Source organism: Strongylocentrotus purpuratus, unplaced genomic scaffold (genome assembly GCF_000002235.5).
Source record: "Strongylocentrotus purpuratus isolate Spur 01 unplaced genomic scaffold, Spur_5.0 spur5_scaffold_7, whole genome shotgun sequence".
NCBI classification, from domain to species: Eukaryota; Metazoa; Echinodermata; class Echinoidea; order Camarodonta; family Strongylocentrotidae; genus Strongylocentrotus; species Strongylocentrotus purpuratus.
In genome coordinates this window covers 35867111-35982104 of record NW_022145613.1, presented here as the reverse complement: position 1 = coordinate 35982104, position 114994 = coordinate 35867111, and the positions used below count along the sequence as shown (strand labels likewise).

General features: G+C 36.6%; 5 protein-coding genes across 7 annotated transcripts in view; 4 read left to right on the top strand and 1 right to left on the bottom strand.

Annotated features, from left to right (window-relative positions):
• LOC590964 overlaps nt 1-7601 on the top strand; it is an 85786-nt gene extending 78185 nt beyond the window's left edge. The window contains exons 67-71 of the mRNA XM_030973839.1: nt 1240-1362; nt 2419-2573; nt 3567-3705; nt 4159-4249; nt 5093-7601. Coding sequence (XP_030829699.1) covers nt 1240-1362; nt 2419-2573; nt 3567-3705; nt 4159-4249; nt 5093-5145 — 561 coding nt within the window. The 3' untranslated portion in view covers nt 5146-7601. The remainder of the gene's footprint in view (nt 1-1239; nt 1363-2418; nt 2574-3566; nt 3706-4158; nt 4250-5092) is intronic.
• A 596-nt stretch (nt 7602-8197) lies between these two features.
• On the bottom strand, nt 8198-14286 carry LOC105447507. The gene is made up of 6 exons (XM_030974538.1): nt 14196-14286; nt 12956-13178; nt 12166-12296; nt 11340-11720; nt 10772-11016; nt 8198-10097 (listed from the first exon to the last, which is right to left on the bottom strand). The coding sequence occupies exons 1-6, from the start codon at nt 14284-14286 to the stop codon at nt 8838-8840; spliced, it is 2331 nt and encodes a 776-aa protein (XP_030830398.1). The 3' UTR covers nt 8198-8837.
• A 6377-nt stretch (nt 14287-20663) lies between these two features.
• LOC586513 (CTD small phosphatase-like protein) lies at nt 20664-65710 on the top strand. Of its 2 annotated transcripts, XM_030974133.1 has the most exons (9): nt 20665-20892; nt 33601-33725; nt 37098-37139; nt 40090-40191; nt 52538-52594; nt 54082-54174; nt 55931-56029; nt 57704-57790; nt 58426-65710. In XM_030974133.1, the coding sequence occupies exons 1-9, from the start codon at nt 20817-20819 to the stop codon at nt 58561-58563; spliced, it is 819 nt and encodes a 272-aa protein (XP_030829993.1). In that variant the 5' UTR covers nt 20665-20816; the 3' UTR covers nt 58564-65710. The 2 variants fall into 2 exon arrangements, with proteins under 2 accessions (XP_030829994.1, XP_030829993.1); XM_030974134.1 differs by lacking the exon at nt 37098-37139 and having other exon boundaries at nt 20664-20892.
• Nucleotides 65711-67338: 1628 nt separating this feature from the next.
• LOC586543 (oocyte zinc finger protein XlCOF6) lies at nt 67339-72049 on the top strand. 2 transcript variants are annotated; one of them, XM_786321.5, is made up of 2 exons: nt 67339-67466; nt 69128-72049. In XM_786321.5, exon 2 carries the CDS (start codon nt 69138-69140, stop codon nt 70896-70898), a length of 1761 nt encoding a protein of 586 aa, XP_791414.2. In that variant the 5' UTR covers nt 67339-67466; nt 69128-69137; the 3' UTR covers nt 70899-72049. The 2 variants fall into 2 exon arrangements, with proteins under 2 accessions (XP_791414.2, XP_030830279.1); XM_030974419.1 differs by lacking the exon at nt 67339-67466 and adding an exon at nt 67789-67949.
• Nucleotides 72050-75594: 3545 nt separating this feature from the next.
• On the top strand, nt 75595-108443 carry LOC584369 (carbamoyl-phosphate synthase [ammonia], mitochondrial). Its single transcript, XM_030974178.1, is given in 36 exon segments — nt 75595-75722; nt 77102-77286; nt 77887-77996; nt 79484-79578; nt 79581-79627; nt 80061-80207; nt 81243-81425; nt 82096-82224; nt 83049-83155; nt 83786-83927; nt 84399-84476; nt 85687-85884; nt 86670-86906; nt 87592-87702; nt 88557-88685; nt 89158-89302; nt 89858-90068; nt 90903-91101; nt 91704-91874; nt 92046-92164; nt 92812-92953; nt 93768-93833; nt 94792-94855; nt 95350-95531; nt 96540-96664; nt 97385-97454; nt 98150-98217; nt 98489-98642; nt 99342-99449; nt 102119-102208; nt 102670-102840; nt 103417-103491; nt 104025-104183; nt 105269-105384; nt 106954-107083; nt 107713-108443. Coding segments are annotated over 35 exon segments (4509 nt in total). The 5' UTR covers nt 75595-75722; nt 77102-77166; the 3' UTR covers nt 107824-108443.
• The last annotated feature ends 6551 nt before the right edge of the window (nt 108444-114994 follow it).

Below are 114994 nucleotides of genomic sequence, written 5' to 3'. Positions count from 1 at the left end.
TGAAGATTGTGGTAGTGGTGGTGATGGTGGTGGTGGTGGTGGTGGTGATGGAGGTGTTGAAGATTGTGGTAGTGGTGGTGATGGTGGTGGTGGTGGTGGTGGTGATGGAGGTGTTGAAGATTGTGGTAGTGGTGGTGATGGTGGTGGTGGTGGTGGTGGTGATGGAGGTGTTGAAGATTGTGGTAACGTTGGTGGTGATAGTGGTGGTGGTGGTGGTGATAGGGATGTTGGTAATTTGTATGGAGGTGTTGAAGATTGTGGTGGTGGTGGTGGTTAGGGGTGGTGGTGATGGTGATAGTGGTAGTGATGGAGGTGTTGAAGATTGTGGTAACGTTGGTGGTGATTGTGGTGATGGTGATAGAGATGTTGGTCATTTGTATGGAGGTTTTGAAGATTGTGGGGATGTTGGTGGTGGATAGGGGGTGGGGGTTGTAGTGGTAGTGGTGGTGATGGAGGTGTTGAAGATTGTGGTGATGGTAGTGGTGGTAATGGATGTGTCGAAGATTGTGGTAACGTTGATGAGGATGTTGGTGGTGGGTAGGGGGTGTAGGTGGTGGTAAGGGTGGTGGTGATAGTGGTGGCGTTGATAGCGATGTTGGTCATTTTTATGGAGGTGGAGGTGGTGGTGGTAGTGGTAGTGGTGGTGATGGAGGCGTTGAAGATTTCAGTGATGGTAGTGATGGTGATTGAGTTGTTGAATATTGTGGTAACGTTGATGAGGATGTTGGTGGTGATAGTGGTGGTGGTCATTTTTATGGAGGTGTGGAAGATTGTACTGATGGTAGTGAAATGGACATAGTCCCTATGAATCTTGCTGATGATGTGATGTATTGAAGATGCACAGTCAAATATATTTGTTTATTTCTTAAAGAAATGACAACAGTTGCCATAACAATAATTTAGTTTGATGGCTGCATTTAGTGATGATGTAAATGAAGATAAAAAATGAGAGAGGATAGGTATAAAATAGTTTCTTTTGAAGATGGTGATTGTGGTAATTAAAAAATGTTTCTAGTAGTAAAGTTGTTCTTCATATATTTGTGTTTTCTATTCATGTACATGTATTATACATGCACATACAATAATGGTTGGTCTATCTCCTTGTATATGTAATTGTATTGGTATAAAAAATACTACCTCACATCCATCAAAGTATACAATCCGGATGAAAAGAACAAAATTTACATTTTTGTCCACATGTTCTTGTTCTGAATGTCCTATTTCTTGATTCTTTTGCAGGAGAAGTGTGACAAGTATTGGCCAATCAACTCTGATCCAACCGTCTTTGGCAAGGTGATCGTCACCAAGCTAGCAGAACACACCCATGATACCTGGGCTGTCAGGGACTTCAGACTCAAAGTGGTGCGTTTTTCCGATCAAATCGTATCTTCACATATCTATCTGAATGATTAAGAAATATATACAGAATGGTTTCGGCAAAGAACTGTGAAGTGTTAGTTGTGTATCCCAATCAAAAGCAGCTTTGTTATTTCAGAGGTGGGACGGCTCGGTGATAGAGCAGTGGTCTTTTAAAAGGGGGTCCCGGTCGATGTGCTAGTGCCCTTTGGTAAGGCATTAATCCTCATTACCAAGTCCCTTTAAAGCTGTTGGTCCCTTGGTTGCTTACTTACAAGCATGCATACACATGCATTCTTAGCAGGTTAAACAGACAAGCAAACAATCAGATATTTGATTGAAATCTGTTTGAAAATATTTATCTTCTGACCCGCACATTTTATTTCTTTTCCCATGTCATGTATCAGTAGTAGGTATTGCATGTGGTACAGTTGAAAGAATTAAGAACCCACTGGACATTTGATAAAATGTGGTGTTTAGTGCAGACCCAGTGGTATATGACATGTGAGTCTATACTTTCCAGCCAGATATACAGTAAGAGAAGGCTTCAAGGCTTGTTCAGATATGATGCCGCCAAACAGCAGTATTTTATTAAAGATGACGTTAAAATGTATTGCACTTCAAATTTCTGTATCTTATAAGCAGAGCTCAGTGATTACGTGCAAGTCCTTTGTTGTGCGCAGGTGCCGTTCACTTTCATGTTTAAAAAACGCTGCAGCTTTTTCTAGGCAGTTACCGTGCCATATCTGAACAAGCCTTTATTTTTACAAAGAATAAGTTTGGTGTGCCCCTTCCCTACATAAAAGACTAGAAAATCATCACATAATTATCACTCCTAAATGACAATTGGAAATTGGGATCCTCTCTATGATGATGATGATTCACAGCATTTATATTGCGCCATATATATTTTAAAAATACATTCAAATTAAGGCATGAGCTCCTTCAATAAAGTTAGCATTTAAATGTCTGAAGGAAGATGTGAGTCTTGAGTGAAGCTTATGTGGATCTAACACACCTATAAAGCTAATCAATATAACACCTTGCTTTACTCTATGACAGGGAAGTGAAGAACGTCTGATACGTCAGTATCACTTCATCTCCTGGCCGACACATAGCACACCCAGGGTTAGCAGACCTACACTGAACTTTGTGAAGAACATCAGAGAGGAGCTAGAGTCACCCAAGCTCAGCGGACCCCTTGTTGTCCACTGCGGGTAAGTCTAGAGCATAAGGTGTAGGAGTAAGTGGATAAAGGGGTGGAAGTTTTGTGACATCAGGGGGGTGTTTCACAAAGACTAAGATCGACTTTAAGTTAGACTTAACTATGGTAGGCCATTCATGCCACTAGTTCTTTTAAAAATTCCTGGCATTGGTTTCTCAAGGGATGTACAAATCTACAGAATTTAGATTCGTTGATAGTTCATTATTGAAGGAAAAAACATTATCTAAAGATCATAAGTTAGAGAGCAATGGTGATAGCAACCAGTGGCATGAATGGCCTGTCATAGTTAAGTCCAACTTAAAGTCGATCTTACTCGTTTAGTAGTTGTTTGATTCATGTGATCACCAAAGTCTTAGATAACTAGGATTGGATGCTTAGCTTCACCAATGCCCAAGACGATAATGATAATAGTTATACATGTAAATGGTATATACTATTTATAAAGCATTTTAAAGAAAGTTTTCAAGATAGATGTCAGCCAACTCAAACAAGGAGGAGGCTAATGCTCGATTCTTTGGAAAAGATTATTTGCATGATTACTTTATCTTATAAACTATACATACATTCTGTACAAGTGTATGTGGTATTATACTAGTTTGTCAGTAATCAATTTGCATTGCACTTGGCAAGAGTATGATATACAGGGTTTTAAGAATATCCTATAGTGATCTCATACTACATGTTCATTTATTGTACTTCTTTTGTAATGTTCAAGGCTTCATGTATATTACATGATTTAATTGAGGAGGCATTTTATTTCAAGTGGCATAATAATAATAATAATATTCCGTGTTTATATAGCGCTCAATACATCGATACAACAATGTGCCTAAGCGCATTACAGATATATTATTACCCCGGTCATCGGATTCAGGCTTACCCGCACACAATGTATGCACATTTTCCACTCCCTGGGGAGCATTCCAGCCAGTCGCCATTTGAGACATTGCGTAGCCTAATATCCCTTTGATTGTTTGTTTTACAGAGCTGGTATCGGCCGAACCGGTGTCTTCATTGCTCTGGATATCCTCTTACAGGAGCTGAAAGCAGATGAGAGGACAGTCGATGTGTTTGCTGTCGTTGCTAAGATGCGCAGGGAGAGATGCTCACTTGTTCAATCACTGGTAAGTCACACACAATCATAACTAGGAAACGCAGTCATTTTATTGAAGTCATTTTGTACATGTTGTGGTTGATTATATTATAGATGAATGCAGAACAGTGCAGTAAATTACATATAATACAATTAAATAATTATACAGACATTTATCATGTGAAAAATTTCCACATAAAGATGGTGTTCAAGTCACTTACAATATGAACGTTCAATGGTTACAGTGTTCTGTGGATGCTAGTTGTTTTGTTTATGATAATTGAATGTTTGGGGAAATCTTTTTTTATATGATTTAATCAAAAGTAAATTTATTTAAAACTCATTTCTTAATGAAAGGTCTTTTGAAGTGTTAAAGACTTGTAGTTTGCATGATATGTGAATAGGAATGAGGAGTGGAGTATTAACATGACAAATTAAATGAACAGTGATGTTGATTTTTCAAATATTGTTTGTCTCTTTGCAGGTCCAGTACATCTTCTTGCATCGTGCACTAGCAGACTTCCTTCAGGGACAGGGTCATGGCGTTGAGGTCAGCAGCATTGAGAGATCAGATGGTATGTCAAAACCTTCAAATTTCCCTTTTAAATGTTTCCCTTTTAAAGATAAAGAAAATGTATTAAAAAGAAGTCAATGAAAAGAAAAATTAATGTAATGAAGTTCCTTGTGAAGGTTCTCCTGGACTGGACTGATGTAATTACAGCAATCCTCTCATTCTATTCTTATACTTAACTAAGGGGGCTTGGGCTCATGCCTCGTCCATCATTTTTGGCAGCAAATTTAAACTTATTTCATAAGTCTTCATATCAAACATTTGAGAATTAAAGGTAATACAAAGTTTTGGTCATATTTCAACAGGATTGGATTATGAAATTTAAAATTTGCATTACTATTGTGAAACCTAGTGTTACAATTTAAGCAACTTCAACAAATTTGGGCTCTAAATTGCTAAGGATTTCAAGAAATTAAAATATCAAATTTATCAGTGATTCCGATAAATTTCAAATAGCGCCTACGGCCGTACAATGGTAGCTGCGACCATGAAAATTTCGGAATTGCATTTCTGATACCGGTATATATTTTCCAAACGGGGAATAGAAAATCGGTCAATTTTAGTCCAGAAACATTGTTTTGAAGCTAAAGTAATATGAATCTTGAGAGGGAGCTATACAACATAACAAGTTCATTATTCACAATTTCATCACTTTAGACTCAATTTCAACCGCAACAACGATCATCGAATATTGTAGGATCGCATATGTACTGTATTACCTTTAAAAATACATTTTTATTCAAAGGTAATGAGAAATTATTTATTACCGCTGCCAATTTGAAAATTGTATCAACCAACATGTTATTGACAAACTTTCCTTTCTTTTTTTCTTTCTTTCATTCTTCAGCCGGGAGTATTCAATCCGATGAAATAGAGCAGATGAGTAATACATCTCTTTGAACACATCGCACAAACATGGAAACAAGATGAGATGTGCCTCATTTGCCAACAGTAACTAAATCTGTAATGCTATGATGTATTCAATACTTTTTAAAATTTGTTATTACTGTTTAGATGTAAATGATGTTGAAACCTTTTTAATTGAAAAAAAACAATAGGTTACTCTGTCAATATCATCATCTAGATTCGATTAATTTTCTCTCACTCTCTCTCCCTCTCTTTCTCTCTATTAAAAAGGCCCTTGCCAGTATATTTATGTCTTTGGATTTGTACTTGTAGTTGTATTAAGCATTACAAAATAAAATATCATTAAATTCAAATGATTTGATACCTTTGTGTTTGTTATATTGTAAGAAAACAGATAATAGTAATACCGAAACCACTTAAGTCGGGTTATGCAACTTTCAATTATTAAGGGATGTTACTCAATTTTGATCTCAGAAATGAAATGGGCAAGAAAAGTATAAAAATTCAAACGATGGGTCGATTTTGTCTGAGCTGATTTCATCTGTATATAATAGAAACCCTGCAAATACTTTCTTCACTGATGGAATTAATAATTACAAATTGTGATGTGGAGTGATATATTATTCAGAAACCTGCTTACGGTTCTGTTTCTGCTATGTGAATTGTTAACCCTGGCAAGTCTTTCATGAATACTGATTTCATTCAGTTTCAGTGATTATCATGTGTAACTCACATTGCATGTGTTGAGTCTTTCATAGAACTATTTCATATATTATACGTATACAAGAAGTATGGATTTGTATTGAAATAGAGTCATTATAACTTCATAGATTTGTGTATATTTTATGTTTATGTAAATCAAATTATTTGTAGAATTCAAATTGTGAGATAAACAACTCAGGGTATGTGGGCTTTTCTTATTTTGTTGTTCCTTTTTATTAAGTAGTATGCCTCATTTAAAGTGTAGTTTGTGCATTAAGTCTATTTACCTAATTATGAGTATTCTATTGAACTATTTACTCGCATATACTAAGTTTATTTACATTTCTTCTATATTGTTTTAATTTTTGCATGTAGAGATCAAAACAACTTTTGTATTTAAAAAAGAAGTCGCTATATTTTGGTACTCTAAAATCGGATACTGTTTAATTCTTTATCCCGTGAACAACATAGCCAATGAAAAGTTCCCCTTTGTGTTGTTTTAGACATTCCTGGATCTACCCTTAGTTCAGTGATGCAGTTTTAAATGTATTGTTACCAACTGAAATCATATTTTTCTTTGAGTTCTACCCTTTGGAGTAGATATATATTTTACTTTCCTCTCCTGCTTCTTCATAGATTTTTTTATTGTAACTGAATAATAATCGGTTAAAATCATCTTAAGATTTATATTTCCAAACCAATCAGAAAAAAACTTTTTTTATAATGAAAACTTTGTGATGAATGTTGAAGAATTGAATTCTTAAAAATGAATTGATATCACATCAGATGCTGGAAATGTATGTTTGATTAAATGATATGGGTTTGTCTTTTCAAAATTATGATATATATGGAGGAAAACAAATAACGTCATATCTATGTTGTCCTGTAAGAATTAAGAATACTGATTTACTTGTTGAAAATCATCATATTTATAAGTGAAGCAAAGTGTCTTTCAAATGTATATTTTTATAAGTTAGCAAGCATTGGAAATTAAATTATGTCTTTCAAACATTCTTTCTTGTAGGTGGTGAAGGGGCTTTTTACGCATTTTATTAAAAATATAAATATATATATATATATTTTTCATACATTTGTCACGATGAATATGATTATGATGACTACCGATTAACGGTAGTCCATACTACTATGTGATTCTAGAGGTGTTGTGGTCTAGTCCCTGCACTGTGGACCGCGAGATATAGGGTTCAAATCCCTGCTACAGCACTAATGTCCTATTGCAAGACCTTTACCTACATCCGCCTCAACTGAGCAGAGGTAAATGGGTACTCGGTAGGAAGAAATTCCTTGAATGCTTTAGGGTCTTAGCATTGCTTCTCAACTAAAGCCATGATAATAATATAATACTCTTTATTAATAAAAATGAGGGGATATTTGTTTTGTTATTATTATTATTATTACTACCTCTTGTGTACTAGTGACAAACCACATCTCATTATATTGTATCGCGACATTTCTTGTATCAAATGTTACCCAAGATAAGAAGTGATTATGCAAATTCCTTCATGAATTATATATTCCTAATCAGAGGTAGAAATCGGCATAAGGTAAACATAATCATGCCTCTCTCTTATACGCAATCGGTACAATATGTCCATATTCAATGTATAATTTCATAAGCTGAAATGTTATGAAAAGCATATGTATGTAATTGACATATGTATTATTTCAAATAGAAATGTACACTTGTGATTTGATATCAAAAATAATTTGTTGATGCTGGGTGAGGGATAATTATTTTATGAATAAATTATGGTTTACAATGGAAATGACGTATGTGAGTCTTATTCAAATTGTAGCATAAATTATATTGTTTTTCTCTTTCACTTCCTGTCTATTCATCTTCTATCCTCTTTAAAAAAAAAATCTTTGTTCTCAAAACTTCTTTTGGGCTTCATCATCTTTTATGCAATAGTTTCACACCATTTCATAAGTTTATATTGGTATAACTTGAAACTGATATTTTACAAAAACCACTCCAGACAAACCTTGAAATGAGACAAAAGGTGCGAGAGTTTCTCTTTAATACTTCAAGTACTTGAGTATTTCATTTATGAAATAGGAATGTCAAGCTACTATTATCAACCACTCAATGATTGACAGAAAATAAGTGTTGTGACCGACTGCTAACCTTTCCAACTTTGTTTCAATAATGAAATCATGAAATTTCGGTTTCCAATTTATCTGTGTAATAATTTTGCTTTGAAGCTCAAAAGAAACTTCCTTAGTTGAAACATACTTAACAGTACACGAGACTCCCACTCAGGCGCGTACGCAGGGGGGGGGTGAGCCCCCCCCCCCCCTTGGTATTTTTTTTTTTATTATAAAAAAAAAAAAAAAAAAAAAATCATGCCCATGGCTGACCTAAAAAATTGTTAAACCCCCCCCCTTTAAAAAATCCTGCATACGCTACTGCTCCCACTGTAGCATCCATACACCATACTGATGTACATGTGTTGTTGTGCATGCCTGACATATCACCACAAGGTAGAGCTATTATTACAGTCGGGTATCCACAGGAAGTGTTAAAAAAATATGAAATAAAGCGATAATCTGAGTTTATCTTGCTCTTCTTCACATTGAGGCTGATGTAGGCTAAATCTTTTACACATCCGTTACGCAGCAATTATATTGATCTAAGATTCGAAAAACGGATTCTACGGGAATCTCTTTTTCTCACTTTTGCACATGACACTGATCCTAATAAACAAAGATATACTCCATCCTAGAGATTATTTGCCAGCACCATCAGGCAAGCTAGAATTCGTCATTTTCAGACTTTCACAGATTTAAATTGAAAATCGTGGAATTTTCCCCACTTCCTTTCTTTTTCTTTTGTTTGTTTCGAAATGGATTGAGCAAACCATTACGAATTTAAAATCGTACAATATGATGTATACAACATCATATCAAAAAGTAAACATCCGTGCCATTTATATGCAAGAAGTTGTATGCTTCTTCCTAATATTACAACTGTTTGCTTTCCAGCATCATGATTCACTTATCTACATTCCATTTGAAGTAAATGTGCTTTTGACGAGCTTTGTTTTTTTTATACTGGCGTAAAGATCTTTAAGATCCGAACCAATTACACTTTCATCGCTACTCATTGTACTCTCATCGTATCCATGTAAAGTCTCTTCCTGGTGTCCTCTTGTATCTTCATTGTTCTCAAATTGAACATTGGTTACAGGAACTTGATGTTTATGCGTCAGGATGTTTGCCATTTTGCCGTGTCGAGGCGGTATTTTAGGTAACGGTCTGCCTGAAACATTTGGTAGCATAAACCTTGATGATAACCCAGAGAATCCTTTGAAATAAGTGTGAGTTACTTTCTTCTCGACAGCTTGGCCCATTTGTGATATTTCTTGTTCCCTGGTTAAAGTTCCGAATTGAATCCTTGGATGACAGTCATCGGGTCCGGTTGTCGCAGTGTCAATCGAAGTCGAGTTGTCGTCATGTCTGCGTCGAGGCGGTATGGGAGGCAACGATCTGTCTGAGCCATTTGGAAGCTTAACGCTTGAGCTTAACCTGTTGAAACCTTTGAAATAAATGTGAGATACTTTTCTCTCAACAACTTGGTTCATTTCCGATCCATCCACCTGTTCTATAGACAGTGTTTCTGGTTGATTCCTTGGCTTGCCGCCTCTGCGTTCGGCTTCAAATTGTCCATCATCACTCATAGGTTGTGGTGAATTCCTTTGTGCTACCCGAATTACTGGAACAGATTCACTATCAGTTGAAGAAATTGAACAACTTATATCCATAGGATCCACATACTCTGAGTCCTGGAGGACAGAACTACCTGTGCTTCCCCTAGTAACTCTCTCTTGAATACTAGTCGATCTGAAACTACTTGCAGGACTCCAGCTTGAGCCATTCCAGAACGCGTTTCCTATCATTCTCCATGAGATTCGTCTGCTTACATTGTCACCTTCACTTTGGCTGGATGTTCCGTCGCTAAAAACATCGACCACACATTTGTCCTGGGAAATTTTCGGATGGAAGGAAGTCAGTTGGCTTCCGGAGGGCGTGTTCCTCAAAGCTGGAAGGCTATCCTTGCCAAAGTGAGAACCGAAAAGAGTACTGATCCTGTATGATCTACACGAGCTTAACGATGAAGTATAATCGCTGTATAGTGATGAACTGAATCTGGAGCGACCAGAAGAAAAGGACCCCGAGGAGGACATTCCAAATGACCAACTACCGCTTGATGTTTCGCCAGTGCGACGAAGAGAATTATAAAACCGACCAAGAGAATTCGTCTGAAAAGGAAAGAGATGAACAAATGATTCATAAATAAAATTTGAATCTTCAAGCGTATAGAAGCAACAATCAACTTGTACAATATAAAAAGCAATTATATTCATTAATTTCCACAGTGAGCTTAAGATTCTATGTATGAGATTACCTAAAGCAAAACGTTTAAAGAATTGGAACTGATGATATGAAGAACAACTAGAATTAGGAGTTCAATTAGAGTTACAGGTAAATATACATTCATATCCGAAAGATAGTATTTACACCACATCCGAGGGGGGGGGGGGGGTTGTCGCATGGAAAAGAAGGTAAGCATGATCACTATATTTCATAATTGTGAATTTCTGACTAGGAAGTATGTGGTCGTGAAATGATATAATAACCCTGAAAATGCGTGGCTCTTCTGTTATCATACCAATATTGTTCTTCTATCGGCTCGATATTTCAATGCGTTTTGAGGGGGGGGGGGTGGCGATAATACTTTATTAAACGGTATGACCAAACATAACTTTTACTGCAAGGGGTTCACAGTTGCTCCATTCATTTTTATTTACCAGTTGTAGTGATAACTTTTCGAATTGGTTTAGCCTTTTAATCATTGATAGGGAGGGGGTTATTCAACTTTTCTATAGGCAGATGATGTGGTCATGATTAAATTAAATTAAATGTCATAACTTACCGTTGATCCTGATCGGGGTATCGGAGCAGTTCGGGTGTTGATTTTGGACACAACGCATCGAACTGCGAAGATGATAATAAGAACCAATACTGCGATAGCGATGATATGTATACCTGTGATAAGCAGGTAGGATTTCGTCTCATTTCTCTGGCCTTCATTCCTGAATTCAATCGTCTGAAGTGGCGAGGAAAGGGTTGTTCGTGTTTGGTTTTCAGTAGGTGGTGTAGTTGGTGTAGATGGTATATCTGTATTAGAAAAGGAGTAATACAATAATGAGATAGTTAAAACAGTGCCTTATTTTTCCAATAGGATGCAGCTTTCCAGTTAGTAACCGTCGATTTAGTTTTAGGGCCATGTTGATCTTTTACATTCTGGATGACTATATTTTATATTATAAATCAATAGAAACGTTCTGGCCCTGGCCTGATTCTTCAATAAGTTCGCACAATGTTTCACGCCACTGAAGGTGATTATGTGTGTTTGTTTGTTCGCTTGGGGTCTTATCCAAACGTTCAAATACATTAATATAACAATAATAAATGCATGTTGAACAAAGATCTTAACAAACCTTTGATTATTGTTCCATCGCTCAGATTGGCAACTAGTTGTAGAGTGAAACCTGGTTTCTCATTTGAGTAGTCAGATGTGAAGATGATGGTGAGGTTATTCCCCTTGGTCCGGTACGGGTATTGAGATAGAAACCATGGTTTCCTTTGCGCCGTGAAGTTGGACCAATCCGATCTACTGAACGGAGCTCTGTCATCCTCTCTCATGAAGACGAAGTCGTGTCCCTCTTCCAACCAAAGACTCGTCATCATCGTCGTGATCACACACGGAAGCTCGGTCGTCACCCTCCAAAGACGGTAACCGTTGTTACTGTAGTTGACATTTTGTGTGGGATAGGTTAGATCGTAAGGTGATGCAGTCGGGCATGGCAGATTTATATCAACTGTATAAAAGGAATAACGAAAGTCAAAAGAAAAAATAAAGCAAAACATATCAGTAAGATTATTAGTTATTTAAAATTAAGTTTTACATGCTGAAGGACAATGAAGACAAGAAAAGATGTGAAACATTTGGCAAAACTTTTTAAAAAGCCATTTTCTACCTCGTGTTTGCAAAATGTTTTTTTCACTCCTTTTAAACAAAATGGATAACATTTTGTAACAGTATTGAACGAAAATTGAACATATCCTAGCCTAAACAGTTATACCAATATTCTTTTCTGACAATAATCTGTTCTTTTACAATACATGCTGAGGCAAATAATTATATAGACAATTTTTCTTTCAGATCAAATTCCTAGGTGAGTAAAACACAAACAGATCTATACTATACAATAGTTTGGGCAAGTTTGAACTTGTTTAATTCAATATTTACTTCTTGATATATACCTTTTCTCTTCTCAGCCTGGATTGAAAATGTGATGTTCGGCGGACGGTGTGAAATGATATCCTTTTTTATGTTTAGCTTCATCCACATACCCCTACTCGATGATATGACGTCATTAGGGAGATTCCCACCACTAATATGATTCAAGAAAGACAGAGATGGAGGGAATGGGAAGGGAGATCGAGAGAGAGAGGGGGGTGAGAGAGTGGGAGAGAGAGAGAGATGGACACCGAAATAAAGAGAGAGAGAGGGGGAGAGAGAGAGAGAGAGAGAGAGGGGGGAGAGGGAGGGGAGGGGAGAGAGAGGGAGAGAGGGAGAGAGAGAGAGAGAGAGAGAGAGAGAGAGAGAGAGAGAGAGAGAGAGAGGGGGAGGGAGGGGAGAGAGACGTGATAGAAAGGGGAAATAATAAAATGGTGATTAACACGTTATATAACTTTAGGCTAAGGATTAGAACTTGAAAGAATAATATCAACCAACCAAAAAGTGTTTTAGCATACTTATTTGTGCCTACCCCGCTCCCTCTCCCCTCCCCCCCCCCCCCCCCCCCCTCTCTCTCTCTCTCTATCTATTCTGTCTCTGTATCACTCTATCTAAGTCATTTGTGACTATGAGAGATGGGGCAGAAATAAATAGAGAAGGAAGGGAGAACAGAGAAGAGAGAAGGCGACACATAGAGAGAGAGAGAGAGAGAGAGAGATAAGCAGAGACAGAGAAAGAACGAGACAGAGACAGAGAGACAGATATTATAGACAGGATGGTTGGCAATATTAGACAAAATGCGACAAGTTATACCTGAATGTTGCCAACAGACTGTTTGTTGAGACCTCAGCGTCATCTCCTCGATCACCGATCTCAAGAAAGTCATATCCTCTGGTCAGGTTGAAATGTGAGAATTTAATCCTCACTTGGTAGTCGTCATCAGGGGCAAATATCATCCAACAGTAATCATAGTCTACATCATGGCTTACATTGATGAGTCCTTGAGTTTCATTCAAATTGTAATATGCTGGTCTACCTGTAAAAGAATAAACATGTCAAACCTCTTAGCAAATTGATATTAACATATCTATTTTCTAATAACAAATCTAAAAATATACATGATTCATGTTTCAGGGACGTTGCGGTCACTGGAGAAGATCTCAGGCAATATTGGCAGAGTTGACATAAGTTAGTACATGAATATGAATAGTCGATAGCCACATGGCTCAGGGAAATGGTTTCATGAGCTCTTTATTACATCATCAATTACCATCATCAATCACTGCACATTAAACCAGTCTTATTGTGTTTGTGAAACCATAACCAAGCTATAGAAACGAAATGACAAATTAGAGTCAGTACTTGTATTGCAAACTGTTACATCTGTATAGGGCCTGTATAATATTATAAATATTATTCTAGTATCAAAATATTAGCAGACAGAATGAGAGCGAGTGAGGACCAATTTTTCACTCCCTCTGGGATGTATATTTAACAATGATAATAATAATAATAAAAGGTTCTTATATAGTGCTCAAGTCTGCCAGACTTAACACTCCTGGCACTCCACAATTCTTTAGCATGACTGCCAATGTGGCGCTCTAACATTTCAAGGAATAAATTCCTGCCAGGTACCCATTTATATCACCTGGGTCGAGTGTGGCAAATGTAGATTAATGTCTTGCCAAAGGAAATTAGTGCCGCGACGGGACCATTATTGGGTTACGGATACAATATCGCAATTTGTTGTATAGATACAGACCCTTTACGTGCAATTTTAGCGCTTCAATGTGATGTAATCATTCAAATTACGAATTGCTTATCTTTTGCCCGAATATTTTATTATTGACAGTTTCTAAACCTAGTACGCCTATGGACTCAACTGACAGTGATCGTCAGATATTTCACCTTCTCAAATACTTCAACATCAAGAGCATTTTTGTTGAATTATTCAAATTATTTCTAACCAGAAATTTTACTTTTTCAATGGAACATGAAAATGTTATATACCGAATATGCTATAAATCTGGAAGATAATGTGTAGAATGCTTACCTCTACAATGTTGTTCCTCATGTTCGTTAGCGTTCACATTGCCGCAGTAAGCAAGCAAACTGAACAAGATGAAGATTGTTCTGTATCGCATCGTAATTAACCTTGCACTCGTCTTCAATGTTCTGGTGAATCAATCAGTTCCTATACATACAGTCCCCTTGTGCTCCAGAAGAAACTTTAAATCTCGGATTAGTAATAGACTATATCACTTGAATCACTTGATTAAACTAGAATTATTTGGCCGCCGACGGAAATAAAGATGAGCGGGATCGGTATGATATTTTAGGAAAATAATGATTATTAACAGAAAACCAACACAAGATGACGCATTTAACTCATATGTATACAGTGCATTGCTCTATTAAGGAAGCTTTTGCTTTGTTGACTTTTAACACGCCGGCATCATAAATTTCACTGATCGACTGTTTCACGAGTATTTCCCTTCTGTTTTTCAGCAGCATCGTTAAAGGCGTATTCGCTTTTATTCAGTTTTGGTATCGAAGTTATTGAAGGTTTGTTTCCGGCTACACATGCACGCCCCAGAAATCCCAATCCACGTTTAGATGATGACTGAGAGATAATTATATGAAGAACTTTCGAGGATTACAGAGAGGATAAAAAGTACATGTACGAACTTTCTTCACTTATGTTTTCGAAGTGGTCATCGAATGATCGATGTCCATCGCGATTTCACGTTGAACTTAAAGAGAGTATAATATTTAACTGATAAGATTACAGGATTTAAATATCAGTACCAATACTACAATTAAAAGCAAACCTTTTGCTGTTTCTTGATAATTAACGTGACGAATGATTCCGCCTCTGCACACTGGTATCAACCACTCACAGCTGTTAGCTTATGTATCATTTATAACCTTTATATACCAGGGTTTGGTGCCGTGTGCAAAGATTTGGCTACTGTACGCAAGTTCCTGTAAATCTAGATTTGTACTTTTGGAGACATTGGCATAACATGGGGTTCACGGGGGTTCCGCACCCCTCTCATTTTCAGCAGAGATATGGGTGTAAGTGATCACCTGCAAAATATGATTTTGTTTTTGTTTTTGCTCCCCCCCCCCCCCCCCCTCTTATTGATCCTCCCATGAAGAAGTGTAAAGATTTGAGTGTCCTGTCAACAATATGAAACCATTATCTATGACTGTATTCGTCATTTCGATTTGATTACTACTGGTATTACTCTAGTAGTAGTATCCTCAGTTATAAAAAGTGCTGTGAAAGTAGGTTATGCAAATATAAAAGCATTGTATGTCGTACTTGTCGTGGGGATCACACTGTCATCCCTTGGTCATTAACTCCTTCTCATTTATCCATTAATGAAGATGCTTCAGCTACATGTTTGCGAATCTTTACCAAGTTTTCTCTACATAGGTGTATTGCTTTTTCAACTGATACAAAGATTATTGTCATTTTTGTTTGTCCTCTTCACTTTTCCTGCGTCTAGAAATGAGAATGTGTTCTATGGTATAGTTCACTCATATCCGTATTGGTGAATATGAAACAATCCTGCCGCCCCGGAAACACATATTCACATAAAGCAACGGACAGGAAGATTGAAAACACTTTCACGATAACAAAATGTTATTTATAGCAACTTCCTTAACCACTTAAAATGTGTGATTTAGACACTCCGCAAGTTCAAAGTAAAAGCGAAAGTCTGTGTTGTCGATTCGATTGTGAGGTCACAATGAGCTTAATTGGAAAAATGAAACAGAAAGAATGAACATGTTGAAGGACATTTGAAACAAAGCTTATAATGAACGATGGAAATATGCCGGAAGTCAGGGGCGGCGGAGCGACTTCCAAAATGGGGGGAGGGGGGGGGGGCACCAACGAAATAGGGCAATATCTGAAAAAAAGGGCACCTTCAAAGGGAAATCTCAAAGTGAAAATATGCAATTTTTTAGACATTGGTATATACCCCTACATTGTGATTACATTATCAGGGATGATTTTAATAATTGTTTCTCTTTATACATCTTTTAAAGAGGAAAAACCCCATCCTGATGGGTTGAACTTTAAAAGCTTATTCTCATAACGGAAGACTGAAAAGTCCTTTGATAAGACAGTAACAAAATTACATCATCTATAAATGCGAGCGAGCGAGCTTTGGGGAATAATATTCTTAGTCGCCTTAAAATTGGGGCACGTTTAATGATGAGAGGAAAAGGGGACACTTATCGAAAGAGATAAGACACTTATTAGAAAAGGAAAGGAGCACGGGTCAAAGTACAAATGGTAGTTATCAGAGGTGAAAATGAGGCACTTTTTACACCTAAAAAGAGACACTCACCAGGGATGAAAAAAGGGCACTTACGGGGTTGGGATTGGGGTTGGGGGCTAGGGGGGGGGGGGTAGTGAGCTGATATAGTGAGAGGGGAGGTTTATAGCCGTTTGGTCTTCAACCAGTTCGTATACTACGCTATCGGTCTATTCCCATATGGTCTACACCCAGCCAGCCAGTCTACTATCCACATGGTCTTATAATCATTTCGTCTACTTATCCTTCGGTATAATGACCATTTAGCCTAATAGTAATTTGGTCTTATTTCCATTTAGTCTAATCTCCAATAAGTCTACTACCCATTTGGTCTATCACTCATTTAGTCATGATGCAAGTCGGTCGCCGTCGAAAGTCCCATTTTCGTCCCTATAATTATTTTCACGAAGTGACGGTAATGAGGAGAATCGCATACAATTTGCGTAACGATTTTCCTCACTACCGTCACTTCGGGATTCATATGGTCTAATAATCATCTCACATAAATCATAACAAAATCATAACAATTATTATTAGACCTTATGGATGGTAGATTAGACAAACTGGAAATTACACTAACTGGTCATTAGACTCAATGAACACTAGGCCAAATGGGTAGTAGACTCATTGGAAACTAGACCATATGAAAATTAGACCAAATGGCTATTAGCTTAAATGGTTATTAAACCAAATGATAAGTAGACAAATAGTAGACGGGATCAGTGTAGACCATATGGGAATAGACTAATTGGGTAGTAGACGAGCTGGTTATAGATCAAACGGCCATTCACCAGAGAGGACATCATTAATTGCTATAGCGCCATCTATTGATAAAAGTATGTTGTACAATCAAGCTCGTATTCCCTATATACGTTTCGACCACAGAGCTATATATTAATATATATCTCTATGGTGTCGACCCGTCATATAAATTCAGAACAATGAATATGCATACTTCATTGTTAAACAAAGTTTAAGTCGTTAAAGAAATGAATCTTAGACCTCAGGAAGTATGTCTCTGACTTTTTAACTAAATTTAAGCCCAGCGTCGGGTATGGATTTTAGTAGAATTCGGGTGTTAGTGCTTGATTATCGTTTGTTAAACCAAATTTAATTTTTAGACCAGGCTGTAAAATAAATGATAAAGAGACACACAATGCTCAAAAGTCAGTTTCACTGCGACAATGTGATGACAAGAAATCCTTGCTTACTGCACTTGAATAAAATAAAAACCTGAAACTCGATATGCGGGAACGGTATTTGCGTCGGCTTATTCTCTCGTCAGGTGCTGGTGTCTCATCATGCTGTCTAGTCTTTCTAAACTTTGGAAGTGATGAGCAAAATTTTTGAGACTGCATAAATTGCCGTGACATCAAAATGCATTCGATAAGATAACAAAACAGACAATTTCGCTGCCCATATATTATGGTTAGTTTATACATTATGCTGGGCTGCATGGTCCTATAGCGGTGTATATGGATTGTACTTTGAAACGTAAATTATCACACTGATGGACAATATACCTATGTATGTTAAAAATATATATGTTTGAAATAATATATGATATTAAAAAATTAATAAATCAAATCAAATCAATCAAATCAAAACAATTTCACGATGCTAAACTGTCAGCTTTATCTGATATAGACTGACAAAAATGATTATTATTTGTAGTTGAATTAGATAACACGATCGCTAAGACTTTAAAATCAAGCAAAATGTTATTTTAGTATCCTTTTTTTTCTTCTTCATCATCTAAAATTCAAATGTACGAACATTAAACATTACAATGACGTATTAGGTACTGCGTAATCCGAACATGGTTTCTCATATAAATGTACGTCCAGTTCAGGGACCCGTTTCACAAAGCCTTTTTTCAATGACAAATGACAAAAATCGGTGACAAATCTACTGATAACCAATCAGAAGCAAGGATTTCAGTAGATTATAACAAAAACTGTCATTTGTAACTGATGACAAGTTCTGTGAAACGCCCCCAGATCTGTTTAATGCTACTGCGTGAAGTGCCCCTAATGTTGATTTCTTAGTCTCGACTTTTTGCGTTGGTGTTGGATACAAATTATTTGTTGGTATTCTTTTCCAGAACATGTACGATATGTAAAAGTATTATTTGTTCATGTTTTGATATTGAGTGAAGTGAATTCATATTTCTAAAATCAGACCGTGTTTAGGCCTATTTACAACTTCAGATTTCTTTTTCTCTCTTCCCCCACAAGTTTCAATTTTTGATGAATTATAACATTGTCAATGCCTAAAATGTATTCTGAGAACCCCAATGGAAACAAGCCAATATTGACGGGTTACTGAGGTCCTAATTTTGTCAAAGTCGATTAACTTTGTTATGCTTTAGAATTATTAGGCCAACCCTTCAGTTGAATGGAACGGAATCAAATCAAATCAAATCAAATCAATCGATACCAAATTGGATGTTAAATATCAGGTACTGATAGAAAGGATGAGCAGTCTTGAATACTGATCTCATGGTATTGCTATAGTTGAGGATAACAGTCGCTGCATAAGGGTTGTACGAATTATAATGATGACTGGATTGGATTGGAATCATCATTATCGGATGTAGTTACACATTATTCGAATAAAAGCCGACGCCTTGAAAGGATGAATTTAACAAATAAGTATTATGAATGTTATGTCCGATGCCCAAAACTGTGTACTATAGTAACACGTGGGGCATTTTTTTTCGTGGAGGGGGGGGGGGGGGGGGGGGGGGGGGGCATTACTGGCCACCTCAATCGGATGTGCATAAGGGGGGATTTCCCTTTTCTAAATCCAAGGTTTGTTGCATGGAGGTGAGTAATATTCCAATAATAATTTGTACATTGTAAGTTTAACATAGATATTTGTTTCACTTACACGTACAATAAAGACATCGGTTATACTGTACAAAGAATATAAATAGGATTCAAATATGGATACATTTTGGTGATGAAAAAATAATCAAAAATAATGCTGATTTTCGTTTCGTTATGGGCTTGTTTCGTTTCCTTGAATTACAAAATGTACCTGTCTTTTTCATGCATATTTATAAATGAAAATTATTTACCACTATACATAGAAAATTCATATTTTAAACCGAATTGAAGTATACCGTGTAATGATCATGACTGATACTCATGTCATCTTCTATGGCTCCTGGTGACTGGTGAGACCAGTGAATGTGTTTGCACCCCGCCAGGCGCGTACGCAGGATTTTTGCAAGGGGGGGGGGGGGGGGGGTTAACATTTATAAATCGGGCCGAAAATTTCGCAACGACTCAGCCGACCGCTGAATAAGCGGGGGGGGGGGGGGGGGGGGGGGGTAAGAGGACACTTTTTTCTTATTTTGGGGGTCTCGAAATTTGAAAATTTGACATTTTGCTCCGTTGGGGGGGGGGAAGGGTAAGGCCACCTTTTTAAGGTCAGTCATGGGAATAATTTTTTTTTTCAATCCAAGGGGGGGGGGGTTAAGGGGGGTTATGGGGGGGGGGGGTTTACACACATAAAAATACCAAAGGGGGGGGGTTTAACCCCCTCCCCCCCCCCCCCCTGTGTACGCGCCTGCACCCCGCCTCCATCACGCCCCAGCCCCACCCCTTTCTGTCCCCGCCTTGAAGCCGGTTCCTTGCTCACATGCACCTGTTCAGCACCTGACAATAGACCATTTTCGTAATGTAATAATTCAATGCATAAATCTTGTTAAGTGCCATGTTAGTACGAATTATTTCATTCACCTATTACAAATAATTGAATTTCATTAGTCAGAATGTGAATCGCATACATTAATCGTTTCTAGGTAGGAAAAACATATATATAACAACACGAAATATACGCAATTCGCATTCTGACTAGGCCGGTCTATATTGAAATGCAATTACTAGTTTTCGATATGTGTAACGAGGCATTTAACAAAGGTTTGCGCATTCAATTTGATTACATTACGAAAATGGCCTATTCCATCGCTCTTCCATTTGTAACTCTTTCTTAGATTTTTCTTGGAAAACCTTGGGAAACTCTCCGATCGTTCAAAAAAATTTCTCAGAATTTGTCATACCAACTCCACTATCCCAATATCCACTGACCGCTCACAATCGCCCCTCTTTGGAATGCCGCCAAATTTCGCGCAGGGTTTATTTACATCCGGGCTTTTGGTGCCTGAACCCCGCTCCATGTAAATTGATCTTATTATTTTCCCATACAAAATGTTGACCCGAAACCTCCATTTTGGAACGAACGTAGTAAACTGTGCCGAGACTGCCAATGCAAGGATTACTATCACACAGATTTTCAGTAAGATATTCTGTGAGATTGTCACGAAAGCACCCTAGATGGAAAGTACTTCCATTATAACACAAGTAAACCGGGATGAGGAACAAATAAATAGCTTCCCTACGTCGGAATCAGGTAAGATTTGTGGCTTTTTACGAACGATCGTCGTATGTTTTCTGCGGGATGTCCATTGCTTTGAATACAGCGCTCGCCGCAGTTGTCCGCACGCACGCCCACAGAATGTCGCTCAAAAATGTAGCGTAAATTGTTATTGAACATCATGCCACATTTAATAGTAAAACATAGTAGATCTAGGCCTATTGTGGATTAAAATCTTTATTGGTTAATTGTGAAATGTGCTATGACATTATAGCTTTGTTGATGAGGAAATATATTGAGAAAGAGCTGGCAAACTGGCGGGCGGGAGCTTTTTTTCAAATTCCGGAAGCCTAGTTCAACTTCAAGCATCGCATGATCGAACAGAAATGTTTACAAACCGGAACAGAACGTCCTCATGAAAACTGATTTTGTGATTAGAAATAAGCAAATAATCTTGGTTAATGTAGACATCAGATTTAAGAGGGCTTCTGTTTATCTCATATTTTCATTTTTTTCTCACAATGAATGCTCATTATTTCTAATAATAATCCTTACATTATTGTAAACAAAGTTGCAAATCTAAATCCTGTGATCATGTGAAGCATGTCAAGCAAGGGTTGTGCCCGCGCACGCACCCGAGTTGTGCCTTGTTTCCATTGACACGCCACTGCACACTGTACAGAGGCGTTGGTGTGCTGGTGAAAATGCCTGAATCTACAAATAGTTCCATGACCTGGGGCTGGACATCGGGCTACATACACAAACCAGTGCCACATGCCATGCTGACTTGATATGATATTTACATGTAGCTAGGCCTAGACCCTCTAGGTCTAGATTTATTGTCCATGTTGTCATATTAACAAATAATATTCTGCAAAATTAATGATAAGATAGATAGAGTCACTTCCTGAATCTAACTAGTTTTTAGTTGACCTACTGTTCAATTAAGATGTCTAATCTAGACATTTAAAATTAAAGTGCTGTCACATATTCAGCTACTCAAGCATGCAATGCATTCTGTCAGTAATTTGTTTAATCAAGGTAAATCAAGGTAGAGATAATATTGTAGGGTCTACAGTACCATACTAACTATGGTACTGGTATTCAAAGTGCATTTACTTGTAGGTCTTGTAGTTTGACACTGATCACTGCACTGGGCATCATTATGCATTTTATGGTACAGTACTTATGAAAATATATATTTGATATCTTACTTACTTTGTTGATATCCTCATTGTGAATAAACTTGAATTGGGGAAATGTACGGATGTTGTCTTTTTTTGTGTGCATACATTTTCACTCCTTGGCAAATTTGATCACATCTTTCATGCCATGTGAGACTGTGAGTTACATTATAGTAAATCAATCTCTATGAATGAGCATCATTTCTAGGAATACATGTAGTACACATGTATGTAGTATTCATGTGATATGATTTTTCTTGTATTCTTTATACTCTTAAGACCAAATTTCTCTCCGAATTATAAATAAGAAGTTGAGAGCAACTATACTTTTTCAAGAAAACAAACAAACTGATTGCTATATTACTTTTAAACATATTTGACTTCTACACATGGATTTTTTTTTCTCCCTTTTGGCATTTATAGAGAATGGCAATTCCAGGCTTTTAAATGAAACACTAGCTGAAATTATACATATTCAATATTTATTGCAATCTATAGTATTTGTACTTAACAAAGTCTATAGTAAACTGTAAAGACTGTAAAGTATTAAAAACTGAACTGAAAATGGATGTTTGCATAAATTTCTACATTTGACCACTTTAGGGTGCTTCATTCTTAGACATGCATGTACATGTACATGTAGAGAATCTTGTCATACACTGTACATGTTACTGTATGTTTACATGTATTATAAATTGCTACATGTACATTGTAGCTGAAGCAGCTGTCAGCAAATACCTTTGGTAACTTTTGGCAACAATACAACATTAAAGTTTGTCTTTGTACAGTGTACCATCGTTTAAAATGAATAGAAATTTAAACTGTAGACCTACAATGTAATTGCCTGCAACAGACGAGCAGGAAATAAATTGAATGTAATCGTCAGGCTAATGATTGTAGAACAAAACGTCAACTCTTTTCTGACATGGGTAATGTTAATGTACAGTCATGTACCATTTAAATATACAGGTGAACCGTGAAAGTTTCTGACATGGGTAATGTTAATGTACAGTCATGTACCATTTAAATATACAGGTGAACCGTGAAAGTTTTAACTGTAGCCAGTGAAAAAAGCCTGCCGACTAAAACTGAAAAATCTAATTACGGTACCCAACACATTGAACTAAACGGTGTAAATGGTTACATGTAGGGTCTTTATTAGACATGTACATGTACATGTACCTGCAATTTGTTATTATTATGCCTGGTCACCCTGTTGTTATGTGAAAGAATTCCAGGAGCTACTTGACTATAAGGCAAGTTTTCTAGGTATTGTTTGTACTTATTACATGTAGTCTCCTAAATGTCACCCTCTCCTCTCACTTTCAAGATACAAGGCCATTTTGAAAAAATATAATCCATGATTATGTGGCTTTTTGGAAGGATTAGTGGTGGCATATTTCATACCGAGTGTTATTAATATGTGGTTAGTTTACTGTACATGTACATGTACATGTAATTGACATTGTTCTTAATCTATGAAAATCACTCTATGTAATAGTTTTCAGGCAAAATATTATTGTTTGTATTCAGTAAACTCAGTATGATATCTAAAAAGAAAGAAAGGAAAACATTGCTCATATGCTAGAACTTTCACAATGGCCTACTGCTCCACATTACACACAATAGGAAATATAAATTAAAGTTGCTTTCATCAACTTTAAATGGGGGGGGGGGGGGGTACATGTACATATATAGGTAATGAGGAGAAAGAAAAAATAAGAAAAGAAGAGAAAACTAACAATATAAATTTCAGATTAAATCAAGATGCTCCATATACTGTACATGTATAATATTCTCTGTCCAAATGCCACTAGTCTATGAAAAGTTCATAGAAATACATGTATCGTTACATGTACTGTACATGTATACCTACACACTGGTCACAGCTGGGAGTGAAGCGCGCCTGTCTGCTTCTAAATTTTGTTCTTTAGTCTAACGTTGTGCTGGCATCATGCAGGGAGCAACAAGAACACATTACTGAAAAGGTTGGTGTTCACACTGCCGTTGTGAAAATTACCTTCAGACCTTGAGATGAAACTTAAAAATTATTTAAATGACATTTGAATTTATGCAGGTATTACAATTTTAAATGTATATGCAGATACAAAAATAAAATGACATTTTATTTAATTAACCTTCAATTCAAGAATACATTGTGAATATCTTGATTACTGTTAAAGTTCAATACATGGGAAGCCTTTATTTTTAAAAGTTTATTTGGAAATTTATAATAACAATAATTGTAATGATTTATAGACCTTTAACCAAAGACCCATACAAGACACGTCTGTCTCTTATAAATATTTCTGCTTCTCGAAGTCCTACTCACAGTAGAGAGTCATGGTAAGCATGTTTGTTTACAATTAAAATGGTAATAGGCTTAATTGCACTGGGAAATGTACAACAGGAAGACGTCTTTATTGAACCTGGAGATTCTCCCTAGTCACTGACCTTCGTTCAGAATACCTGGATGTGAAGCGTTAATTTCTACTCATTATTAAATCTCACATACTGAACTTTAGACTACACTGTCGTCACTCAAACCTGTGTGGAGAGTGAGTGAGTGGTCAGATTAGCACAACCAATGTACGTGTATCTTGGTTACAGTCTCAAATTGATGATTAGCCAGGCTTAATCAAGGATGAAACTTGTCAACACTAATTAATGAATACACTGTACAGTGTACAGTATGTAATGAATTTGATGTACATGTATTCCAATCTTGTACATGCAAGATAGCCTTCATGTACATGTACATGTAGACTGTACCTAACATGCACATGCATTGCTTTCAAAGGGAATTATATTTATAAGAATGATTTGTTTTGTAATCTTGACATGTTCGAACAAGATGAAACAACATGAGAGAATTACCTAAGGAATATCAGTCCCTTGCAAGCATTGAGTCAATAGCAAGCATTGAGTCAATAGCAAAAATAAGTTGTTTTTTAATTTGTGCACCAAAATTAATAAAGGCCTGTACACAAAAGATGAAGTGACAATAATACAAAAATATGATAAACAGTACAACTGTACAATTGTACATGCACTTTGAATTCTCAGATAATCGGGAATGGAAACAGTGAAAGAAAAAAAAAATCATGTACGGTGTACAAATTATTAATTCCCTGGTACATGAATGTACATGTAATATGAGGTGGCATGAATTCCTGTACAGTATACAGTATCATCCAACTCATCCTTGCAGTTGCACAGAGATCTCCCTCATGTCATAACTTGTCAGCCCCCTCTCCGATTACTCATGTGAGGAAGCCGGAAGTTGTCACTTGCCTACAACGTTGCTCTTAACACAGTCTTCTTCTTACACGCTTTTCCCCCCTCTCTCACTTTTTTACATAGCAAGTAATAATCCTTCAAGTTTAATAAGTATATTCCTATTTTGTATTATAGATGAACGGTGCATGTACATGTATGCTGTAGACATACCATGCAAATCCCTTTGGCAGTGATTGGGGGAGGGAGGGTAGGGGAGGGGAGGGGAGGGGAGGGGAGGGGAGGGGAGGGGAGGGGAGGGGAGGGGAGGGGAGGGGAGGGGAGGGGAGGGGAGGGGAGGGGAGGGGAGGGGTAAAAGCGGAGTACCGTATTTGCCGGCGTAAAGGCCGCACCCCCGCATAGGCCGCACCCCCGATTTTGACATTTTGCTGCCGAAAACCCACGCGTGGAAGGAACTTCATTTAACATCGAGGTTCAGTTAAAGGCGCTGATTTGTGCTTGTAAACTTGTCACAAATAATAGTAACAATGTCGTTTTTAGAAGAATGTGTAAGATCATTAATGTGAATTAAAAACAATAAAGTACCTATGGTACCAGTGGTGTACCTTGTGGTACACCATTTGTTATAGAAAAAAATTTGAGGAACTATTATTATAAACTACATATTGAGATCTATTAGAAAGATTACTTTCAAACCAAGATGACAGTCAAATTTTAATGTTGTTGTAGTTTCCGAGTGGTGAGTCAACACACTGATTACTGAGCTGGGAGACATTGCCAGGCATAGCGCTATAAATCGAATCTAAAAAAAAAAAAAAAAAAAAAAAAAAAAAAAAAAAAAAAAAAAAACTTTTTTTACTCTTTCGGCGCATAGGCCGCACCCCGACTTTTTGATATTTTCTCTTCCAAAAATACTGCGGCCTGTACGCCGGCAAATACGGTAATGGTGCACAGTAAAGTGTAATTGATTGAATGCCAGGTTAATATGTGCAGGGAGAGATGGTATAGGACAGAGACAAGTTGATGGGGAAAGTGGACAAGCTCTTATGCAAGGTCATGATGAGGTCATTCCTGTGTTCAGGGCTTCCAGGCCAGAGCTAGCTGTGGTAGCTGCATGAATCATACCTGGAATTTGCATCTTCCTGTACAGCTAGACCACAGCATAGGAAGAGGGGAAAAAATACCCAAAATGTACATTTAGGAGTCGTTGTAGACTGAACAGGAAACTCTATATTCTATTCAATTGTCAAAACACACAAATATAATTTAGAACATCAGTACAGTGTACATGTGAAAGATACACTGTACAGAGGCTTATGATCAACATTTTTTAAAACTGTTTTTAAAAAAATGGGTAAGCTCTACTTGTCCGTACATGCAAATTGTATAGAGCGTGGCTCGAAAAAAAGCAGAAATAAACTTTGCACTTTGCATCCTTCAAATTGAAATGTAGCCATTTGTGCAAACACATCACAACAAGGCTGTAAACAAATATGCACATCGTAAAGAGACCATAAACCGCGTTAATAAAATTCTAAAATTACCTACTATTGAAGTTCAAAGTACAACTGTACACTCCTGTTTGTTAAGTACTTGTACAGTACATGCATGAGGGTTGTTACTTTTTTGCAATTGGAAGAGTTCAACTGTGCATGTACAAATACAGTTTAAGTTCAAGGATGAAGGTACAGTTTACCAAGATCTGTTCATATTTGCCCCGACCCTCCCCCCCTTTTTGTTGCATTTAGGATTTTAGGTCGACCAAAACAAATTTCTTCAGGGGATCCTTTCAAACTAACTGGAATTCCCTCCCTAAGAAGAAATGTATGGGTTGTTTATTTGTATTTTGTAGAGCAATAAAAGTGCACCAGTATTTGGTAAAATTTCATTGGTAAAATGTGTGTTGATATGAATTAAACAAATGTTGTGATAATTTGTTTGCAGGAATAATGTACTGAGCAATAGGAAACTATTCACAGGGGAAATTATATGAGGATGTCATCAACAAACATCTGAGGAATTTAATGTAAAAAATGCAGTATTACAAATACACTGTACATTGACATACACATGTACATGTAGCTGTATTCATATTTCCAATAGCATTATTGATATGCTCATTTCTTGCCTAGAGTTATATTCCAGTGTACTTCATGATGATAGTGATATGTTTGAGAATGCAATATTTTATTTCATTTGATTACAGCTGTCTATCAGAGAGCCCTGGTTCGTGCTGGCTCCAGCCTGCTATTCCCAATCTAATTCCCTGAGGCAAAGAATCTATACTCCTCTACAACTGTTTCATATGTGTTTCATATTCAAAATATGATTATACAAGTAGCTCTTGCTCAGTTCTTATGAGAACAATGTTTACACTGCAACACCCAACTCGAGCTCTATGTCTGAGGAGACCAATTGCATACTTTCAATTTCTTATCATGGCATATTATTTATCATTTTGGTTTGTTTTATGAATGCAAATATTTAAATTGCATTTACTCATCGGCTATCTGCTAAAGAGGCACATTCCAGAGATGTGACTTCTTTCAGTGACAGAAGGTGTACATGTACAACATGTAATGTGCATGTAGACCTACACTTTACATGCCCAACAAAACCATGGTTACATGTACATGTACAGGTGTAGGACCGTGTACTTTAGCAAACAGCATGTGTACATGTAGACTTGTGAATTGTGATATTTACAATCTGGGATTTTTATTTGTACATTACATGCACTTGTACACATTTGTACTGGAGTCTGCCCAATATGAACATTTACATGTGGTAGATTATGCTTGTGTACACAACAAACCACGGACTAGCAAAGCTGACAGCTTTTGAAGTAGTCCTTGTGGCTGCAGGGTCTCTATTTGGCAACACATAAAGAAGATAGAGTATGCTTCTTTTGTTCTTTGACATCCTATTAATAGTGCCCTGGTAAATGCCCCCAGTTTAGGGAATTTATAAATTGGATTATTGATTAGTTTGTAAATACAAAAGTAGGAGGGTGGAGAGTGGAGACAATGTGTTGGTGAACTGCACGATACACAGATGTGGAGTACATGTAGGCCTACATGTCCTGTACATTGTAAGTTTACAAGTACATGTACTGCGGTACTGCACTCTATTATTCTACTCTTTTATGACCCTCAAGTTATGGCGCAACAGTATACGTAGTAGACCTTGCAGTAAGTATGTACGTTCATAGGATGCGAACGTTCATGTGGTTGGACGAGCAAGTGCGCGCTTGTAAAATGGCGACTGGCTGGAATGCTCCCCAGGGAGTGGAAAATGTGCACACATTATGTGCGGTTAAGCCTGAATCCGATGACGGGGTAATAATATATCTGTAAAGCACTTAGGCACATCGTTGGATCGATGTATTGAGCGCTATATAAAAAAATGGATTATTATTATTATTATTATTATTAAAGAATGAACTAGAAATTAATTTTTCTTTGCTTGCATGTAATGATAATAATTCAGCTTTTATATAGAGCTTTATACATCAATGATGTCTCTAAGTCTAAGCGCTTTACAGAACCTGCATGTACATGTACAAGGATTACCCCGGTCATTGGATTCAATACTTGCCCGCACACATTGTGTGCACAATCTCCACTCCCTGTATAGTAAACATGTACAGTACATGTACATGTATGTACATTACACTTACATGTACATCACAGTAGTATTAAAGCATACAAGTGTGTTTGTAACAGGTGGAAGTAACATTGTCAAGAACAATGCCGAGGAACTGGACATTGAAGTTTGCATGGAGGTTCTGTACATGTACACATGTACAATTAACATGTGTATGTGTGTAGGACCTAATTGTACATCGATCCAGTTTGACATGAAAACAAAATGGCATGTGTGACAAGGCTCATATAATGTAGGTATACTAGGTACTAGTATCGTCCTTTTTTTAATTCAACCATTCATATCAGGATATTTTGTTTAAGCCCTGCCATTTAATGCAATACTTCCCTGTTACTTTTCAAATCCTTCTATGATATTCTCATCATTTTCCGGTATACCCAAATTTCACATAACGGTAATGTACATGTACATGTACGTGTACAAGTAGGCTCATGCACACTTCTACATTGTAGCTCACCTTATTTAAGAAGGACACACATCAATACACATGTGTTTACAACTACAACCCCAGCCTGTATACAAAGTAGTTCAGCTCATTTGAATATAACGTTCCACTTCCAAACTACCATCCTTTGTAAACAGATATTATTGTATTGCATAACAACGTTTACACTGTGTGCATGTACAGTTGTACAATGTAGGCATACACTACTAGTAGTACATGTAGTAGTAGTAGTACATGTACATGTATGGTAGTAACTAATAATGTTAAATAATAATGTAGGAAAAAAATGATGTTCATATTATAAATCAAATACTCAAGGGGCACTAGTGCCAACGATGGAATACAGAAAAGCATTACCGGTATACCAAATTGCAACAAGATAGAACATTGAAAATAAAAAAATAAAAAATAAATACCAAAGAAGTGTAGAGCTGCTGGTATTTTTTTTTAATTTTCTGGGTCAGGGTGACTGTAAGGATGATAATATCCAACCTTGAGCTTGACTGACAAGTTTCAGTTTCAGTTTTTGAGATGAGTGTGACCTGACAAACATAAATGTACAACATGTAATAATCCCAGAACAGGAATTGATTCAACATCTACGGTATACAACTATTTGGTTATGGAAACATGTACAGTACTGTACATTTTGTAGGTCTACAATTCTAAATGTGTTCATGATAAATGGACCAAAATGTGTCCTAACTTTACAATGGAAATGACACAATTTAAAGAAGAACAAAAACATGTACAGTACACATGTATAACAATTATATTTGGTATATCCATGTAACTCTAGTTGAAATTTGGAATACCATTTGACTTTTGTAAAGAAATTCTCATGCTTCTTACTATCTGGAATTAAAATTTTAATAATCTATTTACTGAGCAATCATAAGTACCTGAAGTTACATTGCGTGTACATGTAGAAACAGATACATATAATTGTGCATTTTGGTGTAATGTTTTGCTACAAAACATACAGTTTAGCTTTTGTGAAATCTGTAATGTTGATAGAATCGACTATCGAGACATCCATGTACTTGTACTACATGTACTTGTATATCCTGTTTTCTCGGCAATACAGTCCTAATGGTTTAGGGGAGATATGAGATTTGAGGAGGCATCCTCTGTAGCTCATTGACCCTCTAGATGAGACTGGCATCCATGCCTGCATGCATGCATCCATCACACACAGCGTAACATACATGGCATGCATAAACCCAAGTGCACTTCTTAGTACCAGTGCATGCATCAGGGAGCGGAGAATTATTGCCCAGTTTATATCTGTGCATAATTCATGATATAAATGATCGGCTCTTGCTCGTTGGCACTTGCCGCGGTTGACCTTTGTGTCATGTTAAATTGAATTGTCTCATGACATGCCCATATTGTCTCGTAAATTTAACAGATTGCAGGGACTTGGGGATACATATTTAATGCCCCATTTGTTAAACATGTATTAAATGATGGTGCACTTTTAGATTTGTTTGTGTGTTAGTCTGACTGATGCACAATTTAGATGAGTTAGGGATAAACATTGTGTGTACTTGTACATATCTGCGTATGTACATGTACATGTACATGTATGCATCAGTTGCATCTTATGATGCAACCATATATACAGTGTACATGAACGAGTATAAGAATAGGGTTTATTAATTATTCTAGTTTACATAATATACAATATACAGTAGCTGATAAATACAGGCCTACATGTACATATATGTAGTAATATGTAAATTGTAGAGGGCTGTCTTATGATTTCTGTAATCTGTATTGTTTACCAAGATGTGAAGTTGTTCGTGTATTTAGCAGCCGACAATTTTTAAAGGCTTTATCGGTATATGTACATGTACATGTACGTGTAAGTCGCATTCAACATTCATAAGTTATGCAGTAATACTCAATATTTTCAACAGTCAAGTGTGGTAAGTCTAGCTTAATATAAGAAAGTTTGTTGATGTACATGTATCTGGTAAACCACAACATATTGTAGATACAACCACTGTATGAACCAACACACATACATGTCATGTAGAATAGGCACACACATTTTTTGCATTTACAATAATTTACAGTTTAGATCTACATGTATAGTGTACAGCATACATGGGCAATGTACATGCAGTTTTTAAATGAGAAGTCAATATTATCTTGAAGAAGAAGAAGTTGCTGTTGCATACATAAAGTTCTGCTTCTAATTGCATTTGCCGTACCTCAGCCCGACTTGCAATCTGCTTTTTAATCTCGTAAATGGTAGGAGTGACCCTCTCCAAATGGCACACACACAGACATCTCAGCTAGTGGTTGTCTATTTAAAGGGATATGTACCATTGATAACTATACATTGTACCATTCAAACATCCTAAAATATATACATGTTAGTTTGTGGCTTTCCCCAATAGCATTGATATTTTATAACAGGCTATAATTTACATGATAAAATTGTATCTGAAAAAAAGATGATACACCCTGTAGATCGCTCATATTGATATTGAACTTTCAATTTAATTTAAGTACCGTATTTGCCGGCGTAAAGGCCGCAGTATTTTTGGAAGAGAAAATATCAAAAAGTCGGGGTGCGGCCTATGCGACGAAAGAGTAAAAAAAAATTAGAAAAGTAAGTCAAACCCAGCACGAATTTGCACATACGGGACTAGATCTACGAACGGTACAATAACTATACATTTCCACACATCTTACCGACAATATTATCTTGCATTGTTGACATGAAGATGAAAATAAACTTCCAAAAACAACATCTGCCGATAAATCTTGATCTAAGTTCGTGCCAATGCATTGCAAAAGTAAAAGAAGGGCCCGTTTAACGGAGTTGCCGTGAAGCATCCAGCACACAAAGTCGCTATTTTGAATCCATTTCAATACACAAGAGAGAGGCGCAATGTATACATAAAAAAAAACTACATAAGCTAGCATCAGTGCGGGATGGCCGAGCGGTCTAAGGCGGTGATTTTAGTCAAATCAACATTTATACGCAAGAGATCAAATCCCGACTTCGACAAAAAGTTAAAATCGGGGGTGCGGCCTATACGGCGCTGCGGCCTTATCGCCGGCAAATACGGTATACACCACACCTGTATGTATGTACATTAACTACATACATGTATTAGATTATTAAGGTACATGTACATGTACATGTGAAGTTTTGGAATACAATATGTACTTGTACGTGTGCTTCAGATTTTACAAGTTTCTGTAATAACCAATAAACATTTTGGTAACTTTTTTAAGTCAGTTTGAATTGCATTTTACTTGGCGTTGTTAGATTGAAGATAATCCATTGTATGGGTGTAACTTAAAGTTGTATACTACACACTTTGGTGCTTTTTAGACCGTTTATCAAGCTCACAAATATGTAAACAAATACATGTACATGTAAGACATTGTTTGTTCATATCTGTATGATGCTGTTTTCAACAAACATTCAATCATTGAATTTGGATATAAAATCACAGAAAAGACCCAGTTCGCATCTGTTGCCTTTTAGCCCCGTTTCCCAGCATCCCTCAATCTCATTTTAAAAATGTTTAATTAAATCATCCATCTCCTACTGATTGCAAAGCCCAGGGAAGGCGCGCAGAAGATTGGTTATCGTGACCCCCCTAGGATGGTCGGTTGGATGGTTGGTTGGTTTCAATGTGCAACACTATCTCCTGTAGGCTCCCAGTATCACTGATGTTATTCCCCATGCATTCTCCGATGGGGGCTGACCGGTCGTTAGCGTAAATTTGCGTCACATCCCCCGTCAATCTTGTGAATCCCCGATGCTTGTTGATGAGGATGAAGCTCTATTTAGAATGGCACTCCCCCCTCTTGACATCATTGCTGGAATCATAACTGGGGCATGCTCACACAGCATGGCAGGAATGTTAGGGAATGACCTGCATTATATTTCTTCATAATGTTGATCAATAACTACAGATGGTTAGATATATAGCCTAAACTGACACACTGTACAACAACCTTTCTTGACACATTTGAATTTGCATTATACTTACAGCGTATAAAAAAAGCATTTGGACTTTATAGAATACATTAGGTAGTGTTTGAAAGTTCATAGTCAATAAACATTACAAGTAATCCTATATACCGTACTGTAAGCTGGGGTAATGATATAATATTAGAGTATTAGCTGTGTGATACAAATGCATCTAATCCATTCTGTGTTTCCATTTTGTTTATTTGCAGGGCCAAGCTCATCGAAGAAGCCAAGAAGTAGAAGTCTACTCAATACCTTCCTGTGCTGTTTCGGGTCAGGGAGACATGGCACGCATCAAAGCGTACCACAGACATCAGATCAAACTGATCAAAGGGTAAGAAAACAGGGATGGAACCGGAGTACCTCTCCACTTAAGCTGGACCCATTAAACCTCTACAGATTCCATACATACTTCCACGCTAATCCCCCTATACAAAAAAAGAAATATGTAGGAAGAAAAGAATAAAGACTGGAAAGTGGCCCGTCTCTACAAATTCTGGAAAAAAACAAAAATCCTTCCAAAAGTAAAGAAGGATTCACCTCTAACAAGATCATCTAGCTCAATTTGTATTCAAAGCACTTGCATTCAGAGGTGTATGTTGAGTCCATGCAGCTAAAGAAATAATTGTTGCCGCAACATAAACAAAGGAACCAACAAATCCTTCCTGTATATCAATGTACGGATTTGCTGGTTCATAATAATGCATTTTAAAAATCTGAGCATGCTTTATCACAGTTATCCACTCTAGCATTTCATATTTTATGACAGGTCACATTCCTTGTCCTACTGTGTATGTCTTTGGCTTGTTAATGACAGGAATTTCATGGTCCATTGCAGACCTCCTCCACCCCCCCCCCTCCCAAAAAAAAAGGGGGGGGGGAGGGGGCTTTGGTGTTCAATTCATAAATCTAGTATACATGTAGCTGATGAGAAGAATATGCCTTAGATTACATGTACATACAAACCAAATGATGACAAGTTTCTTTCAATATCACTTCTTAGAATCACTTAAAAACAACAACAGAGAATGAAATTTGTACAAATGAGATTTGTGATATTCAGCATATCAACAACTCTTTGAAATAGAATTAATTCCACAATTATCACATACAAGATACAATGTACATGTACTGGTAGATATATCTCACATGAACTGGGAAGATGATTCTTCCCTCCCATCACTACCCTTATACACTGTACACATTGCATGTTGTATGCATGCATTTGTCTACAGATGTACTTGTACAAACTGTATGTGCAACAACAAAACTGAAAGAAAGGATAGGTGTAATCTGTTTTTGTGGGATGGGAAACTGATATTTTTTTTGCTATTGTATCTACATGTGTACATGTATTGCATTTCGCTGTAGAGCACTGCATCACTGTAAGGCAACACAAAGCTTCTATTTGTGTTTAAGTCAGAAAAATCTGCTTCCTTATATTCCCTGATATTACTTGTCTTGCATGATTAATTGAGTTGCCAAAATAGCAAAAGTTATTATTCTTAGGAAGTAAGCTCTCCACTCTGTTTTTGCTCTGAGTTCTGCATGCAAACATGTCCTAATTTGAGTGTTAATTACATGTGCATAATACGGTTATTCTGCCTACAAGACTTCTGGATATGCATAATGATTCAGATTTCAATATGTGCTTATAATCATTGTATTCAGTTACATTTTAGTGCTCTTCATATCGTTGTTACTGTAGTTTCGTAGGATATTTGAACTGTAGGAAATAAAATTAAAATTACTATTTTCTGTTACTTTCCCTCTCGAATCTCTTCTACATATCTATACCTATCTTGAATTCCTTCTTCCATAAAAGACAGATGAAAATTCATCACACCTTTCAGACTGGCATTTAAAACATTTAAAATACTCCAAATAAAAAATTAAAAAATCTTTGTACAAAAACCAGAATTCAGCATATTCAATTCAACAATCGACATTGGCTATGTTCAACATATTTTGTTTGTTTGTTATGGAATTTTCATGTTCAATTTCTTGTCAATGCTGATTGTATCACTGGTATTTCGGTAGTAATAGAGCTCTGTTACAGTTTTTCTATAGTCGTTTTATCGTACATGTACAAGCAAAAATCCATTATAAATGTCCAATGTACTTACATGTACATGTTGCTTCTTTTAAAGGAAATACATGTACATATAGGTGCATTTTAAAACATGTGGATCAGTTATCTCAACATCTCTCTTTCTCCATCGCTCTCTCTCTCTCTCTTTCCTTGTGCATTCTCTTATCTCTCTTCCCTGTCTTGACAAGACTTGTATTTCTCTTCCATAATTTACAATTTATATGCATTTAAGCTACTTGAAATGATGATTTTGAATTGAATCATTGTCTAAATGGCATCATTTCTATTAAAAAAAATTAGGCGATTTATAATGTCGTCACTAAATATTGCTCTCAATATAACGAGGAGAGACCTACACCTTGGTAGTCAGTCTAACTGGATGTTTCTGGGGAGGTCATTATGCAATACCCAAATCTATCTGTAATGAGTTATCATCATGTCCTCTGACATGGTTAATTAACCTTGGCTCTTGTCAAGCGATAACGAGCCTGCCATTTCACAATCATCTTTTAAACTTGGACCTGACACATGATTGAAAAGAATAGAATCTGATTTTTTGTTGATGGCAGTACATGTACATGGAAATGTTAATCTGTGGCATGAAGTTAGATTGTTCAGTGCTTTGCTTCAAAGAATAAACACTCTCATTTTCAATTTTAGAAATTATACATACACATGCATGTCATGCAATGGGCATACATGCAAAGAATCAATGTATAAAGCTAAACATAATATTGAAATAAATTATAGCAAGTGTCAAATGAAGGGGGCAATAGTTAGCCACTAAGCCCTCCCCCCCCCCCCCCCCCCCATACACACACACAAATAATTGTTGCTTGGACCATTGCTTTTTACCATCAATATTCCTTACAGCCCTACTTATTTTGCTAAAGCGTAGAGATGACATCAGTAAGATTTTTTAATTTTCAAATTGATATTAAATGGGTGCCGGTATACATGTACATGTACATGTATATCAGACACATACATGAACTTGCATGATTTTTGTTATAAATAAGTCAATATGTACAGTATGTATGTATGTTGCTATTATATGTGTGATGTAATTTTGTGATCATTTTTATTTTCATTTTTAATATTTGAGTCTTGTATTAATACAGTGAAAAAGTTATTCTCATTTATTTGCAATGTTCATTTTAGCAGTTCAAAGTGTACATTATTGCTGTTGCTTTTACAGCAAGGTGCTATATAATATTCCCCTGAATTTTAGCTCATTTTGGATTTACGAGACCCTACATCTACATGTTTGTGGATATGAGTACTTGCGTAAATCAACTTTTCACTGGTTCTATAATGTGAACTTTCACAACTGAAATTACCAAAGATTAATTCTTCTATGTACATGTAGGTTTTTATTATTTGTTGCCTTTAATATTCAGGCAATTGAATTTCAAAATGATTTAAAACAAAGTCTTTTGTGAAGGTAAACTTGCCCCAGTTACTGGTACAGTTTTGGCCAGATCATACATTTAGGTTGGATGATTATGTAGCACCTTGCCTTGTTGTATCGGAGCATAAATATATTGTTTTACACCAGTTTTTATCCCCACCGTTCTTTTTTTGTTTTGTGTGTGCATCTCCTTTTGTTTATAGTCGCTCGAGCACCGTCCAGCTCCCGTTAACGACCCTAGCACGGTATGTCATCCTTACACTTGTCAGCAAGTCAAAACTCTTTTCTTTGATGCTATTATAGTTATGCTACATGTACATATACCATGGTATTTTACCGTAAAAGTTACATGCATTTGTCAGTGGCAAGTTTGGTGTCCAAATTACTATCTTGGTAATACCATTTAAGTTAAGCCCTTCCAGTCCCACAAATTTTAATGATTATAACAAATCCTAAATTTTCAAATCTTTAGTGCATCATTGATGTAGATGATGCAAACAAGCATTGTTTTATGACATCTTAAATGCAAGTCACAAATCATGAACCTATTTCAAATTTCAAGATCAAAGACCGGCTTATCTTTTATTTTTACATATATGAGGTACAGTTTGATAACTGTCTCTTGCACTAAAAGAAATTAATGCGAATTCACCTTAAGAAAATACAAATAAGTGAAATAATTTGTCAACTTGTCATTGGAAAGGTAAGTTCAGGTACAGGTAAGTGTGCATTAGTAAATTGTTTATCACCCCTCTCCCAAAAAGATGAAAAAAGGGGAAGATTCTTTTTTAATTTATAGAAAATAGGAAATAACAATTATGTGACATTGGCTTATTCTTTCACATGCAAATGAACCACATACAGTTATTAAAAGCTTCTTTACATGTATTTCAATGCTAAGTTTATTCAGCTGGGGAGTGTTTCACAAAGACTAAGATCGACTTTAGGTTGGACTTACATGTAACTATAGCAGGCCGTTCATGCCACTGTTTGCTCTCACCATTTACTGGTATTGGTCTCTCAAGGGACGTTCAAATCGTGGTCACAAATCTTCAGAGTTTATATTTTTTGATAATTCATTATTGAAGGAAAAAATATGATCTAAAGTTCATAATGGTGAGAGCAAACAATGGCATGAACAGCCTGCCATAGTTAAGTCCAACTTAAAGTCGATCTTAGTCTTTGTGAAACACTCCCCTGATATATTAGCCCAAGCCTATCTGGGATGCACAATAAGTTTGCAATATCATATGTCGCCCTCAACGTATGGTGTTACAGCATGCGATAGTGATTCAATAGAAAATGGTTTGATGTGCGTCAACACTACTTGTAATTGCATCTGTTTGGAGCTGCCTCTTGTTTTAAATGTGCCATGCTAAGTGTTGGGGGAATGGGGCAAATCTACCATACATACATACATGTACAGTACATACTGTACATACATACATACATGCACATTGTCTACCACTCAGTTTCAGATTCATACATTTCAGCCTTGTTCACATGTGGTGATGCAACCACCTAAAACGTTGCTGTTGTTTTTTATTTGAGTTTAAACTTGCTTATGTGCACCTACATAATTTTTTTAGTGGGTTTCCGATCATCTTCCTAATTGCCTAAAATAAATAAAGAAAAAACCAGCCACAACAAATTCTAAAAAATGAATAAATACCAGTAGGTGAAGTGTGCTGTACAATTTTGTTTATTTTAATACTCAAGTACATGTACATGTAGGCTTTATTTAGGGGCCCAGCTACTTTTTTTTACCATTACATGCAATTAATTTCTACTTAAAATGTCTCTTATGTTGCCGTGGCGGGGTTTTAATGGTGGTTTACTGTGCCATGTATGAACAAGGCTTTACCGATGTCCTTTAAACATATTAATTGCCTAAGCAATGAACCTGGTCGCCCACTCTAGGTGGGGCCAACAGTCATTACCAGAGGTTGCAGTAAGCATAATCTGGAGAGCTCTTCTCTCTCAATAGAGAGTAGTGGTTCCACAGTATCTGTATTTATGATAATTGCCTCCAATATATAAGTGCCCATCAAAACATGTTGGCATTGACTACATGGACATGTAGGGAAGCATGTTGTTAAGAGAAAGCACATATTCATGAATATTAACAATTATTTCTGTAGAAATATAATGGAACTCAAATCTCTTCAAGAAGCAAAGCTGTCCTGCCCCCCCCCCAAAAAAAAAAAATACAAAGTACAAAAAAAAAAATCAATTTCAAGAAGTCTGTTAGCGTTTGATATTGTGCTCTTATCATTACGACGCTTTCAAATACAGTTAAGCACTCATGTAATGTATGCATCAATGCAAATTCTGAAATATTTCACTTCAAATTTTACCCCCTACTAGACCTCTATAACCCACCTAATTCAAATAAACAATAACATACACATGTAAATGTAAATGTACATGTGACGAAGTAGAAGAGATAGGATAGCCTCCCATGTTTTATCCATACATGCTCATAACCCATAACTGTACATTTGAAATCAGCACATAATATCATGTTGACAAAAGCAGACCATTGATTTTTTTCAAGAACAAGCTCCTAATTGATATTGATTCTATTCCAATCAATTCAGTTATTGGGGTTAATTGAATAAAGAATGTCCACCAGGGAAATCTATCCCTAATTCAAATATCTATTTCAGGATAAAAACAAATCTATGATAAGTATCTATATAACTAGCTAGGTTATGTTTTATTGAAGTGAGGTTGAAAGGGGTCTTCAGTTATCAAAAGTGAAACCTTCAATATGAAGAAGAGTCTGGGGACAATAGTTATGCTCAATAATGAACAGAGTGGAAGGACAGGCATTGTATCAATAAATCGTGTTAATGTTCATAGTCGATTAAAATGTTCAAACATCAAGATGTTTATTCTCAAGAGCACAATAATCCATTCAAATTTGGAGGACAGTTCTGTTTCACTTTCTTCCAAGTAAACATTAAATGTCACTTCATTCTTTAAAAAAAAAAAAAAACTCATTATATCTTGAAATATTAAAGTAGGCACAGGGTACACATATTATTATTATTAAAAATATTTGCATCACAGCTTCATTCTACTTCCAATTCATTTTTTTTTATGAGAAAAAATAACTCCATTCATCCAATACCTATAATTAGCACAATTTGAAGATTTAAAATGAATTGTTGATTTCCTTTTCTTTTGCAGCAACCAAATAAATATCTACTTCCCCAGGTGAGGCAGCAAGATGCACATAAATGTTGTATAGTCATCGATTTAGACGAGACCTTAGTACATAGTTCATTTAAGGTGAGTAATCAGTAATATTTGCACTGTAAAGACGTAAAATCATTATTGTGCATGTTATAATGGTGGAGCTATTTTTTTGTTTTTAACCTGCTTCTTTTCCCAAGGTTCTCATCCAGAATACCTCAGTCACACCAAGACACTAATACCAGATGGACAACTGGGCCCTGTCTTATAATTGAGAGTTGCGATCAATTCAAATCAATCGCAAGTCCTCTAATCAATCGCAAGTTTGCAGTCTCCTATCTCTTATGTACATAGTTGCAATTCAAATAAGTTGTGATTGATATCAACTCTTTGTAAGACGGGGCCCAGACTGAACAAGTAATTACAGTACCCCAAATGACTAAGTTTTTGACGGTCATCGGTCGGTTCGGTGGTGGGCTGGCAGTGTGACTGAGGTGTCGGACTGTAAGGCGCCACGGATTTATTCAACTGGCATTCGGAATGCATTCGGAATGTCCTTGTTAATCTTTCTGGAATGTATCTGGAATGACCCCATTCTAGCCACATTCTCAAAAAATCGATGCGACCTGCGCCTATTGTCTAGAGAACAAAGGGGCATTCCAGAATGCGCACATTCTGGAATGCATTCTGGAATGCGCCTTTGTTCTCTAGACAAAAGGCGCAAATCGCATCGACTTTTTGAGAATTGGGCGATTAAAAAGCATGCCCGAGACGCTGGCGATTAATCAGAATTGCGTGATTTCAAATGCCTGCCAAAGTGACTACAGCGCGGCGCACAACAGGCTATAACATTCGTTCTCTCAACTTCTGATTTTCTGAAGTTGATAACAGCGGAAATACGTTGTCTCCTAATTGAAGGGAAAAAATATCTTGGAATTACGTTTCCATTTTCCAATAAAAAAAAAGTTACGATCGCTTTATTTCTTAACCGTTAAAATGAATTTTGACGCTACGAACGAGTTCTAATACAAGTATTTTCCCGCTCGAAAAAGATTACATTTATATAAAATAACTTGTTTGTCTGTTCAAATTTCTGCCGACATAGTGTTGGAATATGAATAAGTATCATATTTATATAGACAGCGCGGAGCACTTTTAGAAGGAGTAAGAGCTATTTTTAGTTATCTTTTGAAACAAGGTATAACATTCGTTCTCTCAACTTCTGATTTTCTGAAATTGATAACAACGGAAACACGTTGTCTCCTAATTGAAGGAAAAAATTATCTTGGTATTACGTTTCCATTTTCCCATAAAAAAGTTGCGGCCGCTTTATTTCTTCCCCGGTAAAATGAATTTTGACGCTACGAACGAGTTCTAATACAAGTATTTTCCCGCTCGAAAAAGATTACATTTATATAAAATAACTTGTTTGTCTGTTCAAATTTCTGCCGACATAGTGTTGGAATATAGACAGCGCGGAGCACTTTTAGAAGGAGTAAGAGCTATTTTTATTTATCTTTTTAAACAAGGTATAACATTCGTTCTCTCAACTTCTGATTTTCTGAAGTTGATAACAGCGGAAACACGATGTCTCCTAATTGAAGGAAAAAATTATCTTGGTATTACGTTTCCATTTTCCCATAAAAAAGTTGCGGCCGCTTTATTTCTTCCCCGGTAAAATGAATTTTGACGCTACGAACGAGTTCTAATACAAGTATTTTCCCGCTCGAAAAAGATTACATTTATATAAAATAACTTGTTTGTCTTTTCAAATTTCTGCCGACATAGTGTTGGAATATATATAAGTATCAGTTTATATAGACAGCGCGGAGCACTTTTAGAAGGAGTAAGAGCTATTTTTATTTATCTTTTTAAACAAGGTATAACATTCGTTCTCTCAACTTCTGATTTTCTGAAGTTGATAACAGCGGAAACACGTTGTCTCCTAATTGAAGCAAAAAATTATCTTGGTATTACGTTTCCATTTTCCCATAAAAAAGTTGCGGCCGCTTTATTTCTTTCCCGGTAAAATGAATTTTGACGCTACGAACGAGTTCTAATACAAGTATTTTCCCGCTCGAAAAAGATTACATTTATATAAAATAACATGTTTGTCTTTTCAAATTTCTGCCGACATAGTGTTGGAATGTGAATAAGTATCAGTTTATATAGACAGCGCGGAGCACTTTTAGAAGGAGTAAGAGCTATTTTTATTTATCTTTTTTAAACAAGGTATAACATTCGTTCTCTCAACTTCTGATTTTCTGAAGTTGATAACAACGGAAACACGTTGTCTCCTAATTGAAGAAAAAAAATATCTTGGTATTACGTTTCCATTTTCCCATAAAAAAGTTGCGGCCCCTTTATTTCTTCCCCGGTAAAATGAATTTTGACGCTACGAACGAGTTCTAATACAAGTATTTTCCCGCTCGAAAAAGATTACATTTATATAAAATAAATTGTTTGTATTTTCAAATTCTTTAAACTCGGTCAAACTATCATCAATCTCTTTCTCTCTCTTTTGTTGTTGTTGCCATTTTGCTTTCGTTCAAATCAACTGCGTGTCAAGTAAATTACACTACCCGTTCAATAAATGTAAGGGAAAAGATTTAACAGTGGAGGCAAAGGACGTATTTTACTCAGTGGGAACATCATAATTATTCTGTATTAACATCGACTTCCATTACGACTGGTTCCTAGAAAACCAAAAAATATCGATGGACGATGCTCCACCCCCCCCCCCCCCCTCCCCGAAAGATTGAATGGAATATGAAACATCTGAGACTTGGCATTTATAAATTGTACTTAATTAAAATAAATGGGCAATCCAACCCTGTGGTGGAAATTTGCTTTAAAGGAAAGCAAAACAAATCAGGGGAAAACATTCATAAAAGTTTGAAAAACGATCCGATAAACAAGATCAGATAACAAAACAAAGGCCTTTGCGGGTTGTGAAAACAGCCATTAAATAACCGACCCCTGACTTGGTAATTCTTCTCCCCTGTAATTACCAGTGTCGGAACTCTGACAATACAGTTTTCATGTTATCAACTTGATCAGTTTAGCGAATCATTCATGTATGGACCTCCTCTATTATGAAACGCTTATCTCAGCTGCCTGGACCGGATCCCACAATAAGAGGAACAAACGAATGTAAAGGTGTAACTACTCTGGAAGATTACCGTGTTGAAAGAAGAGGATGTAGGCCCAAACGTAGGTCAAGCTACATGACAATACAAACAACCACTCTTTATGTACCTTTACGAGGGCATGTAACCATTTTAGAGCAGGTTTGAGTTATAGGTATAGCCACGAATATGAGAATTTTCCTGGGCAAATATGCTACCATTGTTAAAGGGGGAAAAAAAGCAAGGCAACATAAAAAAAAAAAAAGTTTTCTGGCAATAAAGAAAAGCGAGTGCAAGATGAAGAAATTAATGTCTATTATCATTACTATTCTATTACAATATTGTAAGCATCATCATCGCCATCATCATCATCATCATCATTTCATGTATACATGCCATCTACAGAACTGATCATGAAACGAAGATTAACAAAGTTTTATTGACAGGATAGGTTGAACGAGAACACAGATGGAGACGAAGACAAATAAATTGAATTCTCACGAGGGATAACCAAAACAAGTCTAGCTGTTCAATGGTTATCCTGATAAATGGGGTTTGTGTGTCATTTTATTCCATAAAATATATCTAGGCAATAGTGGTAAGATTGTAATATGGTAAGGCACACGACAAATGAATATTTCTAATTATGAGAAACAAAGTCGAAAGTATTCAAAGTAAATATTATTTTTGTTTTCGAGAATAAAACAATGTTCATTTCAAAATGCATAAGTTCCCCAAATAGTCCTTTATTTGATTTGCACATTTAAAAGAAAGGGCATTTAGTGTAGATCATGGCATAATGTTGGTCAGAATATAGTTACAAAATGTGTCGAAAACCCGTGTAAAACGAAGGCTTAGGCCTATTATTTATGGCTCGGTTGATAATCGGCCGAGCTTTAGCACACGACAATCATAGACAATGGGGGAATGAATGGAGGTATCGACCGATCTTACGCAATTTGTATCGTGAGTGTATTGAAAAGGAAAGACGTGAAGCTTCAGCAAAATAAGACGGCAATTTCCCTCAAAAAATAACGGACCTTATTTTTCGTATTGATGAACATTACTTATATCTTTAGAAATTAAAAAAAGTCTGAACTTTCATTTTTATATTTACAAAAAGAATCACGAAATTGACTGAATGAGGCACAATGAAAGTAGAAAGCACCGCCAAATTTTCCATTACTTGCGATCTAACCGAAATCGCTCGAGAACCCCGTATTTCTTTATAGGGGCACATTACGGTGCGGGATCAGTCTAAAGGCCGATATTTTGTTATGCTATTAATATTATGTGCCATTTTTAGATACATGTATTCATATTACCGGACGTCTCGTAGTTTCACGGTTCAGACCTAGTGTTATCCATTACGACTGTCAATTTAAGTTCACGAGATAGGAACCAAACAAATATCAATGGATGATGCTCTTACCCCCCCCCCCCCCCCCCCCCCCCCTCCCCACCTCCTTCCCCCGACCACGAAAGATTGGTGGGGATTTGAAAGTTGGATTGATGACTGTATCTTAGAAATGTTGTAATCAACACCCAAGTTCGAACAGACTGCGATATTTATTGTTAAGTCGCCTCTGTTCTGAGAGCGCCGACATGTGGCGGGAATGTCATAATAAACCTGTCATTATTTGAATGTCGTTTTGCGACTGGTCAATGGTGAGGAGCAATTATTTACGATGACAAAAACATTTGTGTATTACAAAATAATCCAACATTTTAGGATTGCAATACCTTTAATCTCTCTCTCTCTCTCTCTCTCGATAATAATAAATCCATCTCTATCTCGAATCAACACCGTCTCCTTCTTATCTAATATGAGGCGTCATGTCAATCAACACCAAAGTTTATTTGACATTGTTAAGCGCCTTTGTTCTGAGAGCGCCGACATGCTTATGGCGGGAATGTCAAAATCTGTCATTATTGGTATGTGGTTGTTGCGCACGTGTCATGTTGTTGTCCACATGCCATGTTGGCGTGAGATAACATTGTTAAATTATTAGAGCATACGGACTATTTAGATTGGAAATAAGAAATAAGAAATCTTTTTACTTCTCATATATATAAAAAAAAGACTAAAATCAGATTTCACCACCTCATATGTCAACATTCACCATCTCTTGCATCCTCTTTCTTTCCCTCGTTCTCTCCAATTCCCCTCTCACTCAGTTATCATCTCTCCCCCACTCTCTACTGATCTATATATGACCTTCTCTTTTTTTTTTGGAATAAATAAGCACACCCTCTACAATTTTTATGAAATTCCGTAAAGAAATATGATATAAGTCATATTTTATTTATTATTGAAGAAGAAAAAAAAGAGATAGAATTAAAAAATTAGAGAGGGAAGATGAGGGAGGTGATGAAAAAAAAAGGGGGGGTAGGATAGTGTGCGCTAAACAAACAAATGATACGCAACATATAAGCACAGACCACAAACAAAATTATGTCCGTCTCGGTTTGGGAATAAGATTATTCGAAACAACATACTTCATAGGTTTACATTAAAGCATGTGCTTTCCTTCATGCGCAGACTCGTGGAGGGGGGGGGGGGGAGCAACGGGGCCAGGCCGCTTCCTCCCTGGCCACCAAAAAAAGACGGACCGCCCCATCCCTGCCCCCCAAAAAGTTTAAAAATAAGATGGTAACCACAAATATCCACTCTCGCTTTTTATCTATAACAAGGATAACATGATAACGGAATAGGGGCAGTGATGAGAGAGAGAGAGAGAAGCGAAAGCAATTAAATATCGAGATTCTGATATGTCTATTGATCTTTTTGTGGGTACGATGAAAAGGCACGAATGAAGTAGAAAGTTGGATTGATGACTGTATCTTGGAAATGTTGTAATCAACACACAAGTTCCAACAGACCGCGATATTTACGATTGTTACGCCTCTGTTCTGAAAGCGCCGACATGTGGAGGGAATGTCATAATAAATCTGTCATTATTTGAATGTCGTTGTTGCAACCGTGGTCAATGGTGAGGAGCACTTATTTCCGATGACAAAAACATTTGTGTATTACAACATAATCCAACATTTTAGAATTGTTATAGGCACACAGCCAATTTACACCTGTAATCTCTCTCTCTCTCGATAATAATAATAAATCCAGATCTCGAATGAACACTGTCTCCTTCTTATCTAAAATGAGGGGTCATGTCAATCAACACCAAAGTTTAAAACACGCGTACATTGTTACGCGTCTATATTCTGAGAGCGCCGACATAGTAGTGGCGGGAAGCGTTATTTTTTTATGCGGCACAGATTGGGGCATGGCGCGTGTTAAACCTATGGGAAGTACGTTCTTTCCCTTCTGAATAGTGTCTGCACGTACGTGAGACTAGTCATGTTTATAGCTAGCGCATAAGCGCTGCGAAGAAGTTTGTATATCTATCGCGAACTATGTGTTTAGATAACATTCCTCTTCGTTTAAATTAGTTAAGTTTTATTGACTAATTATTGTGATGTTCTCCTTATTGACGTGCTGCCTCCTCTTCAGATTTCCAATTTGATTTTAATTGTTGATGTAATGATTTTCCATGCGGTAGTGGATTAAATATAACACTATTAAAAACTGACCTCTACTACTTATACTGTCTAGTACGCACACGACCAGTATTAGTCTGTAAATCAAGACCCCTTTTTAAAAAAAGCCCCAATCTGTGCCGCATAAAAAAATAACGCTGGCGGGAATGTCATAATAAATCTGTCATTATTTTATTTATAAATAAGCACACCCTCTACAATTTTATGAAATTCCGTAAGTCGTATTTTATTTATAATTGAAGAAAAAAAAAAAACACACACACACACACACAAAAAAAAATCATTATTTATAAGAGAAGGAATTTAAAAAATAGAGAGGGTAGATGAGGTAAGTGATGTAACAAATTAAAAAAAATGATACGCAACATAAGTACAGACCACAAAGAAAATTATGTCTGTCTCGGTTTAGGAATAAGATTATATGAAACAGCATACTTCATAGGTTTTCATTAAAGAATGTGCTTTCCTTCATGCGCAGACTCATGGAGGGGGAGGGGGAGGGGGCAACGGGGCCTGGTTGCTTCCTCCCTGGCCAAAAAAAAAAAGACGGACCCCCCCCCCATCCCTGCCCCCCAAAAAGTTTTAAAATAAGATGGTAATCACCACAAATATCCACTCTCGCTTTTTATCTAAATGTATCATTTCATTAGTCCTCCGATCTTTCAACACCCACCATCTCTTGCATCCTCTTTCTTCCTCTCATTTTGATCATTCAGATTCATCCGCATTTTCATGCAAAATATTTTCTTCATTTTTTTCTCAATCTTTCTTCTACTCTTTTTACCATCTTTAATGAGGCATCGTGTCAATCAACACCAACGTTTCAAAACACCGCGTATATTTGACACTGTTACGCGCCTTTGTTCTGAGAGCGCCGACTCAGGACATATTTGTGGCGGCCTGGCGGGAATGTCATAATAAATCTGTCTTCATTCTTTCTCAATCTTTCTTCTACTCTTTTCACCATCTTTAATAAGCTGAAGAAAAGAAAGAAAATCAATTACAATATCACCGACGCTTGAGAAATAAATAGTGAGAGAAAGACAGCTAGAAGCGAAAACAATTAAATATCGCTGATGTTACCGGAGTTTATGACAAAAATTAAGCCGTCGGAAAGAAATCAAAGTAAGTCCATTATCACCTGCGCTCGAGAAATGCAAAGAGCGACCGATCGCGGGAGAGACAGAAGCGAAACCAATTAAATATCTGTTGATTTCTATCAATTCTTATGGTGCATTCTATATCGAAACTCTTCCGGCACGCAATATCAAGAAGGTAGTTGCTGCCGATCGATCTCGCCTTTGTTTGGATGGCCTATTCATGGAGCATTCCAGAATGCACCCACAATGCGCCAATTAAGTCGTTAAGTACCGCATTCTAGGTACATTCTAGGTACATTCTGGAATGCGGATTAACAGAACAATAGATTCTGAATAGGGCATTCTACATGCATTCCGAATGCCAGTTGAATAAATCCGTGGCGCCTAACAGGTTAGCAAATCTGACGGGCTTTAGTTCCGTAAACAAGGGTATGGTACCTCAAGACTTTCCCTCGGATGATTTGCCTCTGTTGGTATGACTATGAAGATGTGTTTCCATGGAGACTTTAGCATTGTTCTCCTAGGATTTCAGGAGATGGAGATACAATTCAATCTGTTATAGAAAGTCAAGTCACTGAATGTTCATAGGTTTCCTTGATGCCGGCCCTCTTGAATGAATGAATGAATGGAGCGAGAGATTGAGTTACTTTCGAAATGTACATGTATGTTTGTTGAAATGCACATTACAAAGACAAAATTTCAAAATATTTTGCATACTTATATCAGTCCATCTAGACCTGCTGATTCTGTTTCCTACAATTTAAAGGCTTTTGATTAACCGTTCTGGAATTTTTTTATTGAATTCAGAATAGGTGACAAAACGTTTCTTTCCCTTGTCCCAGTTAAATTGTTTTGGTTTATCTAAGACTAATCCCTTAGAGGATATAACTCCCTGGTTTTGAGGCTCTGTTTCCATGGTAACTGAAAAGTCCTTTTGATCATGTGACTGTGAGATGGGCTCAATTGTTCTTGAAGTTGACTCTAAAGCATTGTTGAGTTGGAAAGCACTTTCAATGATGAGGAGAGCATAAGTGCTTGCCATTTGTCTGCCAAACTCAAGTAGTCGTGATGACTGAATGACTAATGTACATTAATAGATGTTTTTTTAATTTACAAATCCAATATATAATGGCCATATAGCGGGTCTGATAATTACCCGATTTAAATTGGTTTCCCGATTATTTATTTTCCCCCATTTTTTTTTTTTTTTTCTTTCCGATTTTATCCCTATTTTCCCCTTATTTTCTGGATTTTTCCCCAATTTGTCTTACTCAAAAGGGGGGAATGTTGTTAGATGCCATCCCCCCCCCCCAAATCCCCCTCTTTTTTACTCAAGGGGGACTGCAGTGAAGACGAAGTTTATTTAAGTTAAATAGTTGTTCCCTCATATTGCTCCAATATTGTACATGTTCATAGTACATCTACAAGATTTGAAGTAGACAGAATTTGTAAACATGTTCAAAAGAAGAACATGTCACTAATCGTTTGAATAATCTTGTTCGAATTGAAAGCCAATTTTGTTAACAAATTGTCGGCATGGGAACACAGAACAAACTTCTTGCCTAGGCATCTCTAAATATTTTTCAATTTCTTTGGCACGTTTTATTATTTGGAGAATTGACATTTTAGATATTTGACATTTTGTGGACCTTACAGGAGAATGTTAAGAGCTTGATGGAAATGATACATTCTGAGACAGACGGAATGCCATGGTAACGTAATACACTGCCATGTGAGAGGATGACCGTAACATGAGAGAAACGGCTGGCTTTTGATGCTCAGGCTTAGACAGAGCACTCAAGTGGGTGCATGCTCAGGGTATATCAACTGTCTTAGCGTGGCGAGTAGAAAGGTAGTTGTAGTGGGGGAGGGGGGGGGGGGACTGCCCCCTCCTACCTTTTGCAGTTGAGAATACAGGATGATGAGTGATATGAAAACAACTGCTGCGCCACTTCCCCCTTCTCTCTCTCTCTGTGACTTTGTCTCTCTCTTTTCCTCACTTCCCTCTTGCTTCTCTTTCTTTCTCTCTCTCTCTCTCTCTCTCTCTCTCTTTCTCTCTCTCTCACTCTCTCTCACTCTCTCTCTCTCTCCATGTCTCTGTCTCTGTCTTTCCCTCTCCATGTCTCTGCACCCACCCTCTGAGTTGGGACTTCTCTCATGTCACTTCAAGTCATCATCTGACACCGTGGTTGCTTCAGTAATTACCCAGCTATCATCACTTATTCCAATGAAACAGTGATTTGGAGATGAGTAAAAGTGTCCAGGAAAACAGATGTGAAAATATCCGTAAAATGTGAATCGGAACAGACAGTGTGAATTGAACAGAAATCAGAATGTTTTGGACATTGTTTTATTCCAGGATTAAGTTGATCCTTGTCATTTCTTTTATTCATTATGATATTTTTTATTTAAAAAATAGCTGTAGAGAAGTTTAAGGTTGAGGGGATATCGGGAGAAGTGTAGGAACTGGAAAGCGGAGTTTATAAGGAGAATCATTCTTGAAGACTGCTAAGGTTTCGGTCACAGTATATCTCTGTCGCACACTCTTTAGCAACCAGGACTCAAGGAGTGTGTCTCAGCGGATGCTTAGGTGGGTTAGTGTTAAATTTCAGGATGCTGTTTGGTTTAGGCTAAGGACAGCTGGTGATCAGGAAAGAGGGTGTTTAGATGAGCAATTAATCATGGAACGTGATTATCCTCCTCTTGAGGGGGCATTGCAGATTTGACGTGTTTAGTTGAAGCGATGTCGTGGGCTAGTGGATAAGTCTCTGGATTGTGAATCACATGGTTAGCGGCTTGGGTCCTGCCTTGTTACTAATTTCCTTTGGCAAGAAAGCCATCTACATTTGCCAAACTCGACCCAGGTGAGGTAAATGGGTACCTGGCAGGAATTAATTTCTTGGTATGCTAGAGTGCCGTAATGGCAGCCATGCTAACGCCAGGATAATAACAATGGAGTTCCAGGAGTGTCTAGTCTGACAGACATAAACAGTTAAACTCTATACAAAGAACCTAATATTATTATCATTATTAATTTAGCAACAAGCCTAATACCTCAGCCACACCACTAAATGACTCCAAACTGACGGATTCTTGCCCCTTCTGTGAAAAATACTTTCTTGTTCAGCTTATTGTTGGCATGGTGTCTGTCTAGGTGTGAATAGGCTATACACTGAGGACATCCTGTAATGTGACTTGTCTCGCCATGAGAAGTGGCATAAAAGCGGTGTCTATGTCATTCACCCCAGAGCAATGGTGTGTTAGATGTAGGTAGATTCACAGGTTAACATTCCTACAGTACATGTATGTTCATATTGTCACAGTCACATAGTATGGGCTATGCCATACATTGTAGGACAAGAGATTCTCATGGTTTGCTTCCTAATGAATCAACGGGTCTATAGCTTTTCTTATTGGCAGAGTTTGATTCTTTCCTATGTGTTTGCACACTAACAGATTTCCGGTATCCCATATCTGCAGTGCCCTTATTATTATGTGAGGCATATAGCCAACATTCTAAATGTGTTTGAAAATATTAAACTTCGCCATACTTCCTACATTATTGTTGCTCAAGCTTGGGTGTATAGAGGGCAGCACATTGAGCCAACAGGTATTACGCTCATGTGCGTACTAGTGTCCCTTTATGCGTACATCAGTACGGGAGCATAATACCTGTTTGTTCAGTCTTCGTCAAGTTGCCTCCTTTACGAATGACTATACACCCAAGCTTGAGCATCTTTAACAAAACAAAAAAGAGTCTTATTATCTATATTTTTGGTGGAATTGTATATTTTTTTTTCTATTTCCTCCTGTTTAAGAAATTTTACATTTTCATGTCCTGCCAGTGGCAAGTATAATGTAAAGTTTGTAGTCATCGGGTGATTGTTTTAACTTGATTTCCCTTCTTCAACCTAAATCATTCAAAATATCAAGAAATATATTACTTTCATTGTTGATAACGTTCCTTATTCAATGATACTTGATCAAGTCTGGACACAAACTGACCAAATACCTTTGAGTTGCCTGAGTGCAGAGGAGAGGAGACAACAGAATGAAAAGTATTGCTTATAATGGTATGGCTGTCCAGTGTAATACTCTGGTCTAATGCATTACGGAAATCGGATGACAGCGCTAACCAGGCCAGGCTGATTCACGTCCAATGATCCCATATTTGATCCCAAAGTGGTATTCAATTACCATTGATGAACTCTTGCTTTTGTGCCAATTACATGTAAATCATGGTATCAAGTGCCTTCTGGCTGAATCCAACTGAAATCTGAACAAAGAAAATGTGTGCAGGGAAACGAAGTGGTTAACAAATATTTTGGACAGATTGATTTAAAAAGTCCATTGCATATGTGTTTTAAACATGTTTTGATATGATTTTAAAAAATGTAATTGTTCAGCATAAGTACGATAATGCACATAATGATTTTTTTCTAAGAATATACATGCAATTGTAATACATAATCGTTTACACCAGGACCATGATTACTTGGTGTTTAAATTGTGTAATAAATCATTCTTACTTATATGCATGTATTAAATAATGTCATTCAAGGTTCGTTTTTTAAAATACTGCCCCAATATGACAATATATGCGGAAATTCCATTAATTAATTTTCTCTCTCTTGTTTACCTTCCTCATTCCAGCCCATTTCAAATGCAGATTTTGTTGTTCCTGTAGAAATTGATGGCACAGTTCATGAGGTGAGCATACATTTCAGTTTGATTTCAACGACATGAAAATATGATAAGAACCCTTTTGGATCAGATACATTGGAAACCAGTCTTGATTTCAGACTCCCTGATGCAGTTGGGATTCTACACGTTGTATATTTGGTTACAAGTACTTTTTGTCGTAGAGGGATCCCAACGTGAAGAATTTCAACCCATTTATACATGTAGATATTTCTGGATTCACTAATCAAGATTATTACAGGAACTTTGGATTATAAGGTACAGGTACAATGTAATTTTACTTCACTTTGTAGTTTCTCCTTTGCTGATTATTTACAATTTGTTTTCATATAATATAGTTTTTATCTGATGATGACATTAAAATATAAATGGAATCAAAAAAGAGAAAATTTGCAGAGCTTTAATGAATCAAATCAGATTAAGAAACAAACAAACAAAACCAACGACAACAACATCCTATTCTTTTAGGGTCTTTGCATGTCAGACTAGTCAAATTTGTTTACCCCTAGAACAGTGGTATAGATATGATATCATTGCATGTAGATAGTCCTAAGTCACTTCAATGGTAAGCAGGATCAAATCAGTTGACGGTACAGAGTAAGCACCATTTTAAATGTTGAACTTCAGGGCAGCGTTTCATGAAACCGTCATTAGTACAAGTCCAACGACATCCCATTGAAATGCGTGTATTAAGTTTAACACACGTTTCAATGGGATGTCCGTGAACTTGTACTTATGACGGTTTCATGAAACGCTGCCCAGGCTGATATCTGAGTAATCATAACCTCTGCTCTTTATATATCATCGCAAAATGAAACCAAAAATCACAATATCCAAAGACGGAAGTTAACCTTTAAATTTCCCATAGCTGTATATATCCCCCTCACATTTTTCACATGCACATTGTAACCTTGCATCATTTCCGGAGTCGGAGAGTATAAAATCCTCTTGATAATAATTGTTGATACAGTGTGCATGATGGTGAAGTCAAACGGGTCTGGAAATGAGAATAGTTTTCAGTGACATTTAAGTGCTCACCAGTACAACAGCTGACATAAGAAATGATGGGTGTGCAACGATACAACATGGGACATGGAGCAATTTACTCATCCATACTGCATGAACTAGGTCATTACACTATAAATGATTATAACATCTAGGGCAACTTCTGCTACAATTGTATCTTATACATGTACAACTGTTAAAGTGAATGTTGATTTCTGTTACGATGACAAATAATTTGTCAGCATTCTTATTTTTTTTATACCAGTTTGGAAGAATATCGTAGTAGAAAATTCCCCTGACTAGGAGGGCTCTTCAAATACCCTCGGTTCTGAAATATGACGAGTAATTTAACCAAACTATCATGTGTAGTCCCATATACATATTTTTATGTGCAGTGTGCATGATTTACAGCAAATTGACTATTACTGATTTACTGGACATAACATTGCAACTCAGTGACCACCTGTTCCTTCTTTATTTTATTTTTCAAGGTATATGTATTAAAAAGGCCGCACGTGGACGAGTTTCTGCAGAAAGTGGGGCAGCTCTATGAATGTGTGTTATTTACAGCTAGTCTTGCAAAGGTACAGTAAAACGTATAATTCAATCATCTAAATGTAGTTTTTGATCAACCCAAGTACTTATTATTAACTTGTGGCCATTCAAAAATGTTATGTTTATCATGTAATCAAATGTTTCAGACTTACGAAATCTTTTACTTGTATTTATCTTTCTCTCTGTAATTTAATTTAGTTGAGTAAAACAATTGAAGGTGATTAAAACCAAATTGGTATCATGATGAAACAGTATACTGTGATACCTAATTACAAAAACTGTACTACCGGTATAAATTGCATGTAATTTAACCTTTTGAATTTGAATATTGTACATTAAATTCAATGTTGACTACATTACCTAACATAGTGAGAGAGAGAGAGAGTAACCAAAAGCATTGATGAATGCTACTAGCGAATGGAACATGAATGTGATACATTTTATCGCAATTAAGAGCTTTGCTAGCAAGCTGTGTACACAAAAGAGTACTCGATGAAATTGCATTCTCTCATGGTACCAAACCTAATGAAAACATGTATCTTGTTGTGGAAGAGGGATTTAGGAGCTATGCTGCTCACAAATCATAAAAGGCTAATGGTATTCAGGAGATTTACTACAGGGAGTAGACATCATTTAAGCTTGTGAGAGAGAGAGAGGGAGCTACCTCCATGACTGATTGGACACTCATTATTGCTTAAATGTCACAATCAGGCAATAAAACTCCATGTCATGATTGCAGTATGACTCTGCTTCACTCAGTCAGCGTAACTTTACATGCATGTACATGCAGTTAGGCACATGGGTGGTTGAATCAGTTTTGGTAATGTCTTTATTTCTCATGTAATTGCATGGTAGTACATTGCCTATTAGTCTGTCTGCATACATTCTTTCATTTGATTTTTGAAAATGGATGATGAAGGAGAAGTGTTTTCAATCAATTTGGTTAACAGGCCTGATAATTACCCAATTTTATCCTGATTTTCCTGATTTTCCTGATTTTTCTCTTATTTTCTATATTCTTCCATATTTTCCCCTATTTTTCCTTATTTTTCCCTATTTTTCCCTATTTTTCCCTATTTTTCCCCTAATTTTCTTACTCAAGAGGGGCTTGGTTGAGGGAAAAAACAAAAATTTATATTTGTTAGTGCTCAGTGCTCACTGTCTCCCCTTGGTTAATGAAAATTATTGAAAGTTTATTGGATAAATTGTTGAGATAGGATAGACGTGTCAGTGAGAGAAAGTGTCATTGGATATAAGGAATATACAAATGCATGTGGGTTAGAATGTTTTTAAAAAATTCAGGAATTATGAGGTGATGATGTGATTGCTTTGCATATAAGAGAACATGTACAGAAAATGAAACTCTGACTATTACAATGTCATTCTTTTTAAAATGTTACCCCCGCTCCTCAATTAGAAAAAATACCTGATTTTAGTGATTAAGAGCCTGATAAGTTAAGTGTTGTCATTTTGTCTATCAGTGACATCAAATATTTTAAGGATTCTGATTTTATTAAGCAGCCGTGGCAACCAATTTTATAAATTGTGATTAACTTCAGAGATACCTTTCACAACGAAACATAAAGCAGCTTACTTCACTTCATCACTTATTTTCTATAAGTTTTCTTACTTCCAAATATGCCAAATGTCTTATCCGGCTCTTGAACAGTAACTGCAACTATTAAATTCTAATTATTTGTTCTTTATCTGTTCATATTGAATCTTTGCCAAATGAATTCCAGGATGCTTATAAGTTTTTGTTGTTGTTACCATTTATTTCTACAGTATGCAGATCCAGTAGCTGATCTGTTAGACAAATGGGGTGTGTTCAGGTGTCGACTGTTTCGGGAATCGTGCGTGTTTCACAGAGGAAACTATATCAAGGTATGAACAAAACTGTACTTACTCATACGGAAGTGTTTTACAAGTTGAAGCACTGATAGAGAAGGGAAAGTACTTCCTTGATGTTATTGAATTTCCCTTCTGTATGAGAGATAAAATCTTCATTAATTATGTGTGCAAAAAAAATATTTGAATGTCTAAGTAGCTGATCTGTAAGACAAATGGGGTGTGTTCAGGTGTCGACTGTTCTGAATTGTGCGTGCTTCACAGAGGAAATTATATCAGGGTGTTAACATGCTTGTACTTTCTCATACTGGCAGCAGGAATATTTTAGGTGTTTAAGCACTGACACAAAAGTGAGAAATCAGGCTCCCTCGAAATATAAGTTTTCTTCAAATTGCCCTTTGATTCAATAAATGGAAGTCTTTCTAATTGCATTTACATTTAGAAGATATAGTGACATATTAGCCCCTCCCCTCACAATAAAATATTTTACTTGATAAGATTAAAGTCTTCCTAATACCTTCTCTCTCACTCTCCGGTACTACCCCCCTCCCCCATATATGTAAAAGAGAATAAAAGCAGATTTATCTTTTTCTCAGCCTTGTTTTCCCCCTCATTTTCTTTTAACACTGCATGCACAGAGCTGCCAACCATTCCGTTTTTTTCCGGAATTACTCCGTTTTTTCCTCTAAATTACGGTATTACGTTTTAATTTTTTTTTTTTTTTTTACATACCGCACGTCAAACAACTGCCCTAAAATGGTGATTTGCTCACAAATTCAATAGAAAACTAAATTTAAAAAAATACTTGAAAAGAAAAATATTCTCAAAAAGAATGAAATGCCGATAATACCAAAATAACCACCAAAAAAAATCCTGCTTGTATGGAAAGAACAGCATGATGAATGAACATTTCTGCATTGGAAGTGTGTCGCGCGTGGTTGTAAGTTTCTTTTTTTTATGAATTCCTTTTTTTTGCCTGAAATTCCTTGTTTGTCATCATGATTACTTTTTTGGGTCGCACAAGGTTGGCAGCTCTGCGTGCAACTTGCAGAGTTGCCAGTGTTTCCCTTTCTTAGTGATTGTAATTTTTGCAGGCATTTGTTATATTTACTGATGGGTATGTCCTGATTGCGTACATATGATTGACCATGAGTAGTATTGCATTGTCTGACTCTAAATGAAAGGCATCAAGGGAACACATTTTAATATGTTTCCTCATGTTGAGATCAATGTGATTGAAATGAAAGTATTAGTCTGTGACAGATGAAGGACATCAACTTTCATACAATTGATACCCTACCTGAAAAAATGAATATTATTATGATGGTGATGAGAATGATGAATAGAAGAATAATAACCTGAGTTTAAATGAAATGAATTGAATAAGCTACAGAAAATACAGATTTTGAAATTGTTGAAAGCCTTTTTCATTACATTGAAACCTCCTCAGTGACCACCTGTTTGTAAATATCATGTTTTGGGGGTGTTTTTGTTATTTTGTTTTACAATGTATGCCTATAAAGGCCACCTTTCTAGTTTCTCTGGAGCAGTCTTTCTATGCAGGTATCACTGTACATGATCAGTTATACCTACAACATGGATGCACTCATTTGTTTCAGTTAATCATGAATGACTACCTGATGATCAATTTCAATATTATAGAGAGATAATTAAATATTTCCTTCCCCCTTTAAACAAAATTACTTTCAGGATCTCAGTCGACTGGGTCGTAAACTGGAACGTATTGTAATTGTGGACAATTCTCCAGCTTCATATATCTTCCACCAAGATAATGCAGTAAGTATTCAGACTCTCATTGTTTTGAAAGGAAACTATACCACCGACCTAGTTTTGTTTTCGACTTCCTTGTGTGACAGGGTGTATAGAAAAAAAAAGAAAGAAAAGGAGATCATCTTATAGAGCATGAGAACTTTTCACACTATGAGAGAAATGTCTAGTTATGGAAAAATCCAACATGACTATAATAGCATGGATATCAAAGCCTTTCCTCAAGAATCTTAGGCTCATAGATGCATTGAAAGAAAAATGTTATCCTTTTTTTTCAGGGGGTTATTCTGTTACTGTTAGAATGCAAGAGATGCACCTGTGTCAGTTCAAAGTTGGCATGTAGTTGCAATGTGTGCAGCAAATAGTGTCTTGTGATCACTAGGACATATACTATACAATAGTTCATCATTAGTGAATTTCTTTTTTCATTGTGTTGTGTAGTTTCCTGTTCTTTCAAGGAAATGTATTAGGTTAGGTCAAAAGGATATTCTGTAGTTTGGCTTAAATATCAACAACACAAAATAGGCAATTTATTTATACATTCTCCACTGATATATCTTGTCTTGAATTTTAATAACTTTCCATTTATGTTGTAAATATGTATTTTTTGAGGGTATCTATCTGTTTGCTGTTTGTCTCTATAGATCCCTGTGAGTTCGTGGTTTGATGATATGTCCGACACGGAGCTCCTGGACGTTCTCCCTCTCCTAGAGCGCATCTCACAAGAGGAAGACGTCTACAAAATACTCAAGAAGGAGAACCACAATCACATAAAGCGCTAGAAGATTGAGCTTGGCTTCAGCGCCCTATATGGAACCTCCGCCCAAATCGACTAGTTCCTCAAAATGATTGATATTGACTGGACGTGCTGATCCTGCAGAAATACCTTATTACCAAACTGCCAAAATGTAGTGTAACCAACGTCACCATCGGGAGATCTATTTTTAATTGTGATTACGTTGTAGCTCCATCTGCGTTGCTGCTATGGTCGACGTAGTCATCCCAAGAGGAATGCTGGTTTGGTTGGTATTGCCAGCATCTTAGTGATCCTGCCATTGCATGTAGTAGTCCTCCAGTCCTACACCCCACCCACCCACCCTCTTCCAGTATCACCCAGCCAAGGAAGCTGTTATCAAGCATTCTCGGTATACTTAGGTGTCTCTTAGTCCTCTGTGCTTTAGCTTGAAAGGAAACTCCATGCAATAATTTATGGCTGTCCTGTACAGGAAGCCAGGTCTGTGATAGCTGTTCAATGAAGGAAATGTTGTTATGATACCAGTGCAGCTATACCAAGGTCAGTCCAGGCATGTGGGTCAAGAACTACCCTTTGCTTTGTAAACTACCAAATCTCTCAAGGCCGGCATATTTCACATATGACGATTACAGAAAAAGAGAGATAAAAAAAATATGCAAACTCTTCTGCATATCTTTCTTAAGCTGGTATTATCCTCACTAATTAAAACCAGATTATTTTCTGTCACAGCACCATCATTGTTTTTTGCACATGGAGAATCACAGCTTACCTAGAGCTTTCATTGTTCTGATCCTTGTACATTGAATCCGTTACCGTAGGTAGGAACAGCCAGCATTAATTGGTATGTCTCTATGGTGCAGATGCACAAAATCATAGACTTTGCACTGTATGTTCACATTGAATAGATAAAGGGAATGAAAGGCAGTATTTGTCAGTGATATGTGACAGATTTATCTGGATGATGCTGTTAAAAATGGACTAATCTCTTGTATATCTGTCTTTGTTTGGTTGACCGATGAAATATCAATCCCTAAAAATACAAGAAAAATCACTGCCATTGTGAACCAATTTTCTGATCCTTTTTTATATATTTCTTAACTTACCGGTAATTCATTCTTCTTTGGTAACAATAAGCCATGCCATGGTATTGTAACAATATACCAAGGAGATTGCATTCTTTGAAGAAGAAAACTTATCAGGTATTTTGTTCATGCAGTATTTTTAAATCAAGATACAATATTTGAAATGATACAGAAACTTTCAATGGTTAGGGTGATCATAACATATAATTCAGGCTGTTACCAACCTTAGAATTTAGTAAGCATGCTTTCATCGATTCCTGTGGACTTTCTCAAGCCATATGATTTTTAACAGCTTCTTGTTTGTTGCCTAGGCAATGATTTTTCACAATGTTTGCTTTAAGAAGGAAACTGGATAAATTTGTCCATTTTGCACAGGAATAAATGGCAAGCTGGAGATAAGGAAAGGTGACTGCAAGAAAAAGAAACAAATATGGGTATGCTCCTGTGTTGAGTTATACCTGTCTCTTCAAAATGCAAATATATTAGTTGAATGTTTGGACAAGAACTCAACGTGTGTTTGGATCAGCTCCCTCCTAGCGACCTCGTTAGTTGAGGCTCGAATATTGCTCATAATGAACCTAAATACAGGTCATGGCAGCAGAACATGTTTGAAATACCCTGCTGTAATTTGATCAAGTATTATTATATCAATGGTAGTTTTCTTCACAAGACAATAGTGAATATGAAAAGATGCTGTTAAACCTCCACTTTGTTTGAAGGTTATAGGCCCTAAATGTGAAACAATTGCTAGATGATGCAATTACAATGCAAAACTGGCACTAACAGATAATCTAGAATGTACTTAATATGTCCTTAATAATAATTTGTCTAGGTGTCCTACAAATTATTATTATCGTCTAAACTATGCTGTGATGTATTAGTCAAAGCTGTCCTGTATTTTAAACCCTTGTCCCCTCAAGCAGCATAGCAGCAGAATGTCTTTGACATATAGTCCAATCTGAGGTCAAGAAACTTTTGAGGGGCTTTTGTATATAAATATTGTATCTGTAATTACACCACGAAAAACACACATTGTATGTTTATCTCATGAAAATTTATAAGCGCATGATCTGGACTGCATGTTGATAAGGATTTATAACAAAAAGAAAAGAAAAAAAAATATTAAAAATGAATGACCAGTTAGGATGTGAATGAATAGAAAACATGTTGGAGAGTGTCGTTTTAAGTCCAATGTATTGATATTTTATCTTTTTTTAAACTTTATTTTCTTCATATATGATGATGTAGGATATATATATAATAGTTCTTGTATATTTATTTTTTTCAAGAGGAGATTGAGGTGTGGATGACACCTTTGTGAAATCATAAATCATTGAAAATTAGCCTCCGGCAGTTTCAAATTGGCTCCTAAGTAGTGTTTTGTAGTGTTAGCTTGATTTTCTTTCAAAGTGGTACAGATGTGCTTAAGGTTTGGTTTCTTGATTGTGCAATTAAAGCAAGTACCTACTGAAAGATATGGGGAAGAAGGACAACGAATCATAGGACAACTTTCTTTTTAAACATAGAAAAAAAGGTGACCAAAGTTGTATGAAGAGCTTAAATTCTACAAAATATTGTTATAAAAGGTCAGGTGACATTGTTACAAAACAATGTTTTGTTAGTTTTTAGAGATGTTTCTTCCTTCCATCACAGTTAAGTCCATTTGTTTGATAGTCAATTAAATGGTTTCTCGCAAACCAGGGATCTTTTTCTCCTCAGAAGTATTTTGCATGGCATACAATGTTCCGCCTGCTGGAGGTCAGTCACCCCAAAGTGATGTATTATTGGTGACACAATTCATGCATGATTCCATGAGAAAAACATTTTCTTACTACCTTATCAACAGTCAAGGTCATGTAATATTTTTGTGTTATAATGTATAGTTGTTGATCACTGAGCATTAGAAAATGGAATAGGTGGAGAGTCAGCATTTGAAAGTAACCTCAATTTCTTCACATACATGTACATGCAGGGCTAACGGATGAGAACTCAACAAGGAAAAAGCTTTTGTAAATTACAGACAAATTTTAAAGTTATTATTGTGCAGAGTGGGGCATGCTAAAGACGTGTTTGTACAGAGTATATACAATTTTGTTGTAGATAGATAAAAAAATTAATGCTCTAATGAGATCATATTTTTATTACTAACTGTTCATTTTTATATAAATTTGAAGAGAAATGAGACGGATGTATAAATGCTGATGTGTGTTGTAATCAGTTGGGATATTACGCCAGCATATCATTCTGTTCACACAATGCTACAGAGTGGCTAGGAAATAATATTCTTTTAAACAAGCACATTGAATCGTAAATCAAAACAGTCAGGATTTTTTAGATGTTTGCCAGAGTTTTTTTAATTTCTTGGACACTCTGTAGAATTTACTGTGAGGAAGTGTATATGTTGGAACGGAACGAATATGCGTTATGTAGATTATGTGAACTGTGTAAACCTCTTCAATCATTCATTGTATATGGCTCTTCATGGAGATCGTGTTATTTTGGAAATCCCCATGGCTCGTGTCCTCAAAATATTTGTCAAATCTTTCTAGATTTCAGGAGATGTTGCATTTTGGTATCATGCAAGATGATCAGATATGTGTATTGTCGTCATGAGGAGTATCAAAGTTTGTGAAATGTAGTGGGTTCAAGTAAGGCAAGGATATTACCCAAGAGTATTATAAATTCTGCTCACTATTATGTCGTGTTTATTTTGTGTTTTTAACAAGAAAACTGTATTATACTGACAAGTAATAAGTGTGTTGTACCAAAGTTATATATAAATATATATATCTATTTTTTCTTTTTTTTTCTTCTTCTTCATAGCAGCTTGAGATCATATCTTTAGCAAGTTGTATATTCTTCGAATGAATTTGTGTTTACATCACAATTCATCCATATTAGATTTATTCTCTTCATTATAACGTTGACAACATGTCACTCCAAAGTTTTGCTTCAGAAATATGATAGAATATAATTTTGATCATGGACCTTTACGATATTAGCTGTCTGTCACTCAGATGGAGATGTAAATGATGCAGCAACAGTTGGTTTCAAGTAAAGTTCCCTCTTTTAATTATTTTAGTTTTTACTGGTAACTTAAGAAAAAGTCATTATGCGTGACATTATATATTAAATCCCTAATCAGTGGATGTAATTTTTTTTAAGAGTTCGATCTACACTGTATTAATGGTAGCCATATATCAGTATCAGGTCAACTGTCTTGATGTGTGGGATCTTTTTGTAAGCTTTTTAAACAGTAGGCTTTCAAATATATTTTAACCTTAAATTGTTGTTTTTTTTCTTCTTCATATCTGCAGTGATTTTGATTTATCTTTTAAAAATAAAAATAAAAAAATCATGAAGAACATTAATGTTACACTTGACCTCGAACAAAACCTATCCAGCATCACCTAGCTTTTGGTGTGCTATTAATTTGGAGCACCGTAAGAGAGTGAATTGCAGTGAGTAATTATTGGTATATATTCCAATCTTACATCAAATGCAGTATATATTTCTACATGAAAGCATGAAACAAGTACATATATACCTCATCTTGTAATTTGCTTTTATTGAAACTTTAATGTGTCTGTATGTAGTTTAATGTCTCTTCTTCTCTCTATCCTAAAATAAGATCCGTGTAAAGATATTTAGAACAAAATGATGAGAAATCGTTGATGATGGATGATGCCTGAGTCAAAAGAAACGGGTTGAGGATAAACTTGGTATCTGATTTTGAATATATTCTTTGAGGTCACAACTTACGGTATTTGTTTCTAATGAGTTTGAAGTAATGGGACTACACAAACTTTGTATGAGTTTGAATTGGCATTAGTTTATTACCAAACAAGAGGTTTTGGTGATTGGCATTTCAACAGTAAACAAATGTTTTCACCTAAGCATTAAAGGGGCTTAGCCCAGGTTTATATTTACATTTCCATTCGGAAATATTAAGAGATTCTTCCAAAATATATTAAGTATTCACAACTTAATGCATTTACAGTATAATAAAGATAGCAATTATTTCATTTTAGCACTGCACCACTTTTTACTTTTTTAAATATTTTTTATGTTTGCCTCTTCATCTTAAAATTCTTCTTTTAGACAAAAGGGATTACAGATGAAGTTGAATTTTCATGATAAATTTTCTGACACACACACCTATTTTCTTCTGAAATAAAATGCACTTTTGATACATGTAACAGTTTAAGCGCATTTACTAAATGGGTTTTTAACTGTTACCTATGCTTTAGTATTTTTGTATCCTTCCTAGAGTCCAAACTTGCACATGTTCATATTATAATGTAAGGATATACACTTGGTTTAGATATATACGAAAACTGTTGATTTGTTATTTCTAAATTGTCAATAGGCTACAAAGTGTCAAGATGACAAGGGGACTTTTGAGATATCCATTAAAAGTCACATAATATACAAAACTGAGTAAGTATTAAAATAAAATCAACAGATTGAAAAATCCTGGGCAAATCAAGAGAAAATAAATCATGATTGAGAAACATAGATCAACAAGTGACATTAATACTGTATTTAGAGTTTGATTTTCCAAATTGTACAAATAGGAAACTTTGTTTGAATATTGTGCACCTGCATAGGACCCCATGCCGTAAGTTTACATTGTAGGTAACTTTACATTGAAAGTTGGGTTTGAAGTCTTTTGTCATAGGATGTCTTTGTTTCAAGAGATGTATCACTATTCAGACATTGCCAGTACATGTGTGTGTGTTCCCAGTTTACCACCTAATCGCTTTTCAAGCAGTGCTTCATAACCGAGTGCATATATGCATTTGTCATTCTCTCACTCCTTAACTTCGCAAAACCTGATGCTAACAATAGCTACTACCTCGGTCACGCCCCCATAACGACTCTAAACCAGTAACTGACAAAATCAAAGCCATTCGGGGCCCGGGGTAATATAATTCTGGTTTTGTCTAGTGTCATCGCGTTTTGGTCTCATTGGCGTAACCGGGGTATTGTAGTCAAGCAATGTCTGAGTTATAGGTTTTTCTAGACATCTAAAGAACTCATAAACAGTATGTATATCTATTTCCCCTTTAAGCAGTTGAATAAACTTTCAACTGTTCAACTTAGTACACAATTTAGTACAAATGTCATGCATCCATTGGTTTGAAGTTCAGTAGTATATTGCAATGCTTCAATTACATCGTGATAAGTGTGTGTGCTTTCATGTTATAGCTTTGACATCAAACTGACATACATATGCATGTTTATTACACTTTCCTTGCTGGGACATATATTGGTTTACGATGTTTTTGGACAATATTATAATTTACTTTCTCAATATTGTGTACAGATATGGAATCATGCTCTCAAAACTATATTCCCTGTTTACAGCATATTAACTTGGCTCCTTGGTATTTGAGACTTCTTTTGATGATTGTTGATAATTTTCTTGGAGTAATACATTTCTTTTTTTCCCCTGTTACACATTATCACAGATGTATATCACTGATATCTGATTTTTAAAGATTTTTTATCATCACATGGAAACTATTTATTGATACTAGGATTATGGCAACCTACCATTTTAAATTCAACTTTCATTTTCTTGATAGGAATGATGGAACAAATTATGTGATGGTTACTGTGATATATTGTGGTTCAAACTGTTTGCAGTAGTCTTATTAAAACTCGAATTCTATCGCCACTATATGTCTATCTTCAGATGCTTCGTTAAGTAGTAGAATCTCCATTGTAAAGTGCACCAAATATGGTGTAGAATCATTGATGCAGGTATTCTCCCGTTGCAAATATTTGTGATGATATAAACTCACACACTCTCTGTGTGTTTTGTTCTGTTGCTTTCTTGTAAATGGTTCCATTTTAATGTGTGAGTGAGAATATCATAGCCATTCAAATAATGAATAACAACCTGTTCTATCTATGTCAGTAGCAACATTGGAGAGATGACATTTTATAAAGTTATTTTATTATTTGTCAGTTGTAGAACAGAGGAGAACTAACAACCCAATATTGTGGTGTTCGTATTGAGGTTTTTACTTTTATTGAACCATGTACACAAAAAAATAAACATTTTATCGAGTGATGAAAATAGGATCCACTCAAGATTTCTTTTAATTATTTTTGTTGTCGTAGTTACTGGGCAATTTCATATCATCTCCTCCCCCGCATATCTCTCTCTCTCCCTCTCTCTCTCTCTATCTCTCTCTTCTCTCTCTCTCTCTCTCTCTCTCTCTCTCTCTCTCTCTCTCTCTCTCTCTCTCCCTCCCTCTCTCTCTCTTCTTCTCTCTCTCTCTCTCTCTCTCTCTTTCTCTTTCTCTTTCTCTCTCTCTCACACACACACACACACTTACAAACACTCATGTATTTTATTTAGCAACAATCGTTTTTAAAATCATTTAAAATTCAGTGATGACTTTAAATACAATGATTGTTTGATTGATGATGATGAAGATAATGCTGTTGATGATATTGTGAAAGAGGATGAGAATGATTTTGAAAAGGAGGATTGGGAGGTGTTGGTAATGGTGAGCATCTTTTGTGTTGTGAATATAAGCAATATTCAAGAACAAGGAGCAAGCAGTGTTATTGTTTTGATGATGGTGGTGGTGTTGGTGTTGTTGATGATGATGATAATGCTATTAATGATATTGTGAAAGAGGATGAGAATGATTTTGAAAAGGAGGATTGGGAGGTGTTGGTAATGGTGAACATCTTTTGTATTGTGAATATGAGCAATATTCAAGAACAAGGAGCAAGCAGTGTTATTGTTTTGATGACGGTGGTGGTGTTGTTGATGATGATGATGATACTGCTATTGATAATGATATTGTGTAAGAGGATGAGAATGATTTTGAAAAGGATGATTGGGAGGTGTTGGTAATGGTGAACATCGTTGTGAATACAATGTATAAGCAATATTCACTGAAGAACAAGAAGCAAACAGTGTTTTTTGTTATGGTGGTGGCAGAGGCGGCGCTCCGGGGGGGGGGGGGGGGGGGGGGGGGGGGGGGGGGGGAGCACGTGTCAAAGTACAAAGGCTAATCTGAGAGGTGAAAATGGGGCGCTTCTTACACCTAAAAAAAGAGGCATGCACCAGGGATGAAAAGGAAATGAGCATTTGTCGACGGAATAGAGGCACCCATCAGATTTTGATAGGAGGCATTAAGGGGCATTTATGAAAAAGGGATAGGTTCTTTATGTGCATACATTGTGTGCGGGTAAGCCTGAATCCTATGACCGGGGTAATAATAAAGCGCTTTGAGATGGCCTTCAGTCCTGAAAAGCGCTATATAAGAACTAGCTATTATTATTATTATTATTATTTATTATAAAGGAAATTGGGCACATATCATTGTTCAAAGGGTAATGAGAAGGGGAAGTGGCTCTTATTAAAAAGAAAAAGAGGCACATGTTAAATTAAACGGGGCACTTATCAAAGACGAAAAGTGGTAATTATGAGAAGGGGAAGGGACACTTTTAAAACTTAATAGGGGCACTTGTCAAAGGGGCACTTGTCAAAGTAAAAGGGGCACTTTTAGGGTACTTGAAAAAGTGCTCCCCTGCCCCCCCCCCCCCCCAGTAGCGCCGCCTCTGATGTCATATTTGTAATGTGTGTTCTGAAAGAAAGATAAATAAAACTTGAAACTTGAAAATTGAAACTTTGAAACCCAGCCAATCAATTATGATCAATCGAAATGCGCGGGCGCGGTAAGATTCACGCATGCGCACTAGTACTTGTTGGAAAAATCCTGGGTGCGTTGCCATTTTTGTGGCCATTTTGGAAAGTTCTTCCGTGTGCTTTTTGCAATTCATTCTAAACATCTTGAGGGTTCTCCGATTGTGTACAAAGGTAAACATTGTCGTGTAATGTATAGTGAAATTCTTAATGTAAAATGTTTTCATCATATTTTGTTTTAGTCTTCATTTTTTGTGGGGCCTTTGAACGGCAACGTAGACTGGACTGTGTATTGCCAATCGTTGCCAAATTACCGAGACATAGATCTCAGATCTAGATCTAATCCTTGGCTTTGCCGGTTTACTCCAGATATTCCCCTAACTCTAAGAAACAAATCATATGATGTCATTATTACATTGTTCACCAATTGAAATAATATGCTGCATGTTGTTGTATGTGCCCAACTAAAATTAATCAATTTGATTAATTAAATTGTCATAGATCTACAAACATCAACAAATTGTGCAGTCCCTACCCCTTCACTTTTGTGTTGGGTGATCAAGCGTCATTGCTCAAACAAGCCACACATGCAAATGCCAGCTGCAAGGCAAGGTAGGTCGTGGTGATTTCCACGACCATGCCCATGCCATGAATAATGTTATTATTTATTAACATTATATTTCTTCAGTACTACCCAAATTACTTGGACGAAGTATCATATCAATTATCTCGATCATCAATGATGTCTAGTCTCTAGAAGTCTAGACTGCAATCATAGAAATTTAGAATTCATATTCATACTTGTCGCAGTAATTTTCAGTGTTTACGTAATACGTGTTTAGATCTACTTAGTAACTTGCAGAGCTCAAGCTACCAAGTGTCTCGCATTAGCATTTCGAGGGTCTAGAAATGCTATGCGCTCGACGCGCGTGTTGGGTATAGAAAAACCGCTATACCTTCTACGTTGTTATACCCTCGCCCGCGCTAGCGCGCCGAATCATGCAAATGTCACGCATTGCTGATCTTTGAACTTGGCGTCTATGAACTTTGTACATTTACAGTAGACTATATCGACTAGTTCTCAGAGTTAGCGACTCCCTGTGAGTTTGCGTTATTTAATACAAAGTGGCAAATCTACGCTTAAGTCTGCATTATATAGGCCTATAATTTGCTAATTCATTGTTTGGAGGTTCTTGACATAGACTATGCCGTCAGCACAAATAGTCTGCCATTTTTCATGTTTTTTGTGTGTGTGAAGTGAGATATAATTCAATGTTTTCAATTGTTACTATTGACGATTTTCCCCCAAGAAGTACTTAAAGAATTAAGTGTCGTTAAATATAGGCCTACAGTCAAACCTCTCGAGAGGTCTATTATATAGCGACCACCCAAGAGAAACACAAACAGTGACCTTTGTAGACAGGTTCCTTTAGTACGTGTTTCAATGTATGCTAGAGCGTCGCAATGGCAGCACAGCTACATGTACAGCCGTGGTAATAATCTCCTATTTTGGAAGTGCTTATAGTGATTTCTAATAAGCGCTATAAAAAAACAGTATTATTATTATAATCAAAAGCCATTTTCAAGGAAAACAAAAAATGTGGTCATTATAGACAGGTGGTCACTAAAGCAGGTTTGACTGTACTACTCCCTAAATATGCAGTGTAGGCTATTCCTTTAATCTAATCCCTTTAATACCATGTGAATACCAGCATTGGAATATCTGTTTTTCTTCCCTCAACAACTCTACATTGCAATTTGGTACATTGTATATATGTCCATTGTACATGTGTAACTGATAATCATTTATCTTCATTTTGTTTCCACTCCTGTAGGTGTTTCAGAATGGAGAGTGCAGAGGATGACAGTAGTCAGGTAGAAGATGCAGTCATGCAACCAGAGCATGTATCCCAGTCGGCACAGGACACCGTAGAGGAATCTGAAACTAGCAACAAGGAGGCTACCCAACCTATTGCTTCTGCAACAACAGGGGCTGATGCTGACAGCAAAGAATCTACGGCTGGTGATGGCGCTGCTACATCTAGCACTGAATTAGATGAAGTTACATCCAGTAAAGCAATGGATGAAGAGACAGATGCTGGTGAAACCAGAAATACCTTAGACGGTGAAATGGAGACACAGGCATCTGGAATAGATGAAACGGTCAGTGATCTCTTTGATGAAGAAACAGAATCTGTGCTGAAAACCATCCAGATCTTTGAATTCTGTGGAGAGGACTTGGTTCAAAAGGATCACATTGAATTCCATGGGCTCGGAGGTGGAGGTTCTGATGAGGACGAAGATCTAGGATCTGGCATAGAAAGTGATGCGACAGATGACTTTGATGAGGACAATCCTTTTCGCTGCAGTTTCTGCAAGAAATCCTTTGGTTATAAGAGTAACCTAGTGCGCCATGAAAAGACTCATTCAGGGGATAAATCGTTTATCTGCATGCATTGTGGTAAGGCCTTTACCTTGCAGTCCTATCTGCAGCAGCATGAGCGTGTCCACCGCAGTAATAAGGACAAACCTTTTATTTGTTATCAGTGTGGCAAATGCTACAGCGATCGTTGGATGCTGAGAAAGCATGAGCAGACGCATGAAGATAATCCAGATGATGGACCTGGTGCATATAAATGCCAGTATTGTGATCGGACTTTTGATCGCATTCGAAATGTAAGGCGACACGAGAGGTCCCATAATGAAGGAGAACAAGATACCAATGCATATGAGTGCCCGGTGTGCCACAAGTTTTTTTCAACAATGAGTAACTTTAAGCGTCATCAGACCACCCATACAGAGGAGAAACCCTACACCTGCATGCACTGTAACAAATCATTTGCCTTACTTCACTATTTGAAGCAGCACTTCAAGACTCATGTTGATGAAAAAGATAAGCCTAGGCACATGTGCTCATATTGTGGAAAGGTCTTCAGTGAGAATTGGTACCTGCGCAAACATGAGTTGACACATACTGATGACCCAGAGTTCAAGTGCAAGTCCTGCAACAAGGTGTTCTCTTGCATCAGCAACTTCAAACGTCATGCTCGAGTTCATTCTGGGGAAAAACCATTCGTTTGTCAGTACTGTGGACGTGCCTTCTCTGAGAGTGGGACACTCCGTCGTCATGAGCGTACCCACACTGGTAATAAGCCATTCGTCTGTACTTACTGTGGACGTACTTTCACAGTTAGTCATGCCATGAAACGCCACGAGCGCACACACTTCGATGACAAGCCCTTTCGATGTAATATTTGTGACCGTACATACACTGACAACAGTGCCCTTCTTCGTCACGAGCGCACACATGCGGATGACAAGAGGGAGACTCTTATTGCCACTACAACGCTTGAAGATGCCGGTGACTTGATGCCGGTCACTCAAGTGGTTCGGATCGTCCAGATGTCCAGTAGTCAGGATGTCCAGGAGATGGCTGCAGCAGCGGCTCAAGAGAGTCATGGTCAAGTCGTCTCTCAATCCTCTGAAGGTGCAGAGTATCAGGTTATTGAGCAGGTCTACCAAGCATCCAGCAGTGGTATTGCACCCATCTCAGTACAAACTGTTTATGATTCAGCAGGACTAACAAACTACTTGACTTCCCAGTGATCTGTTAGTATCACATACTGTATATGTGCATGTAGTTCCATGAACAACTCTATCTATTTTTGTACAAAAATGTTTTATTCTGAAGTTGTAAAGCGTTGTTGTAGACAGGACACATCATACATTAGTGGGTTAAAGTTAAACTTTACATTTATTGCTGTATATATTTCTATGAATTGTTTATTTATATTCATCTGCACTGTCGGCCAGTACCTACACAATGTACATGTATGTGTTATAATAGAAAGAGATTACGGTACATCTTTCTCAATGGATTCCTGATTTGGGGCTTGTATATACGGTAATATAGTAGTGAGAAGAAAAAAATGCCAAAGTCCAAAGATTGAAAAGAATGTTATTGATTAACACATACATGTATGTTACCCATAATGTTATAAATGAATATCTTAAAAATAGTTCAGAAATCAAAATGTACTGTATGTTTGTAAGAGACTAGAAATTTTTATGTCACACATATTCAAATAGATGATAGTTTTCCCATATTAATTCAGTGACAATTTTTTTCCATTCAAGATGCCCATCTAGTATTCTTTATTTCAAACATTCATACTAACGTCGCTTCTGATATTTGAATGCCTGTTCAGAAAAATGCGTTTATTTGGTTAACTCTGCATATTAACTTGAAGTCACACGAGTTCAGTTCCTCTTAGTGGAATGTTTTTTTGTAGTAATAACTGGTTTGACTTACAAATGTAGAGTTAAATGTATGACTTGTTTGATAAGGAAAGAAGAATGCTAGAAACATAAGTTGGTGCAGTTTTATTTTTTCTTCTTAAATTTTCACCTTTTAGAAAACTAGGGATTAAGTCTGCAAATTCACCACTGACATTGTTAGTGTTTTCTTCCATATATGCATGTACACATGAAGCCTCTGACAAAAAAGTAATTTAAAGTGAATGTACAGTACAGTGTAGTGAATAATAGTGATTATAAAAAAAAGTTTTGCCCAAACTTTTCCTTAGAGCTTCAATTTTGTGTAGCATTAGTCTGCTTTCTTAAGCTACACGTCATGCTACCGCAATAGTAACCGCATACATAAAAAAGGGCAAAATACTTTTCGCCATTGATATTTTGATGATGTAATTACTTGCTTATAAATTAAACAATGTATTTGGTCTGAATTTGAATTGAAATACGAAGTGTTGGTCTCTACAGTTGTATCAAATTTGTAAAGTTTGTTGAGGTCATGTTATAGAGGAAGGGGAGGAGAGAAGAAAAGAGAGGAGGGGAGGAAGAGAGATGGACAGGAGAAGATTTTTTTTTTTTTTTTTTGGGGGGGGGGGATGTTGTGGATGGGGCTTCTTGCATTCATTTTCTCCATGTTCCTCACTTAAATTCATTTCATTATCAATTTTGAGGGTTTTCATCTTTTTTTTGGGGGGGGGGGGGGTGGGGGGGGGGGGGGAGGGGGGTTGCTTCAGCCCCCGAAATCCCTGTCTAGAACTGCTACTGACAATGTAGAGGGAGCGTGTGTGTATGTGGGGTTGGGGGGGGGGGGGGGGGGGTGAGAGGGGCATGTTTGCCCACAGCATTCCAACCAACTATGACCAGAATAAATTACTATTGTTAGTCTTTAAATCCCTTAAAGGGCAAGTCCACTAAAAAAAAAAACTTACCTTCAATAGAAGCAGAAAAATCATACGAACCGATCAAAAAAAATTGAGCAAAATCGGATAATAAGAAAGTTATGAAATTTTAATGACATGAAAAACTTTGAAAACTACAAGACAAATTGGCAACTCGCTCAAAGTCTGTGACGTCATTGCCTCACTATCCACTAATTGTTTTCTTTCAGGGGGCGGCCGCCCCCCCCCCCCCACCCGTCATTTTGAAAAAAGGGAAGGAGAAAGAGGAAAAGGAGAAGGAAAAGAAGGAGAAGAAGCGAAAAGGAAGGCCATGAGAAAGAGAACTTAAAGTTAAAATGTAAATTATGACGAAGGGAGGGCGGGGGATAGGTGAAAAAATAAAAATAGATAAGAGAAAATTAAGAAAAAGAGAGAAAAAGCAAACCAAATCAGGCGATCAGATTTTAGACGAGTCATTATTACATTTACACTTCCGGAGGTTTAAACATTGGTTTACGATGAAAAACCTTTCACCAACTGAAAAAAATATCAAAATAACCTGGCGCCGCCCTTGTTTTCTTTATATTGATAATATATATTTTCCCATTTTCCCCCTAAGAAACTTATTTCGTCATACCAGCATCCAAACTCTGTACATCCACATGAAACATATTACCGGTACTATCAATTTAAATTGATAGTACCGGTAATATGTTTCATGTGGATGTACTAATATAGAGTGATTATTTCCATGAAAACACCCGAAAACTTTGGGAAAATGGGCTTCTGTTTAGTGCTATTTTTGTAACAAATATGACTCATGCTTAGGGGGGGGGGGGATGCCACAAGATTATTAGATTATATTGGGTACCAAATCAAGCTTTCCAGTGCAGTCGAAGCTGGAAAACGCTGATACTCTGAATTGGGGGCAATCATGTGGGTATCAATGAACTCGTATACGCCCACCAGTGACTTCTACCCCTGGCCGTCGCCTTTTCCGCCTCCCTCGTTGGCTGTCAGCAAGTAAGTAGGGGGAAATCCCATTGCGTTAATATTTTGTTGGAGATTGTTAAAATAAAATCGGTGACTATCCAGGGGGTATTTTGACTTTCTGAGACTACATTCACAGATTCTCTGATACTAGGCAATTTCGAACGTTTTTCAATTACCCTAAATTAGATGTCATTATAGTCATGTCATTATATTTGGGATCTTCAAAAGGGAAGGTATAGTTTTTAATCTCGTACCCGCCCCCCCCCCCCCCGCAAAAGGGGTTATAAAATATATCATAGATAGGGGGTTACATTGAGCAGTGTTCCGGATCTTGGGGGGGGGGGGGGTCTCCAAGACAGGAAAAGCCCGCAAAAGGGGGGTTCAGAATTGTTGGCAGTCGTGAGATAGAGGGAACAAGCATACACGCGTACCCTATAACACTGAATGGGGGGGGGGGGGGGGGCGGCGGGCGGGAAACGAACCTTCTCGACCCTGGTGCACGATCGATGGAAGTATAAATGACTTGATAAAGCGGTCCATTGGGGGACACCTTATAAGTAGTTATTTCGGGGACATCAATATGAGATTCCAAAGTGAATCTTATACTGAGTCATATTAGATTATTACTTCAAGATTGAAATCAAATCGATTCAATCAAATCTAACATTCTGAATTTAATTATATAGTTGATAAAAACAATTTCAGGTGCTTTGGTAAATAAATCTTGACTGTCTTCTGAAAATGCCATTAGGTAATCTTCTTTGTTTGTTTCTTGCCAGATATTTGTTTTCACTGTGCACTTTTCGTTCTTTTTATGATTGATCCGTCCCTGTGACCCCTATCCTAGCCACATATGCATTTTAGGGACGGGGCAAGATTGTCAGAATGGGCAAAATATCCTGGACCTTTAGCCCCCCCCCCCCCCCCCCACACATGGCCACATGAAATTAGTTTCACACGAACAGCTTAGTGTTAAGGGAGGGAATCAGAAGCTATCTGCATAGGCAACAGAGACATGCATTGCAGGGATTTGCACGGTAAAATTCTAAAAACTTTTAAGACGGGTCAGTATATTCATTTGAATTTTGCAACTGACAGTTTATTCACACCGATTTTGCTTCAATTTTCACTCATATGTAGAGAGAACAACATTTTCTTTTGATCTGAAATGTTGCATATATATATATATATATATATATATATGTGTGTGTGTATATAGCCTACTCTCATAAACTCAACTTGCTGCTACAGATAAATTTTGAGATGGTTTTTGAAGGGGGTTGTAAATCCTGATAGGGGCCGGTCTTTATAAGTCAGTGCTATATAAATGTGATAAGCTACATTTAACAACTGAATTATTCATGCTCCTTGTAAATTTGTGTGTATTTCGTAATTCAAAAATGAAAGGGGAACAGGTTAAATTATAGGCTCTTAATTGCTGCATAATATACTCATTCTCTAGAAACATAAATTGGAAAATATTTTTTCACATAGATAAAAAGTTACAAAACTTGGTAAGGGCCCATACATTATTATTATTATTATCATGATGATATGATATATTACCCAGGCAGTGCCTTTTGCCGGGGGGGGGGGGGGGCTCCGACATAATGATGCACGCTTGCCCTTTTCGCCCCGTGCAAGTAAGAGCCGAAGTGCATTAATTGTGACAATTAATGTGTGAGCATGGATATATCATTCTATGGTATTATTTTTCAGACAAGCGGTTTCCTTGTGTATTTCCAGTTAAATCATTGAAGAAAACAAATTGATTAAATAACATGAATGAACTATGATGCAAGAATGATGCAATCCCCGACCTGTCCTTAAGGTCAAGTTCAAGCTGAATCCTTACCTCCCAGAGGCCACGCCCCTTTTTACACCAATCTCAAGACAACCCCGCTAACTTGACCACAATGCTTTTATTATGACAATTTTTGTTTTAGTGTTTTATTTGTTATTATGACAATAAATGCCAGCTCACTCGGCTAGCTATGGTTCATCCCAGGTTCATCAGGGACTCCCTGGGTTCACATAATACTGTGCATGAGTGCATAACAACAACAATAACATGTGCACAGCGCATGTGAAAGGTCGTGATCTCGGGGTACAACCGCTTGGAAGAGCCTAGAGACACAGACAGAGAGAGTCGAGAGAGAGGGAGATCTGTCCACGTGTAAATTGAGGAGACGAGAGGCAGACCTACTTCTCCATCACATTTGCAGGAATAGACATGATAGTTTAAATCGTAAGTATTATATAGACAATAGTTTTATGATTTTTCTATGAACCTGAATTATGATAAAGGCGGTAGCGTAGCGATACGTACCCGGCGTACTACTTGTAAGTTTGTATGTCACCTTCTAGGCCAGCGCTCGACAAGGCCGGGGATTGCATCGGGCGCTACATGCATGTTGAGAAGGCACAACAACAGCCGCCAGCTGGCAGACGTATCCACTCTTCTGCTTATTGTCTGTTAATTCATTCATTGTTACGCACGTTAGGCTTACAAAAGCAGCATAGGCCTAGGCTAGGTGATAAAATGAAACCATGCACTTAATTGGCCTTAATCTATGATTGGCAACCAACCATTCTCATGATCCTGGCGTGAAGAGTGATGTAAACAAAATCATTTGTAATTGCACCCATTCTAGCTAGTACCTGCTGAAACCATGAAATATACCTTTGGAGTTCGATAGTGGATTCTCCCTTCTCATTGATATGGGTCAAGAATTGATCAAAAATGTGGGACTTTGTTACTGGACTCTGAAGTGATATATGCGATAATGTGATGATGATGATGATCTAGTCTACCAACCTAAAAATTTAGTAGGCAAGCTTTTTGTGGACTTATTCTCACAGTTTCTTGCTGTCTGGAGCAAAGATACGTAGTTAGGTGACAATGAATAGCTAGAGCCCCTATTCAGTGAAGGTTTTATCCATTTTATCCAGATGAATTCTTTCACCTTTCTTGACCAGAATGATAGAAGTGTGTTTAAAACTAAATAATAATGGGCGTCATCCCTTTGATTGAATGTTGTGCAATAAGGGCATGTTTCTGCTACTGCTGACTAAGATGGAATGCTCATTCTGGGGGGGGGGGGGGGGGGGTTGCTTTTCAAAAAGACCACAAAATAAACTTCAGATTAACTCTAAATAAAATGATTGCCTTTAGAAGTAATTTTTATTACCAAAAAAAGAGTGAAGCGTCCTCCCCCCCCCCATTCGATTTAGACACTTCATATTTTTATAAATAAACATACTTTAAAAGCCGTCAGTATAAGATGGCAAAAAAATCTAGAATGTGGTAAAAAATAACTTGATCAATTAATTTATTAACCAGGTGGAATGTTGAATCTATAGGACCTTACCTATGGAAACAGTTGCCCCAAGACTTTCCTAGTATTCCAAATGTACCGTCCATTGCTTTTAGAATGCCCTATATTCTATAAACTCATCTTTTAAAATTGCTTTCCCGTAAATCTACTTGTTTTTCCACCTTGTCTCTGACTTTTGTGTTTTTCATGTATTGATACTTTTCCCTGCAGCACCTGCGCCTTGACTACATCATTCATGAAGAGTTGATGCACTTTGAATACTCTGTATTATTTTTGTTATCATTATTAGGTTGAACTGGGAGATCATCAATAATTTGAGTTGCCCTAGCAGAGTGCTTTCTTCCTTTGTGTAGGATGGCTCATCTTACAGCAGTATCTGGATTTCTGAAGAAAACTTGGTCCCTCCCTCGCTACCTTGCTAACAAGTCCAGGTTCCTCTCGACAAGTTCTAGTCTTCAGAAAGAGAAACAGAAGGTACTGCAACATATGAAATAAAGAGCCTATTTTCATTGATATTGATGATTTTTAAAGAGTTTTCCAAGTAACTTGTTTGTTCTGTGTAGTATAATAAATAGTTGTTAAAAATGCTATGCAGATTGCCCCTATTAAATCGTTACAGTTATGCGTTTTGTAAAACTTGGCACCATACTTTATCATAAAAAAAAGGATTTGAAACTTAACGATACACTTGAGTTTGAAAGATGACATTGTCATTGCTTGACAGAAAAGGTTATATAACATGTACTTTCTTTAAATAAATCAAACAAAGTGCCTACTTTCAGTTTTTACTTTACCAAACAAATATGTTAAAATAGTGTAGAAAAATTAGGTTTGAGATATTCTTTGGTTTATCTTTTAATGAGTTACTTGTAAAAGATGAAGTATTAACATGTGTAGCAGTGTGTTCAGTTGTCTTTTACAATCAAAAATTGTATAAAGAATCATGCAATGTTTATGTTACAAAACTGGACATTAAAAAAAATATACACCAAGTATTACAAAAATAAAATGAAAATGAAAATGAAGTGCCTATCCACCCAGACAGTCAACTTACAATGTTCATTATTTTTGCAGCCTACTTCGGCTCATCTGATTCTCCAAGATGGTACTACGTTCACCGGCTATTCCTTCGGTCATCATAAATCAGTGGCTGGAGAGCTGGTCTTCAACACAGGCCTCGTAGGGTAAGAAACGTCAGCTCCAGATATCCTTAGGCCATGTAAAAAAAAATTGTTTAGCGTCTCCTTTTAAATTTTTTTTTTTTTTTAATTTTAAAGAAAAAAAAACCCATGAAAAACACTGCTAAAAAGTATCTATTTCTAATTTAAACAAAAAACAAAAAAACCTGGCGGCCATCTTGAAAAATAGCCCGACTGCCAGGGAAAATGTACTGAGCGGCCATTTTGAGCGGCCATTTTGAAAAGAAAAAAAAAGGGCCTCCTCCTTCCTATTTTTCAAAAAGGCAGGACGCTAAACATGTTTTTAAATTTTTATTTGGCCTTAGCCATTTCTCCTGTCATGGAACATGGGCTCAATTTCCTAATCCCTATTTACCATTCTCGGCATCAGCATGCATGTTAATCAAAGGTTATACACCGGGATTTCCTCATAATTCTGTTTAGTGTAAGCTGTCATAGCAAAACACTTCAGATCTGTGGTTAAAATTCCTACATGTAGTAGCATTGGCGTTTCATTTATGATCCTTTAGATTGTTAATTTCAGAAATGCATTTACATGTATTTGAAATGATGAACAAATGATGTAGATAGATATTTTCAATAATTACAATAGTGGATTCTTGTTTAGCATTCAAATCGACATGCCCTGATGCTTCTTACATTTGTTTCCCAATATCATAACTCTGGTTTTAGTTAAATGGCCAAATATATAGCACTATACATGTGTGTAGCATACCACATACCCATTTACAACTTGGCAGTGAGTGGCAAATGTAGGAAGGAATTCCTTAAAATGCCTTGAGCGTCGAAATCGGCAGCCTAGCATAGCTGGGTAATGTTGGAGCGCCTTGAGGACCTTGCAAGGTCGATACGTGCGCTATATAAGAATCCAATATTATTATTATCCAGGCCTTAAATTTCAATATTTTTAGGGCAAGGCCACTTTTCTGTAGGGCACATTCCTATATTACAGCACAAATAGGATGAATTGGAAAGGGCACAAAAAATCTCCAAGGCCAATGAGAGGGGCATTGAGGCCAATCAAAGGGGCATCCACGACCATGGCCTTGGTGGCCTTGGATTAATTTAAGCCCTGATTATCATTATTACCATGGTTTTTAGTGTCAGGCTGGGCTTTGAATACTCGTCCTTTTAATTTAAAGTGAAATATTTGAACTATCTAACTATTGACACCTGCACAGGAAGATTTATTTTCCCATGCATATAGTGGTAAATAATGTTTATTTATAAATATGCCTGAAGACAGTTAAATTGTGTAACTTACGCAAATGAAACAAGCCATAACCAAACAAAAGAAACAATATCATATTTGACTATTATTTTTTCATCGCCAAAATGTATCCATGTTTGTATCATATTTTTGTTCTTTGTAAACTTTGAGCCTTTATTTTATATGTGAGCGAAAATGTCTATGTTGAAAGTACATTGGACAACAAATACATTGCATTGAATTTATTTGTTGTATTTCACAGGTACCCAGAGTCACTGACCGACCCAAGCTACAGAGGTCAAATCCTGACGTTGACCTATCCCATTGTTGGTAACTATGGAGTACCAGACACCAAGGCTAGGATGAAAATGGTCTCATGAAGCATGTAGAATCAGAAAAGATTCAGGTAAATAAAGTATTTAGTCGAGGTTGTTGACACTAATACCCCAATGCTGCGTTTCAAATAAAAGTTGCTATGAATGTGTTGTTATGTAAAGGACGGCCCTACAATTTTATATTAAGAAGGAAACAATAAGCTGAAATAATTGTACGTACTGCAAATATGTGTCAAAAGGGGATAATGTAATGCAAGAATTCAACCAATAGATCATTCTCTTCTGTATGAAAAGAGAGATGTTGCCATTTTGATCATTCTTGTTTTCATGGACAGTCTTCTTTGTAGATGGGTTACCTCTTTAGTTTGGTGTAGCAACTAGTTGGTACATTTATAGATTTAAAAAAGAAATGGAGTAACTTTGAAGGAGATGTGAGCTTTCTAAAGACTTTGTACGAAGTATCAAGATATTTTGACTGAATTCCTGTCTTTTTCCTTGGTACAGGCTACAGGCATGTTAGTCCAGGACTACTCTTACCACTACAGCCACTGGAACTCTGTCAAGTCTCTCTCGGAATGGCTCACAGAGGAAGAAGTACCAGCCCTCTATGGGATTGATACCAGGATGCTGACAAAGAAAGTCAGGGATAAGGTATGACCAGGGACCCATTTCACAAAGCCTTTTTACGATGACAAATGACAAAAATCAGTGACAAATTTGCTGATAACCAATCTGAAGCAAGGATTTCAGTAGCTTATAACGAACACTGTCATTTGCCACGGATGACAAGTTTTGTGAAACGCCCTCCAGGGTTCTCAATTATTCACAACATACTTGGTGAGCATGTGGGAATGTAGATATCAAGGATAATTCAAGGTGCTACCTAACTTATCTGGAAAGGGGTTCGGATTGAACTGTTTAGAGTATGTATGTTCAAGATCAAGGTAAAAATCTCAAAATGTTAGGGTTCAAGACTTGTCCTGGGTGCTTGTTGGTGTTGAGCCCTCGGTAAATTCTTCTTGACAAGGATACATACAAGGGTACATACAAGGGTAATGAATATTGTAGTGTGTACTGTCAACCTGCCAAAGTGTTCTGTTTCATCCAAACCATTCCTTCTGGTTTACTGCAAGGAAAGTTCCTTCAGTTTGTATCAAGGATAAACAATATGTGGTATGATAGGGTGTATGATATATAGACTATGTAAGTTGATTAAAACAAGAAATACTGTCCATTTTGGCCCAACAGATGAAACGGTTAGAAACAATACCAGACCTTTTAAATATTCTGTAGTTCTATACCAAGTTAGGAGCTGAAATGCAGAACTGGAGAAGAACACATTTTAATGTGTGATGTAGCCCTATATCACTAAGTTAGAATTAAAGTAAAAGTCTGCCTTGAGGTATCTGTGGAAATAGAATTAAGCAGTGCGTACATTATCATTGAGTATTATAAACAAGTTGGGACGATGGTTTCAGCTAAATATGTTCCTTGTACAGTGAAACCTGTCTTTAACGACCACCCAAGGGAGACAACAAAAGTGGTCTTTATAGGCAGGTGGTCTTTATGTACAGGTACCTATAGTACAATGAAAAACCATTTTCAAGGGAAAAATAAAAATTTGGTTTTTGTAGACAGGTTTGGTCACTACAACAGGTTTGACTGTATTTCATGTTTCTCTCTCAGGGTACAATCCTATGCAAGATAGAGTTTGATGGTGATCCTATAGAGTTTGATAACCCCAATGAAAGGAACCTGATGGCAGAGGTCTCTACTAAGGAGGTGAAGATCTTTGGCAAGGGGAATCCCCATAAGATTGTCACCGTGGATTGCGGTATCAAGCACAACATCATACGCAGTCTGGTCAAGGTATGTCGCCATCACAGTAAGATGTCATGTTTTCTCATGAAAGATCAGTGTGGTTCAGTATGTCAGCTTTCCATGGAGTTTAAATTGTGACATTTTGAAACCTTGACATTCTTCTACCTACTGCAAGGCTCCTCAAAAATCCCTCTTCTTAGGAATCCGCAAGGAGATTTTTAATGTTTGTATGTGATGAGCCTAGTGTTGAAATTTAAAAAATGTTTTGGTCCGAATATATTCTGGCCACCCATGTGTCCCTGTGCCTGTTCACGCTTGTCTACTGCTAAGACTTGTATTGCCATCAAGTCAAACTGATCAAGTTAAGCTTTTTTTTTTTTTTAAAGACATTGCTGAGGTTCTCATAGCAAAGAGGTAGACAGCATGTTTGTACAAAGGACCAAAAATCTTGATATTTGAAGTTTAGGTCCCTGTCCAGTATTCATTAGGTCTTGCTTATTTAATAAAGATTTTGATTTCATTTGAGTACTCATAGACCATATTGTGGAAACATTTCCATCTCTGTTTCCAGCAGCTTGCTATTCTATGCAATTTTACCCATGTTTATGTAAATCATCCTTGTATGTGTTAAAACTCACATGTGCACTGTTGAGATAGATCATGAATTCTGTCATTGTCAACACTCAAAAGCTGATTGGTGTATTCCCTATTCGTACAGAGAGGAGCTGAAGTACATCTAGTACCATGGGATTATGACTACAATCAGATTGAATATGATGGTCTATTTATATCTAATGGACCCGGTGATCCAGCCCTGGCTACTGCTGCTATAGATAACCTCAAACAGGTAAGTAACTGGTTACAATTTAATGTATTAGTAATAGTGCTAAGACATCTGGGGAGGTGTTTCACAAAGATCCTAAGTCAAACTTAACTCTAAGTTGGACTTAAACATTATGGAGAGCCATTTGTAGCCTTGAAATAAAATATACTCAAAAGCGGAAATTCAAGTATTATAGACTTATTTTTTTATAAATTCCACATCAAGAACATGAATTCTCCTTAATAATAGATAGTATGAATGATTTTAATCAACATTTTATGCCGTTTAAAATAACTTTTACAAGAAAATTTTATAGATGCAAACTGCTTTCCATTATTTTATAGTCCAACTTAGAGGTATGTTCAACTTACCGGTAGGATCTTTGTGAAACACCTCCGTTTAAGTGCGGTACATAGATGTTTTTCAAGTTGTTTGATATACATGTAACTCTTTCTTATTTAGGGTCTCTATCTATGTAGTACATTTAAATTGAGCCCTGTCTTATTTAACTGTGTCAATTATGTTGTTGTGAGCCTTTATCTCTTAACCTTGGTGAAAAACTGTCATGCCAGTGAACAATACATACAACAATACTGTAGCCACTTCTTTAATCCTACTTTTCATCATCTCTTGGACAGGTTTTGAAAAATGTACTGTGCAAAGAATTTTTTGTTGTTGCATTTCCTTTGAAAATTCTCAGTTTTAGGAGATTGCTTATTAACTTGTCAAGTAGCACTTGCAAAACCTATTTAAAACCATATTGTGATGTGATCATGATTGAGAGATATACATTACCAAAAGTTTCTTGTATTTGATATTGTTATATCATGGCTTATCACTCTTTTCAGGTATTGGCTGAGGAGAATCCAAACCCCCTGTTTGGTATCTGTATGGGAAATCAACTGACTGGTTTAGCTGCTGGTGCCCCTTCCTACAAGCTACCTCTCGGTAACAGGTATGATCACAAAACTTACCCTTAGGCATAACCCTAACCCTAAACCCACCCCTAGCAGAAGGATCTTTTTCTCAAAGGTATAGTTTCGGAAACGCTCCCCTCTCCAAAAAATGAAATGGAAGCTCTCATTACCAATCATGTGAAAGAATATGTTTTGACTAATATGTGATGATACAAATTTTGCTGGGAAACCGCCTTCTAATTGATATATTTGGTAAGATATCGTGTAGTCCCATATACATCTGTCTGTGTACAGTGCTTGTAACTTTACCAAGACTGGGCCAAATTTCTTATCATTTTGATGATTCCAGAACCTTGCAGTACACACACCAATACTTATATGCTAGATGATCAATGTTTTGGGGTCGATTCCACGTTTCTGTCACAATGCATGACCAGAACCGGTCTATACCTTTAAAAGCAATTTGTGAGGTTTGCACTTCATGTGTTTGTTTATTAGACACTGAACACTAACATTCGAAATGATTGACATCTTTTGTCAGATGTGATGTTCAAACTAACAGTTTGTGAGATCTGAAAGGATTCTGAATGTGTCCTCATGGTTCCCACTCTATTCATGTAGACGGCTTTTTAAACTAGCAGAGTTGTTTTGAATTCTTTGTTTCACAGGGGCCATAACCAACCAGTAATCAACATCTTGACTGGTCAAGCATTCATCACATCTCAGAACCATGGCTTTGCTATAGACAGTGAGAAGTTACCCCCAGATTGGACACCAATCTTCATCAACGCCAATGATCAAACTAATGAGGTAAGAAACTAATTTACACTTCGAACTTCGAAGTGATCCAATCTCTTTTTATTGATTTTATTTTACAGAACAACAATCAAATTTGACAGATAGTAATAGCTAAGAAAATTATAATTGCAAAATAAATATGGGTGAGTTGTCATTTTTATTTCTTCATAATTCGAACATTTTACTAGTTCAAAAAATCTACAGTATATGAAGAGGTATATTATGTGATATTCAATTCATCAAAGTTTTTTTTCCAAGCCAAGTGAAAATGTTGTTTATCCATGCTTGGTATGAATCACAGCAATTCAGATTGGCCGAAAAGTTCTTCTGACATACATGTAGCTGTTCATTTTAGGAAATAACTAATGCGTCAGACACTGCTTTTCTTATTTCAGTGACTTGTGTATGAATTTGAATCAAATCTATTTGGATTCTTTTGGAATGTGTTCTGTAAATTATTCTTTTGCGCTTGTATGTTTTCAGGGTATCATGCATAAGACAAAGCCAATCTTCACAGCACAGTTTCATCCTGAACATAAAGGAGGTCCGACAGACACAGAGGTAAGGATTCACTTACATCTCCTTACATTTCTTCACAGATATACAGTCAAACCTGGGAAAAACAATTAGTGGACATTGTAAACAGATTGGCGTTGTAGGCAATTTAGATTTAGAATAATTGATTGCAAGCGCACTGCCTCTCGCAGACACGCCAGTACGTGAACAATTCTCTGTGGTTTTATAAGGGCTCAGTCGAGTGAAAAATAGGCAGCAAGCCCATGTATAAATCTAACCATGCAACTTTATTTGTTGTTGTTTAAAAATGAAATAAACAAAAATTTGTACGGTTTTTAGTCAAAATAAAAAATACGAAATCATTTAACATATTTTTATTTCTTTGAAATTGTACGGCATTTAAAAAAAAACATATCAAAAGTTGTTTTAAACAAATAAAAAGAACGAGCTTCAACAGCGAGCCATCGATCGTAAAGTTCATGACAATGACGCTGTTTTGTTATGTTTTCAATAGGCGCAGCCAATCATGAAATGTGCAAGAAACCATAACCAATTAAATGTTTTTCATTAAAAACTTGGGGTTGAATAGTTTTTTTGTGTGGAAAAGACCATTAGAACTAGCTTCATAGGCTGTTCAAGCGCTGCTGTTGCTGGTCACTTCATGGTTGTTTTTGGTCGTTGCTGGTGGTCGCTGTGTGGGCATTTTCAGTGGCCAGCGAAAGCAAAATGAGTGGCCGCTGGGTGGTCGTTGTGGACAGGTTCTTAACTACATGAAATCTCACGGGGGAATTTAAGTGGTTGTCATGGACAAGTGGTCGCTAAGACAGGTTTGACTGTAGCGTGCAAATAAATTGATTAAAAAAAATACTTTATGGGGTCATATTATTCTGTATATTACAATAATGTTACATTTCATTGATATGCCTAATAATGAGGATACTAGAATGGAATGTCATTGTGAAATTTGAGTCAATGTTTTTATTTTAAAAAAGAGATGGAGTAATTTGTTTTTATTTAAAAAAAAGATGGATACATGTGTTTTGAAGCTGTCATTTGTGGGTTTGTGATGCTTATTTTCTGAAAACGTACACTCATGCATTTAAAAAAACAAGTTTTGAAAGTGTGGAAGTTAATGTCATCTCCATTAAAGAATATCTTAAGTCAATGTTATGTTAATTTTCAAAATATATAATCAATTTGCTTTCAAAAAGTGCATTCGCATCTGAGCTTTTCTCTTTTTTTTTCCCCCTCGCAGTTTCTATTTGACAATTTCATGGACATGGTTAGGAGTGGTAAGACCATGAAAGATCTAACTTCTAACTTGACCACATCGAGCAAGAGAGCTGAGAGGACTGAGGTCAAGAAGGTACTGATGCTAGGGTCTGGAGGATTGTCCATCGGTCAAGCGGGAGAGTTTGATTACTCTGGCTCTCAGGCTATCAAGGCTCTCAAGGTTGGTAGTACTGGGGAGAGTTCCACAAAGATCCTAAGTTGAACTTATCTCTAAGTTGGACTTAACAATTATGGAAAGCCGTTGGCATCTATGAAAATATTTTGTAAAAGTTATTTTAAAAGGCAAGAAATGTTGATTCAAATCATTCATATTTTTATTTATCAAGGAGATTTCATGTTCTTGATGTGGAATTTATAAAAAGTTGAAATACTTGAATTTTCGCTTTTGAATATATTTTATATTAAGGCAACAAATGGCTCTCCATAATTTTTAAGTCCAATTTTGAGTTAAGTTTGACTCAGGATCTTTTTGAAACACCCCCTTGTGCTTTTTCTTGTAGTGATCGAATCTACATGAATTCAGATGAAGTGCTGAAGAGGACCCACCTTGATTGTAGTGTTGTCCAAGGAATGCTTGTCCTAGTCATTCCTGTTGCGTCTCATCATAATGGGCCCAGTCATGAGTAATTTATTCTAAACAAGTCATTCTTTAGGTGTAGCTGGAAAGGAGATTGATAACAACTTGCAAGAAATCACATCCATTGAAAAGCACAATTTACATTTGGAAACTGGAAACAGGTTCTTCAGATGTTTTTTGGATACCAGCTTGATTTTCATAGCTGTTGCTCATTACTCATCTATTGAATATTTTTGACTAACTGGATTTGGCAGAAATTATGGACATTGACTGTAAGTTTCATTTGATTTTAAGAGAATGTTATTTTCTCATCATAATCTGAGGTCAAGATGACTTTTTATTGATTTTCCTCATTTTTATCTGTGTAGGAGGAGAAGGTCAAGACTATCCTGATGAACCCTAACATAGCGTCTGTGCAGACCAATGAGTACGGTGAGAAGCAGGCCGACAGTGTCTACTTTGTACCCATCACTCCAGAGTTTGTCACCGATGTCATCAAGAGGGAGAAACCTGATGGGATCCTGCTCTCCATGGGAGGCCAGACAGCTCTCAACTGTGGGGTGGAGCTCTACAAGAGAGGGATCCTGCAGGAGTATGGAGTACGGGTAAGATGTGGATCCATATGATAACATAAAACAAGGAATTGGGTTAGGTAGGTTACTGATCCTGCTCTCCATGGGAGGCCAGACAGCTCTCAACTGTGGGGTGGAGCTCTACAAGAGGGGGATCCTGCAGGAGTATGGAGTACGGGTAAGATGTGGATCCATATGATAACAGGATATAACAAGGTATTGGGTTAGGTAGGTTACTGATCCTGCTCTCCATGGGAGGGCAGACGGCTCTCAACTGTTGGGTGGAGCTCTACAAGCGAGGGAACCTGCACGAGCATGGAGTACAGGAGTAATGTGGATCCATATAACGGAATAAAGGAGCAGTGATTAACTTTGGCTGTTGCATAATATTGCCTTATCCAGCTGTCGAATAATTGAATGAACCCCTTGTATCAAAAATTACAAATTTTATAATTTTCTTAAATCAGAACAGAAGTTTAACTTATTATCGTAATAGTGGTTACCAAGAAATTTTTATGAAGTCATTAATGATTTGTGCGATGAATTCTATGCTGATCTGTTGATATTTAAAATGTATCTCTTTGTTTTGTGATGAAATAAGCAAAAGTGTCTAGTTAGGAAAATAAAACACTTAATAGTCAAGATCCTGTAGACCTTTTCAGACCATTGTCCTTGTAATATCTAATTGTTTTGTTTCCCTTTGTTTTCTTGGTATCAGGTGTTAGGTACACCCATTGAATCCATCATGGCTACAGAGGATAGACAGACATTCAATGATAAACTGATGGAGATCAATGAGAAGATCGCTCCAAGTGCAGCAGTGGAAACAGTAAGTATAGTACTATTTGTATGTATTGAGAGTATGTACTGTTTTATAGGACCCTTCAAGATTCAGTGTTTGTGCCATGTTCACTGCTATTGCTTTTGTACCAAGAGATGGCCCTTGTTTTATTTGTTCAAGTTATTTGTTAATTATTTTTTTTGTAGATGTTTTGTCTGCATGTTGTACATTTCTACACAACAGTCGTATAATGTTCATGGAAAGATTGCTAAAAATGAGTTTCTTCTGGTAAGCCAGTAATAAAATCACTTGATTACGCAAGATTAGTTTCTCAACTATTCAATGAAAAGCTTTAGAAACTTAAGTCAATTGAGTGATGTTTCCCAAGGTGTAATCCTATCTGTACACCTCAGGGGATTAATCCACTACACGGATTAGATTAGGTAGGATTAGTAACATAATCTTGCCCGATCCATGCACAATGTGATGTACAGAGATGATTACCCCTTAACAAGCACCTCTAGATTGGCCAAAGATTCAGAAACTTTCCTGTTTAGAACAGAGAAGCCAGGTAGAGTATTACTCTTTGGAACTTGAGATGCTGTATTTCTTCACAATTTGTCATTTTAGTATTTGAATAATCTGAAAGATAAAATAGCATTTAATATGTATTTTTTGAGTAGAAATTTTAACTTAAGTCATTAAATGATCACAGTGGTAGGCTTGACTGGAATCAAATTGTGCTGTGTCCATCAAGAAACCGAAGCAAGTTCATAAATATCCATAAAGACTAGGCCTGATAAAGACAACACCCATTTTATTCAATATCATCAATCATGACATTATGTTTTCCAAACAAATTTGTAGCCAGCTATTTTGAATAGTAATCATCTTTATTGTAGGTATCTGATGCCATTGATGCTGCCAGAAAGATTGGCTATCCTGTGATGGTGAGGGCAGCGTACGCCCTCGGAGGCCTTGGGTCAGGGGTCGCAGAGGATGAGGAAGCTCTGAGGGCGATTGCTACAAGGGTAGGACAATCTCTTTACATCTCTACTACCTTACTTACTATTGTCTTATATATGTAGGTTTTCTCTTTTAAACAATGTCTATCTGTCTGATTTCAAATTGGGCAACGTAGATATAATACCATGAACATATGCATTATGTGTAATTTTAAAATGGTACGGTGCTAACACGTACAAGGTTACAGGCACATTTGTTTATTTAATTTTTCTTTTTGCACAGATATCATTCTTTTTTAGTTGATTAAGCTGATACACAATCCAGCCTTTTCTGGGCTAACTTGTATTTAATACCATATAAAAAACCAGCAGTATCTGAGTAAACTTTTCTTACATTCAAATTCTAGACAATTTCATATGTCTTTTACTCAGCTCGAAGCATTTTTAGATTGGGAGTGAGGAGCAAATGCCTTGTGATAAATAGATATCAATGTATGATTACATGTTAAGAAATTTTGTCTTGTCCTCGTGTGTATAGGGTCTAGCCTTGTCCAACCAGCTATTGATAGAGCAGTCTCTACTAGGATGGAAAGAGGTAGAGTATGAGGTCGTCAGAGATGCTTCAGATAACTGTGTCACTGTATGCAACATGGAGAACTTTGATCCACTTGGAGTTCACACAGGTGAGTAACAAAAGGAAGTAAGTCGCAGAGAATTCTGATGCATTGAAGTTCATATTTGGGAGTTACAAAAGGGAACATGTCGTAGGTGAAACAATGTCTATGAGTCTTTGGAACCTTCCCAGAACTCAACATTACTACCTTTTAATGAATTCAGAATAATGATAATTTCCATTTATTTTCTGTGCACACTGTGGGTGGTGTTCCGATAGCGCGTACTAAGTCCACACTTTTATGAAGTGCCTGTTGTCAACTCATTTACCCTGTACAGATTATTTTAATCCTTCAATGAAAAGTGTCCAAAGAATTAATTTTGCAATGAAATGGGAAGAAAAAGACAATATGAGTATGAACCGATTTTCAATAAAGTCTTTGGTAGATTATCTTTGTCATGAATATTGAAGGAGGAAGATGAAACATAGCATTCCATAGAAGTGTGAACTAAAATTCTTATTTAGTCTGGACTTAGTCCCAGCTTAACTTCTGAGAATACCACCCATTGACGTTGTAAATTGTCTGTGTCTGACCAAGAGAACATTGGCCCCGTTGTATCCACAGGGGATTCGATAGTTGTTGCTCCGAGCCAGACTCTATCCAACCAGGAGTACCATATGCTGAGAGAAACAGCCATCAAGTGCGTCCGCCATCTTGGTATCATAGGGGAGTGTAACATCCAGTATGCTCTCAATCCTACGTCCCTGGAGTACTGCATCATCGAGGTGAATGCTAGGCTGTCGAGGAGCTCTGCTCTGGCTTCTAAAGCTACAGGGTAAGGACTCCATCCAAGTATTGAGGATTGTCATATATATATTTAGTTGTATATACTGTAGCAACAGTAGCAACGTTTTTTTAATTGTAACATTGTACACAAATCTTATTTATAGGATTTGGAAACCCATCAGGTATTTTTCAATTAACTTTATTTTATGCTTTAGATAACGACGGTCAAACTCGACTAGCACTTGTGCTATTTTTTACTCTATTTTACCATCGATCACAAGCTCATTGTACATAGTAATTTATTGTTTTACTCTTGACACTAAATTTACTTTATGTTTTTATAATGTACATGTATATCGCTGTGGATCATGTATTTTTATAATTCATGTCATGCATTTATGTTATATTGACATTGTCATTGGTCATTTATATATATCTTTTGTTTCAATATTTTCAATGGTGGTGAATAAATAAATTCAATTCAATTCAATTCAATTCATATATCATCTGCCGAGAGCCACAAGAATGTTAGCTCATTCTATTTTATATGGAAGTAAGTACCGTTTGGCTTTCACCAGAGCTGTAGCATCCTTGTTTTCTCGTCTTCTGTTTTTCTTGTTTCCACAATAGCCAGCATCATATCCCCTCAATTTAAATTGTAATTTCCCTTCGCTTTCTCTCCTATCTTTAACTCATGATCTCTACACTTTTAATATTTAGTGTAAGAAAATTATTAAGACACATTTATGTTGTCTCTCTTTCTCCATACTGCATGAGAGCATATTAGCATAATTTTGAAAACAGATCTTGTGTTTATATAGTGCATTACATTGTACATTTCAGTGCATTTGAATAGTGTGATTGTTGTGTTTGATTGTTACAGCTACCCGTTGGCCTTCATCGCCGCCAAACTTGCCCTGGGGATCAGCCTTCCTGACATCAAGAACAGCACTACCCAGGCCACCACAGCCTGCTTTGAACCTAGTCTGGACTACATCGTCACCAAGATCCCTCGGTGGGACCTGGACCGCTTCCATGGGACCTCCAATCAGATTGGCAGCGCCATGAAGAGTGTGGGAGAGGTCCGTCATTTCTCTTGTACTTGAATGTTAGAGGCTGTCAACAAAAATCCATGTTGGATGACAGTAGAAATTAGATTATCATTTAATAATTCCATTTTTTTTTTTTTTAAATAATTTTTTTGCAACTTTTGGGGATTGACTATTTTTTTTTTTTTTGGGGGGGGGGTATTTTTTTTGTATTGAAAATAAAACTCAACAACATAACATATTTACAATAATATCATATCAATGAAGTAAATGGATGTATACAGAGCACTGTACAACACAGGCCAACAAAAATAATAATTCCAGTTCATATTTCTTTATGTATGTTATATATGCTTGAGGTGGTTGTCATCACTTCTTGTGATTTTCCCCTCAAAGTGTTTTTAAAACATCTAATGCTTATATTTACCCCAGTTTGACCTGTAATGGTAGCAATGATTCAAAATGTAGATTAAAGCCATTCATGTATGCCTAATCTAATGTTGCTGTGACTAAATAATCATTTGCTTGAATCTTCATATACATGCATTATATAACCTTTCATTCACCTTCATATTACATAATGAATAGCAATGACCGAAAGGAGACACTATTTACCCCTTGTCTACCTCCTGTAGGTGATGGCCATCGGGCGTACCTTTGAGGAGAGTCTTCAGAAGGCTCTTCGTATGATCCACCCTTCTATAGACGGCTTCACCCCAGACCTTCCCAGTGGCAAGAAGCTACCAGGCAAACTGGAAGATGAGCTGAGAGTACCGTCTAGCAACCGTATCTATGCCATTGCCAAGGTAACAGAACCATCTTGTAAGACTGGATAGTGATAAACCAATTTATGGCATTAACATGCATATTAGTGTAGAACATTTCAGTGCATCATATATTAACATGTAGGTGTAGATACAAAGACACTGTACCGGTACTCCAACATGTACTTTGAATGAACCCTTTCATTTACCCAGGCATTTCAAGATGGTTTCTCAGTCGATAAGATCCATGATTTGACATCCATTGATAAGTGGTTCCTACATAAGCTGGATAAAATCAAAGACATAGATGATGAGCTAGGAGAATTCAATGCGTAAGTATTCCACAAACTCCATTTCGTTGTGATTTCATTTGATTTATCTGTTCAGAGCGAAAAGGGTGTAACTCTGTGTTTAAGTAAAGGAGTTAATGCCTTTTTAGCTTCAAACAGACATACAATACTGTTCAAATGTTGAGATAAAATGCAATATGTTAGCAATGTGCATAGTGATGTTAATGTTTGTGTTTTCCAGCTATTCATAATTACCGAAGACATGCCACTTACAAATCCAGATGACATGTGACATATTTAGAAATGTGTGCAATGATGTTAGTGTTGTATGTGTTTTCCAAATTGCACAATTCCTAACATGAAAATGAATCGTGATTAATGTAAATTTGAGTAAATCAATAAATAAATTAATTGATATCTTTATATTCAAAGTGATAGCTTATAACATGTTAACCCATTCATTGCAGTTCGATTTTAGTGTAGCATTTTACTAAAATGTAGCTCAGGCTTTGGTGTTTTAATGGGTTAACTTCAAGGTAAATGCTGTCAGTATATGTGAAAGGGGGGTTAAACTAGAGTAGTGATTATTTACATATTAAAGATTTGGGAAGTTTTCTATGTAGAGTGAGCAAGTAGCTACAAGTAGGACAGTAGGGCTTTAATGTGTGTTTTGTTTATGTTGGGTTTAGTCAAACTGTACCTCGTACCACTCTGCTGGAAGCCAAAGGTGCCGGTTTCTCTGACAAACAGATCGGCAAGAAGATTGGACTCCGAGAGACCGATGCTAGGAAACTCAGACTTTATCATGCCATTGCTCCGTGGGTCAAGCAGGTTGGTAACCTACTTTTGATCTTACATAATTTAATGAATCTTCTCCCTTCTCAGCTTTTTGTATCTGGATATGGATTAATGAGTCAAGCATATTAGAAACCTGCTCTTTAAACATCTTCTTATCAAAAGCTTTACAATTTTAATAACGTCACCTCAGCATCCTTCCTGTGTTGCTATGAAATCTATATATCATATATACATTTAAAAAAAATCTTTTGCATCTATCTTTATATCTGAAAATCATGTCCTTATGTTAGGATGTATAATTGAAGACTTCTGAGAATATTTCTCATGATTCCCCTCCTCGATCATCCATTAATAAATACAGTCTTTCATCCTTCATCTTCATTTATGTGTATCATCCTTTTCTCTTCCTTATCTTGGTGAGACTTTCCTTTACGTACCAGATCCACCTTTATAAGGTTTGGTAATCTTATAGTCAGAGTTGGGGGTAGCATATCATATTGTTATTTAATATTAATATTCGTTTCTTGTATAACGCATATCACATTATAACGTTCTTAATTATGCGCTTCCAAAGAGCTTTGTAAATAAATACCCTAGCTTTGGCTCCGGCAGCCGTTATCAGGGCACGGTGCACTTCAAGGAAAATTTCTACCAGGTACCCATTTACCTCACCTGGGTCGGGTGTGGCAAATGTAGATCAATGTCTTGCCAAAGGACATTAGTCCCGCGGCGGGACTCGAACCGCGGACCTTGTGATCCACAGTCCGGTGGCATATCCACTCGACCACGACACCTCTACATGGATGTAACTGATTTTATATTTCTTTGTGAATGTTTTATTTTCTAGATTGATACAATGGCAGCTGAGTACCCAGCTAAAACAAACTACCTGTACTGCACCTACAATGGCATGGTGAGAACACATAAATCCTTCATACCCTTTTGTAGTTTAGGAGTTGGCCAACAATAGACAGTGATGATACAAATGTGGTACCCTACCCTTGTTGTTGTTGTATTTCATTCATGGAGTTTCTAGTTTTCTTTAGTTATTATGAGAACAACCCGGAACTACCTGAAGAAAAAGTGAGAAAAAGTCAGAAACAGCTTGTCTCATGTTCCCAGGCTTTCAGTTTTTTCTCACAAATATGCATTTGGATGAAGTTAAAGAGTATTCCTCATTAATCAATCAAACTGTTCATGTCGATATGAAATTAATAGTTTGATTATTGTTCCTATCTTGGAAAGATGACAACAGGTGTTCTTTTTGTAGTATAAATTTCTCTGTGATAGATAAAAGAAATTGAAAGGTATTCATAAAATGTAAAAAAAATCAGTTTAACCTCATCCAAACATCAATTGGTGTATTTGTATGCATGGGTTTGTCAAGATGGACTGGCTAACTTGGAAATTCAAAAATATATTAAATGCCTTTCTTTTACATCAGAGGTAAAACATGCAAAATTCTCTGTTTTAATCAGTACTTCGCATGATACAAGATATTGTAACCAAGGCAGTATGTTAGTGAATATTATAAGGAGATAACGTGGATCCTAATCAAATGATTGGTTGAAAGTGTACACGTGACCAGGCATTTATTTTTGCCTGACACGTAATTTGGATAATGACCGGTCATTATCAAAATCATGTTATAAAACATCATTTTTTAAAACAAATCGAACATAATTTTATAAAACAAATAATACACATCATTTTGTTCGGGCATTAGTAAAAAAAAATTATCCACACTCTGTACCTTCAAAACAGTAAAAACAGTTTAGACTGTTCCAAAGGTACCACATGTGGGTAATTCTTAGTAATGCCCTGACTGCTGTGTATTATTTGTATAAATAACTGATTTTTTTTTGTCACAGGAACATGACATTTCATTTGATGACAGAGGTACAATGGTTCTGGGATGTGGCCCATATCACATAGGTAAGACATAAGACTGAAAAGGGAAAACAAATAAGAAAGAATGCACTTTGGGTAGAAGTTTAATCTAAGGCATTGCTGCTATATACTTCAGTCAAACACATTTACATAATTTGCCAGTCATGTACATCAGAAGAAGTTGCACACTTGCAATTATTGTGAAATTTGATATTCAGAGATATAAAATCCCAGCTAGTGTAATTTGTTGACATTACATTACTATATGTTCATGCATACTTTTTCATTTCTAGTTCAATTTGATTGAGATGGACCGAGGCCTTCATTATTTGCCCTTAATGTTAGAATTATCAAAAGCCAAGTTATTTAATAAATTGATATTTATTTGTTGAATTCTAAGCCTGAGATAATTTGGGCAGAAGGAATAGAAATGTGTGTTATCTTCTAGAAGATTCTAGAAGATTATCCTACCCCATTGACCATTGATTTCACTTTCCAGGTGTATTACTCATGCAATATGTAAACCTTTCATCAAATAGGTAGCAGTGTTGAGTTTGACTGGTGTGCAGTGTCCAGTATCCGGTCACTACGTGAGATGGGCCGTAAGACGGTTGTGGTCAACCACAACCCTGAGACGGTCAGCACAGATTTTGATGAGTGTGACCGTCTTTACTTTGAGGAGCTGTCCCGGGAGAGGGTTCTGGATATCTACCAACATGAGGTAAGGCCATCTCAAATAAGTTACATAAAGCCTATCTGCAGTAGTTTGGCCAGGAGGGATTAGACCTCCCTGCGTGGTCATCAACAGGTGGTTATCTCATCAAATCAGCTTTCAATTAACATAAGAAAAAGGGGACCATGAGGGACTAATGGGTACCGCTTAGGTATTGTTTGATATATAGAGGGGGCAAGTAGCTACAAGCAGTGCAGCCCCACTTTAAGAAGGACATTGGTAGTAGTTTATGTGAGCCTCTTTAGTGCAACATTACATTTGGTTCTAAATATAGTTAAATACATCTACATTAATATATTTTTCTGCAATTTAAAGATAGTATCAATGATTTCAACAAAGATATACTGTAAACGCTGTCATTTTCGCGATGAGCAATCCTAAAACATATTCGCGGGTTCTTAAAATGCCTTTGCACACAATTCAGCCCGTTTAAAACACGCATAAGAAGTCATGCTTATATTTTTGCAAGTTCTAAAGTTTGTGATTGTCGATCTTAGCGCGAAATCTGTGAGAAATAAATGTTCCGCATATATTTCTACTTTTACAGTATCCCTTTCTGGGCCACTATTTTGAACTTTCTTCACTTATATTTTTACTTAAAATGCTAAATGTTTTAAGGATTGATTGGGCAGAAGATACATGTATATCCCATGGTTGAAAAAAAAAAAATTCTACAGTGTTTCAGATATGCAGAGTAAATAGCAGTTAATATCAACACATCCATGAGCAGTATCTAGTCTTTATGTATACATGTAGTAGTGAATAAGTTATCTGACTTGTTAATAGGTATAATTGTGTGGATGTTATTAACAGGCATAGCGATGATGAATGATATCTGTCAATCCACAGAAAGTATTTGTGTTGATACATCCGTCCTTATTCTGAGCTCTGTCTGATAATATCTACATGATACCAGGGCCCCCTTCATGACTAGATACATGCTAGCCTCTACCAACTTGTAAATGTATGTCTGTGATGACTTCTGTTTTTTTTCAGGGTTGTACCGGAATGATCATATCCGTGGGTGGACAGATACCCAACAACCTAGCGTTACCTCTCTACAATGATGGCGTCAACATCCTGGGTACTAGCCCTCTACAGATCCATGCTGTAGAAGAGAGGTGAGTGCTATTGACTTTTTAAAATCATCTGTTGCGTTATTATACTGTTTAAAGGTATATACCAGTTCTGGTCATGCTATTGCATTGTGAAAGAAACGTTCTGTTATCGATCAAGAAAGGTTGATCATCTAGCATATAAGTATTGGTGTGTACTGCAAGGTTCTGGAATCATCAAAATGATAAGAAATTTGGCCCAGTCTTGGTAAAGTTACAAGCACTGTACACAGAAAGGTGTATATGGGACTACGCGATATCTATCCAAGCCGGATAGATATGATAATTTACCAAATATCTCAATTAGTAAGCGGTTTCCTGGCAAAATTTGTATCACCACGTATAAGTCAAAACGTGTTCTTTCACATGATTGGTAATAAGAGCTTCCATTTCCTTTTTTTGAGAGGGGGGCATTTCCAAAACTGGTCTATACCTTTAATCAAGAATATATTACCTTCAAAGGTAATATATGTATTTACAAGCTTGATGTATTCTGTTTACCTAAGAACCCCCATCTAGTATTTTAGATTTATACAACCATTGAAAAACCTTTAACAAATTGTGGAAGAGATGAAGTAGTACTACAAAATTAAAGAATTACATCAAAGAGAAACATACGGTTTACTCTTGATGCGTGCAAGACAAAACAGCTTTAGTATGTCTCTGTGTATAAACAGATGAAGTAGAAATGCTTCATCATTTTTTTTGTTTTCTTCATATTTGTAGGTCAATCTTCTCGGCCATTCTGGATGATCTCGGTGTTGATCAAGCCCCCTGGAGAGCCCTTGCATCACTGGTAAGCTATCTTTGTGGTGTTATTACACATTCCTCAGACACAACAGTTAAAAAACATCTTTATTTCATTCCTTGGTCTTGTTAGGTTGGTCCTCCAAAATACTTGTCTGAGTTTTAATTGGAGGTGCAGGTAGGGTGTATTAATTTGTAGGGGGGGGGGGGGGGGGGTGGGGGGGGGGGGGGGGTGGGGGGGGGGAGGACGTCAGGGCAATTTTGAATTTGACAGGGTCAGTGTGGGCGATAGTCTCTGTTTTAAGCTGGTTCCAATCACGCACTGTTCTGTTCTGTTCTGTTCTGTTTGCCTTAAAGGATTGCACTTTATAGTTGACTGGTCATATCTGTAATTGGCATGATCTGGAATTAACAAATCTTCTTCGGTGTAGTTATATTAATACTCTTGAATCCAAGCTATATACATATTATAACATTGTCATTCTTATGAACAGATATTCAAAATTGTGCAAATTATTTTAAAAGCAAAAAAATGCTATGGTGCACTAGTCCAATAGCTCTTCTTAACATTCGTGAATCACTTATGCTTTATATATATTTTTCTTCTTTGGTAAAAAGGCTGATAATAGTTTTATAGGTCTATCATCTCTTTTTGAGCTACACTTGTCTTCTAATGTATAACTCAATCATATGAAAATTGTGACAGCTCACATAAATTTATATTTTTGTATATTTGTTTTGCAGGACGAAGCTCTGGAGTTTGCTGCTAGTGTTGGCTATCCATGTCTTCTCAGACCTTCATTTGTTCTCAGGTATGTACCTTAGAAAGAATAATGAAATAGATTGATCAAGTAAAGTACCATCATGTTCCTTTGAGTAGTCCAGCAAAGAAGGTACATGTATTCATTTCTTCAAGTCTAGGATCATAGAGACGTAGATCATTCAACTTAAACAGCACTCAAGTAGGCATTAGTAGAATGGTGTAAAATTGGTTTCAATGGCATTTCTCTTTTACAATTTTGTAATTATCATTGTTGAGTTCTGTGAATGTTATAATAATTAATAAAAAATCTTTGTATACAGTGGGTCAGCAATGAATGTTGCCTTTGGCCCAGAGGAACTGAAAGGATTCTTGGAGGAAGCTACCAATGTATCAAAGGAACATCCTGTTGTCATCACCAAGTTCATAGAGGGCGCCAGAGAGGTAGAGATGGATGCTGTGGCCAGGAACGGCAAGGTGAGTTGGAAATCACAAACATATTTTTTGTTTGTTCTCTTGAAGTTTGTTTATGTTTTCACTTTCAGTTCCTGTTTTCCAATCCGGATAAATTATGGTGATCCGCTTAGATGAGGTTACTAATTGATCCAACATAAGATCATGGAGCATTATCTTATTTCTCTTATTGGAATATAATCTTGATGAAACAAAGGATTTTAGCTGCTTTTTGTGGATATAGCTGATTTGAAGCTACAGAAAGAAAAAAAAAAATGCATTTTTGGAATGATCCATTTCATTGCACTGTTTCTCTCTTTTGACTTTGAAGTCATATAAGTATCATAGCCAGAGGTTAAAGGTACTATGTCCCATTTGCAGGCCAAAAAAATGAAAAAGTTAAATTCCAACTGCATCTGAAAGATAATACTAATTTAGAACTTCCCTAAAAAAGGTGGGGCTTGAAAATGTCTTAAATTGGGAAAATAACAACTATTAGTTGTCAAATCGACTTTAGGGCTATAGAGCCCAAAAGGTTTCCTTGCATAATTTGAATATGAGGACACTGCTAACGTTTAAATTTCACAGATATGACATACAAGACATATTCATAATTCCTGCAAAGTTCTACAGAATTTGAGGTTGGGATTGGGCGAGGTACGAAATTATGAACTTGCATGCTGTATTTCTGATGCTGTTATCCATTCTCCTTACTGTGTGCAGGTAGTTGCTCATGCTGTGACAGAGCATGTGGAGAATGCAGGAGTACATTCAGGAGATGCTACTCTCATCCTACCACCTCATACTCTTACTGATGAACAACAGAGGAAGGTAAATAGAATGTCAAATAGTGTTAAGATGATGGTGGTGGTGGTGGTGGTGGTGGTGTTGGTGGTGGTGGTGGTGGTGGTGGTGGTGGTGGTGGTGGTGGTGGTGGTGGTGGTGGTGGTGGTGGTGGTGATGATGATGATGATGATGATGATGATGATGATGATGATGATGGTGGTGGTGATGATGAAGATGATGATGATGGTGGTGGTGGTGGTGGTGGCGGCGGCGGCGGCAGTGGCGGCGGTGGCGGTGACGATGACGATGATGATAGTGAATATGATGAAAATGGTGGTGGTGGTGACAGTAGTGGAAATGATGGTACTAATAATGATGATGGTGATTTTGGTGGTGGTGATACTCTTACTGATGAACAACAGAGAAGATAAATAAGTTTGTTGACGATGTAATACATGTACAACAAATATTTTCTTTCCTTAAAATGCAACCACAACGATGATAAGTGTCAAAAGACTGAAACATGCAACCATCCACAATGCTGTTTGGATATACTTGAAGTATGAAGACCCTGACTAGTTACATGTAGGGTGTAGTCCCCCAAAATGATTCATGTAAAACAGTTCAGGGGTAACTTTACCTAGGTATCACATATCTACCTAAATTGTGCCCTTGAATTTTTCTTCTTTGTTTGTGTTTTTATGCCTCCGCCACCGAAGGTGGTGCCGGAGGCATCATGTTTTCGGGTTGTCCGTCCGTACGTCCGTCCCGTTTGACCGTTATCACAATATCTCAAGAACCATTTAAGATTTAAACTTAAGACTCTGGAATAGTATTTATCACCATAGGAAGACGATCTGATTAGATTTTGGAGTACGTAGGTCAAAGGTCACAGGTCACAGAGGTCAACTTATGAAATTCCTTGTATTGAGTTTGTTAACGCGATATCTCAAGAACCATTTGAGATTTAAACTTCAAACTTAAGGATAGTATGTATCACCATAGGAAGACGATCTGATTAGATTTTGGAGCACGTATGTCAAAGGTCAAGGGTCACAGAGGTCAACTTATGAAATTCCATACATTGAGATTGTTATCATGATATCTTAAGAACCACTGGAGATTTAAACTTCAAACTTAGTGATAGTGTGTATCACTATAGGAAAACAATCTGATTACATTTTGGAGCACGTAGGTCAAAGGTCAAGGGTCATAGAGGTCAACTTATGAAATTCCATACATTGAGATCGTTATCGCGATATCTCAAGAACCACTGGAGAATTTTCACTTCAAACTTAATGATAGTATGTATCACCATATCATAATATCTCAAGAACCACTGGAGATTTAAACTTCAAACTTAATGATAGTGTGTATCACCATAGGAAGACAATCTGATTAGATTTTGGAGCACGTAGGTCAAAGGTCAAGGGTCACAGAGGTCAACTTATGAAATTCCATACATTGAGATTGTTATCATGATATCTCAAGAACCACTGGAGATTTAAACTCCAAACTTGTTTAAATTGCTCTATGGCGGAGGCATCATTTTCGACTGCACGCAGTCAAAATTCCATCTAGTTTGTTGTTGTTGTGTGTTTAGTTTTCTTTTGTTTATTTAGTTTAGTTTTGTTATGTATTGTTTGTTATGCCTCCGCCACCGAAGGTGGTGCCGGAGGCATCATGTTTTCGGGTTGTCCGTCCGTACGTCCGTACGTCCGTACGTCCGTCCCGTTTGACCGTTATCACAATATCTCAAGAACCATTTAAGATTTAAACTTAAGACTCGGGAATAGTATTTATCACCATAGGAAGACGATCTGATTAGATTTTGGAGTACGTAGGTCAAAGGTCACAGGTCACAGAGGTCAACTTATGAAATTCCTTGTATTGAGTTTGTTAGCGCGATATCTCAAGAACCATTTGAGATTTAAACTTCAAACTTAAGGATAGTATGTATCACCATAGGAAGACGATCTGATTAGATTTTGGAGCACGTATGTCAAAGGTCAAGGGTCACAGAGGTCAACTTATGAAATTCCATACATTGAGATTGTTATCATGATATCTCAAGAACCACTGGAGATTTAAACTTCAAACTTAGTGATAGTGTGTATCACTATAGGAAAACAATCTGATTACATTTTGGAGCACGTAGGTCAAAGGTCAAGGGTCATAGAGGTCAACTTATGAAATTCCATACATTGAGATTGTTATCATGATATCTCAAGAACCACTGGAGATGTAAAAACTTCAAACTTAAGGATAGTATGTATCACCATAGGAAGACGATCTGATTAGATTTTGGAGCACGTAGGTCAAAGGTCAAGGGTCACAGAGGTCAACTTATGAAATTCCATACATTGAGATTGTTATCATAATATCTCAAGAACCACTGGAGATTTAAACTTCAAACTTAATGATAGTGTGTATCACCATAGGAAGACAATCTGATTAGATTTTGGAGCACGTAGGTCAAAGGTCAAGGGTCACAGAGGTCAACTTATGAAATTCCATACATTGAGATTGTTATCATGATATCTCAAGAACCACTGGAGATTTAAACTCCAAACTTGTTTAAATTGCTCTATGGCGGAGGCATCATTTTCGACTGCGCGCAGTCAAAATTCCATCTAGTTGTTGATGATTTGTCATGTCATTGGAAATTCTTCAAAGAAATTGATAGTGTTGAATATTTGTATTATGGTGTGTAGGTGAGGGACATGACTGCCAAGATTGCTCAACGTTTCCAGATCTCAGGGCCATTCAACATGCAGTTCTTAGTCAAGAATGATGAAGTCAAGGTCAGAATCGCAAATCTTTTTTATATTGACAGTATCACATTCCTTCACTCAGACAAAGAGATAAGATATATTATAATACTTTATTGCATAATTTCATCTGGTAAGCACATAGTCTTCCCATAAGAGTACCAAAGTACAAAATATTGCTGGTAAATTATGTCACATTGCCTTTGTAGGAAGTAACTTTGTGATGGTCAAAGCGACCCTGTAGAAATAGAACTACAAATGAATACACAAACAAATGAATACACAAACAAATGAATACACAAACAAATGAATGAAATAAATAAAACTTGCAGCATGATAGGATATCAATAATATGTATATGTATAGATGTACTTCTTAATGACTTGATAGAGAGGAAACGTTACAAATTTGGACATGTTTCTTTAAGACAGCTGGTCTGATAGTTGATAGTTTGTTGGTTAATGGTATTGTATTTGTTGAATAATTCATTCTAGGTGATTGAGTGCAATCTGCGAGCTTCCCGTTCATTCCCGTTCGTCTCCAAGACAATCAACTGTGATTTCATCAACGTAGCAACCAAGATCATGGTAGGAGAACATATAGACCCTAGTCTCCTTCCAAGCCTCAAGAACCCATTTGTTCCACAGGGATATGTTGGCATCAAGGTAAAGTGATGATTTTGTTGAATGTTCAAATGTTGGATCGATGTCTTTAGAGCATATTGAATTTTGATGTACCTAAGATCCTTGGCAACACACATTTCTCAAATAAAACAGTTTGAAAGTACTTGCAACCTATATGATATAAGAAGTAGTAATATTGGGTGTACATGTATGTCAAGTTGACATGTTGGTGATCACTCAAGCCATGAGTGAGTTGGAGTTGAAAGATTAGCTTTGCGTAAAGCCAAGACCTACTTTTGTGTTATATAAGACACAAAAATGTCACATGTATTATGCTTGAGTCCTATTTAGCTGGCTAATAGGAGCATTTTAATGGCAGTGGGAACTCTGTAGCAGCAGTACAAATATGTTTGAACGCTCAGCATGTGATGGCTGTGATACTAGTGGTAGTACCAATAACATTACTTCAGTAATAATGGAAGAAAGATAAACAAAAACAGAAGAAACAGGATAAGTATGAAGTAGGGGTAATCTATTATCAAGCCTTCAGAGTTCTCTCCCCACTGCATTTGCTCTAGTTCTCAATTAATTGCATACTACTCTTATTCTACCGTCCAGGCTCCGATGTTCTCCTGGCCCAGACTGCGTGATGCTGATCCGCTGCTCAGGTGCGAGATGGCCTCTACGGGAGAGGTAAGTCCTTCAAGTCATCTTCATAGCTGTACAGAGAAACCTGTATATAAAGGCCACTCAAGAAAAACAAGAAAACAAGTGACCTTTATAGGCAGGTGGTCATGATTGACAGAGGCCTTTAGTACATGTTTCAGTGAGAAATGAAACTCTGCTAAAGGGAAAGAGAAAGTGTGGTCTTTTTTAGACAGGTGGTCTTTCTATACAGGTGGTTGCTAACGCAGGTTTGACTACTGGAAAGGATTCTTTCTTTATATCTAGGCTGGTGACATAGTTTCTGTCATGAATGAAGAAACTAGAGAAATTTTCCATGGTAAATTTGCAATGGTTAAAAAGTTTGTATAGAACATGAGCCAGGAGAGTGTTATGACGAGTATTGTATGAACATACAATCTCTCCTTTTGCTTCCAATTTTCCAACAGTATTCCTCAACTTCTATTGCAATAGTCAGTCCTAGATACCTATTGGAAATGAGTTGTAACCGCACGATATCAAGTCTCATAGCAGTAAACCTTCTATGTACCTTTTACTTCCAGGTGGCATGTTTTGGTCCCAATGTTCCAACAGCATTCCTCAAAGCCTTGCTCTCCACAGGATTCAAGGTGCCTAAGAAGGGCATCATGATCGGTATACAGAAGACCTTCCAATCTCAGTTCCTTCCTACCGCCATGAAGTTCCACCAGATGGGGTACGAGGTGAGTCACGTTGGAAACCTGTTGAGTTTATTGCATTCCAATTTCTCTAATCCAAGTCATCTTGGGCCTAATCTTAAGGCCCCACTGCACTACTTATACCTACTTGCGCCCTCTATATAGCAAACAATGCCTAATCGGTGATCTTTGGTCCCCCATGATCCTCTTTTTTTTATGTTAAGTTAGAGCTGATTTGATGAGATAACCACCTGTCAGTGACCTTCCAGGGTGGTCTAATCCCTTCTGTAAACTAGTACAGATGGGCTTTAAGTGGGTTAAAATGGCAATACTGTCAACCTTTATAGATAGGCCACCGTAGGAGAATGAGATAAGAAGTCTTTTTTTTATACAAACAGGTGGTCTTTGTGCACTGATGGTTGGTTCATGTAGGTGTGACCAATAAGGAGCTTCATAAGAAGCAAAGGAACAGATTGCCCAGTTAATTTAGAGCAGGGAGATGCAAAAGCTCATCTTATATTTATAATGCACATAGTTTTTATACTGTCTCAACATCGTTGGAAGTAGTCTATATCATAAGTGCACCAAAAACATACGTTTTCATGTAGAGCCATTTTATGTTAAATTACAGACCTCACATTCAATCAGGTTCTCATTTCTACTGGGCTATTGAGTGCAATTTCAATAAAAATGTTCACAATGGACATTCATGCCATTACCCAGACTTTATCTGACTGTACATGTAGATGCAAAGGTCGAGGGTTCGAATCCCGACACGGCACTAATATCCTTTGGAAGGATATTAACCTGCACTTGCTACTCTTCACCCAGGTGTTAAATGGGTACCCGGTAGGATGCGACCGTCATTGTTGGTCAAAGAGTTTTTGAGCGTCAAGTAACGCTTGGCTGGAATGCTCCCCAGGGAGTGGAGATTGTGCACACAGTGTGTGCGAGCAAGCACTGAATCCAATGACCGGGGTAATAATATATTTGTTAAGCACTTAGAGACATTGTATTAAGCGCTATATAAAAGCTAAATATTATTATTATTTATCATTAGGGATCAATGAGACACAAAACCTGGTTATTATACGATTACCTCTACATGATGCCCTATTATTCACTTTCAGTTGTATGCCACTGAGGCAACAGCAGCGTACCTCGAGGCCCACAACATTCCTACCACTAATGTTGGTTGGCCACTCGTTGATCTACATGAGAAGAGTGATGCCACAAATGCCACCAAGTAAGTCTATTAATCCTACTCCTGCCAGATAAGTCAGAGAGAGGATTTTCTGATTAAAAACACATGTGCTAATGCATGCCCTTGGTCATCCCTATCTATATTTGATTTGATTTGAATTATTTCTGTTTGATTTTCTTTTTCTTTTGCACTTTTAAAAATATATAACAAACAAAACATTACAAATTGTACACATGACAAGAGAATATATGTAGAATAAAGTAAGGCTGGCTGTAACTAATCAAAATATATGAATAGACTATTAATTCTTGAAATACTATCCCCGATCAAGCACCTAGAATAGCACTCCAGATTTTTCCTGAAGTTTCTCAGTTACAGTGCTGCCTGAGGTGAGCGTACCTAGACACACTAGTATTGATGCCTGCCTGTATGAAAGCATGTTTATATCTCTGACTGTATTTTTATATCTATTTCTTGGTGCATATTGATATTTCTTAATGTATTTCTTGAGTGAAATATAATTCTTTTTTAGGGAGGAAAGTTATGTTGCAGTTACAATGAATAGTTTTTACATAGATAAGGTTCCGTGTATAATGTAGATTTTCATTCAGCTCTTGTGACGATATCACAGGACAAAATAAAGAATTAAATGACGTTATGTCACTCTTTGTCCTACAAGTCCCATTAGTCAGTGTATACATATAAATTCAGGTTCAGTCTTGTGAGTGCTATCAATCCGTCATTATACTTACATATCTACCGTAAATCTCCGTGTATAAGGCGCACTTTTTTGCCGCCGAAAAAAAATTGAAAGTCGGGGGTGCGTCTTATACACAGGTACAGAAAAAAAAAGTTTTTTTTTTTTTTTTTTTTTTTTTTTTTTAGTTTCGATTTATGGCGCTATGCCTGGCAATGTCGCATATGTTTTCTATAACAAATGGTGTACCACAAGGTTCTATCCTAGGTACTCCATTATTAGAAAGATAGAGGATGCTATTCATATCATGCATGACTATTGATGTTTGGCGTAGAACACAGAGCTTCTGCTAGGTGATGTGAAGAGGCTGGTGTGGGACACTTGGTATCATGAAGCCTTAGACTGTTGTTACTATTATTTGTGACAAGTTCACAACTTCTACTGCACCTCTTTTTTTTTTTAGTTTCGATTTATGGCGCTATGCCTGGCAATGTCGCATATGTTTTCTATAACAAATGGTGTACCACAAGGTTCTATCCTAGGTACTCCATTATTAGAAAGATAGAGGATGCTATTCATATCATGCATGACTATTGATGTTTGGCGTAGAACACAGAGCTTCTGCTAGGTGATGTGAAGAGGCTGGTGTGGGACACTTGGTATCATGAAGCCTTAGACTGTTGTTACTATTATTTGTGACAAGTTCACAACTTCTACTGCACCTCGATGTAAAATGAAGGTCCTTCCCCGCGTGGGTTTTCGGCAACAAAACAACAACAACAACAAAACAAAAAACGATTTTTTTTTTTTTTTTTTTTTTTTTTTTTTTGCCCCCAAAATAGGGGTGCGCCTTATACACAGGTGCGCCTTATACACGGAGATTTACGGTATTCTTTATCTTTGCTTCTGTCAAGGTTGATCTATGAGGGTGATATTGATCTCGTCATCAACCTTCCCAATCATAACACCAAGTATGTCAAGGACAACTTCCTTATACGACGAGCTGCTATCGACTCCGCAGTCCCTCTCTTCACCAACTTTGAGGTTAGTTCAGTGTTCCATCATCCCGGCCCCACCACTCCGGGAACGGAGGGGCGCATTCATGTTCCCAAAATGTCCGGTAAAGGGGTACTTTTCACGCAGCAAAGTCCGGCTCGTAACACACACAAAATTGGCCCGTATTGACTTTACACACCGGGTTTTCATTTCTAGGAGTATCCCCAATTTATTGCTACTCTATTTATTAAGCACTTGAAAAACTTCTCCATGTTATGTACTATCAAGTCCAGTTTCATGTGAAAAGTAAAGTATTAAAAGGTTAATGTAGAACTAGAAGTAGAGGAAAATAAAACTAAGACAACAGATTTGAATATTACTAAGTGGAGGAAGATAATTACTGATTTATATCTGCTATCAAGTAAATAGAGATGTATAATTTGATTTGATCTCATTTAAACATGTGATTAAGTGCTTTGTTATGAATATTTATGTACTACGATGTTATCCGTGATTTTATCTGAATAAAGATTTATTTCGAAACAAAAAAAAAATAAAAAAAAATAAGGTTAATATGAGTAAACTAAAACACATTTATTTGTAGTATGGCAAAAATGTCATCTATAGATACCTGTATGTAAAAACAACAATCATTAATTTTTGTTTTCTGTTCTTAGGTGGTGAAGTTGTTTGCTGAAGCCCTAGACCATGTGGGGCAGCTGGATGCAACATCCCTCTTCCACTACAAGCGTCCTACAGGCAAGACGGACAAGGTGATAACGTCGTGAGTGTGAATGACTCCATAGGAATAATACAGCCCCTCTTCACATCAAAAAATAATAATCTATCCTTGTAAAGGCACTGGAGCTAAGGGTCATTACAGGCAGGACAGACAAGGTGATTACGTTGTGAGTGTGAATGACTCCATAGGAATAATAGAGCCCCTGTTCACATCGAAAAATAATCTATCCTTGTCGCAAAGGCAATAAAGCTAAGGGACATTGCCATGAGAGGGTTAGAGGTGTTTGTCAGGTTGTCATAGTGGTGCTCTGATGTATGCTCTGGCGACAATTGCTTGGGACTTTATTTCATCAAAGATATAGGGTTGGGTTTAGTATTGCAATGCGTTTTAGGTTAGGTTTAGTGTTAGGCTTAAGGTTGGGTTCAGTGTGTAGTCCTGGACTGAGGTTAGCAATCCATCTAGTGCAGGATATTAACCCTGTAAGAATCTTCGCTGGAGCATGTTTCATACAACCATCATGGTTGATAATTCATAGGGAACAGCGGGATATCAATAGATTGCTGAAGCTTGGATCGTAATGCTTCAGTTGCAGATGGGAGCAATATTTGGATTTGTAGTTGAGTGTGTGTAAGATTGTGTGAATATGTATTCTTCTGAAATATGTGAGGAAAGGCAAGGTGTAATATGATTTTTTTCAAGCTACAAGGTTTCATCTTGAGTGATAATTGGCGTTAACATCCTTTGAAATAGGTAAACAGGGTCCCATATACTTTATGCATTGCCATCATTTTTAATTTTGTGACCGAGTATTTTTCTTTTCTTCATTTTTTGATAAATTCATCTATTTATTTATTTATTTATTTATCTCTTAAAGAAAGTGCAATTATACATCACTATTACATTATCATACATATTCAAAGCCATGTAAAGCTCTAGATATAGTCCATTGAACTCATATTGTGAGAGAACCCAGACGAGGGTGTGACGTCATCACATAGTGTCGGGAATGAATGCCAATATCAATCTTTTAAAACTTCATGGGAAGTACTATTATCCAAAGGTGTTGAGTTTGTTTGGGACCCTTACACAATGGTTGTACACTTGTGTTGTAAGATCAGTGTATAAACGTATATATTACAACAATGTATATATATATATATATATATATATATATACAGTGCGTCCCAGAAAAAAACGAAACTGAGAAGTATCGATGTTTTATCATAACTTAATCACAACCATAATTAATGAATGATACATATTTGGAAAGCTTAGAGTCTCCTCTTTCAGTTGATGCTACTCAGATGATGCATATTTCACGCATGAGTGATTAAAAGCAATTTGAAGGAAGGGAACCAAAAAGACATTTGGCGGGCGGTATCTGAATTTCGAAGAAAAATTCACATTTCTAGAAAGTTGAGTTTCTGTCCTTTTATATGACACCTCAATTTTCATAATTTTAACAAACGAATTCGTTTTCACTGGGTGCCTGCCGTTGCAAAAAGCAGACTTGACCATAGACTTAACTCCGTTTCGTTGACAATCAGCCATGCATGAAGACTCTCGTCTAAGTGCTCAGTGACACATAAACCACTTTTTCTCAAAATGTAGTTATGTCTTTGTGTCACTGACCCCTCAATGTGTATAATATATTCTCATTACAAGGTCACATTAGTATTCTTACTATGAATGGTGTCTTCTACAAGTCACCTGATATTTAGATTTGCCAACTAAGTCAACAGGAATGAGCAGGAAGATGTTTGATTTAGAATTCTGTGAGTGAAAAGAGTTATTCAAAATGTACTTAAGAGACACGAGTTAGTATTTGATATTCTTTGGCTGTTTTAGAAGGGACACTTGAAACATGTATTCACAAGAAAAGTATTCATTGCCAAGTTTTTGTGTTGTAAAATATTTAATTTCCTATGTTTTTTAATTGTCAATGGAATTTTCAAATTGACATGGCGACACATTTTTGAGAAATCTCATTTGTGGTAATTTTAAGATCATTTTGTTATCATCGATAGAGATGTTGGCCCCAATGTTTGCATTTTTTTCATTTTTATATTTTTTTGATTGTATTGGACTGTAATCATTATGCACATAAAGTTTCATTGAACTGTAATGATAGTATTTCACAATACTCCCAAGAGCTTGATACATGGTCAAATTTTCACCTTGTAATCATTATCATATTTATTATGGTAGAGATATGATGTGTATTATCACCTTGATCACATGTCATCAGCATGTTAAGTCTTTTCAGTATTCAGTTTTGCATCAAAATATTCATTTTTTTGTTACACCTTCCCATTTATTTTCTTTAAATTATGTATTTTGTTTTGTTTATAGACGTTAGGCTTTATCCCACTTCATACTTATTTCTCATTATTATCCATTTGTTAATGAGAAGGAGCATTGGATTTAAGAGGTGAAAATCCAGAAGAAAAGTAAGGAGTTTTCTTTGCTTTTGTGAACCTAATTGTGATGATGATGATAATATGGCCAGCACTTATTTTGCAATCGTCAATCTAGCGGATTTTCTGAGGAAAAGAGGAATCCTGTAAGAACATATTTAAAACCTGTTTATTGTACACTTCAATTCTCCTTCACACGTTGTGTTGTATAATCATGTTGCTGTTTCCCCAAACTTCTTTTTTCTGCGGGAAAGTTGTAAGTAACATGGAATAAATTCAAACATTGTGTTGTGTTGTTTTAAGTTTTAAAAGATTACTGACCTATGCTTAATTGATTATCCTTTTTTTTTCTTCATATGTTATAATTCAATGTTATATTTCAGTTGAAATCAATTTAATAAGTTTTGTAGGTGAAACCGTGAAAATTAATCGAAGATAGATAGATAGATGAGTGGTAGTGAACACATTAATGCCTTTGAAACCTTTCTTACAGCACAGCCAATTGTAAATCTAGTGATCATATAATTCAATTGATTACTTATAAATGTGTTCAGGTGTTGGAAAAGGCATTGGTGTCAGATACAGTGTGTACTTTAAGTCGAATAGATTTGAATGTAAAGTCTGTGATTTTTGCTACATTTGAGGCCGAATAAGGGGATTTTATAGGAAAAAATGTAAACATGAAGATAAAAATCTGTCTTGATTTTGATCTTCTGAGATAGAATATAAGATGAATAGTTTTGTACTAAATGTAATTGATAGTCTTAAAGACAAAAGATAGTGACATAGAGTAGATTTGCAAGAGGTTTTGATAGTTGTGTGCACATGCTTACTCAAATTGTTTTGCTATGTTTTTATTATGTGTAGAGTAATTCTGAAATAATTGAAATAATGGTTCTGAAATAACTCGGTTCTACCATTATTGGTAACCATGAAGGAAAGACAATTCATATATATTCTAGTGAGAAATGTGTGCTTTGTATGTTCAATAATGACAACGCTATGAGTCATAATAGTAAACAAATATTGACTGCTTTGAGGGGCACAATTAAAACTATTGCTGTAGGTTGGTCTTGATATGCGATGTATAAGATCAAATGCATTTGTTAAAGTTAATCTTTTTGCATACACTTATTTTTTAATTTAAAGTTAACTGCTTAAATATATGGTAGGAATATGAAAACAAAAGGAAGTCTCTGGTTGTTATATAATTCACTATGTTTTCTCACCACTCTTGCTTTTCTTTTGATATTAGGGTAGAACTGATGCAAACAGCATAACACTTGTGTCTGGATTTTTATTAATAGAAAAATAAATAAACCTTCAAATAGATCTTTGGAATCATCATAATAAATATTGAAAAACTCTTAAATATAGATGTATGGACTCATCAATTTGTACGTTCATTCTAATGGGGATTTTTTTTAATTAAAAAAAAAATATATATGTAAACTATAGAAATGTTGCCTTAGACATTAATGTTATCATGATAAACCAGTACATGAGCTTAGTAATTAGTTTGTAACTACTGAATGAGTGATCCCCACTATAATAGGAATCTCTTTTATGCACAGGTAAATACACTTGAAACTACCATGATATGGTGTAATGTTTTGGGCAGGAAGTAGATGCCTTATTTATCACGAGTCAAGGTTCGTTCACATATGCTATAGTACTTTTTTGTACTTTTGTTTACTAAATGAAGAGAAAGCCGGGAAGAAAAGAAGAAACTGTGCACAAGAATATTCCTTTGCACACTCGTTTTTTTTCTGTGTGTTCATCCTCCTCATCATCATCATCTGTGTGTTATAAGATATAAAAATGTAAAGCAAAGTAGGCTTTAAAAAGCCTCTGCATGTAACCATGGTATATGTGAACGTACCTTTACAGAAGTGGTCTTTAATTACTATTCCAAAGGGATTTGCACTAGGTCGATATGAAAAAGTACACTTGGCAGCATGAATTAAGAGTTAAATAGTTCTTTTTTTTCTTTCTGTTTTCTTCTATAAATATCAAAGGAGTGAATAAGACTAGTCGTATAGATATTTTTAACATGACTGGTAGTCATGTTTTCTTTTATATTTGTTTTTGTATAGGGTGGTGGGAATGTAGGCTTGCTACTTATATTTTCCCTAATCTATCTGCTTTCTTGTGAAGAAACATTTTCCTTTGGATTTATGATTATGTAGAACTAGATTTTAAAATATTGGATTGGTTAATTTTGTGTTTAGATTGTAGTTGCACATGCTCATGAATGTATGTGGAAGAAGTAGTTGTATTTTTTTAATGCAATGTAAGATGAATTGCCTGTAAGACTCATTACATGTATCTTAAAATCCTGACTAGAAAAGGATATTGAAATAGAATTATTATTATTGTTAATGATCATGACATTGAACATGTTTTATGACTTTTGGGATTTAGCAATTGGTAAAGGAAAACATTTATGTTTAGCTGCAGAAGTAGAGTTTATAAGAGCACATTTATTATTTTCACATCACTTTAAATATTTGAGAGCATTCCATTAACATACTGGCATTAAAGTGGACATAAGCAGTGTGGGAAAAGAGTAATGTTTATTGGAACTCCCTGAAATAGCATATTTTTATGTGTCATAATGAACCTGCAATATTCTTCAATTTAAAGGGATATTTAATACAAATCAAAGGAATATTTTGCCCTATTTTAGTTCATAAGTTGATATTTTTGTTGTTGCACTGTTTAAAACTGTACGTATGCATGTATACAAGAGGGTGGGGAGGATTGAATACAAATGAAAATTGCCATGATAGATTAGCAGTACTTATGCTTGTTTAGGGGTAATGATTTATTATTCATTCAAATTACTCTTACGTGGGTATGGCCTGGTATAGTGGTTCATTCACTTGACTCTTGATCCAAGGGTCAAGGGTTCAAATTGCAACCTGTGATTAACGTCCTTTGGCAAGACATGCATCCCCATTTGCTACTCTCCACCCAGGTGTAAAAAGATACCATGCAATTGCTGAGGTAATGATAATTGCAGGGCCCACATAAAGAACAGTGATGGTACTGATGATACTACCCTGGGTAAATAAGACCAACTTGTTATTATTATTTTATTTATTATTCTTCATTTGACACGTACTCTGACTACTGTCCGTACTTGGTATTTCATGTAACGATGATGCCCTGAATGGATCATATTTGTTTTTGAAACAATAAAAACTTTGACTGAAAATTTACAATGTGTAAAGGTCTTATCTTTGCTGAGATTTAATGGTAGTGTTGTTGATATGTATCAAATATTTATCCAGATTGCATGACTTTCAAGAATCACGTATTCAAACATGAGCACTGCAATGACATATCAAATTCTGAACTTGGTTTTTATCTCCAATACAATAAGCCTTTGAGGTGATTTCTTTCATGTCTTTGTTATCAATACATTTTGCAAGTATACCAGTATCTATGTGTACGGCTGATATATCTGCATATGATTCAATTTAGATCCTAGCTGACTTCAATAAAGATTTTCAAAAATGAGTCACGTTTAGCAAAACTTTGGGGATATTTTGTTTTCAGGTGTTTGAAAAAACAAACAATACATGGCATAGCGGGTTTTGTTTTAATCTACCATCACTGAAGTTGTTTCATAGAGTACCAACCCTCCTTCAATAATGAATAAATGGAAATCTATTGTAGTAGAGGTCTCTGGGGGTGTTTTTAAAGGTGCCACAGGTCTGGAGAAAAAAAGGGTTCTCACATTTTGGATAAATTACAAGCAAAACAATTAATGAGATAAATAAATTGTAAACAGAACAATAAGATTTTTTATTTTGTTTTGTTTTTATATATTTCGAATCTTTTGTCAGAGTAGCCCATTCACTAATATGTAGTGGTCTTCCATTGGGCCCTGAATAATCATGAACATATTTACATCAAAAAGCATGTTTATACAGAACAGTTAAAATAAATTCCATAGTACATTTAGAAAGATATGACACAGCAATAATAGAAGTGGCACAAACGAATACTCGTTTGCAAAATAATCATATGTTATTGACCTAGTTCAACTGTAATGCCAATAGGAAAATATTGATTAAGTCGCAATTATGTGGATAAATCATGTTAATATTACAGAACATGCGAGGGGTGTATGTTCGGCTGAGCTATTCACAAATTACAACTTTGTTTAAACAATCTCTTAAATTAATTGACGGAGGAAGCCGTTCTCATCGCATTATCTAGCTTATTCCATTCAAATATAGAAGAAACAATTGGGCTACACTTATAACAATCAGTGTGAAATCTGGGCACATGTAAACATCCATTATCTATTTGCCTTGTATGACGCTCATGTAGGACGAAATCATGAATATTCATTATACCCGAATGTAAGAAGGTGCTAAGTTATGAACGCATTTATATATAATCATAACGCGACTTAACTCAAACCGTTTGTCTAGTGTCATCCATTTAAGACTTGTTAACAAATCAGCCGACGGTGTGTCATATGTCAATACTATTCTTGCAGCCCTCTTTTGATTTTTTTTGCAGCTTAGTTGTATGGGAATGAAATCTGTTCAACCATGCAACAGAGCAGTAATCTAATCGTGGCAACACTAAGTAACTTTAAGGATTGTTAAGGCAAAAAAGTCTTTCATCTCTTTATCATACAAATGTTTTTTCTGGGTAAGTTTACTTTTTTCTACATTTTCTGCATTTTCTACATGTGAACATTTTCACTTGGCAGCCCTAGAGGTGGGGGGGGGGGGGGTTAAACCCCCTAAACCACCCCCCCCCCCCGTAGATCCACCC

Bases quoted from the DNA above. Each gene is read 5' to 3' on its own strand.
- LOC586513 (XM_030974133.1), top strand. From the start codon at position 20,817: ATGGAAAGTACTTCCATTATAACACAAGTAAACCGGGATGAGGAACAA. The intron at 37,140-40,089 runs GTATGTCATCCT...TTTCTTTTGCAG, and splicing joins CCGTTAACGACCCTAGCACG to CAACCAAATAAATATCTACT. The intron at 52,595-54,081 runs GTGAGCATACAT...TTATTTTTCAAG, and splicing joins TTGATGGCACAGTTCATGAG to GTATATGTATTAAAAAGGCC.
- LOC105447507 (XM_030974538.1), bottom strand. From the start codon at position 14,286: ATGCGATACAGAACAATCTTCATCTTGTTCAGTTTGCTTGCTTACTGC. The intron at 12,297-12,955 runs GTATAACTTGTC...GAATCATATTAG, and splicing joins AGTCTGTTGGCAACATTCAG to TGGTGGGAATCTCCCTAATG. The intron at 10,098-10,771 runs GTAAGTTATGAC...TTTCCTTTTCAG, and splicing joins TACCCCGATCAGGATCAACG to ACGAATTCTCTTGGTCGGTT.